The sequence below is a fragment of the Ascaphus truei genome, chromosome 2 (genome assembly GCF_040206685.1).
Source record: "Ascaphus truei isolate aAscTru1 chromosome 2, aAscTru1.hap1, whole genome shotgun sequence".
Taxonomy (NCBI): Eukaryota; Metazoa; Chordata; class Amphibia; order Anura; family Ascaphidae; genus Ascaphus; species Ascaphus truei.
The window spans coordinates 337,939,676-338,065,848 of record NC_134484.1 but is presented as its reverse complement, the minus strand read 5'-3'; the positions used below and the strand labels follow the sequence as shown (position 1 = coordinate 338,065,848).

The window sequence follows — 126,173 nt, the reverse complement described above, 5'->3', positions numbered from 1 at the left end:
TCTCAACCACTAAGCATCCTAGGCCATTGTCACATCCCCCTGATGTGAGGATGTTCTCGTAGATCTTAGGGGTATGACCTTGTCTCTTGTCTTCACTTGGCCCTCCTGTCACTTGGAGATGGCCAAGACATGGTTCAGAGAGGGATGTGTGTCCACATTCTGTTATCGCCGTTCTGCGGGCGTCAACATAGTCTTGTCCGTGCCCTTTGTCAGTGCACGCGTTGCCCACTTGCATCCATCCTAGGTCAAGTCTTTGGGTGTATGGTGCGTTGTGGGGTCCGTTACACTGTTTACGGACTTTATGTACCCTCAAGATATCCCTACCGAGCAGCAGCAAGATCTTGGCGCCTTGTTCTACCGGCAGGATGTAGTTGGCTATGCCTCTGAGATGCGTGTGATGTCGTGCCACGTCTGGTGTGGGAATCTCGTCCCTGTTTGTGGCCATGTGGTTGCACTCGATGAGTGTGGGTAGAGCTATCTTCACTCTGTTATCCTTGAACATATGACGTAACCGCTTGCTCTTCTCCCTGTTGTCTCAGTTGACCCTGCACAGGTTCTGAGGGTGTAGGGTGAGGCATCGTCTTGTGAGTTGAATAAGTTGAACAACTCCGTCTTCGCCAATGACCTGTTGCTTTGATCGTCGAGGGTTGCATACATCCGAATAGCCTTCTCAGGTTATCCCTGGGGGTGCACTGCGACAAGGCATATTTTGGAGCAGGACATTTTGTCACTTCCTTTTCCGCAAACCTCGGTGCGCTGAGATGTGACAGATGTTGGCTCTCCTTCCTCCCCGCCATGCTCCGCTACGGAGGATGGGTTGTTGAGTTGGTGGAGTGTCAGCGCCTCTGGATGTAACGTTACGTGCTTGTCACTTTTGCACACTGCACATTTGATTTCTTCTTTACAGTCTCTGGCTAGCTGAGTCGTGGAACCGCAGCACCTGAAGCAAACTCTGAATTCTCAGAGTAACCTCTTGCGTTCCTCTAGGGACTTCATCCTGAACCCAAAGCACCTGTTAAGTGGGTGTGGCTTCTTGTGTATGGGACATTCCCTGTTTGGGTCCCTTGGTTCCTCGTCTCCGGCAACTGACTGATCGGGAGTAGTTTGGGTCGTGGGAGACACGTCCGTCCTATGGACCGAGATGGGTGTTTGAGTGTTATCGTATCTCGCCACTTGTCTCATTTCTCAGGCTGCTTGCACTGTGTGTGGTTTGCGCACCAAAGATGAAAATGGGATCGTTCCTTGTCCTTGCCGCTTCACGGATGAAGCACAAGAAGAATGAGAATGGGGGGAAGGCGACTTGTTTCTCCCTTTTGTATTTGGAGCCTTGTGAAATCCACCTTTCTTGGAGGTTGAAGGGTAGCTTCTCCAAGATGGGTCTCACTTCACGAGCTGAGTTTAGGACGATGAGACCCGTTAAGGAATGGTCTTTTCTTGCAAACTCCAGCTCTTGCAGCAGGTCCCGAACTCTCGTAACTTCGAGTAGTCTCTAGCTGTGATCTTGGGAAAGCTGTCGACTCTTTTGAAGAGCGAATCCTCGACTGCTTCGGGGCTACCGTAGCACTCTTCTAGCCTTTCCCATACTAGGTCGAGACCTACTTGGGGGTGGTTCGCATTTGCCATCCGAAATCTCTTCGCGTGCTCCCTGGATTCATTTCCCAGCCATTGTGATGGCAGGTTGGGCTCTTCCCTTGCTGAGAAGCCCAGGCTGTTGACTGCATCCTTGAACGTGAACTTCCACGTCCGGCAGTTCTCAGAACGGTCGTCAAAGTTGGTGAGTCCTGTTTGCACCAGGTCACGCCGGATCATGTACTTGGCTATGTCTGTCAGGCCTGAGGCATCGGCGTGTTGGTTACGTTCTGAGGTAGTTGCTGGGAGGTTCTGTGTGGTCTCCTCTTCCTTGGCGTTGACGCGTGATGGCTGCTGGTCAGTGTGAGGGGCTATGTTCTCCCGTGTGAGTGTACCTGGATTGCGAGCCTGTTGTGGTGCGGCTGTGGCTATCCCAGGCAGCATGTACCATTGAAGGAGCAGCGTCTTCTCCTCGTGGACCTAGCAAGTCTTCGGTGTCTGTGGAGTCACTCCCTTCGTGTTGAGATGGTGCGCTGGTGTTTACACTGAAGAGGCTCCTTACGTAGTCTTCAGTGCTTGGATTGGATCCTCTGAGGCTATCCATCTGTACGGTTACTCCCCGCCGTCCTGTCTCGCAGCTGCTTCTAAGACTTCGGCTTGGGCTATGGCGGCAGCCTCTTCTTTGCTTAGAGCTTCTAGATCCGCGTCCAATTCGGCCTTTCTACGCGCAGCGGCGGCATTGGCAGCGGCAGCGATGGCACGGCGGCGTCATTGGCAGCGGAGGCGGTGGCAGCGGCATTGGCAGCAACGGCGGTAGCAGCGGCGGCATTGGCAGCAGCAGCATTGGCAGCGGTGGCGGCATTGGCGGCGCTCTGCTCCTCCTCTTCTATGCGCGTTCTTTCTGCCCTTATGGCTGCCTCTCTCCGACCATATTTGACCCTGGCACGTGCGGCCTCTGCGGTGGCTCGCGCCTTGGTAGCGCTAGCGCTTGCGCTGGACACGTTAGATTGCACTGATCTTGCTGACCTTGATGAATGCCTGGATGTGCTTGAGCGCTGTGATGCGGTTTCCAGCAAAAGGTCCTTTCTCCTACTCTCAGCCTCCGTTGATAGTGGTTCGCACGCGGCTGTCTCGTGTCAGGTCAATGTTACTCTGTAAGTCTCTTTCTTGCAGGCTTTCACGGGTGTTGGCCCTGGTCAGGTAAGTAATGTATGCCTCTGACAGCTCTTGATAACACGAGTGATCAGTCCTTAATTGCGTTATTGCCTGCTCGAGCTGTTGTGCATAGTTGCCAACGCTAGTAACATTGCGTATTCCCAGTGTGGCTGTTTCCCAGGCCAACTCTAATTTAGCGCGGTGCACTTCAATGTCAGTCTCATATTTTTCGCGGGCCTTTGTGTCAGTGTGACTGCCCGTTTAGGCCTTGCGTCTGCCTGTGCCTGTTGCAGTTGCGCAGCGGTCTCTGTGTCTGAGGGGTCACTCTCCTGCGTGATATCTGGTGAGGCTCTGAGTTCTGCCATGCTGTAGGTGTGTGTAGGCCTTAGCCAGTGCATGTGGCGTGCAGTCTTTTACCTGCATCAGCGATGGGCGACTGTCTCAGATGATGCCGGGCGGTGTCCTGCAGCGTTCAGCGTAGGGGTAGCTGTACTCACAGGTGTCCGGTGGCTCTGACCCGTGTCCTGGCGGGTGCCCGGTGGCGTGGCCCTTGGTGGCGCTAGCCATGGGGACATGCGCAGGGGTAGGTGAGATGGTAGCTCTTTACTATGGAGCTGTGCAGAGGGTGGACTCAAAGACAGAAAAGAGCAATCAAAGTTCTGTGTATATTGCAGTCTGACTGTAGTGCTGCTGCCTTTGTGTGAGCCACAGGCTGTGTGCAGTGTAAGGCCCGGGCCATAGAGGGGGGGAGCCGTGCTGCACCGCGCTGACGCTGAGGCTCGCCTGCAGAAGCTGTGCGATTCCATGCACATACAGGCAAGCCAGCGTCCGCGATCGGAGGTGGGGGGAGACTGAGGGAGGCGGGGCAGTGACGTCGCTGGGCCAATCGCCCGCGACGCACTGACGTCAACGTCACGGCACCGTGACGTTGACGCAGCCCCACTCTCATTGGAGGTTTTCAGCCGACAGCGCGCTGAAAAACAGCTTGGCGCTCGGCTGAAAACTCCAAAGCCTGAGCACGCCTGCAGAAGCTCGCGCGAGCCCCCTATCAAGGCATCCTCATTGAGGATGCAGGGGCTCAGCGCTGAGCGTCCGCATGCCTCAGCACGGCCTGTCCTTCTATGGACTCGGCCTAAGGCTAAGGCCCTGCTCCCAGAGTCAGCGCACCCGCACTGCAGACAGGCGGGGCGCTGACATACACAGACCGCGATATGCGGTCTGTAGGGAGCGGGAGCTGGAGCGGGAGGTGGGCGGGAGTGGGAGGTTTGAGCGGGAGGGGTGGCGTGACTTGAGCAGGGGGCGTGGCTTGAGCGGAGGGACCCGCTACTCTCCCCCCCCCCCTCCACGGCTCGGGCTGCTGATTGAAGGTAAGTAAAGCAACACACACACACATACACACAGACAGGCACAGGCACATACACACAGACAGGCACACACACACGCAGGTACTCATACACACACACACACACACACACACACACAGACAGCGGCAGGCACTCACGCACACACATACACACACACAGACAGGCATGCACGCACTCAGACAGGCACTCAGACACACACACAGACAGACACTCACACTGCTTTCACTCCACACTCCTCCCCGCAGCCTCTCCTCCTCCCGAAGCCTCCCCTCCCCATTGGCTTACAGCCACACCATGTGATGCGTCAACGCTAGGGATCACCATTCTCTTGTATCCCATAGCGGCTGACGCGCCACAGCGTGTAGTAAGCTGTGCAGCCAGGGGGGACCAGGACCGGCTCCGCAGGATTCCCCTGCTGGTGGGGAACTCGCGTGTGGCAGCCCGCGCCGCCGGGCGCACCGGGTCCCAGGCCTAAGCTGCTGGCTTGTACTGCTGCAGGCTTCTATCTAAAGGCTTTAAGCATTGGCTTTTATGCTGAATTCAAGGTATATAGTATCCGTTTTACTGTGCTGTGCTGTTTAAACTGCTGCTTGTTTTTGCAGAAAACTGTAGCTGTTTGCTGTATAGCTGTGTAAGGCTGCACTTTTCTAGCATGAAGGCTGTGAGTGATAGCTTCTGCATAGACCTCCAGCACACGGTCTCTGTCTTACTATCCTAAAACTAGGGTCACGTTTTGAGGTATGAATAGCTTCAGTTAGCTTTAACTCATGTCTTCCCTCTTCCAAAGCATCACAAGTCCTTAATGTCTTTCTTAACTTTATTGCAGAAGTAGAAAACACCAGGAACTTGTAGGTGTAGTGTGAGTAGAGAGTGCTTCTCTATGTGGAATGCTTCTATGAGGTGGACTACGGTAAGACAGAAAGGCCTTACCAGGGGTGGATGCAGACAGGTCTGTACTCACTGTGAGCTTAGGTGGAAAAGGAAGTGAGGGGCAAGGGTCACACTAAAAGTGAAGTGAGACTACACTAACAGTCAGCAAGGACAGGGGGGATGGGAAAGCCCATTAACTTGGAGGACTGGAGATATTGCCAGGGCAACCAGGGGTGTGACAGACTGGAAGGAAAAAGGGCAACATAATGTATCCATTCCATCTGCACTGGGAGTAAAACTGCAAGGAAAGTAACATCCAAGTACAGCTAGCAGGCAGAACTGCCAAGGAAAGGGGGGGGGGTGAAACAGAGAATGCAGACATGGGTATTTCTGTTCCATGACAGTCTCTCTCTCACCCTCTCTGTCTCTCTCGCTCTCATCCTCTCTATGTCTCTCTCTATCACCCTCTCTCTTTCTGTCTCTCTCTCACCATCTCTCTCTCTCTCTCACCCTCTCTCTTTCTGTCTCTCTCTCTCACCCTCTCTCTTTCTGTCTCTCTCTCTCACCCTATCTCTCTCTCTCACCCTCTCTCTTTCTCTCTCTCTCTCACCCTCTCTCTCTCTCACCTCTCTCTCTCTCTCTCACCCTCTCTCTCTCTCGCCCTCTCTCTCTCTCATCCTCTCTCTCTCACCCTCTGTCTCTCTCACCTTCTCTCTCTCACCCTCTCTCTCTCTCTCTCACCCTCTCTCTGTCTCTCTCACCCTGTCTGTCTCTCTCTCGCTGTATCTCTCTGTCTCTCTCTCTCACCTTCTCTCTGTCTCACCCTCTCTCTCTCACCCTCTCTCTGTCTCTCACCCACACTCTCTCTGGATCTGGATCTCTTATTTACCCTATATATCTTAACTGCCCTATACCTACACCGAAATAGCCTATACTGCTTTCTTCCAGATCTGACTCAAGCTTCACACGGGAGACATCGGAATCCCCCCCTTGGGCATGGTCAGCTCGTGCTGAGGCGCGCTGGTGCTTACCAGTGAGCCCCTACAGCCGCAATGAGAGCGGCTTTAGTAGGGGCTCGCCTACGCTTCCGCAAGCGTGCGGAAGCGTAGGTCTTATACAAAATTTAGATTTGGCGCTCGCCGGAGCGCAGGGCCGGTCACATGAGCGGTTCACCCAATGAGGGCGAACCAGCTCCGTGACATCACTGGCCCGCCCCGTGACACGCCCCCGACACGCCCCCGGACGGCACGTGGACCAAGGCCAGGGAAAGCACCCGCTTTCCCTCAGCCTCCGCGCGCCTCAGCACAGGAGAAGGCACCATGGACGCAGCCTTACCCAGAAGACAGGTAGGGAAAACCTCCCCTCCAATGTATAACATTCCGGGAATGAGGGTACATGGACATTGAGGGACTGCAGATCAGGTAAGATCCCAGGCGGGATTGCTGCTTTAAATATTGGGAAGTGGGGGCATCCAGTCACTGGTTAAGGGGTTCAGGAAACTAGTCATTCACATCTGGCTTTTTTTTCTAAATCCGACACACACACACACACACACACACACACACACACACGTAACCAGGACTAATTGTAGTATAATGTAATACAATAAATAAACTTATGTCAAAAACGAATGTTCTTACTAGGAATTTATTTTATTTATGTATTTTTTTAAAGCGGGGCGGGGTTGGGGGGGGGGGGACTAGGGGCTGGGTTGGGGGCGGGATTAAGTGGCGAGTAGATTTTTTGGTTCGGCGAGTAGATTTTTGGGTGATTTGTCAAGCACTACTCATGGGTATGAGTTCCCGTACGTACCAGAGCCAATCATACAGGAGATTGAGGATCAAAGAGACACCTGGCTCAGAGATGCAGTCATTGAGTACCTAAGACTTAAATTTGGTAACTCTGCTTATTTGAGGGAAGACAAAATATGTTCCTTAATGAAGGCTTGGAGTACAGGCAGGAATATATTTATGCATAACATATTGTACAACCCTTCTTTGTTAAAATTGTGGATCATAATGGACAGGATGTGAGGAAGCCTGATCCCCGTCAATATTATTGAGTTAAGGGTTCTCAATGTTGGGAGTTTCCCGCTATGTTATATCACCATCATGGGTGTTACAGCTCTGTGCACACAATATATTAATTTTATGTGTGTATGTTCACAGGTTGTTCACCTGCAGGATGGCCCAGCAAATTAGGTCCAAGTGGGGACCATTGGATTCCACCTGAGGGAGAGTGTAGCCCTGGTAAGACTAGGGGCTATATTTCTATCCTCCTCTTGTGTGTTATCCCTGTTAAGGGCAGGTTGCAGGCGTAATCATGGATTTTCCCTACTTCTGACACTGTACTGAGTCAGTGAAGGTAGGTCACCTGACCCTATGTCCAATCAAGAGACACAGGGGCGGTGCCTACTGGAAGCTACAAAGAGCAGTTTCACTTCCTATTTAGTACAACACAAGTTGTTGGTCTGCGTTGACAGTGAGTTAGCTAGGAAAGGAGTGGAGCAGTATAGTTAGGAGGTGGACCAAATACCTCTCACCCTGCTTAGGGGGTGAGGGAAGAGCTAGCCCCACTCTGGATGGTCCCAAATGTTGCCGCACTAGGCAGCCACCTAGTTGGCCTAGTGGTTAAACTGGCCCTAGATATGAGTAATGTTACGTTTTGGTGTGACCTAATTATTATAACATTATTTCCATAGTTTGTGGATATTCGATGCTAGGTTAATGGCTCTGGAGGAGACGCCTGCAGAAGTAATGACATGAGACTTGCGTTTGGAAAAATAAACGTAGGCTTTTATTTAACCGAAGTGTCAGAAACAAAAACACAGTTTTCTTCAACAAAAGTGCAGCTGTAACTCATATTGCTTTTCTCAGACAAAGTTCGAAAGGTATCAGAGCAGCAGCAATAGAACACATAGCAGAGCAGCAGCAATAGAACACATAACAGAGTAACAGCAATAGAACACATAGCAGAGTAGCAGCAATAGAACACATAGCAGAGCAGCAGCAATAGAACACATAGCAGAGCAGCAGCAATAGAACACATAGCAGAGTAGCAGCAATAGAACACATAGCAGAGCAGCAGCAATAGAACACATAGCAGAGCAGCAGCAATAGAACACATAGCAGAGCAGCAGCAATAGAACACATACAGTAGCAGAGTAGCAGCAATAGAACACATAGTAGAGTAGCAGCAATAAAACACATAGCAGAGCAGCAGCAATAGAACACATAGCAGAGCAGCAGCAATAGAACACATAGCAGAGTAGCAGCAATAGAACACATAAAAGAGTAGCAGCAATAGAACACATAGCAGAGTAGCAGCAATAGAACACATAGCAGAGCAGCAGCAATAGAACACATAGCAGAGCAGCAGCAATAGAACACATAGCAGAGCAGCAGCAATAGAACACAAAGCAGAGTAGCAGCAATAGAACACATAGCAGAGTAACAGCAATAGAACACATAGCAGAGTAACAGCAATAGAACACAAAGCAGAGTAACAGCAATAGAACACATAGTAGAGCAGCAGCAATAGAACACATAGCAGAGCAGCAGCAATAGAACACATAGCAGAGCAGCAGCAATAGAACACATAGCAGAGTAGCAGCAATAGAACACATAGCAGAGCAGCAGCAATAGAACACATAGCAGAGCAGCAGCAATAGAACACATAGCAGAGCAGCAGCAATAGAACACATAGCAGAGCAGCAGCAATAGAACACATAGTAGAGTAGCAGCAATAAAACACATAGCAGAGTAGTAGCAATAGAACACATAGCAGAGTAGCTGCAATAGAACACATAGCAGAATAACAGCAATAGAACACATAGCAGAATAACAGCAATAGAACACAGCAGAGTAACAGCAATAGAACACATAGCAGAGTAACAGCAATAGAACACATAGCAGAGTAACAGCAATAGAACACATAGCAGAATAACAGCAGACATTAAATATATAACATGTTAACAGATCTCAGCGCTAGTGTCTGTCTGCAGACAAGGAACAGTCAGCACTGGACTGCAGGTTGCTTGATTTTAAAGGTTCCAGCCCAGGTGGCTCATTAGTGTGCCTGTCTCCACTAGTCAGGAGTTAACTGTTAGCTGCTCAAATAGTCCTAGACTTTTGCCAACAGGCTTGACCCTGTTACAGGCTCATTACAAATCGGATATACCTCTGGTTCACATGAGGGCATCGTAATGCCAATGACCTTTGTGGATATACTGTACATTACGACTATCGATACGTTTAAAGGACCTCTGAGGATCTACCTCAATCAACCTGGGCCACTGCATTCTTCTTGGGCAAAATTGTCTCTAGTTGAACGCATCATTGTATGCATAATTTGATTTACCGGTATATAGTACCAACAATGTACGCAGCGCTTTACAACATTACAATGGGAATACGTGCAACAGGTAAATGACAACATAAGGCTGAGGAGACCCTTAGAGCTTACAATCTAAGTTGACTTCAAACTTGCAGTGAGGGGGGCCGCAATATTAACAGTTTTAGGAAAATCAGAATGGTAGCCAGAATTTTTTATTTATTTTTTTGCCGCGCTGTTCCTTTAAAATAATAAACCTTTTCACATTTGGACGAGTACCCCAATGCATACAATCCCCCTCAAGAGTCTGTAATACACAGCAGCAGTAACATTACACCGTAGGTTATCCGGCCTTCCTAAAACACCAGTGCGTTCCATTTGTGGATTTATTCCCTCGCTTCTTTACATTTCACCTCCGTGTTTCCTCTGTTTTCATAATGCCATGTTCTTCCCTTCATGCTGCGGGCATCACTCTGCACACAGCTGAGGTCAGCCAGGCCATGACTTCAGCAAGGATCTGTATTACAGTAGACACAGGCTTATTCTATTTCAGTGTCTCTCCCTGCAAGGTGCATTCTTATGCCAGATGTTAAGAAAACCTGAGAAAATAACATGAAGTGACAGTGAAATGTTATAATTCGTGATATACAGTACCTTCAATAAATGTCCGCTTTGCAAACAAGGTGCCTTTTCCTTTTCTCCATACAGCATTGCGCTGCATACTGTATCCATATGGGTTTTTTAAGGGGCAATCCCTCTTAGGACCTAAACGTACTAATGCCAGACTTGCCAGTGATATGTTGGAGGGGTTACATCTGGGTTATTGATGTGGCGTTTAACAAAATGGGACATCTCTAAATATTTGTAAAACTTTTGTTTAAGTTAGTTTGTCAACATAGTGAAAGAAAAGAGAAACAGTGCAACCTGAACTGATCAATGCACAATACAAGAAATAAAGCAGTGTATATATATATATATATTCAACTGTCCCTGCAGCCAAAGTATGGTCTCTTACCCACAGAGATAGAACACTAGTCATAGAAAAATACCTTCAGCACAAATGGAAAGCACCAATAAAGTGTTACTGAAGAAAAATATCTTCTACCAAACTGTATGCAAACACCACAACAAACCTGGTAATGGAATTTGGAAAAACTTCTCAAGAAGGGATCCTCTGTGGCTTAATGCGGTAGTTCCTGAAGTGCCCCAAGGCACTTAGCTCTTGCGGCCGCCTCCATGCAGCCGCCCGCTCTCCTCCTTCTGAACCGCAGCATCAAATGCCACTGTGGACGTCACCAACGTGACGTCTCACGGTGTCACGTTGTCATGGTTAATGCGACATCATGATGTAATTTAACACTGCGACGTCGCGTTGCCATTTGACTCTGTGGATCAGAAGGGGAAGTAGGGCGGCAGGTAAGGAGATGGCAGTTAAGAGACTTCCCATCAGGACCGATAGGCCAGAGAGCGTGGCAAAAGTATATGGGGACGGACATTTTTGCCGCCCCAACATTTTGCCGCCCTAGGGCCTAATGGGAATTCTGCCACTGCCGAAGACATTTGAACTCAGCATCAGCGTCATGTAGTTTGTAAACATGGCGAGCTCAGACTAGGGAGGGGTTTGATTTCCTCTGCCTGCACCCATTTGTGCGATGTCACAGTGTGATCAGCAAGTGCTTGTACAGCCAGAGTCCCGCAAGTAAAAGGTTAATGTCTGGATTTAATAAGAAATGATGTAGCATGACGGGTGTTGTCACTAACTAGGCTTAGGTCCATACTACCATTCAACATTTTTAGAGCCCCTGTGTGGTCACTAGCTGCTGGGCTGGCTGGGAATTTGGTGGGGCTAGGTGCTGGGGGAAAGCGCGGGCCTCTTACCGTCTCCTGCTCCTCATCTCCGGCATCTCCTCCAGACGTGATGTTGCGTTGTCATGGTGGCTTCTCGCCATGTGACGTTATGGCTGCCTATTGTCACCATCATGTGACATCCCATTGTCATGGTGATGCGGTGTGTAAATGAGGTTACCTGTTTACATAAAAGTGTGTAAATTTGAAAGTAACAACAGGCTCGCTGACTGCTTTCCCGGGCCCAGGACTAAAGTCTTGACCTGGGCCTGAGCAAGGGAGTTGTAGGCCAACCAGTTGAGTGGAGGAAAGGAGCAGGAGTCCGAGCAGTTAACCAGGAAGTGGGGTGTGAGCTGTTCAATGTGAGGGAAAGGATGCATGGGGCCCATTTGTTGAGCTGAGAGGCCTTTGTGTTAAGCAATCAAGGGTGAGTACGGCAGAAGGCAGGCCCCACTTCCTTGATCAGCTGCCGGGATGGTTGTTCTGGCTCTACCCTCTGTAGGCAGCCCTGGGTGACTGTGTAAATATGATTGTATTTCAGAGAGTTGTAAGGAGTTGTTCACTGAAGTGTGAAAGTACATAAGGGGACACATTGCCGTGAAACTCAACTCACATTAAAGAATTGTGTGTGTGTGTGTGTGTGTGTGTGTGTGTGTGTGTGTGTGTGTGTGTGTGTGTGTGTGTGTGTGTGTGTGTGTGTGTGTGTGTGTGTGTGTGTGTGTGTGTGTGTGTGTGTGTGTGTGTGTGGCATGGCATTAACACCTTCAGCACCAGATAACGGAAAACAACTGCCTTACTTGCCCTTATGGCACGGAAGCTGTACGTAAAATATTTTAACAAATTGGATTCTGTTTCTTTTTACCCTCCTTTTATCTTCTATCCATTGTTCTTCTTTATTTTGCATTAGCTCTCCTTAATGCTTTAGTTTTGGTCTTCTGATTTTACCTTCTCTCTCTCTAGTGTGTTCATTTATCTTTCCCTTGCTTCTGCTTTTTCTAGCACTTTCATTTCACTTTCTTATCCTATCTCTCACTGTAATGCTTCCCCACTCCCTGCTTCTATTTTCTGCCTTGAGAGATTCCACTGAGAAATATTTATATTTGAACACACATACACAATGTATATTATTGGTTTTTCATGCTCTAGGGCTCATTTTGCAATCCACCAACACATTACACTGAATTTATGGAATGAGCACACTACTTTTTATGTGACTTATTTCAAATATTGTTAAGTCAATGTACTACTGTAAGTTGCTAAGTGGGACTGGGGATTTAAAACAATGAAGCTGAAACATGCCTACCATGAGATTTTAGCTCCCACCAAGTCTCGTCTTGATGATCATGCTTAAGTGTTTTAATATCAAAGCTGCTTGAAAATGTGACAGTTCCCCCAAAACGGAAAACATATACATCTTTTTTCCCTGACTCGGTAAAGGTCACCCAACTCCCACCCATATTTTTAATGTTTGTCTAAGAATCCTTAAACTTAGTTGTCAACTGCAAGCATTACCGGCTTATTACAAATGTTTTATTTTACTCCTCGCCCAAGATCAATGATTCGTTAGGAAGATGTATTGTCTTATGTTGTCATGTATATAACAATAGAGCTGAGAAAGTAAGCAAAGTTAAAAACACTAGCAATACGAAACAAAATAAACCAAAACTCAAGCAACTGAAATCAAAATTAAACAACAAACAAGGATGACTTCAAAGGGAGGAAATGAAGGGGGATGTGTGTGTGTGTGTGTGTGTGTGTGTGTGTGTGTGCGCGTGTGCGCGTGTGTGCGTGCATGCGTGCGTGCATATATATAAAGAAAAGACCAGAATGGTCTAATTATCTGCACCAGACAAAACGAATGCAAATATAGAGGGTGTTTATTTACCCATCACATACAGGAGCCCGATGTTTAGGTCCCCAAAGGGACCTTCTTCAGGGTTACCTCACCAGGTGAAAATCACACTTTAAATACACAAGTTTGACACCAAAGGAGCCACACAGAGGGTAGGGATGGGGGTGGGGGGTGGAAGGTTATACCTAGCAACATGTAAGCATAAAAATTAGCATAGGTAAAATAAGACAATTACAAATGAAATAGACAGACTTATAAAACTCGACACCCATAACAACCAATGGAACAACAGACAAACTTATAACTGGACTTATGGCTTAAAAAAATCCACACATAAAATATTTGTCATGATCACATATTGGATATCGGCAGAGCCAAAGAGCTAGGCTGCCATCTACCCTGTTCCAACGCATTCGCCTCGAAATGCCTTTTTTTTAACCACATTCCCACACAATGTATAAAATTAGCAGCAACACATCTGCATTTAGAAAAATTACCTGAAATATCTGGTCTCAATTCTTGAAGTTGCGCCGGACTAACATATGCTCTGTTAAGACTCTTAAATTACATTTTATGCAGATTTACTGCTGGTGCTGCTTTCTTTGTTCTATTATAAGACTGCAAACCTGGATTCCAATCTGGAAGGTCTGGCATATTTCTCTTCCAATTGAGTATTAGGTCTTTCCAGACTCTCATGTTTCTTGTGTTTGACATTGGATTGAATAAATGATTAATTTAAAATGTATTCAAGATGTTAAATATGAATCTATGCATCCATGATCAAAAACATTAGGATTTTGCCAAATTGACAAAACAAAAAATATGTAATGCTTGATTTGCATATATGCAAAGAGGTTTCATCGGGAGATACTTAACACTATCTGTGTCTCTTGGAGGAAAAAAGCACAGTTTCTCTTCCATCATATAACTAGTGTAATGAACACAACCCCAAGGATTCCCATTCTCTAAAGATCTTAGATTCCATACCTTAGATTCCATTCTGGGTTGCCTATAATTGGTAAGTATTTTATTAGTGCTTTAGGTTCTTTTAGAAGGACCAGGATTTTCTTGCATGGTCTCCTCGTATCAGTAAACAACACATGATTTATCACTTCTCCTGGTAGGTTTTTCTCTCTTATATGGGCGAGGGCTGTTAAGACTATGGGAGCAGCTATGTCTCGTTCCACCTGAGAGAGCATCAATACATACAGTACTGTATGTATTTGTTAGCCACTCTCTTACTATCTTAAACAAACAAATGTAAAGACATACTTCTAGGTCTAGGAGAGAGCAACCTCCCATATCTTTATGTATTTTAAGCTTTGTCAAGTTAATTCTATGTTTCCTACCTTCCCAAATAAAGGTTGACATTTATTTATTTAATAGTTGGATGTCTTTTTTCCTAAGTAATAACATCATTTGTAAGGGGTATATTTTCACTTGTGAACACATTTACATCTCAGACAGGTCTGCAGCCCTGCTTTTCACCAAAATCTGGTGGTAGATGTTTTAGAATTTTTAGATTCAAGGGGATTATGATGTCCTAAGTATTGTATGCTGTTTGCTGCTATTGTAAAAGAACACTTTTTAGCCAAGTTGGGTTCTTGTTAATTCCTATATTCAAGGCTTAAGATTTTGAAAATATTTACTTTGCATCCCAAGAATAATCTAAACATTTCTAGAGTTTCTAAAATTAAAGGGAAGGCTGCCTCAGACCTATTAATAAACAATATAATGTCGTCTTCATACATAGCGATTTTAATCTCTGAATTCCCTATGTTTATCTCTTCTAGCTCTTGCCAATTTCTCAAATAGTTAGCTATGGGTTGCAGAGCTATAGCAAACAAAAGAGGGGACAGGGGGCAACCCTGTCTCGTCCGTCTTTCTAGATCAAATATCTTTGAAGGAAAGTTACCTGTGAATAACCTAGCTATTGGATTCCTGAGAAGGCATGGAGAAATTGATGTTACTCTGTTCTGTACCTGCTGGATCACATCTAGCACCTTTCTAATTTTTGAAGTGGGAATTCTGTCCCATATGAACCCAATCTGATCAGGGGAAATACAGAGGGTAGATGAATCTTAAGTCTTTCAGCTAAAACCTTTGCATACAATTTGTAATCTATGTTTAGTGAGGGGATGGTCCAAAAGGAGGCCCCATCTTCTGGGCTTCTTGAGGATTACTTTAATATCTGCCAGCGCGAAACTAAGTGGGCAATTTTCTCCACCTAAAAAACAATTAAATAATTTAGTAAAGAGATCTACAATGCTCTCTCCCAATATCTTGTAGAATTTGTCTGAAAAGCCACCTGGGCCTGGGGCTTTTAAACCTTTTAATTAGTTAAATCGGTTTCCAAACATCTATTTGTTGTATTTGTTGTATTGGTTTGTGCTTGCTCTGAGATTTTTGGGGGTGAAATTTTATTTCAAAATGACTCCTTATTTTGAGAGGAGATATATTTTTGGGAGTAAAGATCTCTATAGAATATTTCAAATTTTCCGGCTATATGCTTGGGTGAAATGAAAACGTTTTAAATAATTTTTATCCCTAATTGAACAGATTCTGTTAGATCCTCTAACTAGGTTAGCCAAAAGTCGCCCACACTTGTTGTCATTTTTCTACAATTGAATCTTAAATAAGATTGTCTTCCTCTCCTTCCTGGGCCATGAAATAATTTTTTTAATATTTTTTTTTGCTTTGTAAACATCATGGGCCTTATTCAGAAAGCCTCGATAAGGCCCTTATCGAGCACTTATCGACCAAAATGGCTACTGGTATTCAGATAGCCTCGATAAGTGCTCGATAACGGCCTGTATCGACGCAAAATATTTATCTCCATCCGAAATTCGCTGACTGAGCAGCGATCAGGCCCTTATCGACCATTTTCGGAGGGTTGATAAACTCCCGCTATTCAGAGACCCGCGAGTCGGGTGTCGCGGCCCATTGCAGCCCATCGCAGGCTTAAAAAACGATTTTCTCCCCAAATCCACTTCCCCACAAAATTGTTGGGCAATTGGTGGGGAAATGCCTCGATGAGCTGCGATGGGTCGGGACTTAGAAGAAATCAGGCCCCTTTCCTGCCTCGGATTGATGCCGGAGGTCTCCGGAGCTGATAGCCATTAATAGCAGCTCCGGACCCCCCCGGCATGCATCCGAGGCAGGAAACATGAATGTACAGCAACTTCATTACCTTAGCGGCTAACCGCTAAGGCAATGAAGGGGTTAAACACCCGTGCCAGGCTTACTGTAAGAAACATACAGTACAATACAAAACAGTGGCTATCGGGGGTGGGTGAAGGGGGAATTTGGCCCTTAGTGGCTGTTTAGGCATTGCAGGGGGGTTGCGGGTGGATTTAACCCCTTCAGTACCTTAGCGGTTAATACCGCTAAGGTAATAAAGGGGTTAACCCAACCGCTACCCCCCCGCAAGGTCTAAACACCCATCCTTAGGGCTAATACCCCCTTCAATCACCCGTGAGGCCTAAGCACCCACCCCAGACTGACTATACCCACCCTATACCCATTGAGTAGTATAGTGGTACATCATACCCATATAATAATAATATGGGCATGATAAGCCTCTATAGCACTCAATGGGCACCCTAATAAAAATACAGTAATACACAAGACACACAGTAATAAAACCTAACTATACTCCCAAAAAACACACTTCACTAAATAAAATCAGTAGCCAGCTAATCCAATCAATAGAAGCAATTACAACATCAACAATGAATGAATTAAACCATTACCCAATCAAACCAATTAATCCCTAAAGCAACTCAAAATGAATAGTAACACTAACCAATGTAAACAATGAATTAATCCTACAGTAATTAATGCAACCATTAAAAGACAAATAAATACATTAAAACTATCTCTGAAGTATCCATAAAACACATTAGCTAACATAATATAACTTTAAGTACAAGCGAACACCAATCGCAAACCTTTTAATACATTAACCATAAACAAACAATCACATCCACATCAATAACAAGCGAGAAATGCCCCCCAAATATTGGCATAATAATGTATTAATCTGTACCCAGAAAGAGGTACAGATTAATATATTAGCAGTCAATGTGCCTCCCCCAAAAAATCAAAAAACACACCCAAAAAATAGACCTGTAAAAAGAAACATTTACAAACATAGAATATCTTACTTACCATTAGAAGCGGTGGCCCTCCGACTCCCGGGGTAACAGGAAGCTCACGTACCTTGAAGGCCTCCAACAGCAACCGATGCCATCATCCATCAGGATCCGGCTCAGGTACCCCAAACTTCTTTTTTCTTTCTTTAATCACCGTCTTCTATCTTCATCTGTAACCATATCTTGTTGTTCTTTATCTTCTTTCTTCATCTGTCAATCCATAAAACCCCATGTTTAATCCCAGCCGATGCTGTCTCGTCGGCTTCTTGGGCTCAAATGAGGCGTCACTGCCTTAAATATGGCTTGTGACGTCACATTTGCCCTCACAATGGTTAACAGCCACCTGATTGGCTGTTAAAACCATGTGCAGACTAAAAAAAATTTTTTTTTCTGTGACGTCACTTAAAGGGAATGATGCCAGCCAATCAGAATGGCTGTGCTTCATTTACCTTTAACATGACGTCAGTAAATCCAAGATGGCCGCTGTGTCACAAGGTATTTCAGCCAATCAGAGTGTGGGGACCAATTCCACACTCTGATTGGCTGAAATACCTTGTGACACAGCGGCCATCTTGGATTTACTGACGTCATGTTAAAGGTAAATGAAGCACAGCCATTCTGATTGGCTGGCATCATTCCCTTTAAGTGACGTCACAGAAAAAAAAAAATTTTTAGTCTGCACATGGTTTTAACAGCCAATCAGGTGGCTGTTAACCATTGTGAGGGTAAATGTGACGTCACAAGCCATATTTAAGGCCGTGACGCCTCATTTGAGCCCAAGAAGCCGACGAGACAGCATCGGCTGGGATTAAACATGGGGTTTTATGGATTGACAGATGAAGAAAGAAGATAAAGAACAACAAGATATGGTTACAGATGAAGATAGAAGACGGTGATTAAAGAAAGAAAAAAGAAGTTTGGGGTACCTGAGCCGGATCCTGATGGATGATGGCATCGGATGCTGTTGGAGGCCTTCAAGGTACGTGAGCTTCCTGTTACCCCGGGAGTCGGAGGGCCACCGCTTCTAATGGTAAGTAAGATATTCTATGTTTGTAAATGTTTCTTTTTACAGGTCTATTTTTTGGGTGTGTTTTTTGATTTTTTGGGGGAGGCACATTGACTGCTAATATATTAATCTGTACCTCTTTCGGGTACAGATTAATACATTATTATGCCAATATTTGGGGGGCATTTCTCGCTTGTTATTGATGTGGATGTGATTGTTTGTTTATGGTTAATGTATTAAAAGGTTTGCGATTGGTGTTCGCTTGTACTTAAAGTTATATTATGTTAGCTAATGTGTTTTATGGATACTTCAGAGATAGTTTTAATGTATTTATTTGTCTTTTAATGGTTGCATTAATTACTGTAGAATTAATTCATTGTTTACATTGGTTAGTGTTACTATTCATTTTGAGTTGCTTTAGGGATTAATTGCTTTGATTGGGTAATGGTTTAATTAATTCATTGTTGATGTTGTAATTGCTTCTATTGATTGGATTAGCTGGCTACTGATTTTATTTAGTGAAGTGTGTTTTTTGGGAGTATAGTTAGGTTTTATTACTGTGTGTCTTGTGTATTACTGTATTTTTATTAGGGTGCCCATTGAGTGCTATAAAGGCTTATCATGCCCATATTATTATTATATGGGTATGATGTACCACTATACTACTCAATGGGTATAGGGTGGGTATAGTCAGTCTGGGGTGGGTGCTTAGGCCTCACGGGTCAGGGTGGGTAGGTGATTAAGGGGTTAGGGACCATTAGAATGTATTTTTTTTCAATATATGCTTTCTGGCAACGGAAGACAGAGGGACCTGCTGTTGTGGTAAGTATAACTGTATTTATTTATTTTATTTATGTATGCGACTGCAGTGTTTAATAATGGGCAAATAATATATTATCCATATCTGGATAATAGTTAATTTGCCCATTACTGTACTGTATGGATTTGGACAGGGGGGAGGGGGGTGGGGGGCGTGTATTGATGTGTTTTTACATATTTATTTAAATATACATTCCTTTAATAGTGTAGAGGTGCAGGGGGTCTCCGGAGCTGAACCATGTTATTTTTGTGTCCAGGGACCCCCTGCTTCCCGAGATACAGGCCCCATTATGGGGTGCCGGTATCCCTCTGCATTGAAATGTCCCGCGTCACGTGACCGGGACATTTCCTTGCATAGGAGATACCGGCACCCCATAAAGAGGCCTGTATCTCGGGAAGCAGGGGGTCCCTGGACACAAAAATAACATGGTTCAGCTCCGGAAACCCCCTGCACCTCTACACTATTAAAGGAATGTATATTTAAATAAATAAATTTCGGGCGACATTTCCGCTGGGAGAGGCGGCTCTCTCAGAGCTGCTCTCTCTGCAGCAGAAATGAATCGCTGGTTTTTGCCTTTGCAGAGGCTCGAGGCTCTCGCTGGCAGCAACTCGCCAGGTTTGGCCATTCTGCTATCACAGGTATTCGAGCCTTTCTGAATACCGTGATAGCAACGGCCAAAAAACATTCATTTGAAAATCCCTGGTGAATTTTTTTATGAATGTTCTCTGAATAAGGCCCCATATGCCTTAGTTACCGTTTGATTTGCTAGAATTAATTTCTTGTTAAGCATCATATTGCGCCTTATTGAAACTACTACGGGGCCTATTCTCGTAGCTCCGAAGTTGTGATTGCCAAACTGCACGGTTTGGTATGTTCAGAAGTAGCGAAATTAAATGTGAGGAAAAAAAATCCTATTCTCTATTGCCAAACCGCTACTTCTAAACCGCTTCTAAAAGAAGGGGGAACAAAATACTGCAGCCCAATGCATGGCGTGCGTGACATATATGCAGTGCCTAAAGGGTTAAAATGTAAGAAGCACAATGGAGATGTAGCTGCTGCCATAGGCATGGAAAGTGTAGATATATATATATCTTTTTTGCACTGTTTTTTTGTAGATTTTATTTTCACTATAATTATCAGGGCACTTCTGTTTTATAACCAGTTTTAAATGTGCTATAGCTCCTACATAACACATATAATGAGGCACTGCATATATGTCACACCCCATGCGTTTGGGTCTAGTATTTGTTTTCCCTCCTCCCTATGCAGATGAAGAAATGCATGAGAGTGCATAATATTGGTAGTGTAGGACCTACTGAAATGGGTTTACCGTGACGTGGTTGTAGGCATAAAATATTTTGGCCACGGTATTGAACTAAATGACCCATATTTATGAAGAAAGAATATTGATAAAATACATATTAATGTACTAAATAATTTGTCGTTTTGGATGTAGCATTGGGGTCTCTCTTGTCTTTTGTTATATACATTTGGTCACAAAACCCAGCAGCGCTCCAAATGACACAAATATATATACAGTAGGGCCCCACTAATATGGCGGGTGCTGATCTATGGCCATGCCGCAGAGCGAAAATCGCCGGAAATCAGAACCTGCAGTCCCCCCTTCTACGCATGCGCAACCTCGACAGCCCCCGTTCTGTGCATGCGAAACCTCGGCAGCCCCGTTCTGTGCATGCGCGACCTCGGCAGCCCCTGTTCTGCGCATGCGCGACCTCGGCAGCCCCTGTTCTGCGCATGCGCGGACATGGCGGCCCCCTTCTCGGTACCGCCGTATTGACGGATCACCAAGACGTGAAACACCGAGAAGCGGGGCCCTACTGTATATACAATGTAGTGGGTTTGGGTTTTGAGCTTGCTTAGACTGTGTATGTTTCCTAGAAATGCCTTAACGAGTTAAAATCTGTCCTCAGAGTCAGGTGTACTTTCCAATATCCTCTGATTCAGATTTTCGTAAAACGAGGAGTACCTCTTTTTTTACTATTGTAAGGAGCACACTCTCCAACCCACCCTTTTTTTCAATTTCTCATGCTAAGAGTTAGGTGTGTCTGCTGAAGGAAGCCAATATCAGCTTTTAGGCGATTTAAATTGGATAACATTTTTGCCCTTTTGACAGGGGAATTTATCTCTTGGACATTCCATGATACCAGTTTTATCATAGAATCAACTGTTTTAGGAATAAGTGCCTATGTGCCCATTCAAAAGTATAACCAGTGCGATCATTCAAATCCGTCCCTTTCTTTGACCCTCTTACTAAAAACATGCTAACTAAAATCTCAGTTGCCTTTGGCATTATTGGCCCTTTTTGCCATTGTAGACGTTAGTAACATTAACCATAACCCGTGAACTAGGAGGTTCAATAGAATCTCAAGAACTTTGTCAACTCGCATTCCGAAAGGAAAATTAATTAGTTGTTGGGCCTGGGGTTGCCTATGTAATTTAAATATTTATTGCTGATATATAAAACAATGCAGCAAACTTAAGTGCATCATTTTATTTCCTTGTCATAACGCTCATTGTGTGTCCACATATGTACAATAATCTAGCCAATCAGCACTGAAGATATTACTATGGTCCTCTGGAATACTTCAACTCAGAAGAACAAGCACTGGTGTTTATGAGACATTTGCCATGGATTCCATTGTAATCTTGCAAGCCTCTTTGGGAGTTTTGATCATTTCTACACCTTTATGTGAAAACTTTTAGCTTGGTCGGATAAGCCAAGGTCAATTTGCCTTTTTTGAACAACTCAGAACATAATTTACCGAACTCTCTCAGTCTTCTGGAAAGCTCAGCAGAAAAGTCTTGAAAAACATAAACCAGGGAATCTTGTGTCCGCAGTTGTGTTACTTTTCCTGTAACAGCAAAGAACTTTCTCCTCTCTGGGTAGTTGGCGAACGTTGTAATCGTCATCCAAGGTCTTTTCTCCTCTGGAGCCCTTGGGGTTCGATTCTATGAACTCGATCTAATGCGAGAGGTACTGTAGATCATGAGGTTCCAGTCCCAATGTCTAAGGAATTTCTTCTGCTACGATGGCAAAGAGCTTGTTCTGAGGGATACTGTATTCTCAGGAATTCCAGAAAAACTCAGATTACTTCTTCTGAATCTGTTTTCTAGATCATCCACTTTTGCTTCCAGAAGCTCTTTGGACTGAACGAGATCCCACTGATAGTCATTCTGTTATATCATCCTCATTATTTGAAGTCCTTTGCTCAGCCTATGAAATTCTTCCACTCTGTTGATTGCGACAGAGACAGAGACAGTGTAGCTGGAGAGCAATGACCTCACAGAGATCTGGGGAGCTGAAGTGCCATGAGACGAGACCAGTGAATATCACGTGATGCGGCATTAACTGAGAGACTCAGACTGTGTCAGCGTTTTGCGGTGAGGACCGTTGTGCAACAAAGCCCCTGTATTATTTGTAATATTTTAATGTTTTAAATGGAGTTGGGTTAAACTACCATTTTCTCTATTAAATCAGTATTATGCTTCACTGAGGTTTTTTGTTTGCCTTCCTCTGGATCAATATACTGTAAGTACAAATATAGGATAAAGTATCTGTTGTCTAAATTTAGCATGCCGTAGGTGGAACTTGATAGACATATGTCTTTTTTCAACCTCATCTGCTATGTAACTATGTATATGCTATGTCTGTTTTGTTTCTCTTTTCCATTCCTGCGATCCCTTGAGAGAAGTGAGGACATACTGTACGAGGATACAATTCCAAAACGAAAATGCCACAGCATATCCAAAGACACTGGTTTGTGAGTGCGGTTTTTATTTTTTCAATAATTATATTTTTCACAAACATTTTTGCACTATATTTTTTTCTTTCTCTTTCCTATACGCTGTAGATATTTTTGCTTGGAGATCTATTTTTAACTTTCCTTAGTACTTTGGAGGTGAAAGAACTGTACTTAAAGCTGCAGGGAAAGTGAGACAACTTTCACATGATTATTGTTACATTGGTATGTATGTTGTGTTGTACGGATATTTACAATAGACACAATATATTTTTGCACTTTAAATAGAGACATTTGATATACACTTGTTAGTGCTGGTCTTTCATAATCTAAATAACTCTGTTGTTGCAGTTGGACCTTAACGTCCTCAATAGAGTTCTGTATTTTCCCAAGTTTCTATCAATAAGGTTACTCTGTGCCCAGGACATACTTGAAAACGAGAGGTAACTCTCAATGTATTAATTCCTGGTAAAATATTTTTATAAATAAAAAAATAATAAAAATAGCTCCCCTAAGGATTTTAATGAGCTTTCCCTCTGAAATTGATTCTAGCTGCACCTCAGATTCTGCTGAACTGTGGGTTAGAATTTTCAGCTGCCATGGCCAAAACATTTTATTTTTGGCATTTTTCATATTCGTTGACTTTCTGTGCGCAGACTCTCATCTCTAATGTTTTTTGCTAAATAAATGTTTCCATTTATCTGAGAGCTCTGATCTTAAGAGAGTGGAGTGAGTATTTCTTTAAATACAATTTTTTTTCCTTTTCCTTTATTCCCTCCCTTTTCCTTCACGTAGTGTTTGAGTCTAAATGCAAACATTGATTGTACCTTCCTATTTACTCTGCATAGTAGATATAGTTTTCCCTAAGGCCTCCAGCATTATCTCAAGTATTTACAAGCTGACAGTAATCGCCTCAATGCTCTCCACACACTAGGTTGACTTCACTCCCTACCCCTGAAAACCTGTCTTCACAGACCTCTTGGCTTCAGCTGCTTAAGGGGAGAGCCTCCCCTTGTTCAGCAGGGGACAGGGGTTTACCCGAGGACCATGTGTCAGGTGACTTGTTATGTGTTTATCGGGCGATACGACTAATCAAAGATCAGGTTTAGGACTCCCCAGCTGCTCAGCCACAGGAGAGAACTGGTTTCACATCCTATTAGGACTTCCCACATATCTTGTTGCCCCACACTAGACGGTACCTCCTCTCAGTAGGCTTAATTTATTAGTATGCCGGGGGTGGGGCTCTGCAGATATCTCCCCACCTTGGGTCTCAAACCAACCACCACTACCACTCCTGCTAGGAATGTAGACCTCCACCCTGTGATCTGCCTTGCATCCAATAAGGAGCAGTTTTCTTGGGGCTCTTAAGGACATTTGCCTTTTCAATAGTTTTAATCTTGACTTCCGGGGAGCTCTGATCAGGCTGGACTCGCAGTAAATGCACTTTGTTTCTTTGTAGAGTTTATTGTAAATAATAGTCAGCTGAACTCAATCATTATTGTGGGGCATTGAGGTAAAATATTACTATTTCATCCCTTCAGGAGCCAATACAGACAGTAGCTGTCTTGCCCGGCCACCTCCCTGGAAGTCACACAAGTCATTGTTAAGGAAGTATTTCAACCTATTGCATCTATGCTAAAATAAATGTTTCACTTTTGAGAGAAGATATCTTTGAGTTAAAGAACCAACTGGCAAAGCAAATGACCAAACTTTTGGAACTGGAATAGTTGTCACTAAGACCTAGATGACCAAGTCACCTCAAAAGCCTTATGTATTTATTTATTTAGTCACCAAAATGCCTACTTGTAGATTTGGAAAGGAGAAGTACACCTGATAAAAATATTATAACGTTTATTTCTACTAAATTACAAGATCTCTTACAGCTAAAATATATGCCCCTTTATCTTCCAATGGAAAAAGCGCACAGGATTGGCCATGAAAGAAATATATCAAATTGTACATGCCCAAGGCACATTATGATTAATTTCCTCAATTTTGAGGATACATTTGTTGTTCTGAGAGCTTTTTGCCAAGTTGCAGAGGTTTCTGTTAAAGGTTGAAACATTATTTTGTTCCAGGATAACTTAATAAAGCTGCCATGGAAAAGACAGGAATTCTCTCCCATATATTCTGTGCTTCATAATAAAAGAACAAATGTTTTCTCTTATATCCAGCCAAGTCAGCAGCCCAAAGGATTTTCAGTTCAGTGGACATAGCGCTGGAGTTCTTTAAAGAACATTGTACCAGTAGACTTTAGTAGAAAAGAAAGAAGAAAAGAAAGAAGAACTACTCACCAGGGACTCCTCTTAAAGCAACTGAGGATCATGGACTTCCTCACATCATGCTGATAATGATCATTGTGTCGTGGGACAAGAGTTGGTGCCGCTGTTTGGATGAGGAGAATGAATCTTCATCCCGGCAAAGGTAAGAAACAAATTGATTGTATTTTATTTAATAGTATTATTTTTTTTTGGGGGGGGGAGGTGCCCATTGACTTGCAATGTGTTTATCTATGCCCCTTTGAGAGTGTAGATAACCACATAGACTATCAATGTGTTTTTGGCAAATGTTTGTTTATATTTAATTGTATTTTATTTTGTGGTTGTTTTCTTTTAGGTTGCCCATTCATTGCCATTGTGGTAATCTTTGCCCATATTGTGTGCATAGTTTACCACAGTGAAAATCAATGGGTTTATTAGCTACTGTGTAATGTATTGTACTGTTATGTAAATGTTATTTTATTGTGTCTTTATTTTGTTTTGAAAACAAATGAGTAAACGAGCTATTAGCCATTTTTGGCTACTAGTGCTTTTGCCCATTTGTATGTTTGGTGATGGAGGTAGAGGTGGTTGGGGGTGGGGGTAGTTGCCCCAGGGAGGATGGTAAGGCCTCCCGGGAGGACACTGGGTGGGGTTAACCCCTTAATTACTATATCGGTTACAAACCACAATAGGTGATTAAGGGGTTAATGGCCAGTAGTTAATTTTTTTATTTTATTGTTGCTGCCCATGGAAAATGTGGAGAATGAAGATGAGGACGAGGGTGGCCTTCATTCTGGCAGGAGTAAGTACCATTTTAATTTACTGTGTGCTGGCTGGGTAATGTTTTATTTTTAGTGAACAAATATACTATTATCCAGATCTGGAGAATAGGTATTTTGCCCATTACTCTACTGTATGTTTTGGGGGGGTTGTTGGGGGTAGAGGGGTGGGGAGTAGTTTGCCCATTTGTTGCCATTGGGGCCCTACTTTGATCCCATTGAGGGCATAGGTAACCGCACTGGCAATCAATGGGTGTATTGAATAGTGTTGGTTGTTGTATTGTTGTCAAGGATTAGACTTCGGCTGAAGTGGATCCCAGTGGCAGGAACAGCAGGGAGCGAAGTAGGGGTCACAAGCAGAGATCAGAGGCAGGCGGCAGGTAGCGAAGTCAGGAAACAAGCAGGGGTCCGAGGCAGGCGGCAGGTAGCGAAGTCAGGAAACAAGCAGGGGTCCGAGGTAGGCGGCAGGCAGTGAAGTCAGGAAACAAGCAGGGGTCCGAGGCAGGCGGCAGGTAGCGAAGTCAGGAAACAAGCAGAGGTCGGCAACGAGGAAACTGGAACAGGATGATAGCAATAGCTAGCACAGCAGTAAACACAGGAACTTGGCAGGAGCTAAGGAACCAGTATAAACAGGCAAGGAGGAACAGGAAAGGGAGGTTTATATAGGCAGGCTGGGAGGTGGAGCACAGGTGCAGAGGTGTCTGGAATGTTCAGGGTCTGGAATGTTCCTTAGTTTAGCAGCAGCAATCCCGGTGGACAAGTATAGGTACTGCAGGCTAGAACAAGACATTGAGAGTGGCAGCAGTCCCGTTGGCCAAGCATAGGTACAGCAGACTAGAGAATATTTATTTTTATTTATTTTTATTTATAAAAATATTTTACCAGGAAGTAATACATTGAGAGTTACCTTTCGTTTTCAAGTATGTCCTGGGCACAGAGTAAAACAAAATAATACATGGTTACAAATACAGTTACATAAATGAACAAGGTATACATTATATACAAGACATTGCATGCACAGTTAAAGAAAATATATATTATGAGCGTATGGAACAGTTACAGACCAGATTAAAGTGTGAGACAGCCTTAGATTTGAAAGAACTTAAGCTGGTGGTGGATATGAGAGTCTCTGGTAGGTTGTTCCAGTTTTGGGGTGCACGGAAGGAGAAGGAGGAACGTCCGGATACTTTGTTGAGTCTTGGGACCATGAATAGTCTTTTGGAGTCTGATCTCAGGTGATAGGTACTGCATGTGGTAGGGGTGAGGAGCTTGTTCAGGTAGCTGGGTAGCTTGCCCAGAAAGTATTTGAGGGTGAGACAGGAAAGGTGAACTTTGCGCCTAGACTCTAGTGATGACCAATCTAGTTCTTTGAGCATTTCACAGTGATGTGTGTTGTAGTTGCATTGGAGAACAAAACGACAAATTGAATTGTAGAGGGTGTCAAGTTTGCTAAGGTGGGTTTGAGGAACCGAGCCATATACTATGTCTCCATAGTCAATAATTGGCATTAGCATCTGCTGTGCAATACGCTTTCTGACCAGGAGACTTAGGGAGGATTTGTTCCTGTAAAGTACCCCTAGTTTGGCATAGGTCTTGGTTGTCAGGGTATCAATGTGCATCCCGAATGTTAAGTGGGAGTCAAACCATAAGCCCAGGTATTTAAAACTAGTGACAGGTGTTAGGGTGGTTTTAGCGTTGGTTCTAATCAGGAGCTCAGTCACTGGAAGCTTTACAAATTTAGTCTTGGTCCCAAATACCATTGTTACCGTCTTGTCAGTGTTTAAAAACAGTTTGTTTTGGGAAATCCAGTTTTCGAGTCTCAAAAAGTCAGACTGAAGTATGTGTTGAAGGTCAGAGAGGCTATGGCTGTGTGCATACAGGATTTTGTCATCTGCATACATGTGTATTGAGGCTTCCTTACAAGCTGTGGGAAGATCATTAATGAACACTGAGAAGAGTAGGGCCCCCAGAACAGAGCCTTGCGGGACACCACAGGTGATATCCAGGGGGTTGGAGTTAGAGCCTGAGATGGACACATGTTGGGATCTTCCTGATAGGTAGGACTGAAACCAGTTTAAAGCATGTTTCCCTATTCCAGAGCTCTGGAGTTTGTTAAGCAGGATAACATGATCAACTGTGTCAAAAGCCTTTGCAAAATCTAGGAATACTGCACCAGTGAGTTGTCCCCGTTCCATTCCGCACTGGATTTCATTGCAAACTTTTAGCAGGGTAGTTACGGTGGAGTGTTTGGGACGAAACCCAGACTGGAATTGGCTAGGGAAATTTGTCTTGGTGTAGAAATCGCTTAATTGGGAGTGGACACATTTTTCCATAACTTTGGATAGAATTGGGAGAAGTGAGATTGGCCTGTAGTTTGAGACAGTGTTTTTGTCCCCACTTTTGAAGATTGGGACAACTCTGGCAGTTTTCCAGGTCTTAGGGATATGGCCTGCAGACAGGATAGAGTTGACTATGGACGCAATTGGTTTGGCAATGGCTGGGGCACCAAGTCGTAGGAACCTAGATTGTAGTAAGTCGGGTCCACATTGGCTGCTTAGTTTTAGTTTGAGGAGCGCTTGTGTAATCTCCTCTTCAGATACTGGGCTAAATTGAAAATTGTGGGCAGTGTTGGGAGGGGGTGGGACTATAGGGGTACTCCCAGGATGAGATTCAGGTTTGGGGTTTGTGCTGCGTTTCGCTAATAAGTTAGTGGCACACCCCACAAAGTAATCATTGAATGCATTTGCAATGTCAGTGGGGTTTGTCAGAGTAATATCCCCCTTAGTGATATTACTTGGTTGTTGATGGTTAGGAGGCTGGAATATATTGTTGATAACCTTCCAGAAGTTAGCTGGGTTTGATGTATTTTGGTGGAGATTGTCAGAGTAATATTGTGCTTTTGCATACCTTGTTTGCCTTGTGCACACGTTCCGCAGGCATCTGTAGTGATTGAGATCCTTGGTAGTGCCAGTTACTTGTAGCTTTTCCACAAGGCATCCCTGAACTGGTAGAGTGCTATAAGGTCAGGTGTAACCCATGGAAGGTGGGCCCCCCGTACCCTTATTTTGCGTAGTGGAGCATGGGTATCGCAGAGTTTTAAGAACTCGGATTGGAAATAGTCGAGCGTAGAGTCAGGGTCGGGAATTAAATCGGTTCTGTGCCATGGGCAGTTGGTAAGGTCATCCAGAAACTGTTGTGGGTTAAAGTTTTTAAATGTTCTAGTGAGGAGAACTTTAGGGCTTGAATGGGGCGGTTTAATTTTCCTTACACAGTACACTATTGCATGGTCACTGAAAATATCAGGAAGGATGCCAGAGGATTGGATTCTGCTGGGGTTTGAGAAGAGAATTCAGTCTAGCAAGGAATGGTTATGCGACTTCAGGTTTATTCGTGTGGGTTGGGAAATGAGTTGCGATAGGTTAAGTGACTTGAGTTGTATCTGGATTTTGTGGTTTTTAGGGTCAAGCCAATTGAAGTTGAAATCCCCTAGAACTAGCAGCTCACTCTTCTCATTCAGAGAGGAAATGGAGGCAAGAAATTGGGTGATATCAGTCAAGGATTGTAGAGGGGCTTTAGGGGGGCGGTAGATGCCAGCAAGCAAGATGGGCTTAGAAAAGGGGAGGCAGTTTTTGCCAACTAGAGTTTCAAAAGAGGGTGGACTTGGTGGGCAATGTTACAGTGTAAATTGTAAGGTGTCTGCAATATAAAATAACACCCCTCCTCCTCTCTTTGACCTATCTCTCCTAAAAATGGAGTATCCCTGAATGGCGATATTTGCATCAGGGGTTTTAGAGGATAGCCATGTTTCTGTAAGAACGATGGCTTTGGGTTTATGCATAAGGCACCATGCCCTTAGTTCATCCAGTTTGGGCAGCAGGCTCCGGATGTTTATATGGGCGACAGATAGCCCTTTTTGGAATTTAAAGGTGGAATTCTCAGGGGCATGGGACAGAGCTGAAATGGGAGGACCTGGGTTAGTTTCAATATCACCTGCTAGAGAGAGTAATAGTATGAGTAGAAATTTGGGTAGTTGTTTGCAAGTTGTAAATTTGTGGTGTTTTCCATTAGAGTGAGCAGTGGTTGGTGTGCTGGTTTTTAGAGTTCTCCACCAACATTCAGTAGATAGTGCAAGGCTTTTGAGTAGTCCAGGGTGTATGGTGATGTTGGGTGTGGGCAAGGATGGAGGAGTTTGTAGTGGATAGAGGGAGTAACATCTCCATGAGGCCAGGAGAAAGAAAAAAGTTAGAAGACATAGCAGGTTCATGATGCCAGAGGTAGGCAGTGCTGCAAGGAGCTGTTGTGAGCAGAGTGAGTGTGTGCAGACTAAACAGCAGGGGTGGGCCTGTACCTTTTCAAGTGTTTTGCTGCATTGCAATGCTAGGGTCAATTCAGGGTTTCAGTGTTTTGTGCAGTCAGTTTTGGGAGAGGCTGCAGTGAAAGAAGTTGTAAAGGGGTGGGGGGTTAAACTATGCAGGCTAACAAGCATGGGATCATAGTGTGATCTGAATAGCTTACCGTTTGTTGTCTTGAGTAAAAGAGTGTGCAGTAGATCCAGTCCCCAGTCACCTCTAGTCAAACTGTAGTCTATGACATTACTCCCCCCTCCCAAGAGCGTTCTCCGGACGATCCTTGCTAGGCTTGTCTGGATATCGTCGGTGGAAAGCTTTAACTAGTCGTGGAGCATGTACAAAATTTTTGGGTTCCCAAGATCTCTCCTCTGGGCCATAGCCCCCCCAGTGAACCAGGTACTGTAGTTTCCCTCGGTGTAACCTGGAATCCAAAATTCTTTCCACAATGAATTCCTCTTCGTTATCCAAGAGGACAGGTTCAGGGGGAGGAAGTCTCCATCCAGGAAACGGGTTCTCATGGAAAGGTTTCAGCAGAGAAGAATGAAACACAGGGTATATTTTGATGGTCTCAGGAAGCTCTAATCTGAAGGACACTAGATTTATTAGTGCTGAGATGCGAAATGGCCCGATGTATTTTTGGCCCAATTTAATGGTTGGAACCTTTAGACATAGATTTTTTTGTAGAAAGCCAGACTTTATCCCTGACTTGAAATTCTGGGGAGGGTCTGCAGTGTTGGTCTGCTGCTCTTTAGTACTTTACTTGAGTCTCACAAAGTGTCTCTTTGAGGGTCTCCTGGATGTCTCGCAGAGTCTCCAGTTTCTCTGTAACTGCCGGAATGGGGCCCGAAGATGGAAAACGAGGAATAAAGGTTGGATGAAATCCATAATTTGAGAAAAGGGGGTCAAAGAGTTGTTGTATGAAAACTCAGCTAATGGTAGGAAATCAATCCAGTCATCCTGGAGATGACAAACAACACATCGTAAGTATTGTTCCAAAGTCTGATTGGTGCTTTCTGTCTGGCCATTGGATTGTGGATGATAGCCAGATGATAAATTTAAACGAATTCCTAGAGAGGAACAGAAGGTCCTCCAAAATGTTGAAGTGAATTGTACCCCTCTATCGGATATGATCTCATCAGGAGCCCCGTGAAGCCGAAACACCTCTTTCACAATCAACTTGGCTGTATGGTCTGCAGAAGGAAGATTATATGCTGCAATAAAGTGAGCCATCTTTGTAAGTCGATCCACCACTACCAGGATGGTATTATGTCCATTTGATTGGGGCAGGTCAACAATAAAATCCATTGATATGGACCCCCAAGGACGAGTTGGAACCGGAAGAGGCTGCAGTAAACCCACAGGTGATGCTCGAGGGGTCTTGGTCCTAGCACAAGTCTCACAGGAGAGGACATAGTCTTTAACATCTTGTGCTAATTTAGGCCACCAAAAAGAGCGAGACAACAGTTCCTGTGTCTTGAGGACACCAGGGTGACCAGCGGGTCGGGAGTCGTGCATTAATTGGAGCACCTCTAATCTTACCTCCTTAGGGACGAACAGACGATCCTTACAGTTCCAGAGACCATCACATAGAAATAGTTCTGCTTCCGGAGGAGGGTTTTTAAGAAAAGTGTCATTTGAGTAGGCTCCCTTTATTCGTGTGAGGAGATCGGCAGAGAATGTGACGCCCCAAAAAAAATTCTTTTTGGAAGAATAGTTTCTTCTTGCTCTTTGTCTGAACTAGGATTAGGAAAGGACCGTGACAAGGCGTTGGCTTTCCCATTCTTGGAGCCAGGGCGGTATGAGATGTGGAACTGAAATCTTGCAAAGAAGAGAGCCCATCTGGCTTGTCGCGCAGACAGTCTCTTTGCGGATCGAATGAATTCTAAGTTCCTGTGATCCGTAAAGACCGTAATTGGATGATTGGCCCCCTCCAGTAGATGTCTCCACTCAGAGAATGCAGCTTTTATAGCCAAGAGTTCTTTGTTTCCGATGTCATAATTTCGTTCAGCTGTTGACATTTGGTATGAATAAAAGGCACATGGATGAAGGAGCATCTTGGGTCCAATTCTTTGTGACAGAATGGCACCAACAGCGGAGTAGGATGCATCCACTTGCAAGATGAATGGTAATTCTGGATTTGGATGGATGAGGATAGGGGCAGATGTGAAGAGTGACTTCAATTGTTCGAATGCCGCATCCGCTTTAGGAGACCATTTGAAGGGGAATTCTTTCCGTGTGAGTTGGGTGATTGGGGCAATAATGCCAGAGAAATTTTTAATAAAACGTCTATAGAAATTGGCAAAACCCACAAATCTCTGAATGTCCTTTTCATTTCGAGGGATTGGCCATTCCACCACGGCTTGAATCTTGCCTGGGTCCATACTCAAACCCTCGGGAGAGATGATGTAACCGAGAAATTACATGCTGGTCTTTTCAAATTCGCATTTTTCTAACTTGATGTACAATTTGTACTTACGGAGACGCTCAAGGACAATTCGAACATGTCTCTGATGATCCATGATGTTATCTGAGAAGACAAGGATGTCATCCAGGTATGCCACTACGAATTGGTCCAATAACTCTTGGAGGACATCATTAATTAAATGCTGGAAGGTAGCAGGGTCATTACAGAGTCAAAAAGGCATCACCAGATATTCATAGTGCCCATAACGGGTTCGGAAGCCTGTTTTCCATTCGTCACCGGGTCGAATGCGGATCAAATTATACGTTCCTCTGAGATCTAATTTGGTAAAAATTTTGGCTGACCGAATTCTTTCCAATAGTTCAGGAATCAGAGGTAATGGGTACCTGTTCTTCACCATAATCTTATTTAGTTCCCGATAGTCAATGCAGGGGCGTAGAGAACCGTCTTTCTTTCCCACGAAGAAGAGCGCAGCGCCTGCTGGAGAAGTAGAGGGTCGGATAAAACCCTTTGATAGGTTCTCCTGTAGGTAGTCATTGAGGACCTTCAATTCCGGTTCTGAGAGGAAATAGATTCTTCCAAACGGAATGGCAGCACCCGGTAATAATTCAATGGGACAGTCATAAGAGCGATGTGGGGGAAGCGTATCTGCGTTCTTCTTGTCACACACATCTAAAAACTCAGAGTAAGGAGCCGGCAGAAGATTTTCTTGAGACGAGGAAATCTTATGTATTCCTACACACTCTGGTATAGGAGTTTTAGGTAGACAGGCTAGCTGACAGTGCTCCGAGGGAAACGTGAGGATCTTTGTCTTCCAGTCAATTAGTGGGTTATGGATCATGAGCCATGGAATTCCCAGAATCACTGGAAACAAAGGTGTTGGAGTGAGACCAAAAGAAATCTTCTCCTGGTGATTGGGCTCCATGATTAGTGTTAAGTTACTGGTTACATGGGTAACAGGTCCAGAGCTCAAGGGAGAACCGTCAACGACTTCCATCCTTTCTGGCGATTCCTTGGCTACAAATAACACCGAATTGTTCTTGGCAAATTCTATGTCCATAAAATTCCCTGCCGCCCCTGAGTCGACCATTACTGTGGTTGAAAAACGATGTGTTCCTTCCTCGATTATAATAGGAACCAGGAGGTGAGGGTGTAGCGAAGGAGGGTTATCTTTCCCTTGAGAAGCAGAGAAAACAGTCTTTGAAATAGCATGCAGCTAAATTCTCCTAGGGCTCTGGAAATAAGACCGCCTGGACTTGTTTGGGCAATCAGCGAGACAGTGCCCATCATTTCTGCAATATAAACAGAGATCTTCTGTTCAGCGTCTATTCCTTTCCCCGGTTGAGATGGGTCCCCGCAGTGTATTTACTTGCATCGGCTCCTCCTCAGTCTCCCTGAAACGTCTTGGGGTACTGACATCTCTAAACCCGGGGTTGCTTGGCATGAACCCCTGTCTCTCCAATCGTCTTTCCTTAAGCCTGCGATCAATTTGGATGCATAAACGGACTAAGTCCTGAAATCTCTCTGGGGGCTCCACCCGGGCTAGTTCGTCTTTAACTTGCTCCGAGAGACCCTGCCGAAAATGATATTTCTGCGCGGCCTCATTCCAATCAGTATCGTTAACCCATCTGCGGAATTCAGCGGCATATTCAGCTGCCGAGCATCTTCCTTGACGAAGATTGTTCAGAGTTTCCTCAGCGGTTGCACTACGATTTGGGTCATCAAAAATAAGACTCATGGCTTCGATGAACTCCTCCAGGTCCCTTAGTAGTGGGCTATCTTGTTCTAACATAGGGGAGACCCAAGCAAGGGCCTCATCCTTGAGCAGGGTTATGATAAGTCCATGATCCACAGGAGGGGGGGAAGGGAGCGGTATTCTCAGGAACACACCAAGAAATAAAAAATATAAACACAGTGATAGTGCAATATGTTAAGACAAGCGGAGAGTGGGTGAATCTTGGCTCTAATGCAATTCCTACTTACAGCATGTAAGATTTAAACAGGCAGTGGTCTGACTCTGTCAGGATGATGTCGGTGTGGGGTATACACAGAGAGGGGAACTTGATAGTAGTTAACTTCATGCGGGATAATCTCAAGGTATAACAGCTCAGGTTCACGTAGGATAATATGAAAGAAAGACGGACTATAGTATAGACCATAAAGTACAGATTTTTATCTCATCACGCAAGGTGCACAAACGTACTTACAATAAGTACTTGAAAGGTATTCCCGTAGCAGTTTCGTGAGACAGTAGAGGGCTTTTTGGCGATGGTGTGCTGGCTGGATAGCTTCCCTTCGCTTCCACCTCCCCGTCGCAGTATGGCGTCTGACGTCACTTCCGGCGGCACGGGGGATGACAACCGGTGGAGAGCGGGGGAGATGAATCTCAGCCGATCGCTGGTATAGGCAGCAGGCACCTCACACGTCTTCACTTGCAGCAGGGCTCTGGTGGACTAAAGGCTTGGCTCAACGCGTTTCGCTGTTCTCTAACAGCTTCCTCAGGAGCAGATCGTGCCGCCGGAAGTGACGTCAGACGCCATACTGCGACGGGGAGGTGGAAGCGAAGGGAAGCTATCCAGCCAGCACACCATCGCCAAAAAGCCCTCTACTGTCTCACGAAACTGCTACGGGAATACCTTTCAAGTACTTATTGTAAGTACGTTTGTGCACCTTGCGTGATGAGATAAAAATCTGTACTTTATGGTCTATACTATAGTCCGTCTTTCTTTCATATTATCCTACGTGAACCTGAGCTGTTATACCTTGAGATTATCCCGCATGAAGTTAACTACTATCAAGTTCCCCTCTCTGTGTATACCCCACACCGACATCATCCTGACAGAGTCAGACCACTGCCTGTTTAAATCTTACATGCTGTAAGTAGGAATTGCATTAGAGCCAAGATTCACCCACTCTCTGCTTGTCTTAACATATTGCACTATCACTGTGTTTATATTTTTTATTTCTTGGTGTGTTCCTGAGAATACCGCTCCCTTCCCCCCCCCCTGTGGATCAAGTCTTCTCATGTAAGGAATCTGTACATATTCCTTGGAAGGTGGAGAAGCGTGTTCTTCTGGGATACACATCCCTTTTAAGTATTGCATTTGTTTATTGCACTTAATTATATTAAGGTGTTTATTAGCGCCGGTACAAGTCATTTGGTTGCACTTATGATAAGTCCAACCTGGGCTTCTTCGGTATGATAAATGATGGGCTGAAGCTTGAACACAAGTCTGCATTGATTAAGGAAATTCCGGAAAGATTGTTTTTTCCCCCAAAATTTTTCCCGAAGGGATATACGGGGTGCGGTTTGCACAGACACAGTGTTTTGACCAGACAAGGTGATTAAGGCTGCACGTAGTTCACGATTCTCAGCTTCCGCAGTGGCGGCTTGTTCTTCCAAGCGGCCAAGACGATTAAACACGTGTCTTTGTTGTTCCTGGTAACCAACCATGATATGTTATAAGTCATGGATTGTCTGAGCCTGAGCCGGGTCTGTTCCAGCGGAATCCATGGTAGGGCCTGTTTATTCTGTCAAGGATTAGACTTCGGCTGAATGGATCCCAGTGGCAGGAACAGCAGGGAGCGAAGTAGGGGTCACAAGCAGAGATCACAGGCAGGCGGCAGGTAGCGAAGTCAGGAAACAAGCAGGGGTCCGAGGCAGGCGGCAGGTAACGAAGTCAGGAAACAAGCAGGGGTCTGAGGCAGGCGGCAGGTAGCGAAGTCAGGAAACAAGCAGAGGTCGGCAACAAGGAAACTGGAACAGGATGTTAGCAATAGCAAGCACAGCAGTAAACACAGGAACCTTGCAGGAGCTAAGGAACCAGTATAAACAGGTAAGGAGGAACAGGAAAGGGAGGTTTATATAGGCAGGCTGAGAGGTGGAGCACAGGTGCAGAGGTGTCAGGTATCAGGGTCTGGAATGTTCCTTAGTTTAGCAGCAGCAATCCCGATGGACAAGTATAGGTACTGCAGGCTAGAACAAGACATTGAGAGTGGCAGCAGTCCCGGTGGCCAAGCATGGGTACAGCAGGCTAGAGAATATGACAATTGTATTTTTTTTTTTTTATATATTTTTTCTTTATTGGTGTCTTTTGAAGCACTTACATGTAGACCATGATATAACATTCACAGCATAGTATGACAATTCGTTGTAAAATACAGGCACATGGCAGTGAGATATTCTGTGAACACACAATTAACCTTGTTTTTCCCGTTATCAGTGGTGAAAAGAGAGGGGATGACGAGGAACGGGCGGATAGTTGGGAGCGACATGGGGAAAAAGAGGGGGAGGGAGGGGTGAAGGGAGGGGGGAGGGGATTGTGGTGGGGAGGGGCGCATCGGCCCTCGTCCGCAAGGGTATTAGTGTTGGAGCACGGCTTGCATCAGTGTCGGGGCCCCCGACCCCGGCCAATGTTCCCAGGTTTTATAGAATTGAGGCATTCTTTGCTTCAACATGGCTGTCAGTCTCTCCATATTCATGACCCCGTCTATTTTTTTGATTACTGTTCTCCTTGAAGGGGTCTTACCTTGCTTCCAGGCCGCCGCGATGCAGCATCTGGCGGCCGTTAGGATCACCGAGGAGAGTCTGGCTATAGGGGCGGGGAGGCCTTCAATTGGTTTCCCCAGCACGTACGTCAGGGGGTCCAGGGGGACCTCTAAATCCAAAGTTTCAATCAGGAGATTCTGGATCCTGATCCAGAACCTCTGGATCTCCGGGCATGTCCACGAAATGTGGGGCATGTCCCCCCTTTGACCACATCCTCTCCAGCATACGTCCGAGGTGCCTGGGTAGATCTGGCTCAGTCTACTCGGGGTCAGGTACCATTGGAATAAAATTTTATAGATATTTTCCTTCGTGACTGAGCAAATTGATGTTCTGGTAGCAGCTTCCCAGATATCCTCCCAGTCCTCCAGGTCTATAGGGGTATTCAGATCAGCGCTCCATTTTTGCATATAGAAGTGTGTGGGGGGGGGGGGATTGAGATGCCTCTAGTGTTTTGTATACTTCGGAGATTAAGCCTCTCTGATATTCCGCTTTGAGACAGAGGGTCTCGAATCTGGTGCGCGCTGGGAATTTTATGCTCGGGGATTGGGCTCTCAGAAAGTGCCTAATATGAAGGTACTTGAAGGTGGGAAGGTCTGGGGAGGAGCACTTATTCTTCAGTTCTTGTAGGGGCAGGACCTCATCACTTTCCAGCAGATCCGCAATCACTCTGATATTTAGGTCCTGGAATTGGCCGAATTGGGTACGGGAGCAGCCGGGTGGGAAGTCCGGGTTCCCGAAAATGGGGGTCAGTTGTGAGGGGGATGAAGCTAGGCCATGTTTCCCTTTGGTTTTAATCCATGTAGCCCACGTGCACCTCATTGCTCCAAGGTCAAATCTCAGGGCCCTTCTGCTTTTGTGGGTCTGAGACCATAATAGGGTCGAGAGGGGTGTGGGGGCCACGTGGTGTGTCTCCAACCAGCAATTGGAGGTTGGGGGGTTATTCCATACCACTGCCTGCCTCAGCTGGGCCGCCTGGTAATATCTGACTACATCCGGGCCCCCAGGCCCCCTCTTGTCTTTGACGCCAAAAGCACTGATCTCGGGACCCTAGGTCTGCGTTGCCGCCATATAAAGCGGAGAATATGGGCCTGCATGTTTCGCAGTTCTGCTAGCGGGACAGGGACTGGGAGGGTTTGAAAGTAGTAAAGTCATCGGGGGAGGACATTAATTTTGGTGGACACAATTCTTCCAAACCAAGAGATCTGATGGGCACGCCAGGCCTCCAGGTCTCTCTTGATCTGGCGGAAAAGAGGGGGGTAGTTTGCTTGATATAGCGAGCTGTATGAGCTTGCTATTTTTATCCCTAGATATTTAATGTGGGAGTTATTCCACTTATATTTGAAATTAGTTTGTAGGAGTTTCCATGTAGGGTCTGGGAGGGAGATATTGAGCGCCTCGGACTTGTCCGTGTTTATTTTGTAATCGGACACTCGACTAAATTGGTCCAACAGTTTCTCGAGGTTGGAGAGGGTGGTGTGCGGTTCGGTCAAGGTCAGAATGACATCATCCGCAAACAGGGATATTTTGTATTCCTTGTCTGCGATTGGAATGCCCTTTATGCTGGGTTCAGCTCTGATCCTTGAAGCTAGTGCTCTATTGATAGGGCAAATAGTAGGGGGGATAGGGGGCAACCTTGCCTGGTACCATTTTTAATCGTTATTGGGTTGGAGAGCCCTCCTGGGAGTTTTAAGAGAGCGGTAGGGTTGGTATAGAGGGCTCGCACCCCTTCGAGGAACGGACCCAAGAAACCAAACCGGAGCATAGTTTGGTCGAGAAAGGACCATTTGATTCGGTCGAAAGCCTTTTCGGCGTCAAGGCTTAGAATCAAGGCCTGAGACTTATTGAGGTGAACGTGGTCTATAATATTAATAATTTTGCGGGTGTTGTCAGAGGCCTGTCTTCCTGACACAAAGCCCGCCTGGTCTATATGAATCAATCTGGGGAGAATAGGGTTCAGTCTGTTTGCTAGGATCTTACTCAAATTAGTAAGTATTGAGTAGGGAGATCGGTCGATAACTACCGCATTGTAGTGGGTCTCTACCCTCCTTGTGAATGATGGCAAGGTTGGCTGCCGATATTGTACCTGGAATTGGTTCTCCTTGTAGGAAGGAAGTGAACATCTCCAATATGTAAGGGGAGAGGGATGCTGCGAATTTCTTATAGTAAGCGTTGGAGAATCCGTCTGGCCTGGGTGTCTTAGCTATTTTAAGTGAAGAGATGGCTTTGGATAGCTCCTCTTGAGTTATATCCTGGTTAAGGAACTCAAGCTCTTCCACTGAAAGGGATGGGAGGTTACATTGGGTTAGATATTCTGCGGCTGCTTTTGCACTATCATGTTTCTGGCTGGGGGGATGGAGATTGTAGAGGTCTGTATAGAACTCAGCGAATTCTTGCGCTATTTCTTTCTCATTATACGTTATCTGTCCATTTCTGGTGCGGATTTTTGTGATCTGGGCTTTGGTCTTAACACCCCTTAATTTCGAGGCCAGGAGTTTATCCGCTTTATTGCCCCTATCATAGAACTTCTGGTTAGTCCATTTCAGCACTCTCTCTACCTCGTCAAGCTGCAGTACTTTTAGTTCAGTTCTTGCCTTATCAAGGGTTCTAAACACTTTTTTTGAGGAGGACTGCTTATGTTGGAGTTCTAGGGCCAAAATCTTTTCAGTGAGTTCTTTTTGCGCTTTTTGTTTGATCTTTTTTTTATAGGAGGCTAAAGAGATAAGGTCTCCTCTAATGGTGGCTTTGTGCGCTTCCCAGAGCATTGCTGCTGCCGAGACCGAGCCTTTATTTATTTGAAAAAAAGTGTTTAGTTTTTGTTTGACTGTTTTGACCACCTGGGGGTCATTGAGGAGCGAATCGTTCAGTTTCCATTTGTACGCAGAGGTTTTGACGAACGGCAGAGAGAGGGTGAGTTCGATAGGGGCGTGGTCTGACCAAGTAATTGGGCCTATGTTAGAGTGGGAGGATGCCTGGAGAACATTATTGATACCTAGAAAGTAATCGATCCGCGAGTAAGACTGATGGGGGGTTGAGAAGAAGGTATAGTCCCTCTGGCCTACGTGCTGGGCCCTCCAAATATCCGACAGGGAGTAGTTTTTCAAGATTTACCGAATCTTTTTGGCCTTTTTCTGTGTCTGAGCAGTGTGTGGGGTCGCTGGCTGAGTGGATTTGTCTTGGTCTGGGCTTAGGACCATGTTTGCGTCTCCAACTAGCAGTAGCGAGGAGAGCACTGATTGATCTAGTGATCCAAGGAGGTTCTGGAGGAATTGGGTCTGGTATTCATTAGGGGCGTACATATTCAGAATGGCTATGGGGGTTCCTGACAGTGTCCCTTGGAGTAGTAAGTATCTTCCTTCTGGGTCTTTGGTTACCTTTGTTGGGGCAAAAGGGATGCTGTTCTTGATCAGTATGGCTACACCTCGCTTCTTGTTGGGGGAAGATGCGTAAAACGCTTGGGGGAACGTATGTTTGAATGTGTTAGGCGAGTCTGGGATATTGAAGTGTGTTTCCTGGATCAGATTATATCGCCTTTAGTTTTTTTTCAGTTCTTGTAGGGCTAACTTGCGTTTTCGGACCGAGTTGAGGCCCTTAACATTTAGGGAGATTACTTTAATTGATGCCATTAGGGGGGGTGATGAATCCTGGGGGTAAACCCCGGACCCCGAGTCGCTCCCACGTCGGGGGTGAGTAGAACCTTAGAGCACGGGGGCGGGGGGGACTTCAGACTATCCCTGGGGGGGCCTCTGTCAGTGGTCTGTGGGGGAAGGTGGGAGGTGAGGACACAGAAGGGCGAGAAAGAAAGTGGGCTATCCAGGAGCCCAAAAGAGATTCCGCTTGACACCATGGTGGCAAGGGAAGGGGTCAAAAACCCCTGGAGATCTTTCCGGGGCGTCAAACACAGGGCGAGACCAGCGAGCGAGGTCCAACACCCTCGCCGTTTGATGGAGGGGGTGGGGGGGGGTAACTTGGATAGGAGGCTATGCCTAAAACATAGATAGGGGTATATAACATTGTGAGATAGGTAGCCAGCCAGTTTTGTAAGGTGAAGGGTTCTGGGCATTTTTGGGCCAGGTTACAGAGACATTGCTTGTCCTGGTGTGCACCAGGTGGGCCTTTTCGGTCCTTAGGCTCAAGAGAGGGGGGGGAGAGGGGGGAAAGGAGGAGGAGGGGAGGGAGGGGGGGAGATGGAGGGGAAGAGGTAGCGGGGGTGGGTGGTGGAGGGAGGGGAAGGAGGGGGGAAGGGGGGAGTGAGGGGGGGTGAAGGGGGAGGGGGGAAGGGGGGGAGTGAAGGGGGGAGGGGGGGAGTGGGGGGGGGACAGGGGGAGTGGGGGAAAGAGGGGGATGGGGGAGTGAAGGGGGGAGGGGGTGAGTGGGGGGGGGAAGGGTGGGGGAGAGGGGGGGTGGTTTCCCGGGGGGAGCATCAATATCTGTGGCACAAGCAAACAGGGGGGGGGGGTCAGAGGTCTTATTTGAGTCGAACTCTGGGTTTGTGAATGTAGAGATAATCATGCATATTTTAGGTCCTAACACAGCGACATTGCAAATAATATAATATACCGGAGACAATTAAACCGTAATCACCGTTCAGCATGTGGGGGAGGGAGGGGGGGGGCAGGAGGGGAAGAGGTAGGGGGGGGTGGGTGGGGGGGGAGGGGAAGGAGGGGGAGGGGAAGGGGGAGGGGGGAGCGAGGGGGGGAGAAGGTGGGAGGGGGGGAGAGGGGGGGAGTGAGTGAGGGGGGGAAAGAGAGGGGGGGGATATTGTCCGGGGTAAACAGGGGGGGTCAGAGAACATATTTGGGTTGAGCAGTGGGTTTGTCAAAGCAGAAATATTCATGCATATTTTAGGTTCAAACACAGCAACATTGCACTAGTATAATATGGACCCTGGGTTTGTTAGAGTAGGGATAATCATACATATTCCAGGTCCTAACACCGCAATATTGTGTAGTATAATGTACCAGAGACACATATTGCTAAAACAGCATTAGGGAGGGGGGGGGGGAGCCGACCTTATCGCAGGGGGAGATAGAGAGAGGCAGGGTTCATGCATGTACACCATTTCAGAGATGCGGAAGCGATTATGCGAACTTTAGTCCATATTAGAACATATTAGATCATATTAGAACCCCCCGATGGCCGTTTAGTTTAAGCTGAACTTTTCCTCGACCCGGCATGCGGGGGGGGGGGAGGGGGAGAGGGGAATGCTGCCGATGCTCTAGTCGGTGGTGGGGGGTGGTGGGGGGTGGGGGTGGGGAGGGCAGGGAGAGTGCTAGTCAACATCAGTTCGCTGTGTTTAGGCTCAGGAGTATCCCTGAACCTATCGGAGTAGCCAGACCACTCTTTGACATAGGGGGGGGGACCTGGGTAGGGGGGTGTGAGAGGAGGGAGGGGGACGCTTTGTCAAGAGGGGGTAAACCGGAGGGGTAGGTGACTTGGCCTTCGGGCGGACGAGCTGTGGAGGGGGGGGAAGTGCTGCCGATGGTGTCTTCAGTGAAGGGGAGCATGGACCCCTCTCGTTGTGAAATGGGGAGAAGCCTATTGGGGGGGTGGGGGTGGGGAAGATAGGAGGGGAGCCAGGGTTCATGTATACAACCTGTCCTCCGCGGTTCGGAGGAGAAGGAGGCACCGGGTAGCTGTCCCTGGATAAGGAGCGTCTCCAGTAAGTTCTGGGACCAGGCGCCGACGGACTCTCGCGGCAGGATCCGGTTCCCACAGGTGGAAGGCCGGGAGCAGAGCAAAGCAACTGGAACCTGGAGCAGACGTCCTCCAGGAGTTGGAGATTTCCGCGGCAGGATGCTTGGTCTCGATGGATGCGGGGAAGATCCTTCTCGTGTCAGGCGAATCAGTGGGGTGAGTAGAGAGGTTTCTTGGGGAGAAGGAGGTGAGGGGGCGGGGTGTGGGGAGGTAGGGTACTGAGGGTGGAGGGAGGGAGGGGGGGGCAGGGAGAAGGGGTAGGGGGGGGGGGAGAGTGGCGGGGAGGGGGGGTAGGAGAGGCGGGGGGGGGTAGGGGGGTAAGGGTGGTGGGGTGGGGAGGGGGGGTACGAGTGGTGGTGGGGAGGGAAGGGGGGTATATCGCCATGGTGCTTATGGGGGTATGGTGGTTTCGTGGAGGCCATCTTTAATAAGTCCCCGTGTCCACATGTGTCTGACTCCAGAGAGGGATGCGAGGCAGGCTGGATCCGTTCGTCGCCACTGTTTGAGGACAGACGGCGGTGAAGGCATGGCATGAGGGGGTATGCGGTCGGGAGTCCTCTTCTATAGTCGAACAGTCTTGGGGGGTCAGTGGTAGTGAGGGAGGGGGGGGGAATCCCCGGCAGACAGCTTGCTGTAGTGGGGGCATCTTCTAGGCTGGGCTGCACAGATGGCTGGGCTTTGCTTTCGTGTTCGGGAGAATCTGCGGGGTATGTTTAAGGGAGGGGGATTGCCGTTGGGGCACGGTGCGTGTAAGGCGCCTAAAGGGGTGCCCTCGGTCTTCTTCCAACCCGGGGGGCAGCAGGAGCATCTTGGTGGGGGAGCGGGTCGATCAGCTGAGTCTCTGGCTGGCTAGCCTCTCCGACGCTCGAGGGGTATCCGAGGGGTCCGATCCTGCAGCCGAGCGAGGGAGGGGGGGGCGGTTGTCATTCTGTGGAGGGGGAATCCCCAGAGCTTTGAGGAAATCCCTCGCGTCCTCAGGGGCTGAGATGGTGTAGTGGCGTCCGTTGCGGAGCACCACAGGTTTAAAGGGGAACCCCCAACGGTGCTTGACCCCCTGGTCGCGGAGGTAAGTGGTAAGTGGTTTCATCGTGCTTCTTTTATTAACTGTCATTCTGGAGAGGTCATTAAAAAGCTGTATGTCCGCTCCTTCCATTGTGACGTTGCGCAGACCTCTGGCGGCCGCCATGATCCGTTCTTTTGTGGAGTAGGCGTGCATTCTGAGCACCACGTCCCTGTGTCGGTTGGGGTCCGATGATTTTGGGCCCAGGGCCCGGTGGGCTCAATCCATGAGTAGTTCGTGGTCGGATAGGCCTGGCACCAGTTGCAAGAAGAGTCTGCGGAGGTAAGGTTGTAGTACCTCATGGGAGACGGCCTCTGGGATGTTTCTGAGGCGGATGTTCTGCCTCCTCTCCCTGTTCTCGAGGTCTTCAAGCGCGTTCTGTAGGTCGCGGATCGCATCACCGCATCTCGAGACTTCCTCGTGGGTCTCAGCCTGGGCGTTGGAAACTCCCTCCATTTTGGCCTCCAGGTCCTGTCTTTTCCGTGAGGGCTCCTACCTCGGCTCGGATGCTCTGTAGGGCCTTCTCCGTGTCCTCCTGCACCCCTCTTCTCATTTTGGCTAATAGGGAATCAAAAAACTCTTTATTTAGGACAGGGGGATCTGTGTCGGGCTGTACTTGATCGCTTTGCGCCGTGTGCTCTGGCTCCTCCTCGGCGCCATCTTGTGCTCCAGGGCTAAGGTCTGCCTGGCGCGGGGCCGGGGCGAAAAACTTCGTGACCGGGTTTTGATTTCATCTTTGGCTTTTCCACGACATCTCCCTGATGTTAGCGGCAGGGGTGGGTGTCGAATTCGGGGGGTTTGGGTTGGGGGAAATTGCTCGTTCTTTAAGCTTTTGTGCGAGGGTGCTGGGAGCTCTTCTCCTAGCTAACCATCTACGGTGACGTCACCGGAAGTCTCCATGACAATTGTATTTTAATGTTTAAGGGGGTCACGGGGTGGGTGAAGGGGGTAGTTTCCCCGGGAGAGTGGTTAGGCATCTCGGGTGGATAGCGGGAGGGTTAACCCCTTCGTTACCTGCCGCTAAGGTAATGAAAGGGTTAACTCTTCCCTTAACTCTCCTGGTAGGCCTAACCACCCACCTTGGGGCATCTCCAATCTTCACTCACCCCCTCTACCACCAAAAAAACAGGCACTGGTATTTAACCTCTTCATTACCTTAGTGGTTAGCCGCTATGGTAATGAAGCTGCCTGTAAATGTATTTTTATTACAAAGGATTGCGGTCTCCAGAGCTGATATTAATGCGGGGCAGCTCCGACTTCAATCTAATGTAGTAAGAATACATTTTTTCCATCAGAGTTACATCGCAGATCCCATCGCAGAACCTGCGAGTTGCAGCTGCGATGTGAATCTCGGAGCATTTTTTGAGCTACCGCACGGTTTGCTACTGATCGGGAAGAAGCAGTTTACGAGCGAGTTTGGCATGTTATCTGAGCTTTATGAATAGCTAGACATGTAAACTCACTCGTAAAGTGCTCAAAACTGTCTATAAGTCACTTATCAAAGCTAAATTACCAGGGAGTCTGTCCTGCGCTTCTGTGTGACCACAAGTAAAGATGACATCAGACACTGGAGTTAAACATGGGAGAGGTAAGTTGGACCATGGATTGACCGGTGCAGGGGTATTACAATCTAACCTCACCTGCTTTTTTCTCCGGTCTGGGTCCGTTTCTCTGGCCTCCGTTCAGTGCAAACAATGCTGTAACAGCTGTTCCTCCGATCTGAGGCCGTTCTCCTCATGTGCTCCTGCGTGCCGCCGGCTGTATCATCAGTGGAATAGGAAAAGATTCGGCGCAACTGCGCATGTCTGGAAAATGAAGCTCCCGGATGTCTCTTTCAACAACTTTATTGATGCACACACAAGGGCTACACCGCAATCTCCCCCTCAACGCGTTTCACCCTTACACAGAGGGCTTCGTCTTGCTACTGCTACTGATCGGGAAGAAGCAGTTTACGAGCGAGTTTGGCATGTTATCTGAGCTTTATGAATAGCTACACATGTAAACTCACTCGTAAAGTGCTCAAAACTGTCTATAAGTCACTTATCAAAGCTACCTGAATAGGCCCCTTAGAATGTTAACGTTTTTATTTGTTCTTGGGTCAGGTTCAAGTCTGGATCCTATTTGGGCTGCATCTCCAACAGTGATTCTTTCTTAGAGGTTAATTTGGTTACATTTTTACGTCGTAATGTAGGAGGGATTAACTGCAGTTAAATGAAGTTCAGACTCATTTAAATAGATCAAATATATATATTCACCGTTCTTCTCCGTATAAGGAGCATGCTGCTGGTGAAAAGATTGGCCATACATATGTAAAAAAACAAAGTGAATCCCTGCACTTCTCCCATTTTGGCTAACAATAAATGGGGAAATAAATATACATAGTGAAACCTATGTCTGTAAGACAAAGGAGACTTTTGGTTACAGCCTTTGATTACCTTTGATTAACCCCTTCAGAGTATATTTCACAGAACATTTGTATGCATTTAGCATAGGGACCTGCTTCTGAAACTTACCTTGACGTTGGTCAGCAGGTTTGTCATTATTTGATCAAAGGATGTAACCAAAAGTCTCCTTTGTCTTACAGACTTAGGTTTCACTATGTATATCTATTTCCCCATTTATTGTTAGCCCAATGGGAGAAGCGCAGGGATTCACTTTCTGTTTTTTCATTAAAATAGATATTGCCCTTTTACAGGAAATCCATCACACAGATTAGGAACATGATAAATGAAAATGAAACTGAGATCAATCTTGTCTACAGTGGCGACACAGTTTATCGCACTGCGGCCAGATCCGCAAGCCGGGAGATTTCCCGGCTTGCTAGTGGCCGCCCCTCGGCGTGCCGCGCGTCATAGACGCGCGGTCACGCGTCTTCAGGAGCGTGCGCCCCCTGCACGCGCGTCCAGGGCTCCCCGAGGGAGCCCTGGTGTCCCGCGATCGCGGGACGGCGGCAGGGGGTTCCGGGGGACCCGGCGGACCCGGCAGCGGTAGGGAGAGCGCCCCGATCGGAGGGCGCTCTTCCGCTGCTTCGGCGCGCGCCCGTCACTCTCGGGCGCGCGCTAGGCTACTGCTGCGGCCAAGAACGGGCAAATGCTCGAATAAACTTGGCCGCAGCAGTATATGTCTCCTTCAATAGGAAAAAAATAGGTGACGTAATATTAATAAAGAAAGGCATATTTTTTCAATTTATCACCCTAACTAGAAATCAGAAAAGTAGATATTTCATTGTTTATGGGAAGATTGATCACAAATATTTTGTGCTAACCAAAATCTATGCCCCAATGCTTTCTCTAGATAATTTTTCACTAATTTAGCAAATACTGTATGAGCAATTCTAAATATACCTCTTATTTAGGGGTTTTTAATTTTCTTGATAATCTGTTACTAGACAGGTGAATAATTTATGTTAAGTTATGTTGACAGGCTGAAATATGATTGGTGTTTGATACTTGAAGAACAACACATCTGGTAGATTTAGAGGTCAGGTGTTCTACCAAGGCTTTCAAATCTCTAGTCAAATAGTTACCCCAGGGTGGGTGGTTAGGCCTACCGGGAAGGTTGTGGGAGGAGTTAACCCCTTCACTACCATAGCAGTGGTAACCGCTATGGTAACGAAGGGGTTAATACCTCCTGCTACACCCCCGAGAGCCCTAACCACCCACCCTGGGGAAACTACCCCCTTCACCCAGCCCCTCTACCTCTAAGAAACATGAAGAAAATGTATTTTTATGTTTCTGTTCATGGAGAACAAGGAGGACGGTGATGAAGCTGAGGGTGGCCTTCATAATGGCAGGGGTAAGTACACCTTTATTTTACTATATGCTGGCTGGATAATATTTTATTTTTCATGGGCAAATGCGCTATTATCCAGATCTGGATAATAGGGATTTTCCATTACTGTACTGTATGGGTTGGAGGGGGTGTGGATTGTTGGCGGTAGAGGGGGTGAGTAGTAGGGTGTCTATTCATTGCTATTGGGGTTATCATTGAAGGCATAGGTTACCACACTGGAAACCAATGGGTGTATTGGCTCGTATTGGTGTTTGTGTATTTTAATATTTATTGGGGGTGAAGGGGGTGTATGTAGGTGGTATTTGGCCCGTGGTGGCTGTTTATGCCTACCGAGTGGGTAGCGGAAGGGGTTAACCCCTTTATTACCTTAGCGGTTGTAACCGCTAAGTTAATGAAGGAGTTAACTCCTCCCGCATCCCTCCCGGTAGACATAAACACCCACCACAGGCCAAATACCACCTTCATCCACCCCCTCGACCCCCAATAAACTGGGCACTTGTATTTAACCCCTACATTACCGTAGCGGTTAGCCACTAAGGTAATGAAGCTACCTGTAAATGTATTTTTATTACATAGAATTGAAACAGGGGGTCTCCGGACACTCTCTCTCTCTCATAGAGATAAAACACACTTTCAAACAGACACACATTCTCTTTTTCACACAGACACACATTCTCCCTCATACAGACTCTCTCTCAGAGCAGGGAGGGCTCCAACTAGCTCCGCCCCTGGACCACTGGTTAGCCCCACCCCCAATTCTCACATGTCTCATGCCTCCTGCTCTCCTATCTTCCTGCTCCTCTCACTGACCTGTCAATTAGCTCAGTCATCACTGCACACAGCACAGGCGCCAGGGGGGACATTTTAGGTACCCGGGTGATTTTTCCAACCCTGCAAATAATGTTATTTTTGAGTTGGAAATCAACAGAATTGTGAGAGAGCTTCAGGATTGGAATACTACCTTTTATCAGTTTTGGAAGAGCTACCTTACAGAAATGATTTCATTTACCAATCTTATGTATCTTATGCACATGTTGCCATTGCTGTTGCATAGGTCAGGTATTTCTAAATTAACCTCACTATTTTCTAATTTTTTTGTGGGCTGGTAAAAAAATTTAGCCTTGCTTCAACCAGATTCCAGCTCCCAGTTAAAAGCCAATGTGTCAATTTTTCCTAATAAAAAATATTTTAACCTTGCTTATTGTATTAAAGAGGCTAAGGATTGGGTCTTCAATTGTAATGTATTTGCCCTACTTTGAAAGGAGAATTTGTTCGACCTCTATCCTTATCTTTACCTTATACTATGCACTTACATTCAAATAGTGTTCCCTTAAAGATTAAAGGTAATATATTGCTCTGTGATATAGTGTATACAGCTGAGATACACACTGCCCCCTGGCTTGCTTCTCTCTGTGCCCAGGATGAGACTCTTGGATGGACATGGCCCCCTGCCAATGACAGTTTACTGCAGAGAGTAGGGACTAAAATGGGGAGTTTTTAAGAGTCCCTAGTGGAGTACGAGGGTAGAGTTGCTGTGACTTGAAGGGACTTCGGGTTGATTTAGGGCGATACTAAGAACCAGTCCGTGATTCAGAACGTCTCAGTGGAGCTAGGTGACTACCGACGTGAAGCGCAGCTGCAGCTGACTAGTCTAAGGCCGAGATAGTTGGTGCGACCAGGCGGTGACGGGACAGTGGCAGCAGAATCCATGCGATGGCCGCGTGACGTCAACGTCACGTGAAGCGGTTCATCAAATAATGGCGAAACGCTCGCGTGACATCAGTGGCCATGCCCCCTGTCGCCTCCCACCCGTCGCCTGCATACAGTGCAGGATTCGCGCGCACGCACCGCGCGAGTGATGTTGCGCGCACATCCTGCAGCCTCCCACTATAATCTCTGCCTGAGGGGAGGCATGAGTAGCAACAGAGGGTATCCCCCCCCCCCATAAGTAAAGGATACCAAAGTCTTTGTGAAGAGATAGGCCTGCTACCATTAACACATTGATAATAAAGAGCTCCAACATTGTTCCGACACCCACACATGGGCCCCTTATAACACAGGGTTGTGGGAACTTGGAACATCGGCACACAACTGCGCAGCGACTTATATTGTATTGTGATTTGTATGTATATGACACTCCCCTAGAGGATCCATGTCTGTTTGATACCTGTGTTACAGGGGTTTGATAAATACGTTCTGGTTATTCAAAGCGTTGTGTTGAAAACTATTGTCTGACCTCCAGCCCCATGCCCATCAAGTGGGATAGCACTGGTCATAACGGGGAGCCCCCGCCTTAGCACCAAGAAGTCCGTCTAAGGAAAATAACGAGGGGTTACATAGTAAGAGCTTGAACCCACCTTCAAAGAATCCTAGTGCTGCCTATAAATATTTCAAACATATTCACCTATTCAATGAATCCTTGATTTCACCCTTGGGAACACTAAAGATCCTTTGAGTCGATTAAAAATAATTACAATTTATTTTCCTTTCCTTTCAACTGTTGAAAGATAAATGTAATCTTCCAAGTAATCATTTCTATTCCTTTTTATAAATTAGAGACTACATTATTACGCATCAATAAAGCTGGGATCAGTTTATGATCCGGTTCTCCTTTGGAATTTTATCTAGATTTTGCTAAATCAGTTGACTTTTCAACCAGGTTGATCACGTTCATATTAATCATCTTAAAATCTGAGAAACCACTGACTTTGACTTTAAATAGATAGCAAAGCAATTGGACCGATAATAGGGGCATTTCGGATATTATGATGTGGTATAACTATGTCAGAAATGTTATAACTTCTTCCTTGTAATGCTGTTCGAAATAGATTATTCCTTTGCAGAGAAGTACATTTTTATATGGTTCTCCCTACAAACTGCCTCAAGTGTGGTAGGGAAAGTGCTATTCTCTGGCATTGTTTTTGGACATGCCGAAAAATTAAAGGATTTTGGTATGAAACCCTGCAAAACATATTCACTGTTGCTCAAATGAAATTACCAATGAGTGGTAAGGTTATGATTTTCGGCAACACTCTAAACTGGAAAGATACTATTCCTCATATCCCTGTAATAACTCATCTTTATGCTGTTAAAAAATAAACATAATTGTGACCAATTCGATAAAATCTATACTTACATTTCTGCAGGTTGATAAATAGTATTTTTCTGCAGAACTAATAGACACATGTTTTGACCTAGAGGAAACAATACAACAGTTAAGAGAAAAGTCACAAGAGCTCACTACATATTATCTGCTTATTGTAACAGCATATAATTATTATATGTAACATGGTCTGTATCTTCTGACCTATCTCTAATCCCTGTCATGTGACTCCTAGTAGTCTAGGCTATGACAGGTTAATCTATGGGCTTTTTGACCCCCTCATGCCCCTCTTATGAGTGACAGAAGTGAGGTGGTGACTCATGGCCTGTGTAAGCTATCTGGTATAGGTATAGACCATGAGCCCGCCCCTTCTGGTGGCAAATTTAGTTAGTCCTGCTCTGGAGGTGGAAGAGAGAGCAGTGGAGCTGTGAGTCTCTCCCATGGCGGGATGAGCGTGCTGACCCCCAGCCCTTAGGCTGGGGGAACATCTGATTCAGCCACAGATGACCTCTGAGACTCTGCATCGCTGTAAGGATGATCTGCAGTGGGTGCATGCCATGCAATAAAGACCCTTGTTATTATACTCCTGTCTAATTATCAGTCCTTGGGCAGGAGGGAGACTAATGCAATAGTGGGGGCTGATCTCTCGACACCCTGGAGCCCACTACGGCTGGAGGCGCTAACACCATGAGAAGAACTACAGAAAGAACCTAAGCCTGTCCTGATCTCCATATCATAGCAGATCCAACTCAGCTCTCCTGATCCTGACAGGGATCCGCTCCACACACAGGTAGCAGAAGCTGTGCATCTCCCACTGGGGGGTGGGGCGAAACAGTGCTACATATAGATAAAGTTTGGCACACTTGAAAAAGATTAAAGTATCTGATTATGCTATTGCAGCACAAAATAGGCAAATGTGGCATCGTGTAATGTCATTTGTGCTAGCTAACATTTTTAATTGTACGTGCTCGTAGTGAGGGAAGCTATTGATTACATAGGATCAATTTGGGGTTTGGCCTCATACTGTATCTCTGCAGATGGATTTAGGGCAAAGCAAAGAAGGTCCCTCTGAGAGAAAATATGAAAGAGCGAGTAGGAAATGCCAGTAGGAGTAATGAACTTGTAAGCTGCAGGCAGGCCCGTGTTTAGGGATAGGTCTACTAGGCCCGAGCCTGGTGTGGCAAATTTCGAAGATGCGAATGCTGCGTTTACAGAGGCCCTGCTCTCTTGCCCACAACAATTAAACGGATTGCCAGGGGAGAGCGTCGGGCCTCTGTAAAGGTCTCTTAACTCCTCCTGCAGCGTCATCCTCCTCCTTCTGCAGCATCGCCCCTCTCCTTCTGCAGCGTCAAATGAGGACGTGACATCACATGGCGACGCATTGCTAGGACAACATGACGTCACATGGCATGCCGTTGCCATGGAAACATTTTGCAACGTGACGTCGAGACGCTGCAAGTGGAGGACAGTACGGTAAAAAGTAAGTGCCTATGGATGGGAACATTCGAAAACCAGCCCTGAGTCTGCAAGGTGAAGTCATCTGCATCCCAATAATTGCAGCTTAATGATAAATTATTTCGATCATGCATGCATATTTACATAATGACACTACGTTTTGTTTCCACTACCTATAGCTTTTTTTCTTAATTTCATCCCTGTTTAATCTGTATATATTGGCTGGACTGGTGATGTTTTGGAACAAGGTGCAGCCCTTAGTTGCCGGCTTCAGCAAAAGGAACAAAGCCCTTCAGATTTATGCTTCTGAACATGGACATAAGAAGGTCTTAACAGTAGCATCCTCAGCACTGTGCAGTTGGCAAATGCTGCATTGTTACTTTAAGTTAATGCTTCTTTCCACATTGCCCTGGAGGTCATTCCATCCTACAAAAATACAGACATAGGCAGGCAGACACAGACAGAGAAACAGATGACAGAGATACTGTAAACATACAGTCAGAAACAGGAATCATACTGCACTTTATATTTTAAACAAATTACTGATGAACAATGTGGGACTTTGCTGATATGCTCAATTTGCTAATTTTCTCAAACTCAAAACCCAGCTCATCTAGATACAGTAAGTAAGTGATTAGATTAAATTAATGTCGTGTTCTGAAACTTTACTAAGACTATGCACTGTTTGAGAAGATTCTGAAATGTCTACTTAACATTTTATCTGTACATCAAATTTTAATAATCAAAATACAATAAATATTTACTTAGTACCGTTGTGTGTTTGTGAATCCCCCTTTCACTAAGTAGCTTACACTTTGACCTTGAGCATGGACTTTTCCATATTCTAAATTACACTTAGGGACCAATTTAGCGTTTACCGTACCAAAAAAATGTGTGCTACACAATGCAATTTTTATGACGTTTCTCATGATATCGAGTTTTGTGCAAGTTACTCATGATTTTTGGCAGCTAGGCAACCAAGACATTTCTGATTGCAAAAAAATAATACATTAATATATATTTCACGGTAGTCAGACAGAGAGCCTGAGGCTGCGCTTATAGTGCCGGCGACGCAACGTCGCGTCAAAACAAATGCATTGCCACCATTACAACGGCGCGACGGAGCGACTGCTTGGTCGTGATCGCTGGAAGTCATCTCAATTAGATTTTTCCAGCGACCGTAGCCTGACGTCGCCTTTGCGTCGCTGGTAATATAAGCGTAGCCTTAGAGCTGATTAAGTGGAGATACAGAAAGACAAGAGGTCATTAAATAGGTCACTAGTGGATTCATGTGGGTCGAGGCTTTATGCAGGAAGTGAGATGTTATGAGTGGAGTTTAGATGGAGGTTATAACAGTCGGGGTTATCTGGGGAGGTTGCGGGCATTGAGGAGTACAAAGGGCTAGCGGTGCTTCACAAGCAGGCTGATCTAGTGGCTCAGGAGACAGAAGAAGATATAGGCATGAGGGAAGAGGCAAAACTAGCCAGCGGTGGTTGAACAGAAGAATCTGCGAAGGTGCGGCCTGGAACAGGAGCAGCAGCAGGGCTGAGGAGCAGGTCAGAGGGCAGCACATGCACAGCAGAGGCTGAGAAGGTGACCGCCATGGGAGTGGCCTAACAAGGAGTGGAGCAAGTGAATGGAGTTGCCGGTGGAGGCGTAAATGAGGGCAGGCATCAGCCACCTGTTGAGGTGGGCCCCAGGGAGCGGCAGAGCGGTGGCCATCCAGTGGGGTAACCGAATGTGGCGGCCACCTGTCAGGGTGGGCTTCCAGGACTGGTAGCAGCAGTGTGCAGTGGTGTGGTTCAGCATGCCCTCCTCTGGTGTCTGAGAAGTGGAGGAAGTGCAGGAGGGACTATCTTTTGGATAGGTGGGTAACGTGCCAACCAATCTCTGAAGAAAATAGTCCACATATTGTGAGAGGTTAGATGTTAATAATTGGATCCCAGATATTATAGGTCTCCCTGGGGATCAGACAAAGATTTATGCACCTTCGGCAGGTGGTATATAATTGTGACTTTAGGATTCTCTACAAAAAGAAAGGCGAATTGAGTACAGTTTTAGAGAGTGCATCTCCCAGGAGTTCACTCAATTCACCAACAAACAATTTTGTTGGATTAGAGTATTCATTTTGATTAATAATAAGGCCATAATACAGACCATCTCTGATCTAACTACTGAGAATAAGTTGACTGTGCCCATTGTCACGAATTTTAATTCAGCTAGCCTTAAAATACAAAGGATTATTAAAAAAATTGGACCATTCTAGTTAATGATACCATATTAGGTCCCCATTTAGATGCTTTACCTAGATTTATCTTTCGAAAGGCTAAAAACTTGAAGAATGCTTTTCCACCCAGTGATATTGGTTTGGACCAGACCGACACCTGAGAAACTACTTGACTTACTAATCAACCACCTGGAAACTTCAGCTGTAGTAACTGTGCAGCATGCAAAAATGTATGCATGCTGACAACATTTCTGTGGTTTCCAAAACTATAGGTGAAACTTTTGCCAGTAAGGAATTATTTCCTGTTAGACAACTCGTATATATCCTTGAGTGCCCTTGTGGGCTGCAATACTTTGGGAGAACTTAATGTATGCAAGAGTACGTATTCTTGAACATTTGAGAAATATCCGAATAGGATACGAGAAGCATAGTGTTTCTCGACACTTTATGATCACACATAATAAAGATGCATCTCTTTTAAGACATAAGGGAATACAAGTGGTCCCCTTTAATAGAAGGGGGGTGATAGACTCAGGGACTTATCCAAACAGGAAAGTTTCTGGATCTACACTTTAAAAGCATTAACCCACCGTAGACTAAATAAAGAGATTGACATTTGGTCTTTGTACTAATTTATTCTTGTATTCTTAATTTGGTACCCTTTTTTGGGGTTAATAGTGTTTAATCATCCTTTCTCCGATTTTGTCTGTCTTTATTATATTTTTTTAAGGATAATTATATTTATAATATCAGTCTGACGTGACACACATTGCGTGTTTATTTGTTCATTTGCTTAGTATATTTTTTATCATCCTTCACCATCCATGGTTTATTTATCCCCCTACTGCACAAGTTTCTCTCTGAGTAAATTTGGAGTGGGACGTGAATCCTGTAAGGATGCTTCTAATGTCCTGCAAGGTGTCGGTGGATATCAGATCAATAGTCCCAAATAAATGGGTTCTGAGCAGAATAGACCATACAAGATTATCTTGCTGTATATGTCCTAAAGAATAGCCCGGTGTTGTGTGGTATAACAGTAATGATCCGTCACCTGATATCTGACCCGAGGCCTCTGATGGAACGGTGTGTAAGTAGGTGATCCTTAGCTGGTGTGAGACATCTCTGTGAATCCCGTGTCCACGGTGTACCTCAGCGGAGTCCCTCTGCTTCTCCCCCTGCTCAGTATCGCGTGAAGTGTGATAGTTGAAAACCACACTGGCTACTGGCAAAAATACCACTGAAAGGGCCAGTGAAGTATACTCACGACCACGATCTTCGTCCGTTCCATGTTGGCGTGCCTCAATCCCAAAAGAGTAGATATATGGAAGGAATGTAAGGTTTGAGCACAGCAAAAGGCTGGGCTGGAGGCGGGTAAAATACAATTATTTAATAGGCATGAAGCCAAATCACAAACATGCAGATAGTAGTCCTCTGACGCATTTCCTGCTTCGACAGCACTTTATCAAAGAGTAACTACATGTTCAGAAACAGATCCTTAAATAGATGCCTCCCTGCTTATACGGAAACACCCATACCGCCCCTGATCAGAACAAATTGTCTGAAGCCAGGAGTCAATCATAGGGGCAGTCCAATGGGGGTGATCGAAGCAGCCTGGGAGCAGTCCACCTATCAGCACCTGACAATAAAATGCATATGTAAACTACTATAAACATGCATATGTAAACTACTATACAAAGAAATTGCTCACAATACCACTCATATGTCTCCTACACTAGGCACATCTATACAAAAGTATATAGAATGTTATAATAAGTGTAACATATTAACCCAGCAGTGCTCAAACCTTACCTTCCTTCCACATAGCTACACTTTTGGAACTGAGGCACGCGAACACGGAATGGATGAGGATCGTGGTCATGAGTATACTTCAGCTGTATTTTTGCCAGTAGCTAGTGTGGTTTTAAACTATCCGGGTCACGCAGAGCAGGGGTAGAAGACGGAGGGACTCCGCTGAGGTACACCGTGGACACGGGATTCACTGAGATGTCTCACACCAGCTAAAGATCATCTACCTACCCGTTCCATCAGAGGGCTCCGATCAGATATCAGGTGACGGATCATTACTGTTACACCACACAACACCGGGCTATTCTTCAGGACATCTAAAGCAAGATAATCTTGCATCGTCTACTCCTGATGAAGCTGCCAATCAAGCGCAGCAAAACGCATTGAGTTTTGGACCATCCAGTGATCCGTAGAGGAAGAGAGAGGAGAAGAGAGAGAACCAGGAAACAGCATGTGTCAGCGTGCGTACCAAATCCCGGAACAGGAAGTGACGTCAATCAGTGACGTGGATGCAGGGAACAGCCATAGTGAGGTCGCGATCAACTGTAGGCTGCGTTACCATGCTTGATCTTTCCTGAAACCATGTAAGCCTCCACTTGTATTTATGTGTTGATATAAAATTTTATATTGTCTGCACTATGGTTCTCTCCTTCTGTCTTTGAGCTCGGGAAGGATCACATGCATCACCTACACCACTTGAGGATCATCTGCCACTGTGTTGGATTTCTGCTTTGATATTCTGCTCCACTTGTGAGTAGAACACCTATAAATTACTTTATTCACTTGTGTTATCATAATTTTATTGCTGTTTTCCACTATGTGATTTTTTTCTTTATTTTATGGCAATTTATCTGGCTCCCCTAATATTTGGAACAATTGTATGTCGAGCTCTGGGAACAAGCTCTTACAGGGAAGAAGTAAGATGTATTTGCTTTTCACTTCATTCACTGTATTATATACTTATATTGTTATTCACGTTTATTACACAGTTTTATCTGTTTGCACATTTTTTTCACTTCACCTAGTAGTGTTGAGCGCCATCCAGTGCTTTTGTCCAATATGGTCTATTCCGCTCAGAACCCGTTTATTTGGGACTTTTTATCTGATATCCACCGACACCTTGCAGGACATTAGAAGCATGCGCAGAACGGGGGGTGCCGAGGTTGTGCATGTGCAGACCGGAGGTTATGCATGCGCACACGCCAAAAATAGCCGGTTGCGCTATCCGGCGATTTTCGCTTTGCGGCGGGCCCTTACAACGAAACCTGCCGCATGCCCGGGGCCCTCCTATACTAGACTACTACTAGGATATCACAATCCTGTGATCTATTTTTCAATTAAAATGGAAGATCTAGATAAAGATAATGTGGAGGAAGTGAAGCCTAAGACTTTTGTACATCGTTGTAGTGATCATACTAGACGCAGCAAATGTGCAGAACATGTATTTGATGAGTGGGGTGAATTACATTATGATGAACCATCCGATCTCACTACACACTTTCTAAAGTTAGAAAAATTACTTACATTAAATGTACGACTATGGTTGGATATTGCCACCCTCGAGAATTATACTAAAGCTAAAAGAATTCCGAGGGGATTAAGGATAAAAAAGTCACCCACCTTTGGGTTCAACAATAAAGAATTTGAGGAGGATTGGAAGCAAATATTGGATGACTGTTCCTTTAAATTGATACAGATTATCATTCAGCACAAAAACAAGGGAAAAATCACATTAGAAATAGAGATTAAGGGTCTACAAAATAAAATGAAATCTTTTGAATCAATGGAACATTTTAACCATAATGACCAGATACTGTCACATAATATAGAGGATCTGGAGAAAATGAACATGGGCAAAAAGAACAGCAAGTTTGAACGAGACAGACCGAGACAGACAAGACTACATCAAAAATCAGGTGTATGTGTGGCAAAAGGCAGTGATTCCAAATACCAATAGGAATAGAGGAAAATCACCCCATCGGTTTCAGAAAGATAAGGAGGGACGGACAAATATTTCTAATAAATCTATTATAAAACATCGCTATGCTGATACCTCAAGCTTTGAGTCAGATGTTTCAAATGGAGAGAGCCGGGGTCTGTCGGTATCATTTGACCGCAAAGAAGAAACATGGAGAACCAGGAGTGATAGGAGAGGTTTCCAGAGAGATGCCTCTACCCCGGGAAAGAGGCGGGGCCTTTATGCCAATCCCAGAGAGATTGGGAGGTGAGATCTTTTTTAGGACGAGGAGATCAAAACAAAAAAAGAGATCAAGGAGGGGCAACGAAGAGGAAGAAAAATGCCTAGACGATGTGAGAAATAATGTGATAAACATGTCGGACACTGTCCTTACCACAAGTCAAGTGACCCTTTTGAATAAGGGGCTGAACTTTGCCCCATAAAATGACTTTCTACTGTTCGATACAATAATTGACTTGCAGCGCTTTACGTGCAAACTATGTCTCCACAAATTCTTTGATGTGGGGGATCCAGGTGAGGTTTAAGTGGTGGATGTTCCACCACAGTCATCCCAGTTGATTTCTGGGGACGGTGATTTAGAACAACTTCCACCTGACCATGTATGGATGTTTAGAGAACATTGTGCACTTTCCAACATGGAGGAATTGGGGAGAGAAAAAAATGATTATTTGGATACCTCTGAGGTACCTTTATCTGATGACTTTATTAGTCATAAAAATATGGATTTTCATAAAAAGTCCACTTTTTGTGCCAATGCTTTTAAGGGACCCTTCATTACCACCTTTGAAAAACTGGTGGAGAGCGACCTGCGAATCCTAGCGCAGGGCTATACATTTAGTCCAGCCCTAGGAGATCATTTGACAAAAAGTGAACAACGCGAACGCCAAAATCTTAACAATAATGTCGCTAGGGAGGGGTGATTGTTATACAGTCCTCCGCAGGTTATAAACTAGAAGCATTGAGACAATTGAATGACACTAATGCATACAAAAAACGAACTAAAGATCCCACAAGTATTTTTCAACAGGAGTTGAAATGGGTCAAATACTGCACATCCAGTCATGTCCATTTTCTACCATCTCCCAAAGATACATAAATTGCTGACACATCCGCCTGGCAGGCCAATTGTGTCAAGCATTGGATCTTTGGGAGATGGTCTCTCACGATATGTAGATTAATTTTTGCAGCCATTAGTACGGTCGCTGCCATCTTCTTTGAGGCATACGAATGATCTACTTAGAGAAATTCAGTTTATCAAATGGGAGACAAATTTCCGGCAGGTTACGATGGATGTGGCATCATTATATTCGATCATACAACATCAACAGGGCATAAGAGCTATTAAACATTTCCTTAATCTTTCAAATTTAGCACCAGCACTTTGCACTTTCTTGGTGGAATCAATCACATGCTTACTTACACACAATTATTTTAGTTTTGATTCACAATTTTAGTTACAAATTATGGGCACAGCTATAGGCACATCTTTTGCACCATCTTATGCAAATTTATTTATGGGGTTGTGGGAATCTATTTTCATTTATAGTGACCACAATCCCTTTAGACAGCACATTACATTTTTTAGACGTTATATAGATGATTTACTTTTCATTTGGGATGGTGATACATGCACTTTACAAGAATGTATCACTATGTTAAATACTAATGATTATAATCTTGTTTTTACATATAAACACAATATACATCACATTTATTATTTGGATCTTATACTCGATGTAAATACGATGGGTGTCATTCGAACGGATATGTGCAGGAAGCCAAACTCAAGAAATTCGTTTCTTATGGCTACTAGTAATCATGCTAAATCATTAAAAAAGGGGATCCCAAAAGGACAACTACTCAGGTTGAAGAGACTATGCTCTACAGAGGAAAGTTTCAACAGCCAGTCTTGAGAATTAATGACTAGATTCCGTGCCAGAAGATATAGTGACCCGCAGCTTAATGAAACGCTAGAAGTAGTGAAACACATGGACTGCAAGAATCTTTTTTCTAACAACATGACTAAAAGAAGACAACACGGTCAAAATATGGGTAATAATCCATTGTTTATTACACAACACAGTAAACAATCTGGTGACGTGTGATCCATTGTTTCCAAACATCGGGGTACTTTAAATTTAGATAAGGGAATTGCGTTATTAACCAAAGAGGAACCAAAATTTGTATTTAGAAAAGCTAAATCATTAGCAACCTTTCTATCCCCCAGTCTCTTTAGTTCCCAAACTGGCTTTAACGGGATTAGAGGCATCCCCAAAGGGTTCCACAAATGTGGACAATGCATCATGTGTGGATATGCTAATCCCATGAAGAAAATTGACTGTATTAAACCCAAAAGGCAGAGATTGATACAAACATTTATCAACTGTAATACAAGTTATATGATATATGTCTTGGGGTGTGGATGTGGAAGATACTTCGTTGGACGGACAATTAGACCTCTTAAAAAGAGGATCATGGAACATGTCTATTCTATTATAAAGGGAGATCTTCTACATCCAGTCTCAAGGAATTGTGTCAGGTGCCCATTGGGGGGTATCCAGAGCTTCTCTTTCTAGGGTGTTGAGCATGTTCCTGCCCCCATTCGGGGAGGGGACAGACTGAATATGCTTAACAGACAAGAGATGTTCTGGATATTTAGCATGGACACAAAGCACCCAGCGGGCATAAATGTGGATTGGGAACTCATGCATTTTCTTTAATGGGAGACTATATTACATTATCCCAAGCTTTATAGTCCTTGATTTTGTTCCATTCACTCCATGTCAGAATTATATGGGTACTTATTTTTAAGATCAGATTTCAGCTATATCTTTGATATGTTCTGCAGCTGAAGGTGATGTGTGACTCTGATGTCATATACCTTTAACCATACCAAGGATGTTGCATACCAAGGATGTTGATACCTATATTAGAATGTTTCATCTTCTAATTTTATTTATATACAATGTTGTGATTCATTATATTGCTTATGGGTCGATTAATGGGATCAAAATGCTGTATTGGTTGCAGTAGATGAGACAATATATTGTATAAACGTCCATCAAATGCGTGGTGGATATATGGCATGCCTATACATTTACATATGAAGTAAAATAATTGTGTTTTATGACCATTATCGGTTACACTTCATTATATATAATTACTGATATATATCCAGGATTGAGATATATTTGAGAAATATATGAGGCTAGAGTTGGGCTATCTATGGTTTTACATTGGAATAACAGACTTCACTAGAATATACTCCAAAGATATATCTTCTTGATTAATAGGTGATCAATCATATATATATTCTCATGGTTATATAGTACCCTTGCAGGGTTTTCTGTCAACATATGACAAGATAATACAAGATAGATATTGAATATGATCACCAATATCAATGTACCTTATATGTTACATACAGGTTTTTGTATGTTTTTAATTGTAGTGTTGGTTTTCATTTTATTTTTATGTTCAGATGGTGTTAGGTTATTTTGTATTCATTTTTTGTCCCTTTATGTGTTGACTGTCTAAGAAGCTGCTATAATAGAAGTGCTGGGTTAATATGCTACACTTATTATAGCATTCTATATACTTTTGTATAGATGTGCCTAGTCTAGGAGAGATATGAGCGGTATTGTGAGCAAGTTCTTTTTGTATAGTAGTTTACATATGCATTTTATTGTCAGGTGCTGATAGATGGACTGCTCCCAGGATGCTTCGATCACCCCCATTGGACTGCCCCTATGATTGACACCTGGTTTCAGACAATTTGTTCTGATCAGGGGCGGTATGGGTGTTTCCGTATAAGCAGGGAGGCATCTATTTAATGATCTGTTTCTGAACATGTAATTACTCTTTGATAAAGTGCTGTCGAAGCAGCAAACGCGTCAGAGGACTACTATCTGCATGTTTGTGATTTGGCTTCATGCCTATTCAATAATTGAATTTTACCCGCCTCCAGCCCAGCCTTTTTGCAGTGCTCAAACCTTACCTTCCTTCCATATCTCTCTATGAGTAAATGTGCCTTGTTACTGTGTGCAGCTCCTGTATTAATAGTGCAATATTTGTATCAGACACTGTTGTAACATACACGTTGTGACATATACTATTGGTTGTGGTTTAATATATGTCTTTTTTCTCTCGTTTCAGTGTTCCATTGATTCATGCCTTATGTTTTAGTGCATTTTTGTGTTTTCTAATAATGTATTTTATATTATTTGTATTAAATATGTACTATGTCTATGCTCTGCAATTTTATGTTAATTGCTTTCTTACTTGTCCAATTACCAGAATGTTTCTGGATTGGTCTTTTATGTTAACACCCATTGTTGTTTTTTTGTGATCAATAGAGTGTCCCTATACCTATATATACCGGCACTGCTCATAGCTAATGTTACCCTGATGAAGTAAGTGTTCACTTATGAAACGCGTTGGATAGATACCATCAGTGTATTACGATTATCTGCTCATTCTATTTGTAAGCCTCTGTGAGCCCTCCATTAGTGGCGAGCATTAGTAGCTGTTCTACACCTGAGCTAAGACATCGGTAGTTACGGCAATACGTCTTCCGTAATATTGCCTCAACGGTTACATGACTGACCACCACTTTTTGCTCCATTGGTGAGTCGGCTATATGTTTAGCCCAGAGTGGTGCTTTCTACAGAATTACAACTGCCCATTGTGGCCATTACAACCGTGATGCTAGTTTTCTAACTTTAATGTCTATACCCGGAAATTACTGATAGCAGCATTTGTCTATGTGCAGTTTTGAATTGTGACACGCCTCCCACCTTGCAGCTTATGCCGCTTAATGATGGTGTCTAGCGGTCACATACTGCTATACTAGACAGCCTTATAGCTATTGAGTATTATTGTGTGTAGTTTATCAGCCGGTTTTAGTTTCTGCTGTGGTGATCATTTAAACCGCCACTTCTTCGTCAATTTGTCTGCAGTTCAAAGAGCAGAGCTTCATTTGCTCCGTGGATGCCGTCTGCATATCGTTAAGACTGCTCATAGAAATACTCTGGTCGTCCGAGTGAACAGCTGTCGACGTAGCCCACCTGTGGTAGTCTCCTGTCGACTGCGGTAACATCATGCTGGCTATAGCATAAACATAACTAAAAGAATGTATTTCCTGTACGTGTGATACTCACCTTTGTCATCCTCATCATTAATATATTTGCGATACTACACCATGAGTTGTGCACTTTTTCCTCTTGTTTTTCTTCCGTTTCCTAAGATGGGAGCCATCTTTTCGTGGATAGCAGTCGACTCATCACTTTAGACCTGTATTAATCACCTTTTGTGGCACATTTTTATTGTCAATTTGGTTTGCACTTTTCACTAATTTTGATACACACTTTATATATTTATTATACAATACACTTTGTGTGCTAGTTATTGTTTTGTTCACTTTCTTGGAGTTTTATACTGATTTTAAGGCCAACCAGCATCTAGCCAGACAGCTGAATATACTCTCCTCGAACTGCGACAAGGTTCTAACATTTTAGCAACATATATAGTCAGTTTGAAAAATGTTATGGCTGAAACTGATTGGAGCGATTTTCCGACGAGGATTAAAAGACGAATTGAAGGATGAACTGGCTTGGGTGGCCCACCCATAGATTTGCTTTGTGATGATTGATATCGTACACCAGATAGATCTTAGATTAGGGGGCACAGATTTGAAAAACGTCGTTAATCATGATGTTACATCTCCCTGGGCTGTCTCCATGTCCTGTAGTAGCCTGATTGATTCAGGCGCATCAGAAAACCATAATAACCTTTAAAACCTTGTACGATCAAGGTCCCATTTGAAGCTGTGGTGAGATATTGACTATGATTTCAGGTCCTCATGGGGTAACCCCTTCCCTGTGCTAATGGTATTTGCACTCTACGCTGGGTGGGTGAGCCTTGTCATGTGCAGCTTCAGAGGTCTGAACCTAGCTACCGCCAGAGCTCAGGAATATATCTACTTTACCACTGTTTTGGGCTAGGTGTAAGATTTAATTCTTCCTTCTGGCTTTTCCTGTCTAACAAAACAATTGTATATCTCTTTAATGCGTTTAACTGTAAAGTAATGCGATGTCCCCTTAAGTGGAGATGTGTTCTTACTCAAAAAAGAAATTATGATAGCTGATGCATTATCTCGATTCCAGTTTATAGTTTCCGAAGCTGGTGCCGAGAGCATGCCTGCAAGGGGAGCCATGTCAACAGGATCTGTGGCTGGTGGCTTGACAGAATTATGGCCCTGGTTCGAGAGGCGGTGGCCCCTCGTATGTGGGTAGGTTATTTGAAAACCTGGGAGGAATAGGAGGTTTTTCTGTAGTAGGGGTTTGGGTGGTTGACTGCTGCCCCCTCCAGGGATTTTATTTATTATTTATTTATTTATAAAATATTTTACCAGGAAGTAATACATTGAGAGTTACCTCTCGTTTTCAAGTATGTCCTGGGCACAGAGTTAAGACAAATAATACATGGTTACAAATACAGTTACATAAATGAACAGGGTATACATTATATACAAGACATTGCATGCACAGTTAAAGAAAATATATATTATGGGCGTATGAAACAGTTACAGACCAGATTAAAGTGTGAGGCAGCCTTAGATTTGAAAGAACTTAAACTGGTGGTGGATGTGAGAGTCTCTGGTAGGTTGTTCCAGTTTTGGGGTGCACGGTAAGAGAAGGAGGAACGTCCGGATACTTTGTTGAGCCTTGGGACCATGAACAGTCTTTTGGAGTCTGATCTCAGGTGATAGGTACTGCATGTGGTAGGGGCGAGGAGCTTGTTCAGGTAGCTGGGTAGCTTGCCCATAAAGAATTTTAAGGCAAGACAGGAAAGGTGAACTTTGCGCCTAGACTCTAGTGATGACCAATCTAGTTCTTTGAGCATTTCGCATTGATGTGTGTTGTAGTTGCATTGGAGAACAAAATGACAAATTGAATTGTAGAGGGTGTCAAGTTTGCTAAGGTGGGTTTGAGGTGCCGAGCCATATACTATGTCTCTATAGTCAATAATTGGCATTAGCATCTGCTGTGCGATACGCTTTCTGACCAGGAGACTTAGGGAGGATTTGTTCCTGTAAAGTACCCCTAGTTTGGCATAGGTCTTGGTTGTCAGGTATCAATGTGCATTCCGAATGTTAAGTGGGAGTCAAACCATAAGCCCAGGTATTTAAAACTAGTGACAGGGGTTAGCGTGGTGTTAGTGTTGGTTCTAATATGGAGCTCAGTCGCTGGAAGCTTTAAGAATTTAGTCTTGGTCCCAAATACCATTGTTACAGTCTTGTCAGTGTTTAAAAACAGTTTGTTTTGGGAAATCCAGTTTTCGAGTCTCAAAAAGTCAGACTGAAGTATGTGTTGAAGGTCAGAGAGGCTATGGCTGTGTACATATAGGATTGTGTCATCTGCATACATGTGTATTGAGGCTTCCTTACAAGCTGTGGGAAGATCATTAATGAACACTGAGAAGAGTAGGGGCCCCAGAACAGAGCCTTGCGGGACACCACAGGTGATATCCAGGGGGTTGGAGTTAGAGCCTGAGATGGACACATGTTGGGATCTTCCTGATAGGTAGGACTGAAACCAGTTTAAAGCATGCTTCCCTATTCCAGAGCTCTGGAGTTTGTTAAGCAGGATAGCATGATCAACTGTATCAAAAGCCTTTGCAAAATCTAGGAATACTGCACCAGTGAGTTGTCCCTGTTCCATTCCACACTGGATTTCATTGCAAACTTTTAGCAGGGTAGTTACGGTGGAGTGTTTGGGACGAAAGCCAGATTGGAATTGGCTAGGGAAATTTGTCTTGGTGTAGTAGTCGCTTAATTGGGAGTGGAGACATTTTTCCATGACTTTGGATAGAATTGGGAGAAGTGAGATTGGTCTGTAGTTTGAGACAGTGCTTTTGTCCCCACTTTTGAAGATTGGGACAACTCTGGCAGTTTTCCAGGTCTTAGGGATATGGCCTGCAGACAGGATAGAGTTGACTATGGAAGCAATTGGTTTGGCAATGGCAGGGGCACCAAGTCGTAGGAACCTAGATTGTAGCAAGTCAGGTCCGCATTGGCTGCTTAATTTTAGTTTGAGGAGCGCTTGTGTAATCTCCTCTTCAGGTACTGGGCTAAATTGAAAATTGTGGGCAGTGTTGGGAAGGGGTGGGGCTATGTGGGCACTCCCAGGATGAGATTCAGGTTTGTGGTTTGGGCTGCGTTTCGCTAATAAGTTAGTGGCACACCCCACAAAGTAATCATTGAATGCATTTGCAATGTCAGTGGGTTTGTCAGAGTAATATCCCCCTTAGTGATATTACTTGGTTGTTGATGGTTAGGAGGCTGGAATATATTGTTGATAACCTTCCAGAATTTAGCTGGGTTTGATGTATTTTGGAGGAGATTGTCAGAGTAATATTGTGCTTTTGCGTGCCTTGTTTGCCTTGTGCACATGTTACGCAGGCATCTGTAGTGATTGAGATCCTTGGTAGTGCCAGTTACTTTGTAGCTTTTCCACAAGGTATCCCTGAGCTGGTAGAGTGCAATAAGGTCAGTTGTAACCCATGGCAGATGGGCCCCCCGTACCCTTATTTTGCGTAGTGGAGCATGGGTATCGCAGAGTTTTAAGAACTCTGATTGGAAATAGTCGAGCGCAGAATCAGGGTCGGGAATTAAATCGATTCTGTGCCATGGGCAGTTGGTAAGGTCATCCAGAAACTGTTGTGGGTTAAAGTTTCTAAATGTTCTAGTGAGGAGAACTTTAGGGCTTGAATGGGGCGTTTTAGTTTTCCTTACACAGTACACTATTGCATGGTCACTGAAAATGTCAGGAAGGATGCCAGAGGATTGGATTCTGCTGGGGTTTGAGGAGAGAATCCAGTCTAGCAAGGAATGGTTATGCGATTTCAGGTTTGTCTGTGTGGGTTGGGAAATGAGTTGTGATAGGTTAAGTGACTTGATTTGTATCTGGATTTTATGGTTTTTAGGGTCAAGCCAGTTGAAGTTAAAATCCCCAAAAACTAGCAGCTCACTCTTCTCGTTCAGAGTGGAAATGGAGCCAAGAAACTGGGAGATATCAGCCAGGGATTGTAGAGGGGCTTTAGGGGGGTGGTAGATGCCAGCGAGCAAGATTGGCTTAGAAAAGGGGAGGCAGATTTTGCCAACTAGAATTTCAAAAGAGCGTGGGCTTGGGGGGCAATTTAACAGTGTAAATTGTAATGTGTCTGCAATATAAAATAACACCCCTCCTCCTCTCTTTGACCTATCTCTCCTAAAAATGGAGTATCCCTGAATGGCGATATTTGCATCAGGGGTTTTATGGGTTAGCCATGTTTCTGTAAGAACGATGGCTTTGGGTTTATGCATAAGGCACCATGCCTTTAGTTCGTCCAGTTTGGGCAGCAGGCTCCGAATATTTATATGGGCGACAGATAGCCCTTTATGGAATTTAAAGGTGAAATTCTCAGGGGCATGGGACAGATTTGAAATGGGAGCATCAAGCATCAAGCAGGTTTATCTTTCTTTTTGTAGATTATATAAGTTTAAGTATTGGACAAAGGATTTTTTTTGAAGCAGTCAGTTGGGCATGACGATCGTGACCCTGTTATCCCTGAAAGTTTGCAGGGCAAAAGTTGGTTTGTTATTCAGATTTTCAGTCTCGTTTGTTAGTGTGGCTTTTTCTTTAGTGTGTTTTAGAGCCCTCCGGATTGGTGAGTTGGTGACGGTCTCTAAGTGGGGAAAAGTAGGTTTGAGAGTGGTAGATATCGTGGTGAATTATGGGTGGCTTTCTAAAACAGATCAGAAAGGTAAGGGAAACTGGATGTCATTTGGAGAGTTATAAAGGAGTTTAATCTGCCGGGTCAGATAACTCAAGTACTTTGTGAAAGTCAGGTCAACTGGAGAAGGCCCCCTTTTTGATGCATCTGAACGGATCGACCTAGTAAAGGGTTTTTGGTGGGGGGGGGAAGATGCATTGGGGCAGTGTCTGAGGCGGCTCAGTTGATTTTCGGGGTGGAAGTGAAAGAGAGGGGACAAGTCGGAGTCAAAGTGGTATAAGAGTTATGTGAGGCTGTCTTCAGTTTAAGGAAAGGGTTAGAGTGTTGATTATTTGTGTTTGCATTATTTAGGGATTATGAGGCGTGGATCCATGGGGTGCGGAGGAAGGTGAAGTTGGGTGGTTTGTAAATCCGTTACATGGATTTGGAGGGGTCAGTTTAAGGGAGTTAAATTACCTTCCTTGGGGTGGGATGGTGTCCCGTTTAGTGTGAAGACCTTGCTGGTTTGGCTCTATTGTTTGCGGTTGGTGGACCTCTTGGAGGTGTAGTGGTGGTTGTGTCATGCTAGGCTAAAGTGGCAAGTATAGGAATGACCTCCCAGTATTGTAATGTTTGTATATAGTGTCATCAGGCTTGCAGTGGCAATAGCGATTTCAGGTTTGAGACATGGATATCCATGGGCTTTTTGTTACAGTGTTTTGAGCAAACTGGTGGGTCCCTGGTGAATTGTTAGATTATTTACTTATTTACTGTAATTTATTTCGATTTTTGTCTAACACACTATTCAAGAAACTCTAGAGCGCATTACTGTATGATGATTGCTAATAAAAGCTGTGACAAGTTTTATTCCAACAATCATAGTGTTGGTGTGTTTATGTAAGGTGGGACTTGAGAGACCAGAATCGAGGGTAGGTCAAGTCAAGTCCTGTTTGCATATTAAAAAACTCTTGGGCTGGAGCCTAATACTACTATCTCCAAACTCAGCAGGGTGTAGTCGCTTCTCTTACAAAACGGAGATCAGAAATGGATGAAAAATGGTCTTAAAGCCACAGTATATTGGTAAGCGCATCCAACATAGTACATTTAAACTACATAATTTTCACAAGGATCCTGATGTGTGAGATTATAGCTAAACATAATAGTAATAATAAATACCACTGAACATCCTTTTTGATACTCGGGATGTTTCCCACTGTGGGTATTTCTTGTCCTCGTGGTGTTCTTTTTGGGCATTGCCCAGTGAAAGGGCCGACTGAGTGATTGAATCCTTCTCTATCGGTTTTAAGCGGCAGGTCACGTGCAAGACGTACTGTGAACATATAAACGTTCTAGAGGCAGAGTTCATGTGTGTAGGCGTAGTGGATGCCAGACATCTACGGAAGCCTCAAAGGTTCAACCCTATGTGTTGCATAAAGCTTGCAAATCATTTACATTATTAACCATTTTCTCTGTGTCTATTTTAACGAACAAATTTTTACTTACAGTACATGTCTTGGTCACAAAAAAGGGAAAAATTTGCTACCAACACCAACATAAAGTCCAATGGGAAGGTCCTACACAATTTTATTGAAGCAGCAAAACATGTGAAATCTTATATGTTTTTTTTTTTGTAATAAATCAGTTATGTAGTATTAGATAATACTTGCTGTATTTTTTAATTATAATTCAACTCTTGATACCATTTTAATGAGTTGTAATATAATGAGCATCCTTTGATTTCTATAGCAGGTTTTAGCACATCTCTCAAGCAGTGCAAGATCTTTGCAACACTTTCCTGTTTGTTATAATTTGTTGCCAATTTTCCAGTTTGTGCTGTAAACTGTGACAATAGATAATGTTACCTTAGTAATATAAAGATACATTGTAGCTGCTGAGTTACACCACTGACTGAATCAGCCATTATGTTAGGCACACAATCAGGATTCTTAAAGATTTATAACAGGAGCACCAAACGATTGCCAGCTCAGATAAGAATGTTGAATTGCACATTGTCACGTGCTTTACATATACAAATAAGGAAAGGGGGGAAAAAAGGGGGAGGGGGGAATGTAGTATTGCTGCTTTAAATCTGTACACACTATATATACAATAAACTGCTCAACCTCAATACCTAAATGTGTAGTGTAATTCAGGGGTGAGCAAACTTTTTATGCCGAGCCCCCCTTTTCATCCATAAAATTTCTCGGGCCCCCCCCGATGTAACCAAAATCACATTGAAAAACAAAAAAAAACCTTTATTAAACGGTATACAATATAAATCCAAATATGTTTAAATACTTACATATTTCAACATCTCGCGCTTGCAAAATTAGGCTGCGCACACGCTGCCGCTGAGAGCGGTGACATCACCAACTCTCCAAGCATGAGCACAGGGTGTCCTGCATAATTTTGCAAGCGTTGATCGGGGCTATTTGTGTGTGTGTCTGTGTGTGTCTGTGTGTGTGCATTGACTGCTGCTGAGCGCACTTCAAAGTCAATTTTGTTTGTTTCCCCAAGCACCAAGCGCGGGAGAGCGTACGTGTACAAAGGCAATACTTTTGGGGGGCATTCATCCACCTCTTTGCTACCTCCCTTCCCTCTCCCCCCACCCCCCTTTTTTTCCATCCCCTCCCTGCTCTTTGTCTTGCTATCCCCATTGTCATCCACACTTCTACCTACAGTATTATTATTTTTTTTCCGTTTCCAATGTTGTGTTTTCACTTTCTTTTATTATTTCTGTACATTCATAGTATGATTGATACAGTGGCAGCCTACCCTTTCACTTGCAGAGGATCGCAGCGAAGCAGGTTGCCAGCGGAGGAGAGCAGGAACACAGCGCTATTGCAGGGCAGACACCGGGAGGGGCGTTTGACTTCACCGTGCTCGGGCGTGCACCTCCCCGTATCTCTGAAGCCCCTGCGCGAGCGCTCACACACCATTACGTGGTCGCCACCTGCACTATCCTGTTCAGCCACCCGCACACATCTTCAGCTCCCCGACCATGCACATCTTCTTGGCCGCCCCTCGCGCACAGTTTTTTCGTCCTCCCGCGCACAGCGTCTGTCGGCCTGCGCACCCAGTTTTTGCCGCACGCTGCCTGCGCCCCCCTAAATAATCTTGCACCTCATTGCCCCCCCAGTTTGCGCACCACTGCATTACAACACACACACTCTCTCAAACAATCACCACATACACACACACTCACACTCACCACATATACTCCATCAATCACCACACACACACACTCAATCCCCCCCCACATACACACACTCAATCCCCCCCACACACACACACTCAATCCCCCCCCACACACACACACACTACCCACACACACACTCAATCCACACACACACACTCCCCACACACACACACTCAATCCCCCCCACTCACACACTCAATCCCCCCCACACACACACACTCAATCCCCCACACTCAATCCGCACACATGCATACACACACACACTCAATCCCCCCCCCCACACACACACTCAATCCCCCCATACACACACACTCAATCCCCCCCACACACTCAATCCCCCCCACACACACACTCAATCCCCCCCCACACACACACTCAATCCCCCCACACACACACACACTCAATCCCCCCCCCCCCACACACACACACACACAATCCGCCCCCCCCCCCCACACACACACACACTCAATCCCCCCCCACACACACACACACACTCAATCCCCCCCCCCACTCACACACACACACACTCAATCCACACACACACACACTCCCCACACACACACACTCAATCCCCCCCACTCACACACTCAATCCCCCCCACACACACACACTCAATCCCCCACACTCAATCCGCACACATGCACACACACACTCAATCCCCCCCACACACACACACTCAATCCCCCCATACACACACACACTCAATCCCCCCCCACACACTCAATCCCCCACCCAAACACACACTCAATCCCCCCCCACACACACTCAATCCCCCCGCACACACACACACACACACACACACACAATTCCCCCCCCCACACACACACACACAACCCCCCCCCCCACACACACACACACTCAATACCCCCCGCACACACACACACACACACACACACACTCAATCCCCCCACACACATACTCGATCCCCCCCCCACTCACACACACACACCCAATCCCCCCCACACACACATACACACTCAATCCCCCCCACACACACACTCAATCCCCTCCCACACACACACACACTCAATCCCCCCCCACACACACACACACACACACTCAATCCCCCCCCACACACACACACACTCAATCCCCCCCACACACACACAATCCCCCTCCCCACACACACACACACAATCCCCCCCCCCCCACACACACTCAATCCCCCCACACACACACACTCAATCCCCCCCCAAACACACACACTCAATCCTCCCCCACACACACACACTCAATCCCCCCCCACACACACACACACTAAATCTCCCCCCCCACACACACACTCAATCCCCCCACACCCACACACTCAATCCCCCCCACACACTCAATCCCCCCCACACACACACACTCAATCACCCCCCCCCCCACATACACACACTCAATCCCCCCCACACACACACACACACTCAATCTCCCCACACACACACACACAATCCCCCCCACACACACACACACTCAATCACCCCCCCCACACACACTCAATCCCCCCCCACACACACACACTCAATCCCCCCCACACACACACTCAATCCCCCCCCACACACACACACACACTCAATCCCCCCCCACACACTCAATCCCCCCCACACACACACACACTCAATCCCCCCCACACACACACACTCAATCCCCCCCCCCCACACACACTCAATCCCCCCCCACACACACAAACACAATCCCCCACCCCACACACACTCAATCCCCCCCACACACACTCAATCCCCCCCCACACACACACACTCAATCCCCCCCCACACACACACACTCAATCCCCCCCCACACACACTCAATCCCCCCCACACACACACACACTCAATCCCCCCACACACACACTCAATCCCCCCCCACACACACACACAATCCCCCCCCCCCACACACACACACACAATCCCCCCCCCCACACACACACACACACAATCAACACACAAACACTCAATTTCACCTGGGGGGGGCGACATGCTCCGATCCCCCAACCCCCCATGCTGCTGAAAACTGGTGCGGGAAGCAGACAGGAAGAGAAGGAGGGGCTGTCTGTGTGCAGAGAGAAGCCCCGCCCCCTCTGCAAGACACAGACACATAGAAGCAGTCTCAGCACGGAGCTTCTGGCCGCCCGTGCACAGCTCTGCCCGCCCCCAGGTTTCCCTGCAAGCAGCCCGCGCCCCCCCTACATAATCCTGCGCCCCCCCAAGGGGGCGCGCCCCACAGTTTGCGCACCGCTGGTGTAACTGACCAAGGTGCATAGGAAATGCACCTTCTACCTGTTGTTGCTTTAAATCTGTGCCTTATTGAATGAGCCGAACTATTTGTACTTTTTATTTCAGAAAGTAGAGCTCTCTGATGTGTACGTTTTAGGCTGCGCTTATGGTGCCCACGATGCGACGTCGCTCCAAAACAAAACAATTGACTCCGTCGTTATAGTAAGCATGACGGAGCGACCAAAAATTTGGAAGCAGGTAAAATTTGATTTTTTACAGACTGTCGCCACATGTGACTGTCTGTAAACCAATGAATGACCCTGTCGCTCGCAACGTCTCTGCAAATTGAATTACAACTTTCGCTAGTGGCGACGTCGACGGGTGACGTCATCGGTCGTGTCGCCATTGCCGGCACTATAAGCGCGGCCTTAGGCACAACACCTCGTTACAAAACAATGTCTCGTTTACTTCAAGCACATACCAAATACAAATATCACTTGTGAGCACAATCACTTGTCTCATACAGGTCTGAAACCCCGGCTTTTCACTGTTATCTCTTAGCATACAGTGCTTCCACTGCAGCTAGGGCTTCTGGGAAATGACATGCAAATGAGCACAGGGTGTCACCTTTTGCTTCTTATCCATTTTAACATGAACCCTCTAAAAGCTTAGGCTTTTCAACCAAGCCAGTAAACCTACTCTGACTGGTTATACTGGCTTTGCAATATGAAGCTGGGATAGATTTCAACCACGCATTAAATAAGTTATCATGGGGAACAAAGTGACAAAACCCTCCACTGTAAGGTATACAGCAAATACAACTATCACTTGTGAGCATATTCAGATGTCTCAGACAGGTCCCTGCTTTTAACCATTAGACCCAGAGGGGTGCTCAACTCCAGTCCTCAAGACACCTAAACATTCAGGTTTTCAGGATATCCCTGCTTCAGCACAGGTGACTCAATCAGTCCGTGCTTCAGCACAGGTGCCTCAATCAGAGTCTCAGTCGAAAGACTGAGCCTCTGATTGAGCCACCTGTGCTGAAGCTGGGATATCCTAAAACCCTGACCTGTTTAGGGGGCTCGAGGTCTGGAGTTCCGCACCCCTGACCTAGCATACAGTGCTTCCACTGCAGCTAGGGATTCTGGGAAATAACATGCAAATGAGCACGCCGTGTCACCTTTTGCTTCAATTCCATTTTAACATGCTAATGCTTAAAACTGCAGACAAAGCAATATCCGACATGTGTTTTTTTTTTAATAAATCAGTTCTGTATATAGCACCCTTGCTAGAGTTAGAAAATCCCTGCATGCCAGCCCTGGGAGCTGCAATCAGTGTAGGGGTTAAATCCTCACCAGGCCTCAGACGTGTGAGTTAGTCATATTGTTGTTACTATATGTTGTCTTTTTAGAGGGGCAGTGTTAGTCACATTGAGTTCTTGAAGTTGCTAAATGGTCACAGGGTAATGGTGTGACCAGGGCAATGGTGTGACCAGATACTGGGGCAGACTGTTGTCCAAGCCCTTGGGTATAAAAGGTGCTTTCCTCAATTTGTAACAAGACCAGACCCCTGGGAGGATTCTAATACCATCAGCGAAGACCCCATTTGACATCAGGAGGATCCCCTTAACATCCATGAGGTCTCCAGCCTATCCTGGCCTGTAAGGCAAGCAGCAAAATCCCTTTTATTGTTTTCAGCGATAGGGCAAAGTTTCCCAGTGTTAGGGTTGCCCTTATGGAACAGGGATCCAGTAAGCCTAGAGAGTGGTTCCCCATCTTAGGGTTTTCAGAAGAAAGTCCTAGAGGGGACTCTGTCCTGAGCAGGCAAGAGGCTCTCAGAGAGAGTTGAGCACTGCAAATCTCATAGCAAGAGGAGAATGGACTCTAGAGTCACGAAGCGTTGAAAACCTGTTCTGTTTTGTATGCCTAAATTCTGTTCCAATAAACTGAAGTTAAAAATTCATGGCATCTTTTTTTATTCACCACCACTCCTCACACAAGCCAGCGCGGATCCAACTACCCTGAGATGCACCTGAAGACCTGTCCTGTTTATGCAACCAGGTAAACCGCTGAGCATTTACACTCTTTGAGCAGGTACAAACCCCGTCAGTTACCAAGACTTTTCTAACTACCTCCTTTTTACTGTACACTCTATCCCTCATGCTGGGGTGGGATTGGGGTGTTGCTTGTACTATGAGAAAATACTAGTAGCATTTAAAAACAACAACTCTGAATTAAAAATTTGATGTAGTATAATGTAACAAGCATTTTTGTTTCTATAGCAACCATTTACAAAGTCACATCCCCATCATCTTCTGAAACCGTCTCTGACACACCTTTTCTACCATTTTTATTGCCATTTCAGAAATATTTAGTAGATTTGTCAAAATGCGGCTCAACAATGAACAGCAGCACAATAGTTACTGTTCAATATAACACACATGCTACTGCACTTGTGCTAGGAGCCAAAATCTAGACGGTAATTTGAGGTTTTACAATGCAAGTGTGTTTAAATAAAAGCACCAAAATTATATTTTATATCAGTATTATGCCACATACAAAATATTCTGGAGTTTCATAGTGACTTCTCATAATTTTCCAATGAAATATGCAATCAAGATGTGAAAGGAAAAGTAGAGGCTGTAAATCTGTATTTTTGGATGGACTAAGTGGACTTTTTACCTTAATTGTCTTACTATCTGTATTTTCGGTCCAACCACCAGCTGGTAACCATTCCTCCCAGAGTGGGATAAACTCAGACAATCTGTGCTGTATGAGAAAAGAGCTGTGCAGAGATGAAAGAATGATTTTACCAGATGATCACACCCACTGCTTAATGCCCATGTGCATCTACATCTGGTCAGTAAAGACGTGCTGTCATTACAACTGGCCATTTGGTGAAAACTCTCTTGTATGCAATGCAAGCTAGAGTGGGACATTTATTCCCACTAATAATAATTAACTATTAAATAATCATTTGAATGCACTTCTATTTAGCTTTGCATATACGTTAATCTCTTGGGCCAGACAATGCCTGCAGCAGAAACCCTACAGTATAATATATGTTTTGTGTAGCATAGGGGGATACATTGACTTGACCAAGGTCACAAGGAGCCAGCACTGGGTCTCAGTGCAGTGTGCCACTGACCAGACAACAACTGATAATATTTAGCTCCCTGCCACATATTTCTACTCAAATCAAGAGCTGGTAGTCATGAAACACGTACTGCCACCACAGAGATGGAATAATATCTCCAATGTTAGGAGGGGGGGTGGGGGTGGGGGTGGGGACGAAAGCAGCCAGTGTTGAAGAGACACAACTCAAGAATGGCAAATTGAACCAGTGTGACAGTAGGAATAATAGAATAGAGTCACTGAGCAGGGGATTATAGCTCACACTTGTAATGGACTCCTGTCTTTGAGATTACAAAGAAAAGAGAGCTATGGAATACTAACAATATAATCCCTTCACAAAATATCATACAGTGCTCAAGCTTCTAGCACCCTAATCACAGCAAACAATAGTGTCCCTTGTCCTCTTTATGAACTGTCATACAATGTCCAAGCTTTTAATTTCCCAACCACAACCTTAGCAGCTGTGTCCGGCTAACAATATCATCCTTTGTGCCTCTGACAAACTACCATACAGAATCCAAACCACCCAAGTATCATGCACACTACCATACAAGACTGTAGAAATGAACACATTTTCCAAAACATATACATTATACATGCCAACATTTAAAAGTGTCTATTAGATTTTAGATAGAAATGAGAAGGGTCTCTTAATCGTGCAATAACTTTCATGAGAGAGAGAGAGAGAGAGAGAGAGAGAGAGAGAGAGAGAGAGAGAGAGAGAGAGAGAGAGAGAGAGAATACAGATTCTACATGTTTTCTGATGAAAATCAGGGAGACTTGGAAAGTATGTATTTATGTATATTTAGCCCCTCTTCCCCCTCCCAATCACGGATCGGGTCCCCTAAGGTGTTCTGGGGTCTGGCTAGGTGTCTCTGTGTGGTGCATACCTGCTGGCAACAGGAGGGCCTGAGTCTCCCGTGATGACATGGGGGATAGCAGGAACAGGTTACTGGGGTGGATGCCTTCGTTCTGGTTCAATGGTGCAGCGCCTCCATCTATAGTAAGCCCCAGGAATGCGGGGTGGAATCCTTACCACAGAGATTCCCCACAGGGATGAGAGATTCCAGTCTCACACAAGGATTATCTTTAACAGCAGCAGTCTCTTTATTCTCTTGGGCAGCAGCAGCAGCCGACAGGTACAGTTATTGCACAGTCCACTAACTGTTCTCCCTTGTGATGGTCCTGCCTCCACTCTGGACCCTACGGGCATCCAGAGTGGGGCTAGCTCTTCCCTCACCCCCTAAGCAGAGTGAGAGGTACTTGGTCACCTCACTAACTATATCTATATCAGCTCTACTCAGGAGCTGATCACTCCTCTGCTTCCTAACACTATCACACTCTATAACTCTCACTAAATAGGAAGTGACACTGCTTTATGTAACCTCCAGTAGGCACCGCCCCTGCGTCTCTTGATTGGACACAGGGTCACGTGACCTACCTTCACTCACACAACCCAGTGTCATAAGCGGGGGAAACCCATGTCAACTCCTGGCAATCTGCCCTTAGCAGAGTTTACACACAGGAGGAGGATAGAACTATAGCCCCATTTCTTACCAGGGCTACATATATCTTTATTTATATAGCGCAATCCAGGTACTTAGCACTTTACAATACACGTCACATAATATTATAAAACATAACAGAAAAAAGTGCTTCAGACATAAAACAATAAGAAAAAGGCGTCCCTGCCCCGAAGAGCTTACAATCTATGTTGTGTGGGGAGAACTTAAGCAGGGTGCTCTGGTTAGTGCAAGGGGCAAGCTCAGTGCATATGAGATGTATAGTGTCAGCCAGCGGAGCTACACATAGATGCATATTGCCATATACTGGATGTTGAAAATGATTGAAAGTTATAATATTATAACATTGAGGAAAAAAACTTAGTAACTGACTACAGGAAACAGATGATAAGAGATATAATTTTAGCATGAAGTGGCTAATGGCTGCTTCCCACTGCTGATGTGTGTTTTGGCTCACTGACTCTTGGTAGACGTATCCGCTACAGAGGGAAGGGGGAGGGAGAGACACATCCAGTTTGTGGATAGAACCACAGGAAACCCATCAAAATATAACTTGCTTCTGTCCTGCTCGTTATACTAACAGGGATTTTACTGCTTTATAACTTTTCTCTTCAGATGGCAGCATTACGGATAAATGTCACTGTAGATCTTCTCTCCACACGGGTATTTTAATACTGAACCTTGAGCACAGACAATCGCTGTTGGGCATAGACAATCAGGTTGTTATTTGAGCCCTGCTCTCAACAAACGTGTCGTCAAATATTTGTTCTGCTTATAATGCAGCAGGTTAATAAATGCAATCTCTGGAGAACTATGTTTCTCATCAGCAAAATGAGCTATCCTGTGCCTCTCAACACTAAAGATATACCACTGCAGTACCAAATGTAAAAAATAAACAATTGTTTTGAGATGTAGCTATTTCATACCATTAACTCCGGGTGTTTTATTCAGCATTGACATTTATCATTTCAGATGGAATGAGGGGTGCATAACACCAGCTCCAAAAACGTTTAACATTGGGGGCTACAGTATGTAAAACAAATACACATCGTGCTACCCCCACCTTGGTTTGCAATTTCTTAGTGACAATCTACATTTTGATCCCTAGTTTAATAACAAAGGAGTCACTTAGTTGCATCTTTTGATCAAACAATGACTCAAGCCTGCTTGCCCCATCAAGGTAAACTCCATTTCAGCAGGTAGCTACACTAAGTGTATAATATGTCTTATTATCCTGTAGACTAAGCTTAGTGAAATATGTGGAAGTGCCTAAAGGGTTAAATGAATGAAGCCTAAAAACAAAACAGACTTAGCTGAGCTCAAGCATTCTGTATCAGTCTTCCAGCTGCAAACCCAGGCCAGATAATAGCATCAGATTTTCTTCTTTTTTTTTTAATCCAATATTTATTGCTTTTAGTTGGGCTGTTTCTTTAATAAATCTGTGTTATTTTTGCATCCCTGAATCAGGACCATCCGAAATCAGTATTCAATCATATGTCAAAGACATATTACATATTTTTTCTTTAAAGATGAGCAAATAAATGGCGTTATTTAAAGCCAGACAACTGTAGTGCCAAGCTGCACAGTGGGTCTGAAAAGCATGGGTACTGCTTAGCTCAATTCCTCCCCTTGTTTCATTTTCCTATCCCTTTTGTTTCTTACCCTCCCCCCTATGCCAATCCTGTCTCTACACATTTTTGTTCCGATGTGCCAGCTTCTCGTGTGGTTCCTAATTGTTCCTGTGTGCTCTGCACGTGCTCATTGCCAGGCGCTCTGTGGCACTTATTTAAGATGCAGCAAAGTCATTGACCTGTGCTGAAGAGGACTTTAGTCCCATTTATTTCAATGGAGCTGAACTCCGGTGACTGTGACATTGCGACTCCCCAGCTCCCTGTCTCTGCAGGCGTCTGGCTGATTGATGCCTTATTTGTTTAACCAAAAGACTGAACCCTACAGAAAAAAAATTCAAGATCATTTTTTTACAGTTAGCTTGTAAAGTTGCTGAGCTGAGATTTGGGAGGGGGTCTATTTCCTCTGGCTGCTCCCTTTTTGTCTGATGTCGCTGTGTGTTCAACAAGAGTTTGCACAAGCAAAACCTCCCTTTGTGTTGCTCCCTGTCTTTCTTGGCTCTAAAAAAAATAATTTTAATAATAACGAGAGAAAATAGCCATAACACCGACGTTTCAGTCTACAAGATGGACCATCACCTGGGCTACCAAATACATAACATGATCATCAACAATGTATACACCTACAGTAAAACACTTGGGTTGACTTACACTCTCCCATTCAGAGGCCGCTAAGAAATGCAAATGATTTAAGCTCCACAGAAACACAGTGAAACACATCTTTGCTTTTTGCATAGTTATACTATTAGTTTAACCCTTTGAGTGTCGGAGGGGCCCCTGCACCAGAGTACCCCAGCCCCTCTGGCACATTGAGATCACATAACCACTCCTCAGAACGTTCACATGATCGCAATGTGAGTGATCAGACGCGGGAAGGAGCGCGAGTCCTCTTTCCTTCCTCTTCCGCAGGCGCGCAGGATGTGATCTCCTCTAGACGACGAGCAGACAGTCTGTGACGTAACCACTATGTCATGGGGCCCTCGGAGTACCAGACTCCACGACGTGGTGGCAGTGACAGCTGGGATTATCGCAGGGCTCGGTGCAGGGGCATTTGCGGGGCCCCGTACCTTGTCAGCGCGGCATCTTCTCCTTAGACGGCGCAGTGCCACGTGACATTGCGGCACCATGTTGTCATGGCAACGCACTGCCATTTGACGTCACATTTACATGGCAATGTGATGCCATTTAACGTCATGGCGCCATGATCACGGGACCCTGCAGGATGAGATACCGTTGGACAAGGTAAGAGACACAGAGGCCTCGGGCTCTCAATCAGTTTCATTATTGTGGGGAAGAGCACGGGGGCCTCTGTAACCGCGGGGCTCGATGCGATGGCACAGATGGAACACCATCAAGCCCGGCCCTGTGTTTTGGCTTCAAGGCACCGAAATTGTAAAGGAAGCCAATTAAATTGTTTACAAAAAGCAGGTTTTTTGGCTGGCAAAGTGGTGTTGCACATTTAAATGACAGCGGCTGTGGATTTAGATGAACAGAGAAAGGAACCATGCAAGGGGGCGTGACACGTTAATAAAAATATACATACATATTAATCATCAAAGGAAAACCACTAAAAATAAATGTACAAAAAATAACATCCAGGAGTAGCAAGACTTAATGTCTCCAGCACTGGAGCAAGCATGGACCACCCCCCTCCCCCCCAGCGATGTCACGGAAACACTTTCTCCGGAGATGTGGGTTTTTGCTTTTTTCACCCGCGGCTCCGGAGACATTAAAGCTGCAGTTCAGTCAATATCCAGCATGTGTGTTTTTTTTTAATAAATCAGTTCTGTAGTAAGAAAAAATACTTTTAGCATTTTCTGTTTTTAAAAAAACAACTTTGAAAGACCAATTTTCTTGTATTCTATTTTAACAGCCATTTGCTAAGGCACTGCCCCTTCATGTCCTGTCACAAGCTCTGGCACACCCCTTTGTATGTATGTATGTATGTATGTCTTTATTTGTATAGCGCCATAAAATGTACATTGCGCTTCACAGTAGTAATACATGTCATATAAATAACAAATATAAATAACAGATCATGGGAATAAGTGCTTCAGACATACTGTAAAAGTAACATTAAGGAAGGAGTCCCTGCTCCGAGGAGCTTACAATCTAATTGGTAGGTAGGGAGAACGTACAGAGACAGTAGGAGGGAATACTAGTATGTGCGTCTGCAGGGGGCCAAGCTTTGTGTCATGTGTCCATGATTATCCAGTGCTACTCATATGCTTCTTTAAGCAGATGTGTCTTAAGGTGGGTCTTAAAGGTGGATAGCCCTGCCCTCCCTCTAGCACCTGTCAGTGCAGGAGTGCTCATGAATATTCATGAGCTTCCACTGACTGACAGACGCAGATGAAAAACATATGCCAGCTCTAATTATGTCACCAAATTTCGCCTATCAATACATGGAGAACAAATTGACTGGCAGCTATACAGTTCTTTAGGTAATTAGAGATTGCCCACATGAAACTATTGAATTAAAAAAATTTTTTTTAAAAAAGACTGAACTGCAGCTTTAAGCCCTGTTACATCTGTAGCACATGATACACGCATGATGTAGCACTGGAAACATTTTCTGATTACACCAATACAGTACAAGGACTACATCTTTGTAACGTGACTTTGAAATGGTCTGTAATTGAGTGCAATTTGAGGTGATTCATTAGACAAAGCAGCTGCATCTGCAGTTGCTCTGATTATAATGTGTGGTTTATTTTCCTTCAGTGGCAATGTTTGAATTTTTTTTAAAGATATATCACTATAATTATCCAACATCGTGCAAATATTAAATACCACCTAAACATTAGGAAATATGTGTACTACAGTTTAAAGCAGCAATTCCCCTCCCCCCCAGAAGTCTACATGAGTTTAAATCATATAATGATAGTATATTGCCCCCTGAGCATATCGTGTTTTTTGTTATTATTTTAAAAAAATGGTGTTAAAAATTGTTATATTCTTAATCCCTTTGCGTCAGAGGTTAACCTTTAAACTGCACTGGGCTCGGGAGAGCTCCATTTTAACCCCCCCGGACACTTAATATTTCAAATGCTTATATCTCCTGAACAAAGCATTTGAGTTTACCAATAAAAAAAGGACAGGAAATTGCAAGACGAGATCTCTTAAAACAAGTTTAAACAGGGAATGGATGGAAGGGAAGTAAACATAATTATGCCCCTTTACAAAGCATTAGTAAGACCACACCTTAAATATGGAGTACAATTTTGGGCACCACTCCTTAGAAAATACATTATGGAACTAGAGAGAGTGCAGAGAAGAGCCACCAAATTAATCAAGGGGATGGACAATCTAATTTATGAGGAGAGGTTAGCTAAATTAGATTTATTTACATTAGAAAAGAGGCGTCTAAGAGGGGATATGATAACTATATACAAATATATTCGGGGACAGTACAAGAAGTTTTCAAAAGAACTATTCATCCCAAGGGCAGTACAAAGGACTTGGGGCCATCCCTTAAGGTTGGAGGAAAGGAGATTTCACCAGCAACAAAGGAAAGGTTTCTTTACAGTAAGGGCAGTTACAATGTGCAATTCATTACCCATGGAGACTGTGATGGCAGATACAAAAGAGCTCTTAAAAAAAAAAGTTGGACATTTTTTTTAGAAAGGAAAGGTACAGTATACAGGGATATACCAAATAAGTACAGATGGGAAGGATTTTGGTCTGATTGCCATTATTTGGAGTAAGGAAGGGATTTATTTTTCCCTTATGAGATATCATTGCATGATATGTCACTGGGGTTTTCTGTTTGCCTTCCTCTGGATCAATATACTGTAAATACAAATATAGGATAAAGTATCTGTCATCTAAATTTAGCAAAGGATCAACTTGATGGACATGTTTTTTTTCAACCTTATCTGCTGTGTAACTATAAGTTTAAAAAAATGCAAAAATAAAGGACAAACTACTGCTTTAAACGTTTTGCTGACTTGTTTTTAACCAGTCCAAGTGTGACTGGGATATCAGCACATGACACACACCACAGGAGGTCATTTTAGGTGAGGTCACACCTCAAATCTCAGTAAATGGCAACGATCATAGGCCCTTTTTAATAGCTTGAGAAGTAGGGCAATGCACAGTTAACAGTGCATTAATTGTCATGCAAGTGAAAGAATAAATGTATTTTAATTCCTTTTACATGCACTGGGACCTGAGGTGTGAAGTCAACCAAAATGTAGGTTAGTTTACAGCTGAGATCTGACGTGTAAAGTCACTTATGCAAGGGAATGAAAGTGAATTAATTGATAACTGTGTAAGCAAAGAAGGGTGGGTAACCATTTTGGTCCTTTCTTCCATGTAGTAGCCAAGGAGGGAGAGGGAGTAGGCAAAGACAAGATAAAGGAACCTGAGAGTTTCGGAAGCTTGTAACATATCAACTACTTGTTGGTCCAATAAAATGTATCGTATCACCTACTCCCCCTCCCTCCTTTGCTATTAAACATTAACTGTGTGTTATTCCTGCTTCTTACCATATTCACACTTAGCTTTGTATTATTCTATTGTATCAACCCGTTATTTGACTATGGCACTGCTGCTTTCGAACCTTATGATTGTGAGAGAAAAGTAAGACATATCTTAAAGCAGCAATTCCTGTATGTCTCATTTCAGGCACAATTTGCTGCTGATTTCCCTGTGAGGGGGATATCAAAATAACCCCCAGCCATGTCACTATTAGTCAATCAGTAAAGAAAGCTGCTACTGTATGACTTATAAAAGTGCCACACACTCATTGGCATCCGAGGTCGGTGGCCCTTTTATCATCGGGACCTTCCCCTGTAAATGTCTCAAAATGGAGGTCCAGAGCAGCAGATGTTTTGTCATGTTCATGTAAGATTAAAATCAAAGTGTTATTAAATGATGAGAACTGCTGCTCTAATATGTTAGTTAGCAAAACTCCCAGCAACACTTAGGGGCCGCCCAAAGCGGCCACCCAACAGAGATTTTCAGTCAAAAACGACCCAATTGGACTCTTCTGACTATATAGATTTTACCCCAAAGATATACATATTTGCTGGAGCTCCCATTTTTAAATGCAGGATTAAAATGTTTTATGAGGTTAAACTAATAATTATTTGGTATATTGTATGGGGGAGTTCACTGACATAATCCTGGAAATACCTAATCAATTCAAAATCTAGGTCTAATCATCAATAAATAGTAATACTGGTGCGGTCGAGACTTTTTATTGTTGGTGCGACCCCTAATTTAAAGAAGTATAATGATTTTCATAGCCGTGTCCTGGCATTAAGTGAAGGACACAAGAAAAAAAAAGATGTCCCAAATAGAGGCCCAGAATATAAAATACCAGCATGCATTTGGCAATCAGCGAGTTTTTCAAGTACCAAAATGTATATAAATACCCACTTGATCTTATGTCATTGCTGATGGAGGGAGATTAAATTAACTTTGCAATTTAAAAAGTGTAATGGAAAGAATTAATTGGATGTGAAGCAGAGATTTGGTTCAGTGTAGTACTTATTGAGATCAGGACACTTCGTGTAAAGGCAAGTTACACCATAAGCATTGTAGGTGCTCTTCTTAATCTTTAAATGAAAGCAAAATGTGACTTTAATTAAAGCCATATTGAAGTTAGGGACGAAGGTTGGGTAACCGTATTGGTCCTTCCATGTAGTAGAATTGATGGGTGCTGCCGAGGCTAGAACCCGCTGCGGTCGGCGGCACGCGCGGGCCACCAGCCCCTTTCCTCCAGTCTGGAGGTCCCCGCTGGCTCCTTCCGACGTGGCTGACTGCGCGCTGTGACGCGTCAGCCGGCCGGTGCTGCAAGCTTCTGGTGATCAGAAGCGCTGACGCGTCACGTGGTGCACGATTCAGCCAATAAGGAGGGAAGGAGGGGAGGAGGGGAGGAGGAAGGAGCTACAGGAGGGAGGAAGCTTGGCAGGGAAGTCTGGGAGGCAGCCGTGCATGGCTCTCCCTCCCTCTACGCCCCCCTCCCGTGCATAGCTCTCCCCCCCCTCCCTCCAAAAGGTAGGGGGGGGAAGTGTGTGTGTTGTGTGTTTCGCACAGCCCGGTGGGGGGAGGGGAATGCGGCTGACGAGTCGGCCGTGCCCCCCCTCATCATTGCCCCCGCCCACATGACCCGTTTGGCAACGCCCCCCCCCCAGCGCACATCACAGTTCACTGTAGACCGCAAATCGCGGTGCAGTGAGTTGCACGCGCCGCCGGCAAGCAAGGCAGCCGTGCGCACACGTGCAGCGGGGCCTCAGCCTCAGTGAGTGATGACACTGACTCTGTAAACAACGACATTGAGATTGAAGCAGGGGAATCTGGTTCAAATCCCAGTCAGCTCCTTGTGACCTTGGGCAAAGTCACTTTATCTCCCTGTGCCTGAGGCACCAAAAACATAGATTGTAAGCTCCACGGGGCAGTTACTGTCTATAACAATCCTATGTGCTGCACACTGCGCACTATACTGTGAAGCACTTTGAGTCACATTGGGAGAAAAAGTGCTGTATGAAATAGTTATTATCAAAGTAGCGAAGGATGAAGTATGATACATTTTATTGGGCCCACAGTTACAGATGTGGCCAGAGTTAATGTTTTGCTGCAGGTCAGCATCCTCCAGCAGTGGGAAATGTATCCGTGGGGAGTCCCATACGGAAGAGCGGCCCCTCCCCCCGACAGCCGTAGCTTTCGCTGTCGTTACCGCTCAGCATACCTCTATGGTTTCAGCTCTCCCTTTTGACCTTTTTACCACTACTGCTTCACCTTGCCTCCATTCTTCAATCGTTGCACCGTGGATCTAAGATGTCTTAAGGAACCTCTTTCACCACATCTACCTAGTTGCTTATCATCTGGAAACGCCTATTCGTGCCTCTTCTCTGAAATTGATAACCCTCTGTGGGTGAGAGTGTGTGTGACATCTGGTATTTCTGTTATCCCATCTGTTTTTATTAAATGATCAATTCTATGTATTTTTTTTAGGTTATTAAATAATAATAATATTATTTAAAATAATCTACGCATCGAGTTTCCTGGCTGGCTGCTGGCTCGGCTCCTCTCCACAAAATACTTTCTGCCTTTGACTTGGTAAGCAGGTGACCACAGCATTGTGAGGTCATGTGACCTCATCGGTGACATCATAATACAGAGTGCCGATTAGCTACAAGCGCTGTAGTCTCTACTAGCAGGAGAGTAGCATGGAGCAGAGGAGGTGGAGGGTTTCGTTGTGTCAGCATCAGCTTGGTTACCTCAAAAACATCCTGTAAACCAATAAAGACCAATGAAGGTACAGAGAAGATGTGAGTGCAACTTATTCTACAAGGGACAGGGTTGATTTTTTTTCTTTTAATTGGGTGAATTTTCCCTTATCTTACTATCTCTCTATATTATGAAAATATTTTGTGAGCTATAACTCATCGGTGACATCATAATGCACTTTGCCTGGTGGCTGATACGGAGAGTCAGATAGCTATAAAGTTTAGACAGCAAGCAGACAAAGAAAGAAAGAGAGTGTCAGTTGACATGTTAGGAGAAAGCAAGAATGCTGGAGGAGAGGCGGAAAGAATTGATTGTATTGTATGTCTTTATTTATATAGAGCCATAAATATACATAGCGCTTCACAGTAGTAAAACATATCATATAAATAACAAATAATATAAATCAGGTCATGGGAATAAGTGCTTCAGACATAAAAGTAACATTAAGGAAGAGGAGTCCCTGCCCCGAGGAGCTTACAGTCTAATTGGTAGGTAGGAAGAACGTACAGAGACAGTAGGAGGGAGTTCTGGTAAGTGCGTCTGCAGGGGGCCAAGCTTTATGTATCATGTGTCCAGGATTATCCAGTGCTATTCATATGCATCTTTAAGCAGATGTGTCTTAAGGTGGGTCTTAAAGGTGGATAGAGAGGGTGCTAGTCGGGTATTGAGGGGAAGGGCATTCCAGAGGTGCGGGGCAGAACGTGAGAAAGGTTTAAGGCGGGAGAGGGTTTTAGATACAAAGGGGGTAGAAAGAAGACATCCTTGAGAAGAACGCAAGAGTCGGGATGGTGCATAGCGAGAAATTAGGGCTGAGATGTAAGGAGGGGCAGAAGAATGTAAAGCTTTAAAAGTGAGGAGAATTGAGTGTGAGATGCGGGATTTGATCGGAATCCAGGAGAGAGATTTCAGGAGGGGAGATGCGGAGACAGATCTAGGAAAGAGTAGAGTGATTCTGGCAGCAGTGTTTAGGATAGATTGTAGGGGAGACAGGTGAGAGGCAGGAAGACCGGACAGCAGGAGGTTGCAGTAATCGAGACGTGAGAGAATGAGGGCCTGAGTCAGAGTTTTAGCAGTCGAGCGACAGAGGTAAGGTAACATCATAAGGTATTAAAAGAAAGAGATGCAGTGTAGAGAGAGAGAGGAGTGGGGGGGGGGGAAGATAGAGAGAGAAAGTGGAAGAGAGAAAGAAAGTGGGTGAGAGATAGAAGGAGGGAGGAGAGAGAGGGTGGAGAAGGAAAAAAGTCAACCCTGTCATTTGTGTTGTGGAGGGCTTTGTTGGCGCAGGAAGAACACACGGGCTGAGCCCTAGTATTACTCAAATAAAACTCTCACTCTACTCATGACCAAGAGTGACAGGAGAGGGAGGGGGCGAGGAAGCAGTCACAGCAGAGAGGGTTCAGTCTGACATCAAGATGACCAAATAAAGGGGGGTAATGGGGTAGGAGTGATGGGAGAGGGGGGATGCTGGGGAGGAGAGTGACGGGAGAGGCGGGGAGAGGCGGTGAAGGGGGAGTGCAAAATCTCTCACATTCTTCAATCTGATATCAATAGATGTGTGGAAAACCAGTGCTTCAGAATAAGCCAGTCCCTTTAATATATAAGAGTCTGCGCTAGGACCACTCCAAATATGCTTGTATATGCCCTAATAGGGATAGGGGACTAGTACCTGGTGCCATCGAGAACCAATGAACAGTACATAGATTGTCCCATACAATGAGGGATAAGGGTATGGACACCCACAGGTACAACTCACTGGGTTTTTAGGCAGTGCACTGCCTTTCTTCATCTGTTCAATCTGATATCATCATGATCAAATAAAGGAGGTGGGGGGAGTGACAGGAAAATAGGTTAATGGGGGAGTGACAGGAGGGGGAGGTTTGTCTGATGTCATCATGACAAAATAAATGGGGGTGATGGAGGGGAGTGAAAGGAGAGGTTAATAAGGAGGAGTGACATGAGAGGGGGCTGATGGGGGGGTGAGTGATAGGAGAGGGGGTTTACTCTGATGTCATAATTACCCAATAAAGGGGGTGATGGGGGGCAGTGACAGGTGAAGGGGGAGTGACAGAGAGGGTGGTGAGTGGAGAATGACAATAGAGCAACGTTGGTGTTGGAGAGTGACAGGAGAAAGGGGGATGGTGTGGGGGGGTGTGAAAAATCTAATTTTCTTGTTCAGTGTGATGTCATAATGACCAAATATAGGGGGATGATGGGGACAGTGACAGGAGAAGGGGTGAAGGGGAGAGTCAGGAAAGGGGGGTGGGGAGTGACAATAGAGAAGGTTTTTTTGAAGAGAGACAGTCTAATGTCATCATGACCAAATAAAGGGGAATCGTGAGAGGAGAAGTGACAGGAGATGAGGGGATTTAGTCTGACATAATCATGACCAAATAAAGGAGGGTAATGGGGCGTAGTGACAAGTGAGAGGGGTAATGGGGGAGTGGCAAGAAAGGGGGGCTTATTTTGACATCATGTATATATGTCTTTATTTATATAGTGCCATTAAGGTACATAGCGCTTCACAGCAGTAATACACGTGACAATCATATAAATAACAAATAATACAAATAACACATAATGGATAGAAGTGTTTCAGACATAAAAGTCATATTTAGGAAAAGAAGTTCCTGCTCTGAAGAGCTTACAATCTAATTGGTAAGTAGGAAGATCGTGCAGAGACAGTAAGAGGGCGTTCTGGTAAATGCATCTGCAAGGGGCTAAGGTTTATGTATGAGGTAAGTGAGAGGAAAGAAAGAATCCCTGTATTGTGGCACTTAGAGAGTGCACCCAAACTAAAACTTAATATTTATTGATTAATCTTAAAATGATAACTGTTTGGAATAACCATAGATGCAGGACAAATTGTTATTAAAATTAATAAAAAAACGGAAAGGTGGGGTAGTACATAGGGGAATTATATATAAACCCTATTGTCAGTCTGTTAACCCTTGAAAGGTTTGTAAGTGTTTAGAGAAGTATCACACAGGTAAGTAAGGTGAGGATAGTGTTATATCCCTGATCCCTTGTGGGAGCAACCATAAGCTTACAAAGGAGAGAATGAATATAGCTATACAGATAGACACATACTGTATGTTCAGGGAAGCTACAGAAATAGCCCCAAGTCTATCTAAGTAGCTGATCTCTAACTCAATATATTCGGACAGAATCCCTACGGCTGCAGAGAGGAGTATCTGATAGGGAACTCCTTGGTGCATCCACCTGGGGAATAACTCCACACTCACTCAGGAAGGATCTCTTGAACCAGGGCATCTTTAATAGCATGTTACGTGGCAGACTGCCCATCATAGCAGTCGTACTTAGCCGCTCATTTCGTTGAGGTACTCCATGCAGAAGGTTCCTCCTCTCTTAATTAGTTGCTCTCCACCTCTCCCCTAAGGGAGACCACCAACTGTGCCAGGTCCCTGGACACAGTGTGTAATCAGCTTGCACTTGACTCTCTGACAGGCAGACTTGAACTGCTGCAGACACTTCACTCAGGATGAACATAACACACTAACTTTAGGCAGTGCAGTGTAATATATAGACTCCAGAAAGACCCACCCCTGTGTCACTAAAAGTGGACACAGAGCATGCTGTCACTTCCTTTGCCACATATGACACTTCACCAGGGTTTGAGGGCAAACCTCCATGATAGTTACTCGCAACCCTGCCTTCTTACCAGGATTACTGCCAGCATGAGAGAGATCTGTACACCAATTTTACACATGGCTACACTACTTTTAGTGCACAGAGTACAGGATTCTGAGAAGAGTATGAAAATGACAGCTGTCTCTTATTTTCCATTGCTGAGCAACAGGTTATCTACTAGTTATATAAAAGAAAAATATGGATTATATTAGTTGTTTATGTGCTCAAAGTTAGGCTTTCAGGCCTGTATTTTTAAATCTGTTAAACATAGATTACTAAACCTTTGAGTGCACCAAAATGCCACAGCTCCTCTCGGATCACATGATCGGAATGTCACAGTAGCGCAGAATATGATCTCACCTAGAAAATTAGCAAACAGCTCATAGATGCTATGTCATGGTGACCCCAATGCAAATGGCAATGGTATTTGGTGCCCTAGGCCAGGGGCGCGCAAACTTTTTTTGCTGCGCCCCCCCTGCCTGCTCTCCTCCGTTGTGCGCCCCCCTCCTTACATCGCGTGGCATCATGGGTCATGTGATGTCACGTCACGTGACCCGCTGCGTCATTGGACGTCACATTACCAAGGCAACCGTGACGTCACATGACCCCGCAGTTGCCATGGTCACCCGTCCTGAGGCTGGCTGAATCCCGGCAAATAGAGGTTGCAGAAGCCTCGTGCATTTAATTTAAATGCCTTGGGGAAGAGCGCGGGACCTCTGCAACCGCCTGCGCACCCCCAAACAAATCTTGTGCGCCCCCCAGTTTGCGCACCGCTGCCCTAGGTGAACATTCAGCCATGCCCCCCCCCCAAAAAAAAATGTTTCATCCTCTCTTACCCCCTAATCCTCTTACTCCCCTCATCATCCCTCACCCACCCTCATCCTCTCTCACCCACCCTCATCCTCTCTAACCCCTCGCCCCTTCTTCCTCTCTTGCCCCTCATCCTCCCCCCCCCCCCCAGTTAAAATCCCTTACCTGGCTATGGAGGTCCCCCGTGACAGTTGTCCTGGTCGCCTGGGCGGACTCCACTCCCGCCATCCTCTGCCGCAGACGCCGCCGCCATCCTCCTCCGCTCTGCGACTGCTCTGCTCCCGGTCTCCCGCGAGTCACGCCATCCCCCGCCTCATCCTCCATCGCCCCATTCCCCTAGTAGCTGCACCGGCCCGGGCCATGGGGCACTCTAGTGGTTAATTCTGGTGCACATGTTAAACCGGTAGCGAAGCCGTTGCATAAGTAAGTGCTTTAAGGCCACTGCCATTCCAATAGATCTTTATAAGTGAGCCTGCCTTCAAGCAGCATCATTCTTCCTTTATACAGCAAGTGGAACGTTCATCCTGCCAGGCTGCTTAATTTTCTGTTGGCCTTCCAGATTATTGGAGAGGTGTATAATACCATTTATCAGAGGCAGCGGCAGAGGAACTGCTGTAGAGAAAAAAAACAATCCTTCATTGAAATCTATGGTGCTCCTTTATCAGTACGATTTACACATTCAATCTCCAAAGGTCAGTAGTGATTACTATTGTAATGTGTAGTCTAAAAATAGCTGCGGCGGTCATTTGTCTTTGTTTTTTTTTTGTTGTTGTTTTTTTTTTTTATCTTATCTATTTCTTTTTGAAACAGGGGCATCTGTCTGTATAACTGCAGCCAGCACAAAATAAACCGTCACTGGAAATAAACCATGGAGAGCAGAATAAGTCACCGGTAAAGGGCAGTAATAGGTTGTATGCTACCAGAATCATTTAAATCAGGGGTAGGTAACTCCAGACCACAAGGGGCACCAACAGTTCAGGTTTTAAGGATATCCCTGCTTCAGCACAGGTGGTGCAGTCTTCGACTGAGGCACTGATTGAGCCACCTCTGCTGAAGCAGGGATATCCTTAAAACCTGACCTGTTGGTGGCCCTCGAGGATTGGAGTTCCCACCCCTGATTTAAGGTCTCAATGCCCCGGAAGTCTATATGAGATATAATATAATAGCCCCCTGAACACAACCTGCACTTTTCTTTTGTTTAGTGTTAAAGAAACACATGACTTTCTTAATCTCCAGTTTCTGAGGTTACACCATGATAACCTTTAGACTGCAGTGGGCTCTGGAGAGAGTTCCACTTTAACCTCCCGGACATTTAATATTTCGCTTGCATCTCCTGAATGAAGCATCAGATTTTAGAAAGAAACACAGCTTTGGAAAGGGCAAGAAGAGAGTCCGTTGGGCGCATTATCCGACGCTCACAACCGGGGGTTAACATGGACCCGCAATCACATGGTCCGTTATCCGACGGCGGTTTGCGGGACGGATTCCGGCAGATAAGAGAGGACCACCTGTATATAGCTAGCGGTACATAGCAACAGTGTAAATACCCACTTACAGAGCCATAGTTTAGTAACTATGTTGTGTGTTGCTCAAGACACAGGATTGTAGGCAATATGCTGGGACAAGGAACAGTCTCTCAATAGAGAGGTGAATTAAATGATTAGTGCCCGTTTTATATACAGTGCTTAGTGTAGCCCTCTTTCCTATGGACATAGACAGACTACTAACGCTGTATGTACCTGTTGGCTCAGCGAGATCTGAGTCTCCGCTAACTGGGAGCCTGGGGCCACAATATGTACTTGGCAGCGCCTCCACCTTCCCAGGATCCCCTAATTAGTAAGATTCCCCTGGACAAGAATAACAATAGTATGCATATAGTATAACAGTTTACTATGAATGAATGCAGAACATAACATACACACTTATTATATATAAATCTCTTATCACCATACTAGCAGATTAGGCAATACAACAACATAACACTTGCAGCCTTGCCGCCTCCACCTGTTGCGTAATGTCTTTCCCACCACCGTGTGTGCCCCACACCGTGTCCAATGTACTGGACCAGTCCCTTGGTCACTCACCCCTCAGTGTCCCCAAAGAACCCTCCCCCAAGGCGGGATCAGCGCCTATAGGTACCGGTGTTGGTGCACTTATTTATAATACCTTCCGGCCACTCCAGCAGCCGGTAAATGTGCTTCGCAAAGGATCCGCCAACCCAGCGTAGTCTCCCACGAGTCTGTACTTGAATCCTTACTTGACTTCAGCAGCTTGCTCCCAAACCACCTCTCTCACAGCAGCGCAAGAAGATTCTGTGTCCCTGTCTGCTATTCTCAATAAAAGGGTTCTGTCTATGGCTGTTCCCTGCAGTACCACAAGCTAGTGGTGACTCAGGGCCTGCACTGAGACCTAAAGGGGAATCTCTGGCCTATGCAGTGGGTCACTGACCCCCTGCAACACACACCTCCTCTCCCCTTGCTCCTCCAGGACCCTCTGCTAGCGTGGTCTCTCCCCCACGCTTCCCTTTCCTGCCTGCCAGCAATCCCTTCACTCCTATTCGTTCCCTGGTGTCATGTGGCTCTGCTGAGGCTCATGGGAATTGTAGCCCCACCTCAGAGCCTCCTCTATTGGCCAGCCGTTCGCGCGCTTTCACTGCCCATGCGCGACCTACCAGGGGCGCCCCGCCGCACATCTGCACTGCGCATGCGTAACAATCAAACATGGCGGCGCCCTATGCTATCCGGGCTGCCGCGGAGCCTCCGAAGCACCGGAGTGCTCCCTGCTCTTCCCCCACCCTCCTGAATTGCCAGCGGGTCTGCTGCTCGTCACTACAGCACCCGCAACGGAGGTACAACAGGGGGGGCAGGGGAACACCACTACATTAGTATTAAATCTATAGCAAGTAGGGCAGAGTATACCATCCCTAAGGTTAGACCACTGATCATATGTAAGGTTAATGGTTATTACCTCTAGTATCTCTCTTATATGACAGGAACAGTAACCTGCATAGTAATCGTGCAACAGCAGAGTGAAGCAATGTAAAGTGCTCATGATAAACTCACTGTGCTGCTGCTGTGCACGTGGAGAAGTCCAGGTGGAGATCAGCTGTCTATAATTAACACTAATGCTAATACCCTGCTGAAGAGGGGTTTAGCAGGATGGGGGTCGGTACAGGTATGCCTTGACTAGGCAGTATACTGACGCTATGACTAGAGCTGGATCAAAACCGGATATACAACTGTATATAGTAGCGAACTGCTTGCTGTAGCGATCAAGAGACACTGCCGCAGGGAGTTTAGACGATGAGCAGCTAGGGACCAGTGTGCAGGGATGAACACCGCCGGACAGAATACAGCCGGCGCGGACCCGACGTACATTTCGCTGTGCGTGACAGCTTCTTCCGGAATATCATCTATCAATATCAGCTACCAGCTTCTTCCTTATCATCTACATTTTGTTGGTAGAGTGCACAATCAAAGGGACTTCTTTCTCTATGTACCCGCAGGTAAAAAAATTTCCCCAAAATAAACTTAAAAAAACAATCCATGCAGTTCATTTTGTGTGTGTGTGTGTGTGTGTGTTACTGTAAGGTATCCGGTCCCGGGTTTGGCTGGAACTCATCCTTACATGGCTATAGAGGTTCCAGGCAAAGCTTTCCCTGGACAGCAGTTGGAATCACTTGTTTCTGAACTCAGACTCCTGTTAGTCTTTATGCTGCTTGCTGTGCTGCTCTACCTCTATTGGCTGTCTATACTATGTAGGGTCAGCCCTTCCCCCAGAAAGGGGCTGAGCATAATCCTTTCATTCCTGTATCTGTGCTTGTCACAAGCACCTCTGCTTGGCCTTCTTGTGCTGGAGCCCCTGTGCTGAAGACTCCTCCATCCAGAGGCCATTCCTGTGCTGAAGCCCCTGTGCTGAAGCTTCCTGTGTCCCGAAGCCTCCTTCATCCAGAGGCCGCTCCTATGCTGAAGCTCGTACACTGAAGCTTCCCTGTTTCATTTTCCAGAGGCCTTTTCGGGGTGCTGTAACGTCTGCGCTGAATCCCCTGCGCTGTAGCTGCTCTGTTCCGGAGGCATTCACTTGTGCTGAAGCTCCTTTGGTGAAGCTCCTATGCTGAAGCCTTTCCTTGTACCGACCCCAGCCTGACCTCGACCATCGCTCCTGTGCTGCCAGGCTTGACCCCAGCCTGGATTCCGTTTACCCTGCTATCTCCAACCCCAAACCCACTACCCATAATGACGGAATCCGCAATCCGGACCCGGTTTCGCGGTCTCAGATCGGGGTTTCTCTATCCTTTCCTCAGCCCCGCGGTCCGGTCCGGGTTTGTGGCGAGCACGTCCATTACAGTTACGTTAAATGGGCAGGTTCCTGGGATACTTGCACGCTGGCGACAAAATGGCCGTTGAGGTCGGGAGGAGAGACTGATGAGCAGCTAGGAACCAGTGTGCAGGGATGAACACCACCGGACAGAATACAGCCGGCATGGACCAGACGTATGTTTCGCTGTGCGTGACAGCTTCTTCCGCACAGTTAAACATACATCAGGTGGAGCGAGGTTTCTCTATATTGGCCAAATTCGAAAACATTTAGGAGTAGGAGGACCACAAGCTTATTGCAATGTAATTTTAGAATACATTAAAAAACTTGAAAATTATTATATTTCAATATTTTCCAAGCATTTATAACATCTGTACGATATATAATAATAATAATTTTATTTCATATAATGCTAGCCTGCTGACCGGACTCCAAACACTTCACAACTTCAGTATAGTGCTCAGTACATAAGAGTTTTACAGACACAGTCCCTGTCCCGTAGAGCTTACAATGTCTTTTGGTGCCCGAGACACAGAGATAAAGTGACTTGCCCAAGGTCACAAGGAGCTGACACTGGGAATTGAACCAGGCTACCCTGATTCAAATACGGTGTCATTGCATACAGACTCATTGCATGCAGGGGGAATGGGCTCCGTTACTCGGGAGAAGCAGCAGAGTTGCGTTGGCCATCTTGTACACCCAAATCGGGACTCCTGTGCAGATGGTGCGGCAGCCATCTTGGTACACCCAACCCGGATAGAGAAACAGAGAGAGAAAGGATGTCCTGTGCTCAGGATTTCATCTGCAGACTTGGGACGGCATGGCCAGTTGATCCGGAGCCTGCAAAGAGGAAGTTAGTGTCCAGGGAGCTAGTCAAGCCCTGGACTAGGCAGACATACCACCCCTAGGCCCCAGGCAGCCCTCTCATCTTAGTGGAGTGTGTAAGGCCTGCCACACAGTTAGGGGTCTCCCATTAGTGAGCGGTAACAGCGGAGCTGGACCAGAGCCAGGAGAGGAGTCTCTCCGTCGGGATGTGTCACCCCGCAGCATCCGGACGTGAGGGGCTGTTGTCATGGACCACGCGGCGTGGGACACCATCGCTGATCATCCTCCATCTGGAAGTATTCTCTACTTATGGACTTAACCAGGAAGTATAAGTATAAGTATAAGTATAAGTGCACCACCGTAAGGGGGTGGGTAGCACTGCCCTCATACAACTTCAATTGGCTTGACCCTAAAAACCTCAAAATCCAGATACAACTCAAGTCACTTAACCTATTGCAACTCATTTCCCAACCCACACAGATAAACCTGAAATCGCACAACCATTCCTTGCTAGACTGGATTCTCTCCTCAAACCCCAGCAGAATCCAATCCTCTGGCATCCTTCCTGACATTTTCAGTGACCATGCAATAGTGTACTGTGTAAGGAAAATTAAACCGCCCCAATCAAGCCCTAAAGTTCTCCTCACTAGAACATTTAAAAACTTTAACCCACAACAGTTTCTGGCTGACCTTACCAACTGCCCTTGGCACAGAATCGATTTAATTCCCGACCCTGATTCTGCGCTCGACTATTTCCAATCCGAGTTCATAAAACTCTGCGATACCCATGCTCCACTACACAAAATAAGGGTACGGGGGGCCCACCTTCCACGGGTTACAACTGACCTTATTGCACTCTACCAGCTCAGGGATACCTTGTGGAAAAGCTACAAAGTAACTGGCACTACCAAGGATCTCAATCACTACAGATGCCTACGGAACATGTGGACAAGGCAAACAAGACATGCAAAAGCACAATATTACTCTGACAATCTCCACCAAAATACAACAAACCCAGCTAACTTCTGGAAGGTTATCAACAATATATTCCAGCCTCCTAACCATCAACAACCAAGTAATATCACTAAGGGGGATATTACTCTGACAAACCCCACTGACATTGCAAATGCATTCAATGATTACTTTGTGGGGTGTGCCACTAACTTATTAGCAAAACGCAGCCCAACCCCCAAACCTGAATCTCATCCTGGGAGTACCCCTATAGTCCCACCCCCTCCCAACACTGCCCACAATTTTCAATTTGGCCCAGTATCTGAAGAGGAGATTATACAAGCGCTCCTCAAACTAAAACTAAGCAGCCAATGTGGACCTGACTTACTACAATCTAGGTTCCTACGACTTGGTGCCCCAGCCATTGCCAAACCAATTGCGTCCATAGTCAACTCTATCCTGTCTGCAGGCCATATCCCTAAGACCTGGAAAACTGCCAGAGTTGTCCCAATCTTCAAAATTGGGGACAAAAACACTGTCTCAAACTACAGACCAATCTCACTTCTCCCAATTCTATCCAAAGTCATGGAAAAATGTGTCGACTCCCAATTAAGCGATTTCTATACCAAGACAAATTTCCCTAGCCAATTCCAATCTGGGTTTCGTCCCAAACACTCCACCGTAACTACCCTGCTAAAAGTTTGCAATGAAATCCAGTGTGGAATGGAACGGGGGCAACTCACTGGTGCAGTATTCCTAGATTTTGCAAAAGTTTTTGACACAGTTGATCATGCTATCCTGCTTAACAAACTCCAGAGCTCTGGAATAGGGAAGCATGCTTTAAACTGGTTTCAGTCCTACCTATCAGGAAGATCCCAACATGTGTCCATCTCAGGCTATAACTCCAACCCCCTGGATATCACCTGTGGTGTCCCGCAAGGCTCTGTTCTGGGGCCCCTACTCTTCTCAGTGTTCATTAATGATCTTCCCACAGCTTGTAAGGAAGCCTCAATACACATGTATGCAGACGACACAATCCTATATGCACACAGCCATAGCCTCTCTGACCTTCAACACATACTTCAGTCTGACTTTTTGAGACTCGAAAACTGGATTTCCCAAAACAAACTGTTTTTAAACACTGACAAGACTGTAACAATGGTATTTAGGACCAAGACTAAATTTTTAAAGCTTCCAATGACTGAGCTCCATATTAGAACCAACGCTAACACCACCCTAACCCCTGTCACTAGTTTTAAATACCTGGGCTTATGGTTTGACTCCCACTTAACATTCGGGATGCACATTGATACCCTGACAACCAAAACCTATGCCAAACTAGAGGTACTTTACAGGAACAAATCCTCCCTAAGTCTCCTGGTCAGAAAGCGGATGGCACAGCAGATGCTAATGCCAATTATTGACTATGGAGACATAGTATATGGCTCAGCACCTCAAATCCACCTTAGCAAACTTGACACCCTCTACAATTCAATTTGTCGTTTTGTTCTCCAATGCAACTATAACACACCTCACTGCGATATGCTCAAAGAACTAGATTGGTCATCACTAGAGTCTAGGCGCAAAGTTCAACTTTCCTGTCTTGCCTTTAAATTCTTCATGGGCAAGCTACCCAGCTATCTGAACAAGCTCCTCACCCCTACCACTTGCAGCACTTATCACCTGAGATCAGACTCCAAAAAACTGTTCATGGTCCCAAGGCTCAACAAAGTATCCGGACGTTCCTCCTTCTCCTACCGTGCACCCCAAAACTGGAACAACCTACCAGAGACTCTCACATCCACCACCAGTTTAAGTTATTTCAAATCTAAGGCTGTCTCACATTTTAATCTGGTCTGTAACTGTTTCATACGCCCATAATATATATTTTCTTTAACTGTGCATGCAATGGCTTGTATATAATGTATACCCTGTTCATTTATGTAACTGTATTTGTAACCATGTATTATTTGTCTTAACTCTGTGCCCAGGACATACTTGAAAACGAGAGGTAACTCTCAATGTATTACTTCCTGGTAAAATATTTTATAAATAAATAAATAAATAAATAATACACATTGGGAAGGGTTGTTTGCCGGACACTGGGTCATAGGTGCCCAAGCACCCTCAGTATTATTGGGGCTAGCTACCCTATATTGTCATATTGTTATTACTGCTGTTATTGTTGTTGTTGTGCCTGTGTGGTAATAAATCTACGTAAGTACCAGCACTCGCTGTCTAATAGCTAAATGATGAAAACAGTTGTAATGCAGAATAAACATTTAATAATAAAAAACGAACCAGAAATAAATCAAATGTGTTTGCAGAAACCAGTATCACAAATGGGCAATATTTGGGGCCTACTGTGGGACCACAGTAAAAGAGTTACTATATATCCTGTTGTCATTGTGTTATTGGGGTATACCATAAATGTACACGTGTCCCTATGAGGAGCCCTCCTGCTACGCGGGATCCTTATAGGTGGAGGCGGTGCATCAGAGAGAGAGTGAACACATCGTCACCCCAGGCTCCCCAGGAGCGGAGGCTCAGGCCTTCTGTAAGTCTAACAGGTAGCACCAGTGACCATAATTACCGCTATTTATGGAAAAGTACTAAGAAGTCTATGTCACCACTTGTGCTTAAAAACAGTGAGAGTGACTCCAAATCAGTGACACGCACAGAAAATCACTGATAGTTGGCATGTTTGAAATAGGTTAAAGTAATTGGAACCATAATCTACTCTATGCTAACTAGCTACCCACAGACCAAAGGGATGTAAAGGTGCAAGCCCACATAGTCGACCAGTTGAATTTCTTAAGGGCTGCTGAATGGAGAAGGGTTTATCATTCCAATGTTTTCTTTGCCGTTATCCCACCCCGTCCATATCAGAGAACCACATAAAGTTAGGGGATGTGAGGATGGGGGACTCTGGCTGTACAAGCGCTGTGACATCACACACACGAGAGCAGCCAGTGGGAATCAAACCCCTCCCCAGTCTCACTTTAAAAAATGAATTAAAAATAAGTACTGTAGCGGTCATGTAAAATGGCTACAGTCATCTCTCCTGCTGACAGTAAGGCCTGGTAAGTTGTGGGCATGCCAGCAGTAATTATGGAGGTTTGCCCTCACACCCTGGTGGGGTGCCCTGTGTATGGATGGGAGTGGTCACATGCTCTGATTCCATGGTTAGTGATGTCAGAGGTGTGTCAGTTTCCAGAGTATACATAAGGCACAGCACTGTGTCTAAAAGTTAGTTCTGAGTAGTTCTGCTAGGAGGAGGAGGAGTTCTGAATAGTCTGTAAGGGTTATGTTATAGTAGCTGAACAGGAAGACTGTGTCCAGGGACCTGGCACAGGGTAAAGACATCCCAGCTGGGATAGGGAATCCCTATTAAAGGAGAATTACACCTTTCAAAGGGAAGCACTGAGGGACAATGAGTGGCTAGAGAAACTACTGCGAGGGGCAGTTAGCCCACCTCAACCAATAAAGATGCTCTTAATCACAAACCCTTTCGTGTACATGTGTGGAGTGAATGTACAGAGAGGAGCACCACAGAGGAGTTCCTCGCCAGGACCATCCCCAAGTGACCGAAGGGACCCTGATGAGGTGGAGGCGCTGCACTGGAACTAGGTAGGACTCAAGCACACTACCTCAGCTGCCTGTCTGGACGGGTCCTCCCCAAACACCATCATGCGGGAGACTCAGGAGTCCTGTTGCCAACAGGTGCACCACCAGACACTACCACACTGTAATGGGGACCGGTTAGACCACAGGGGCAAATGTGAGATTGGGTGGGTCAGGCCGGTTCACAAAACCCGTTACAGTACTTATACAGTAGGTGTAGAATTTGGGTAAAAAGGTATTCATTACCCAGATGAGACCCCTAAAACATGTCACTGGAATTATTTCACTTTGGTCCTAGGAGGGATTGTCCCTTAATAAGACGTAATCAAACATGTACAGGCACTCACCAGTCACATTAGATTTAATGAGAGTAAACATCCCCAAAATGCTGTCAATGTAAGTGCCTGAACATGCTTGATTATATCTGTCCAAGTTTACATGTAGACATTGACACGGTAGCACCGCCACTGACAAAAAACTTTATTTCTGGGAGTGCCTTCCATGTGAAATGTATTCAGACTAATAAAAATGCTTATGGGTCAAAACAAGGCAGAAATACAGCTGAGCAGGTAAAATAGAAGGGAAATAGAAATCTCCCACGTAGGCCTAGCAGTGTACCTGTCTGTGTATCAACAGTGCATTCATGTGTCCAACACAGGTTTCCCAAGCCTGTCTCAGCCTCTTAAATATTAACACATTGTAAGAGAGATGGTTGCAGTCCCAAATGAGCAAAAGGCAGTGACATGTTTAACAGGTTAAAAGTAGGTACTTGATACATAAATACAATCCGGATCATTATTTTTTTCATTCATATTGTAAACTTATAATAGCTCCATAGCAATCAAATGCTGTATAGGATTTTTATAAGCATTGCTTGATCTCTTGTGATAAGGTTTACCGTTTGTAAATTGTTGTATATACAGGTAATTGTTAATACAGTACAGACTGGTTTTTTTTTCCCGCTTTATTGTCTGGCTCATCCCAATTAGACTGCCATCATTGAACAAAGAGATGGAAAGAACAATAATTACCACATAATGGTAGAATTAAACGGACACGAGGACATGAGACTAAACATTTTTATGCAGGAAACAAGTACTGCAAGTGGGGGGGGAAATCATTTGAGGGTGATTTAATCTTTCTGAAAATATTTTTAATGTAAAACTTATTTTTGCTTGCTGTGTCCCTGTAAAGATCAGAAATATAGATCCCAGGTATGGACATAAACAGATGCAGCGGCCATTGTTCGAACAAATCACGGAGCCGTTTTCGTGTGCGCTGCTGTATTCCACGCGGCATTCACGCCGCCAATCGCCCCAGGCACACGTGTTTATCGCGGTTGCAATGTTTGAATTTCATGGATTCTGTTTCGTATCCGTGGCAGAAATGAATGAATTATAATGTGTACAGTACTGTGCTACTGTGCTACTGTGTCAATTTCAGGTGTTTAACACTAAAATGCCATTTTCTGCACTCGCGTCTTAAGGCGGGAAGGTTGGAAGAAATCACGCGCTATGACATGGGTATTCCGAGGTATACAGCACGTGAAGTGTTCGAATAATGGCCGCTGCATCTGTATGTGAGAGTGCATTTTACATGTCACATTTTAGCTCCAACAATGGCATTGAATCAACAGAAACCGTAAAGCCTTGACCAGTTGTGCACTAACAGCCCACCCTCTGCATGCCCACACCTTAGCTCCCACGAAAATAATCATCTCTCAGCAATGCTTCTTCTTAAGTGTGGCTCTTTGTTCCACAGAGACGCGACAAGTCGCCTCATCAATAGTATGGACTTCTCAGACTATTTATGTCTTAACATTTCCCATCCCAATTAAAAAACATTAGCGGGCAGGTTATCTGGTTGCAAGTGGCACGGTTGTCTGTGCGTTTCTCCGTAGCTCAGCCCTACTGATGGGCGATCTTGTCCCGTTTTGGGATTTTATAAAAATTCGCAATTTCATGCCATTTTTTGCTCGCTGATCTTACTGACGTCTCTGAATGAATGAACCATATGATAAAGTCAGAAAAACACACGTAAATCCTTAAAAAGATAGTTGTCGTTTTCACTCATGTAAATGTAGCCCTGTTTCCTTCTGAATACAGTATACTACCAATGCTGTCTAACCTGTTGGCTCGCAGGGCCCTAAGCCTCTGCCACGGAGAGCCTGGGGCAATGTATATATATATATATATGGGGATAATCTCTTACCAGGTGCAGCGCCTCCACCTGCGATGGCTCCCAGCAGAGCGGGAGTTGTTCCTCACAGGACAATAATACAGTACTACTCGCACAGCATATAAAAGAAACAGCAGCTTTACTAGCGGTAACCATAACCAGCCATATCGTTCCAGTCAATGTTACTCTTCAAGGAGACACAATAACTAACCCGTCTCGCAGGACGCGACCCTTCACCGTGTTCCCCCACCGTGTCCAACACCCCACACCATAAACCCCCAATGTGAATGTATGTGTGTGTCTGCGCAGACACTAATATGGACAGTGTTATAGTTGGTGCACTTTATAGGATGTTACCTGCCGAGCGCTCCTGCGCTCGGGCCCGCAAACGGTCTTTACAAAGGATCCGACGACGTGGGGCGGTCTGTGATGTCCTCCAAGCCGATCCCACCCGGCGATTGATGGTACTTCTGGAGAGGTCTGGTCCCAAACCTCTGGGATGCAGCTGTGACAGTCTCTGTGTCCCTAACTCCACACACTAACGTGACAGGTTCCTATTCTAGGGCCTGTCCCTATATTAACGAGACTTGACTGGGACTCAGGGCCTATCTGGGCCTGGGGGTATTTGGGCAGAGTGTAGAGGCTACTTGCCTCTCTACACACTGAGCTCCTACCTGTTCCCCTTCCCGGTCTTGTCTGCCCAACGTGCTCCCCTGTGCAACCTCCTAACCTCTCCCTGCCCAGTCTCCTCGTTCTATTGGCTCCCGGACGTCATCTGGTCCTGCTGAGGCTCCTGGGACTTGTAGTCCCCTACTCTAAACCTCGCGCACTCACGCAACCACTTGCTGCACATGCGCGACCTCTCTGGTGTTGCCGTCGCCTACGGGACTACTGCACATGCGCAAATACAGACATGGCGGCGCCCTGGACGCTCAGGCCGCCGCGGAGCCTTCGGTGCACCGGAGCGCTCCCTGCAACCTTCCCTGACTCTCTCACCACAACGGAGGTGAGGGTCAGTCTGGGGGACCTGGCTACATAAATAATAAGCAAGGCGCCGCTATGATTAAATTAATATTTTAGGCACCGAAAAAAAAGAAGAAAAAAAAACTGTGCTGTTTACATATCACATATATCCTGATGATAAAGTGAAATGCTTTGATCTTTACATTTTTCTGTTTTTAATCTCAAGCCCTCGATACATTTTGATTGCTTCAAAATGTTGGGGGGGCTACAGCATGAAACATGATTTTTGCTATCAATTTGACCGCATGAAAATCCTCTTCTTCAAAACTGATAACATGGAGGTGTCAAAATCCAGCACCATATTTATATAAAAACAAGGACAGTGAAAGGAATGTGAATTTGTTTGCATTTGATAAATCTGGTCCTGTTTTATTTTACCTGTGCCATTGAACTCCAACGTGATGATAAAACCCAGCTGGTGTTTCTTCAGATCTTCATCTACGATACCAAACTCAGTAACAGATCAGCAAACGTGAATGTAAAGCCAGGACTGGATCATTCTGTTGACCGGAAGTCTATTTTGTCAGTGACTGATTTGTGGTGTGGCCATACAATATGAGGTATTATTGATCATTATTTGAACCCAGTGTAAGATATTGCTTGCAAAGTTTAACAACATTCTGAAGTCGGGAATGCCCAAAATTTGACACTTGTTGATAATTGTCAGCAAAGGTTTCACCCGCCCTTTTCAAAGCCATAGAGGCCTATAAACACGTATATCAAAGTGGTGCAACCTGATTAAAGTAAAGAAAAAATAAGTTATATAAACAAATGTTCAGTAAGCACACCAGTAATAAAGCATTGGCATATGGCATCAAGTGCATGCAACATAGTATATATACTATATATGCCCTGCTAGGATTCGGCTCTTAAGGACTTTACATCAGTTGACCATGTACATGGCTTTGCTCAAGCTCTCGTACCTTGTCAGGGTGCTGGAGCCGTACAGGCTGGGCATACATATGCTGATGGAGTAATATTGGGCGCCATAACTTCTATAGTACAAACAGGAGCTTTATTAACAGTTGTTGAGAATACTCTTCATTCTTAGACACGCGTCAATATATTCACATTTACTGATATATTTATAGTGTTTGTACTATTTGCTTCTTTCCTAGGCCTCCTCCTCTTAATATGCCTGGGAGGTACTTAGGCTTGTTTCTCTTTGGGTTAGCTGAATCGTCCCTCTTCTGTATAGTCCAACATGTCCCGTTACTGGTGAGCCCCTTGCAGACATTGGCAGACATTCTATTTCCTCTGAATCAATATGCCGGTACTGTACACTTACTGCACCTCTGGGCAGACTGGGCCTGAGTTAGCTACAGACCTTCCAATTGGGCCGATCCAACTATGCCCTAAAATTCCTATCTGGGGAAACCCTTTTAGGCATAGGCTTCCTTTGTATCTGAACCAATGGGTTCATCATGGCCATTACTAGGGATGCTATATGGGTAGAGAACTTCCCCTAACTATAAAACAACAAACAGGAACAGATCAAATTTTAGTACACATCTATACACAGAAAAATATTTACATTATTAACAGTGAGGCTCTTCCTACTGTCACTCCCAGGAACCTAGTTCTAGAACCTTCGGACTCCCTATATATACACTAATAGTGACGACACGTGCCTCCAAGCATATTCTCGGAATGGCTGCTTTCCTGCCAAGTCACTCTGCACCCTACGAGGGGAGAGAGACTTTACCCTGCGTGAGCCCACACAGTTAACCCTTTAGGACCCTTAACGCAATAGTAGACCCAAAGGGGTGCTACATATATACATAATTTTACCACGAGCAGAGGGGGATTCCTACTAAATTGATGAGCAAAGCTGTCATTTCAATTAAACACTCTCTTATTCACAGAACAAGTCTGTACATTCTCCAGAGATGAGTGTTTTATGTGTGTCTGGCGAGATCTGCAGCTTCTGAGAATCCGTATAATGCTATTGTAAAACCTCATCAAGCCATTGATTCTCAGATCCTCCTTCTTAAGTGTTTTCCGTGTTTGTTGTTGTCTGGATTTTTTTCCGGCAGGTTTCTTGTCATTATAATAGCACTGTGGGAGCAATATTCCACCAAGACAAAGGAAAGAAGAAGAAGCAGCAAAATACTTTTACATCTGCTTCTTTCAAAAATAGAGACCTGTGGTATTAAGCCTGCTTAGAAATAAAGCTATTATTGAAGATGAAACAGACATAACTCCTGCAAACAGTTCATTGTTCCCTTTAATTTATTTAAAGTAACTACCCAGATAAAAGTAAATATGTCCACATACATTGATATGATTAGCTGGGGAATTATATAACTGATATATATATATATATATATATATATATATATATATATATATATATATATATATATATATATATGTTGAGGTATCAGTACCGTGTTAGCCGAGCTTCAATAATCAAAAAACGGTATCATCTATTTATTTTTTGATTATATATATACAAATGTAGCCCTGTTTCTGACACCTTCCTCAGGGACTACTAGTGCTGTACTCAACCTGCGGCTCCAGGAGATATGAGCCTCCGCTAGCAGGGAGCCTGGGGTAAGGGTTCTAGCGCAGCGCCTCCACTTGCCCAGGATCCCCGTTACGTAAGATCGCCCTGGGCAAGAAACATATCAACAATGCGTGCAACCAAGTTTACTGGGCATAGGTAACCATCTCTTACTCTCTATATAACATCACACATAACTTATATACTTATACTATAATGTTAGAGTCCGTATACTACCGTGGCTCAGCCACATTCCTAGCGAAATTGTCCCGTATAACAGTGGCTCCGCCACGCTCTATAGAGTGTTGTCCGTGTAAGAGGTTAGCTAATATACTCAGTCTGCTAGCCGCTTGCTAGTGTCACTACAAGAGTTATTCCTAAAGCGGGATCAGCGTCTGATAACCGGTGTTGGTGCACTTGCTTTACAATTGTACCTTCCGGTCACGGCGGTGACCGGTGCCTCTTCGCAAAGGGTCCGTTGCCTCCGCTCGGAACCTCCGGATGTCGGGTGCCCAGCCGTCTGATCCCAGATGACTGTGACTGTCCACAACTCCGTGCGCTGTCCCTAACTAAGGTGACAATTCCTTCCACTATCGGGCGTCCCTGCAGTACAGCAACCTACTGTGACTCAGGGAAACTTCCTATGGGCCTGGGGAGTAATAGCTGGCCTATGCAGGCGGGTCACGGACCCCCTGCACTCACACTACCTCCTCTCGCTCGGTCCCGAGCTCCTCTGCCTAGCGTGGTCTCTTCCCCCACGCTTCCTGTTCCTCCTTCCTAATCCCCTCCCTCTCATTGGCTCCTAGCATCAGGTGATTGTCCCAGAGCTCGCGGGAGTTGTCGTCCATTATCAGAGCCTTTCCCTTATTGGCCTGTCGTTCGCGCGCTTCCATTGCGCATGCGCGACCTCTTCACCCCGTCAGTGTCCTTTGCAATATTGCGCAACAACATGGCGGCACCCTGTACTACCGTGCCGTCGCAGAACCTGCCGTACTTCCTCCGCACACACACCTGGTATCTAACACACCCTTACACTCTGCCCCCGCAGAACCCAACGTCCCCGCTCGGGCTACATCTACATAACTTTATACACAGATCAACGCACACAGTACATTGCTTATGCTCTAAATTAAGTTGCACAGTTTGGTGAACATTACTACTACCGACTGTACTCTGCGGTGAGCCCACTGCTGAGCTTCACAATGGGGTGCCCCGAATTGATCGTATGCCATCCTCATTGGAGGTTGACCAGTTCTTTGGCTTCTGCGAGGTAGCTCTTCAGCTACCTCCTCGGGAGAATAGCAAGTTTCAGTTGGTGTTTCCAATTCTGCCCTTGAGGGGTTTAATAGATCTACAAAGTCTTTTTGTGGCACAAAGCACGGGCTCTGCGGGTCTAACGGCTGACTCACTGGAGTCAGCGTATCTGTCGTTGGACCAAGGGGCTCCTTACCCGTAGCTCCTTCGGGAGATGCCCCCACGGTCGGAAGGCCCCTTTGAGAGGTTCCCTCCATTGGATTCTCAGAGGTGGCATATATTACAGTCTCTGGGCCAGCCTCTGTATTTCCATCTGCTCCATCTATTGAAACAGTGGGCACTTCCAATTTGTTGTCCCCTACTTGAGGTATGGGGAGCAGATGATTCCTATGCCATACCTTTACTCGGCCTTCTGAATCCTTGATGCGGTACACCGGGAGGCCAGGCATCTGTGATTCTACTTCATACACCCCTTCTCTCCACCGATCAGCCAATTTGTGTTTCCCCGGAACGCCTAAATTACGTAGAAGGACAGCATCCCCCGGACGAATCTCTTTATGTCTCACCTTGTGGTCATAGCGCCTCTTGTTGCCCGCATTTAATTGCGCCGCCGTTTTTTCCGCTAATTTATACGCCTGCTGTAGACTGTCTCGCAATCTCTGTACATATCGGAAATGCGTCCTGTTGGATACCCCATCGGTAGATATCCGCAGTCGCACATCCACAGGTAGTCTCGCTTCCCTTCCAAACATCAAAATGTAGGGGTGTACCCTGTAGACTCGTGGCGAGTACAGTTATATGCGTGCACCGGTGTCTCCACATGCTTGCTCCACTCCGTCTTCTGAGAGCCAGTTAGTGTCCCCAGCATGTCAAGTAGCGTGCGGTTGAATCGTTCAGGCATAGCATCCCCTTCCGGGTGGTACGGAGTCGTCCGTGACTTGGCTATATTTAATAACTTCAACAGTTCCCTAATGAGAGTGCTCTCGAAGTCTCGGCCTTGATCCGAATGTAGTCGATTCGGTAACCCATAGTGAATGAAGAATTTTTTCCCATAATACTCTAGCCACAGTCACTGCCCGTTGATCTTTGGTGGGGAATGCTTGGGCGTATCTGGTGTAATGGTCCGTGATCACTAGTACATTACTGATGCCCCTGGAGTCTGGCTCAATGCATAAGAAGTCCATACACACCAAATCCATGGGGCCAGAGCTTTTCAAATGCGCCATGGGGGCAGCTCGAGTGAGTAAGGTCTTCCTCTGTATGCAGCGGGTACACTGTCGGCAATGAACCTCCACGGATTCTCTCATCTTCGGCCAGTAGAACCGGTCCCGAATTAACCCGAATGTTTTGTCGACACCTAGATGGCCATGATCATCGTGTAGGGCCCTGAGGACCATATTCCGCAGAATCTTGGGCAGGAATAGCTGTCGTCGGTCGGGCTGATTATGGTAGGGTATGACCCGATACAGGAGGCAATTGTCCAGTTCGAATTTTCCGAACTCATTTAACAAGAGTTTCACCAACTCTCTGGGGGCTTGCTTAAGAATAGCAGGGTTTCCTTGCTGCAGAGCTTGGCGGGCTAATTCTATCACTGGGTCTTGAATTTGATACTACACTAGCTTGTTCCAGGGGATAATCTTGTCTTCTGTAATATTCATTCCGTCCCCGCTTCGGTAAGCCCGAGGGACAGCCTGGGATTGACACCCTAATGAGTCGGCTACTCTTAATTCCGAAAAGGCGATCTGATTGTCGACTACGGCGGCTGTGGAGCATAGAGCACGTATACCAGGCCCCGGAATCTCTTCCCACACCTCCTCATCCAGGACAGGTGGAAGCCCCGGTCTTCGTGACAAAGCATCGGCCCCCACGTTGGTGGGCCCTGGTTTATACTTGAGGTTGAAACGGTAGTTGGCCAGTGCCGCCAACCACCGGTGACCGGTCGCATCTAGTTTGGCGGACGTATTAATGTATGTCATGGGATTATTGTCTGTTCGCACTTCAAACTGTACCCCATACAAGTAATCATGTAACTTGTCCACTACTGCCCATTTGAGGGCTAGGAACTCCAGCTTGTGGACAGGGTAGTTCTGTTCACTTGGGGTCAAGCTGCGACTCGCGTACACCACGGGGCGAAGCCGGTTGTCGTGTTTCTGGTGCAACACTGCTCCTAGTCCGCTAAAACTGGCATCCACGTGTAGCACATACTCGCGATCAGGGTCGGCATAGGCCAGTACTGGGGACTGCGTTAGACTGGCTTTCAGTTTCAAGAACGCTTGCTCACAAGCCGGGGTCCACTTTTCTCCAAAGGGTGTTTGTGCCGTGACACGTTTCCGACCTGTATCCTCAGGATAGATCTTTAACAGGTTATTCAGGAGTTTAGCTTTGCTTGAGTAGCCCTCCACGAAACGTCGGAAATAGCCACAGAACCCCAGGAAGGATCGCAGTTCCTAGACGTTACTTGGCCTGGGCCAATTCACTACGGCCTCTATCTTCCCTGGGTCGGTGGAAATCCCTTCAGCTGAGACGATGTGGCCCACGTATGTCACGGACGTGCGACAAAATTTGCATTTGTCCAGGGACAGTTTGAGTCCCTCCTTCTGAAGTCGATCCAATACCTTCAGTAACCACTCCTCGTGCTCCTCCAAGGTTTTTCTGAACACTATAATGTCGTCCAAGTACACTAGGCATTCTCGCGGGCTCATGTCTCCCAGGGTCTGTTCCATCAACCTCTGAAAGGTGGCGGGGGCCCCGCAGATCCCTTGTGGCATGCGTGTGAACTGATAGAACCCTAGCGGACAGATGAAGGCTGTCTTCTCCTGGTCTTCCAGATCCATTGGCACTTGATAGTATCCTGACCGCAAGTGGAGTACACTGAACCATTTACTTCCCGTCAAGGCATTCAGAAGGTCCTCAATGCGCGGTAGTGTATACTGGTCAGGTACCGTACGGTTGTTCAATGTTCTGTAATCTACGCATAGACGTACCGCCCCATTCTTCTTATGGACCACCACGATGGGAGAGGCATAGGGACTGTGTGATCCTTGAACAACACCAGCTTTCTCCATTTCGGCTATCAACCTCCGCACTTCTTCCACATCTCGGGGAGCTAGACGGCGGGAGCGCTCCCGGAACGGGGCAGCGTCGTTCATCCGAATGGTATGGCGGGTGCCGCGACTGCATCCCACATCCATATCAATCGTGGAGAACACCCCTCGTCGTTCTCCTAGCTTGGTCTGCAGTCTTTTTCTCCAGTCTTCCGTTAGCGGCGAGTCTCCGAAGTCAAAGGCCAACAGTGGGGTTACGGCATGAGTGGTGGCCGCCGGCCGTCCTTCCAAAGCCTTCTTTTCGGGTATCACCGGATATATTCTGCCCAGTGGCTGTCGACGATCAATGCACATGGGGTACGGGGAGATATTCTGCACATACACCCAGGTTCTGTTCGGAATCTTTCCCGGCCATTCCCTTACGGAAGCTAATAGCTCGTAGCCAAGCCGCTGATCATCCCGTGTCGTGCTTTCCAAGGAGAAGAGCTGATCTTCCGGACGTCTATCCGGGTAGTGGCAGGCCGCGATCATCATTCTCCCTTCCCCGGGAGGGATCTGGGTCAGTCCCCACTCTTGACTGTACAACATTCCATGCTCCTCTTCAGTCGCGATTCTACCGCAAGCCTCTTGAAGTGCCGGACACGTAGCGAGGGCCAGCAGCGGGGCTTCGCCCACTTCTTGTAAGTACATGCGGATCACCGATTGCACAATGTCGGTGTTGGTCCCCATGATTATCGGGGCGCTGGGGTGGTCTTGCGGCTCGGGACACACTAAGGCTTCCACTTCCATGGGGTGGTGCTTACCGGTGTTCAGCTGGGGAATGTCCAGATGTACCTTCACCACTCCATCGATGGGATAATCTTCGTGGCTCAACCCCCTCAACCGTAAAGAATCAGCAGATAACAGCGGCAGCCTGTGTAAGTGTTGGTCATAGAAGGGCCGATACACTATGGTCACCTGGGATCCCGTATCCATCAATGCTGAAGCATAGATACCTTCAATTACTACCTGAACGATGGCAGCGGGTCCGATCCGATTACGCGTTGAGGGCTGGGCCACGGCTCCACCGTCCTGGGGAGTACACGGCATAGACTGAGCTGGTCGAGACGCCGTTCTCCGTTGGGAGGGGCAGCGCGCCCGAAGGTGTCCCATCTTCCCGCAAGTATAACACTGGATTTGACTGAGGTAGGTATCATTTCGTGCGGGAGGTGAGTTTCGCCCCGACACCGGGCGGTGCCGGGCAGCTGTTGGCGCCTCCGAATCCTCTTTGTCGCGGTCCCCGCTCTCTGATGCCTCTGCTTTAGCTTCTGACTTTTTGGTGTCCTTGTTTCCACCCGACACCTTCTTCCCTGGGGTTAAGTCACGCCCCAGCAGCACAGTCTCATGCGCTTGGACTCGGTCCATTAGTTCATTAAACGCCAAGGCTTGTCCGGGTACTAGGCAGCCGCTGACACGTACGGACACCGGATGCAGAGGCAGGAGCCCCCTCAGTAACTGGGTAGTGCGCAACCCGTCGACATCCACCTTCGGTACCACGCCCTTTCTCACCAGAGTCCACAGATCCAGATGCAGCCGTCTAAGGAAGTCGGACACCATTTCTCCCTCTTTCTGGGCCAGAGCATGAAACTTGGCCATCAGGGCATAGACGTCCACAGGGGCTCCATAGGTCTTGGTAAGGGAGTAAATGAGTCCCGCCGCATCAGCGTCCGGGTGATCGTCCCGATAGCAGAGCACCATGTGGGACGCTGGGGGTCGGAGACATTCCATGATACGCTGCCTACGGACGGCGTCAGTGCAGGACCATTCAGGCAGTACCTGTTCCGTGTGATCCAGCCACTCTTCAAATCCAACTTCTCCCTGGGGCGTGGGTTTGTCACCGGAGAACGCCTTTAATTTCCGGTATTGGTGGGCCTGTGTGGAGTGGTGGATGGCTTCTGCGAGCACAGGGATAGAGGCATTATCCATTAGGCTACCCCCTGCGGGGGAGTAGGCATCTAGTCGTGACATACTGAGTCTACCTAGTGCGGGCCTCAGGACGGAAGGGGTGAACGAAGTGCCCAGGCCCATTGCAGCAGGTCATCGAGGGTGCAAACTGTTTTCAGGGGTGCGGTGAGAGCCGCTAGTGACGGCACCTAACGAGTTGGGATACCCCCTCTGTGGGGTAGAAGCGGCCAGTGGTTCGTTGGGGTCCACTTGCACTATTGGACAGCGTACGCCGGGGGCCTCAGGTAACAGTAGTACCAAGGGCAGAGCTTCGGGGAATATGTCCTGCTCAGTGACATATAATATTTTGCGCCACAACTGGTCCCGATCGTAGTAGTGATCTTGCACTCGGGCAGTGTCCATGAGCGGAAGTTTTCTGACACGGTCCGTCACAGTGCCGAGTGAGAGAATGGCGGGAACATGTCCCAGGCTAAAAAGACGTGTCAGGGGAATCTCGTGCCGCTGGGCCCACTTGCGCACCTCAAGCGGCGAGGGCACAGACATGATGGAATAACTTGTTGCACAATTGAGAAAAAAATATAGGGGCACCCCAGGTCTGAATCTCAGCAGCGCCTCCAAATGTAGCCCTGTTTCTGACACCTTCCTCAGTGACTACTAGTGCTGTACTCAACCTGCGGCTGCAGGAGATATGAGCCTCCGCTAGCTGGGAGCCTGGGGTAAGGGTTCTAGCGCAGCGCCTCCACTTGCCCAGGATCCCCGTTACGTAAGATCGCCCTGGGCAAGAAACATATCAACAATGCGTGCAACAAAGTTTACTGTGCATAGGTAATCATATCTTACTCTCTATATAACATCACACATAACTTATATACTTATACTATAATGCTAGAGTCCTTATACTACCGTGGCTCAGCCACATTCCTAGCGAAATTGTCCCGTATAACAGTGGCTCCGCCACGCTCTATAGAGTGTTGTCCGTGTAAGAGGTTAGCTAATATACTCAGTCTGCTAGCCACTTGCTAGTGTCACTACAAGAGTTATTCCTAAGGCAGGATCAGCGCCTGATGACCGGTGTTGGTGCACTTGCTTTACAATTGTACCTTCCGGTCACGGCGGTGACCGGTGCCTCTTCGCAAAGGGTCCGTTGCCTCCGCTCGGAACCTCCGGATGTCGGGTGCCCAGCCGTCTGATCCCAGATGACTGTGACTGTCCACAACTCCGTGCGCTGTCCCTAACTAAGGTGACAATTCCTTCCACTATCGGGCGTCCCTGCAGTACAGCAACCTACTGTGACTCAGGGAAACTTCCTATGGGCCTGGGGAGTAATAGCTGGCCTATGCAGGCGGGTTACGGACCCCCTGCACTCACACTACCTCCTCTCGCTCGGTCCCGAGCTCCTCTGCCTAGCGTGGTCTCTTCCCCCACGCTTCCTGTTCCTCCTTCCTAATCCCCTCCCTCTCATTGGCTCCTAGCATCAGGTGATTGTCCCAGAGCTCGCGGGAGTTGTCGTCCATTATCAGAGCCTTTCCCTTATTGGCCTGTCGTTCACGTGCTCCCATTGCGCATGCGCAACCTCTTCACCCCGTCAGTGTCCTTTGCAATATTGCGCAACAACATGGCGGCACCCTGTACTACCGTGCCGTCGCGGAACCTGCCGTACTTCCTCCGCACACACACCTGGTATCTAACACACCCTTACATATATATATATATTTATTTTTTAAGCAAAAGGTGTGTGCTCTGTGCTCATTTGCATGTCATTTCCCAGAATCCTTTGCTGCAGTGGAAGCACTGTGTGCTGGGTGATAATGGTGAAAGGCGGGGTTGCAGACCTGTCTAAGACATGCAAATGACCATACAGTAATATGTCCATTTGCTATATGCTTTGCTGTGGAGGGTTTATGTAACTTTTTTTACCCACCATAACTTATATACATATACATTATACATATATTTATTTATACCGGTATATGTATATATTCCACATATGGTGCAAAGTGATTTGTCCCAGGTGTACTACCCTCAGCTGCTGCAGTCTTGTTTTGGCTCGTTTGGTGTCTTGTTTTGATTGCTTTGAGATCAGCTTTTTCAACAATTGCCAATCTCTATGGCCTCCCCCATCCACCCTCTCTCTCCCCCCGCCTCCTCCCCCAACACAACCTGATGTTGCATGCAGTTCTTTTTAACCATTCCGCTGCTGGTAGAATTTGGTCTCCTTAGTAGATAACTGCGTATACTGTTGGCACTATGTACATATTTCGGCCCCATTTGGCAGTGGAGGCCTTTTATGTTTTAACAGACATTATCTATGCATGGAGAATGGTTTTAAAGTGACTTCACATGCCAGAGGAGACTTCAACTTATTGGTTGCCTTTGCCATTAGTTGCCCTGTAGAGGTTAATAATGTTTAATAATGTTTTTAACCGTTTATCAACTAAGCGTTTTTTAAACCCTTGTTGATGCTGTGTGCACATTGGTTGAGTTTTAGGAGAGCCAGTGTGAAACAGTGCCTGCTTAAGTATGATACTTTATAAATGTCACGTTTTAATTCTACTACCTGGGGGATGCCTCTTTTATTGATTTTTCCCCGTTGTTATACTGCTGACAACATCCAGAGTAGGTATTATAACTGAAAAGGAGAGGCTGAGCAGTGAATTCTCCACCAAACAAGGAAATATGAATTAACTTTGTTTGATGTATGGTGCGCCAAACAACTTGACATCTATTGATATTCTGTGATATGTGGAACAATAAAGTATGTGACCAGGATAAAAACAATAAAATAAAATGTAGAATGTTAAAGTATGTGAGCAGAATGAAAGCTGAACCAAAGCAATGCAGACATGTCATGTGCAGGTAGTGAGGAGGCTGCAAAGGTAGATGGGAAAGTTTCAAAAGAAACTTTGCAGATATGTAATAATAATATTTTCTTGTATAGCTCTGACAATGTAGGCAGAGTTCTTCACAGAAAGCAGACAATAGATCTCTGGACAGAAGAGCTTGCAATCCATTTTCTGATGCCTAGGGCATGTCTTGCCAAAAGTCATAAGGAGAACAGACGTTGGTATTCAAACCCACTTAAAATGATGTGTTTTTACCCCTAAGTTACTCCTTCATCCCATTTTCCATACTTCTATTGAATGTTAAAATGCTGTAGCTGGAGATGAGGGATATCCCAGACCAGTGACATTCTTCTGTAAGGTGACCCCGAAGTGTGTCCCACAATGACTTGCCCAGAGCTGCCCACACCAGGTAGTTACAGTTGTTACCTCTTTGTATTACACCTGTCACTGTGGGGAAAGGCCAGAAAGATAACCAATTCTGATGATAGAGGAACAAAGTAATAACCACACCAATTAAAAAAATATACCATTTTTTTTTACACTGAATATGGACTCTTGAGGAAAAAAGCATTTTAAGTAGCAAACAACAGAAATTGATTAAAACAATAAATATATCAAACAATGATTCTGGTAAATGTCACCCCACCCAGAGTCAGTTTCAGTTACAAGTGTAAGCTGCTGTGTGGGTTTCCTATTTGGGGTTAAAACCAGGTCCCTCCTCAGCAAAGTACGTTTGGATTTGTGTGGGCATTTAAGGTGGAGTGAGCGGCTTGGGCTGTAGAAGTGTAGCACTGCTTAAGCCGGCGTGTGTTCCCATGTTGTGACTTGGGTCTAAGGGCCTCATGCAGAGAGCAGCGCTATTTACAATCTCGCCATTTTCCGGCGAAAATCGCGCAAAAAACAGCTGAAAATGGCGAGGTAGGAAAAAAGCGCCATTTTTTTTTTTCTATTTGAAAATCTCGCCGCGCGGCTGGCGAGAAACTACATCTCGCCAGTCTGAAAAATATCCAAATTCAGAAAGGCGCGCTCGCCATCTAGCGGCTGTTTTTGGTGCGATTTTCTTCAATTTTCTCCGCCAACTAAAGTTGGCAAGAAGCAGGAGCTCGCCGGCTATAGGGGGGGGAAAAAATGCGCGATTTTTTTTTCTCCCTTTCAGCTGCGCGCATCTCCTCATTTACAATTCTCCACATGCAGTAATGCTAAAAATAGCGGATTTCGCCCATTTCTGCATATGGAGAATAAAACTCTCCATTAAAGCTACTTTTTCTTAAACTCTCCAATTTATTCTAGCGCTGCTCTCTGCATAGGCCCCTAGATCTGCAGCCATTAGAGCCTGCAATCTCTTCTGTGAGAGGTATCCGGGGGTCCCATTTAGCTCGCTGCAGTCAGTCCTGCACCAGTCTCATGAAGCAGCCCACAGCAGGGAAGGAGAAACTGTTTGCCTGATGAGGATCACAGTTTCACCTTAGTGTCTGCAGTCACTGCAGTCACCACAGTACTTTCATTAAAATGTTCCTATTGAGCGTAAGGCTGCGGCCCCAGTGCCTGCGCTGCATGCGCGCTTGCGAGGCTGACGGCGCGTGCATCCGAGCCCCCTGGTCTGCAGTGAGCTGCAGGGGGAAAGACGGGGGGATAGGGGAGGTGTGACAGGGTGCGGGCGTGACGTCACCCGGCAGGTTCGCCCTCATTGGCTGAACCAGGCGGGGGGCTTGGCCTAGCGCTCCGTCGCGTGTCCTGCTCTCAATTCTCTTGAGAGCAGGAGTTTCTGTCGGTGCAGCGTGACGGCCGCCCCTCGCAGCGGGCGCGGCCCCATTGTGGGGTGGCTCTTGTCCCTGCAGCGTCCGTCACAGGGGGCGCTGCAGTAGCATTGATTGTGTGTCTCTATGTTTGTGTGTATCTTGATTACTTGGTGTGTGTCTGTGTGCACACTGTCATTGTTCCCCACTCACCCAAACCATCTATCACAATGCATGCTGCTTTAAACACAGCTTTTAAACATAGCCTGGGAGGAGATGAAAAGCCAATAATCCCACTCACTGACAGACTCTCATCAGAGTGAGGTTGGTTGTACTGGCTTTGCAATTTGAGCCATGAGTAGGTCTTCACCACACATTATTTAAGTTATGGTGGGTGAAAAGGTGACTAAAAACCCTCCACCGTATAGCATATAAAAATATTACTTGTGAGCACATTCACATATATACATCATATATATATATATATATATAAAGAAAAAATGCAGTAGCGCCACTAGTGAAACAAGGTGATTAAAACAATATAAAAATAATAAAAATTGAAAAAAATGTGTATATAAACAATAATATATCAATCTAAAAAAAACATATATATATAGAAAAATCTAACGTGCCAATAATAGTGATAACATATATAACAAACAAAGAGAAAAAAAACAAAAATGTAGAAAGTCCAACCCTTAGTACAAGTCCAGAAAAAATTCAAATAGGGAACAAGATGATAGCCAGGGATCCACGGCTGCTCTCAGAAGGAATAACCACAAAAAAAAGACCCGGTCCGGTTTTAGAGGCGATCGTTTCAAGATACTGTGCAGACAGGAGACTTATTGGATCCACCAGTTGGGGACTCTTACCCCTGGGGGACTCAATGAGTGTCTGGATGTAAGTGTCTGATCTCCTGCTCTCTTGGACTCTCGTCGCTCTAATTGAGGGAGAACAGTGTTCCTGCCCTCTTCCCTCAGTTCTCTTTTTCCTCCACTCCCACATCCACAAGCAGTATATCCCCATCCTACCCTCCCTTTTCCCATTCCCCACTTTTTCCCTTCCCATTCCCCACTTTTTCTTTTCCCATCTCCCCTCCCACCCCAGTCCACACCTGGCCACCTCCATCCTAGGACCATATCCATACAAATAATTGACATTAGTTAAGAAAGTCAAACCGCGCTCTTGCTTCCTAACAGGATCTCGTAGTGGATCAACTCTTCCCTCTTGCAGCTGATGTGATGTGAAGGCACCCCTCCTCCACAGGTCCCGTCGCAGGATGGCTCCAAACGCGGGCAACAGCAGGGAATAAAACACAAAAGCGCACCGAGGGTCAAGATTTAATTAAAACATGTTAGTAGTAGTAACAATAAAAACTTACATATAAGGGTAAGTACATCCAGTATTAAGGTGCAGAGGAAACAGTCCTGGTGGTGTCCTGGGCATAAAGAGATGGTGCAGAGGCTTACAAGGTAGACCCACGTGCTGGGGCTGCCTGGCTCAGCACCATATAGTTCTTACTTCCGGGTTGCAGCTTCTCGCAGGACCCGTGAATAGTAGCCCGCCTCAAATGCCGGTTTCCCAGAGAAACTCACTCCGGCGTGCCGAAGGGTCTCTGGTTGTTGATGGGACAGCTGGGGGTAGGTACACCTGTGGGCTGACTTCTAGCTGCACCGTAGGGCTTTCGCAACGCGTTTCACACAGTGTTGTGCTTCATCAGGCAAATGCCTGATGAAGCACAACACTGTGTGAAACGCGTTGCGAAAGCCCTACGGTGCAGCTAGAAGTCAGCCCACAGGTGTACCTACCCCCAGCTGTCCCATCAACAACCAGAGACCCTTCGGCACGCCGGAGTGAGTTTCTCTGGGAAACCGGCATTTGAGGCGGGCTACTATTCACGGGTCCTGCGAGAAGCTGCAACCCGGAAGTAAGAACTATATGGTGCTGAGCCAGGCAGCCCCAGCACGTGGGTCTACCTTGTAAGCCTCTGCACCATCTCTTTATGCCCAGGACACCACCAGGACTGTTTCCTCTGCACCTTAATACTGGATGTACTTACCCTTATATGTAAGTTTTTATTGTTACTACTACTAACATGTTTTAATTAAATCTTGACCCTCGGTGTGCTTTTGTGTTTTATTCCCTGCTAATTGACATTAGTGTTTACATTTATTCATTTTAACCTTAATACAATTAAATACGAGATAATTTACATACACAAATAATATATAATTTTTGTTAATAGTCTCATGATTGTATTGTGGGATCCATGGATCTATCATTCTGCCATCCATTTAGTTTTTTATTGTTTTCATTATAAACATTTTTTATTTCGTTTTGTATTTATATTTCCATTTTTCATTTTTATTTTTATTTTTCATTTTTATTATTTTTTTATTTTTATTTTTATTTTTATTTTTATTTTCATTTTCATATATATAATAATATTTTTTATATATTTTTTATATTTTTTATTTTTCATTCGTATTTTCATTTTTTTCATATTATTAGCCCTTGATACTCTTCCTCTCTCCTCTCCATGTTCATTGGATTTCTTTTCTTCTTTTTTTCTTGTCTCTGTGAAAATATATGTATATGTACATGTACCATTTTGATACACATTGGTGGATGTGCATTAGTATATTCATTTAAGAATAATCATCTGGGGAGTGTAAAAAGCCCATTGAAGTCATGAGGTAGCTCTTAGCCCATGTGTTGCACAAATACACATATATTATTTTACCAATTCATAATATGTGCAACATTTACTTGTTTAATAGTTTGTCTTTGTCGAATCAATGGTTGCTCATTATGTGTGTGTACGTAATTTTATCCATTCATTTTTATATATGTATGATGTTCTGATGAGGATCTAGGGGTTCTCACTATATATATATTTCTTATTTCTTTTTTATTTTTATTTTCTAGATTATATATTATTAGGTTATAATATGCTGCCACCCCTCTATGTGTGTATTTTTCATGTGTGTAATCTTGGTTTAATAATATATTTTAGTATATAAAACATATATATATAATTTTTATTATTTAATAGATAACAGGGGTTAATTTACTTTTTTCATTTTATCCTTCTGGTCCAGATCATCAAATTGAATCATTTTTAAGTATTTTATATATTATCAGTAATGAATTTGAGCATTGAGTGTGTTTTATATATATGTGCATTAGGTCTTTTAGATCCTTTCAACAATATGTGTTAATCCTTTCTGTATACTTTTGTCCGTGATCTGCCATTTGTAGAGTCAGTCATTTAAATTATGAGCCTTAATGGGAGCAGTTTATCCAGTCACGCCCCACCTCACCAGCAGATTATGAGTTAAACAATTACCCTATTATGGGTTGCTAAGTGACGGACTGGCTATAAATGGGCAGGACTTCATCCCATACACCATCAGCCCTTTGAGAAAGTCGCCCAGTGGTGACGAAACGCGTCAGGGATACTGAGAGCGCAATTACGTCACTACGACGCTGCGCACGCGCACGAGGCCAAATCCAGCGTGGGAACTATACGGCGGCCATTCGGAGTGGAGAGCTGAGTTTTCTGGACGGCAAACAGGCGGCAAACGGCACCCCAGGAATCCGGAGAGAGGTGACTTCATTGGCAGTCCTGAAGGAGTCCACAGAGACGCTATTCCGCAGTAAAGAACCGGATGGTGGTGATATATTCACAAACTGCCTTTTTATCATTTTTATCTTGTGAGTGTGATTCTTTCCCCCCCCCCCTTTTTCCCTTCCTTTTTACAATAAATACACAGTGTTATGCTATGGGGCGTGTGCTCTCTCTCTTTTTCTGTTATATGTATATATTAATACACATTACCCAGGTCACTCATCATTCCATAAAAATAAATTCACAATTCAACTCCATTAAATATACAGTGAAATATATACATATATAATTATGTATATAGAGGAGAAATGACCAAATCAATAATCACTTGAGGAAGCATATAAAAAATGCTTATTCAAATAGCAATAATATAAATTCTTATACCCCAACTATGATGAAATAGGGGGGATATTTTTTACCCATATGATTTCAATGTGATTGACTCAATCAAAATGTAGACTTCAAGGGGCGTGGCTTGGACGCAGAGCGAGCAAGTCGCAGGGAAGATTAGCTCCGTCCAAACAGGGAGTTTAACCCACAAAATCCCAGCCAAAAGTCAGCTAAAACAGCCCAGGGACGGCCCATAACATCCCCTGAGCACACACCACCGACCGCTGACATCCAGGCCGAGAAGCCCACGGAGAAACGGGACCCCGAGCACCCGCAGACACTGGCAGCGCGAGCCTCCCATACAGCCGAGTGCACAAGATGGCCACCGCACATGCTTGAACAGGAGCGCGCCGAAGGCTGCAGCGGAGCACCGGCGGCGGAGGCGGAATCCCAAACCAGAGTCGAAGAAGCAGGGACCGCGGCACACCGACGGCAGAGGTATAGAGGGAGGGGGGACGGTTCAGGACGGACCGGAGAGGGCCTTCCGGACAGAAGGGGGTGGGAGACGGCCATCTTGGAGCTGGAGCCCTTCTGGGGCAGCGCAGAGCCGGACACCATTAACCCCTCAACCTTTGCCCCCCCCCCCCCCCCCGCTGTAACAGAAAGTAGGAGACCCCTCTCTGCAAAGAGAAGTGAAGGGGGCAGACCAGCCAAGAACGAGAACTCCTCTGTTGCAGCCTACCTGGTAATCCAAGATGGCTGCCACTGGCCCTTAAAGGGGTAAGTCCAGATAAAATAATCACTACAAACAAACTAATAAAAATCACAGTTCAAGGGGGCCTGAAAAGCACTGAAAGTTCTGTACAGTGGAAAAGGTGAATAATTAACAAAGAGCGGAGTGAATGCGCGCCCCCCCCTTAGCTCCCAACCCCCTTTCACCCGATGAGACGAAACAGTGAACCAAGCAACTAGTCCCATGGACTAACAGAATGCCCAAGTGTGGGGGTGCATATGTGGGATAGCTGCGACCCCAGAAAAAAGGACAAGAACCACCCTCAGCTCCCCGTATCCAAGACAACCTAGCCACCAATATAAAAGAGGAAGACCCGGACCTGATTAACCTCTACACCTCATAGCTGAACGCAGACGGCATGGCCCCCCCTAAAAAGCCAGGGAAGCCGGAATCTTCCACGTTCTTCACCAGAAGGAACGCGGCGCCCACACCAACGGGCAAAGAGAAAGCCGCACAAGCTCAAGATCGCTCGGACTCAGGGTCAGAAGCAGATCAGCACCCAGATATCAGGAAAGAACTAAAAACCTGGGTTAAAGAAATTAAACAGGCGTTTCATGAGGAGTTGCAAACCGCAATGAAGTGCCTACACACCAAGATCGTAGAGGTAGAGGAGCGGACGACAGGATTGGAGGAGGCCATGGAGACAGTTACCGAAGGACAAGCGGCGACGGATGAGGATATAACCCAAATGAAAAAACAGATTTCCCGCCTTCAAGACGCCCAAGAAGAGGCAGAGAATAGATCGCGGAGGAACAATCTTAGAATTCGCAACATCCCGGAGACAGTCTTTAGCGAGGAAATCAAACCATACCTAAATAGACTTTTCGGAGCATACTCCCAGAAATCGCGATGCAAAGCTGGAACTGCACCGAGCCCATAGAATCTACAGGCCGAGAGAATTTGAAAACAGAGGGCCTAGAGACGTAATCACAAGGTTTAATTATTTCTCTACCAAAGAGGAAATTTCTACCAAAGTCAGAAACCTAGATAAAATCTCTTTTGAGGACACGGAATTGCAAATCTTCCCGGACCTCGCGCCAACAACCATGGCCAAAAGACGAGAACTCAAGAACATCATCGGCTACCTGAGGGTAAAGACGTCAGATATGGATGGGGCTTCCCCTTCCGTCTCCACGCCACCAACAAAGGAAAACAGGCCACCCTGAGAACCCCAGAGGAAGGTCCGGAATTCATCACAGCGCTAGGACTGGAGATCCCGGAAGAACTACGAAGAGATGCAGGGAAGGCTTTTCCACGACTAGTAGAAAAACAAGAGGATAAATAAACTAAACAATAGTATCAGAGAAAACGAGGAGTCCTACCAACAAAGCCCAACAGACATAGTTAGAGCAGCGCTAGATAAGGATAGATTGGAACTTAAAAACATAATGATTGAAGATACCGAAAAAGCAATGAGATGGACTAACCAGACCTTTTACGAAAAAGGCAATAAGGCAGACAGACAATTGGCGGCAAAACTCTGCAATAAAACAGCAAACCTCAATATATACAGCATAAAAACCAATCAAGATAGCCTAACACTCAACCCGGCTGAAATTAATAAAGAGTTTGTCCAGTACTACAGTAATTTATATAACTTGTCAAACCCTGATAGAGACAACAGGGGGCTCGATGCAAAGCTAAACGAATACATAAAAAAAAAACTATCCAAACTAGACGAATCAGAATCAGCCCAACTAGGAACCCTGATAACATCAGAGGAGGTCTCAGCAGCCATTAAATCTCTCAAGAACTCCAAAGCCCCGGGCCCAGATGGGTTCACTAATTTTTATTACAAGAAATTCGAACACACGTTGAAGCCATATCTGATCCGCTGGTTCAATAAGATCCTAGACGGAGAAGCACCACCAAAAGAGTCCCTAAAGGCCTCTATCATTGTCATACTAAAGGAAGGAAAAGACCCGACGCTATGCTCCAGTTATAGGCCCATCTCTCTGATCAGTACAGACATAAAACTATTCACCAAAATTTTAGCAACCAGGTTGAACAGAGTATCAAATTCCTTGGTCCACCCCGACCAAGTGGGGTTCACCCCAGAACGGCAGGCCTCTGATAACATCAGGAGAGTAATCAACATTATCCATAACAGTAACAAAAACTACCGTCCTACCCTGATTCTGGGGTTAGACGCTGAGAAAGCTTTTGACTGAGTGGCCTGGCCCTTTATGTTCCGGGTATTCAGAGAGATGGGCCTACATGTAAACTTTATTAAAGGCATTAAGGCACTATATTCCAACCCAATAGCCACAGTTCGCCCCTCAGGTTACACTTCAGAACCATTTGCAGTTTCTAACGGTACCAGGCAAGGGTGCCCACTCTCCCCAATGCTATTCGCTTTGTGCATATAGGTATTAGCCTCAAGAATAGGAGAGAACCAAGGGATAGAGGGTGTCCCTATAGGAAACAATATATATAAAGTGTCGCTATTTGCGGGCGATACTTTACTCTCTCTGACTAACCCAGATACCTCATTAAAAAACCTATTTGACACGCTAGACAAATTTGGCACACTCTCAAACTTTAAAGTGAACAACACAAAATCAGAGGCTATAGGCCTACACATACAACAAGAACTAGAAAGCGCACTAAAGAAAAAATTCCCAATAAAATGGATGCCAGACAAAATGAGATATCTAGGAATATACATTACGAGACTATACGATGATATCTACAGGGCAAATTACCAGAATCTTATTAAAAACCTGAAAAAAGACTTGGAATCCTGGTCAAGATACCAGATATCTTGGACGGGTAAAATAATATCAGTGAAAATGAACCTATTACCCCGAACACTTTATCAATTCCAAGTGCTCCCAGTAACGGTTCCAACCTATGTAATCAGAGATCTGGAAAAAGAGATAACTAAATTTATATGGAACGGTAGAAAACCTAGGATAAAGAAAAAGCTGATGGCCCTCTCCGTGGCCAGAGGTGGCCTGGGCCAACCAGACCTAGCAAAATACTATGAAGCGGCTAGACTAAGCCCACTAATCTATTAGTCCGCAGCCCCAAGGAAAAAGCCGTGGGTGGATATAGAGAGGGCGGAAGCAGGGACAAAGGAGTTAGCGTCTCTTCTATGGGTAAAAAAGGGGAACAGACAAATAGCCTATAGAGCCCACCCAGTCTTACTGCATTCCCTAAACATCTGGGATAAAAACTGCAAGCACAGGCAGATCTCCTCCATCCCCTCACCCCTAACACCCATTGGATCCAACCCCGAATTTACACCAGCTCACAACTCAAATATCTTTAAGCAATGGGATGAGAAAGGGCTCTCTAAGTTAGAAGACATGCAGCAAGGAGGAAAAGTTAAATCATTCATGGGAATAAAAGAGGAATACAATATCCCAACCACACAAATATTCCAATACATACAACTGGCCCACTATGTCTCCTCAATTTAACCAAGTGACACTTGGAACAGATCACTCACCAACTTTGAGAGCCTATTCCAAAGAGGTCAATACAATAAAGGGACGATTGCCCAACTCTATCAGACACTCTTGAAACAATATGATGACCAAACAAGCAAAAATATCCTAGACTGGGAACACGATATAGGAAACCCCCTAGAGGAAGAGGACTGGGTAGAAATCCACGAAAGGATAGCTAAAGCCTCCCGATGTTCCCTGATCAGGGAAACAAACCTGAAAGTCCTACACAGCTGGTACTACACACCAGCTCGCCTCCATTCCTTTTTTCCGCTAACCTCCCCTATGTGCTGGCGCAATTGCGGTCAAATAGGTACATTTAAACATATATGGTGGTCCTGCCCCAAAATCATCCTATTCTGGGGAAGAATTAGACGCCTAATAGAAGGG

General features: G+C 45.4%; 1 long non-coding RNA gene across 2 annotated transcripts; it reads left to right on the top strand.

Annotated features, from left to right (window-relative positions):
• The first annotated feature begins 22,367 nt into the window (after positions 1-22,367).
• LOC142488708 (uncharacterized) lies at positions 22,368-63,394 on the top strand. Of its 2 annotated transcripts, none has more exons than XR_012799600.1 (3): positions 22,368-22,517; positions 24,903-25,152; positions 62,359-63,394. It is a non-coding gene; the product is annotated as an uncharacterized LOC142488708 (long non-coding RNA). The 2 variants fall into 2 exon arrangements; XR_012799601.1 differs by lacking the exon at positions 22,368-22,517 and adding an exon at positions 22,568-22,749.
• Positions 63,395-126,173: the final 62,779 nt, after the last annotated feature.